Consider the following 140,178-nt stretch of genomic DNA (forward strand, 5'->3'; position numbering starts at 1 on the left):
ACATTTATTTTAGGAAATTGTAATCTTTATTACTAGTAATAAAGTGTATTGTAATGTAATAACTAAACTTATTCATTAGTTTGGTTGTGAATTATAACATTAGAATGAAACTTAACATTTATTTTAGGAAATATCTTACTCATACAATTATATCTCCTTAAAAATTGTTATTTTTAAATTTAAGAGAGATATGTTTTATTTTTTATGATTTTTTATTTTTATAATTGTTAGATGTTTATGGAAAGTTTGTTTATTTAGAAATATATTAAGTTTTGAAATTATTGCACTTACTAAGGAATAGCTAATACAACCTTTTAAAGAGGAATAGTTATTCCTCATTTTGAAGAATAGCTATTCATAAGGAATGACTATTCCTTGTAATAAAAACATAACCAAACTAAAGAATAACTAAACCATAGGAATAACTATTACATTACAGTGACTATTACAGTCTACCAAACATGTCCCTAGTTTTTTTTTTTTTTTTTTTTGAAAATAAGAAATTGAACCTAGTAATTAATAACTCTACCCAAAAAAAAATTTACAAAAAATTTTGGCACGTCGGTTTAAATGAAAGAGGACCACATTTGCTATGAGACACATGGACCATGCAGAAATTAAAATTTTATGATATGCTAAAAGCAAAGATAAATTATTTTAATAGGACATAAATGAGCTATATGTATAAGTATGGGGTTTCCAAGAGCAGAGGAAATAGCAAATATTACAACTTTACAGAGTATCACAGTCACAGAGAAGCATCAAGATTGAAGAGAGTGAGAGAGTTGGGAGAAGAAGAAGTGCCAAATGGGAAGAAGCCCTTGTTGTGCTAAGGAGGGGTTGAACAGAGGTGCTTGGACAGCTCAAGAAGATAAAATTCTCACAGAATACATTAGAATCCATGGTGAAGGCAAATGGAGGAACCTTCCAAAAAGAGCAGGTAAGATATATCTATATATTAATATTCTAAGACTTAAAAAGAGTGAATGACTAGTTCCTTTATTTTCTTTTAGTATTTATAAGAAAGCCAAATAAAGACATGCATGCATGTGACTTCTTTTGGGATTTCTTTGTTTTTCTATATATGAAGCTCACATAAAAATGAAATGGTTAATTTTGTGCAGGTTTGAAAAGATGTGGGAAGAGCTGCAGGCTTCGCTGGTTGAATTATCTTAGACCAGACATTAAGAGAGGTAACATATCACCGGATGAAGATGAACTCATCATTAGGCTTCACAAGCTCTTGGGAAACAGGTTTAGATCTCTCTCTCTCTCTCTCTCTCTCTCTCTCTTTCTCCAAAGAAAAAGTATATATATTATATGGTTAATAACATAAACAATCATATAACAATATTGTAATTTTTTTTTTATTACATATATAAGTGCGATAGAATTTTATAAAATTGAAATAAACTGTTATACACTGTTTAGTTAATCATGTAACATAACAATATAGTAAATTAAGTTAATTATGAGGCAGCTAATATATATATTTTTCTTTAATTAGATGGTCTCTAATAGCTGGGAGGCTTCCAGGGCGAACAGACAATGAAATAAAGAACTATTGGAACACCAATTTAGGAAAAAGAGTTGGTGACCCTCAATGCCCTGCTCTAACTCCTAAGCATTCTTATGAAAATAAATTGAAGCAAGCATCAAAGCAGAGCAATTTATCCACGCAAGCGATCCGGACCAAAGCAATTAGATGTTCTAAGGTATTTCTCACACCACAGCCGCCAAGCCAATATGAACATTATTTTAACTCCATGGAGTTGGAGACAGTTGGGACAGGACACCAAATATTGGATATTGGTCAACTTTCCACAAATAATAAGCTTGTGGAATCCGATACATATGAAGATAATAATCATCTCAATTCGTTGGATTTCATGATGAATTTCAACATGGAGGAAGTTTGCTTGACGGATCTTCTCAGCTCAGACTTTCCAGATATGTGTGACATAACCAATTATTCCGATAACGATGCTAGAAGAAATGATTTATCATCTACTTCAGAACAACCTCTAATTCTCTCTCAACAATTGCCGCAAGATTGGACTACTAGCGATTGTGTTCAACTTCTACCCAATGTAGCTACCAATCTTCAGTCTTTGGCTTCACTTCTCGATTCCGGAGAGGAATGGCTAGCACAATAATTGAGTCAAAACTATAGGTACATGTTAATATTTTCAACTACAAGATTGTATATCTTATTTTTTTTTTCAAACTTGTGCTGGTGTGGTCGCATTATCAATATAGTTATCCTTTCATTTCCCACTTTAGTTGTACGTGTGGACTAATCCAAACGAATGTTAAGATAGATTTCAAAGAGAATACGCAGTACTCCTGGCGTAATGAGCGCGTCCTATTGTGGGATGAGAACCTTCTGTTTGGATTGTGTGGAGACTAGCTAGGTTCAGTGCATCAGAACTGTACCAAGTCTATCATGGAGCTTGGACTAAATAAAAATGTTTGCAATGTCATATGTCATAGGGCCAATGCTCCATACATGACAGTTGTATTGAATTGATAGATTTTTATTGGCTTTCATCTAATCACTTAATCACTTTTTTATCTACCATTTATTTTGGGAAATTTAGACCCCGGTTGATAGAATTAACAAGTCTTAAAACTAATTTGTTAATTAGATCTATTATGAATAATCATTGGTTAAACAATCAAACATCAATATTATGCATAGTAGAATAGTAAATAATACAAGGTATGATATCTCAGGAAAACCAATGAAACAAACTAATTTCACATTAAAAAACTTAGGGGGGGAAACCTTCCCAAAAAACAATTCACTATAGTAAAGAAAAGTTTAAGATCTAGTACAAAACCTTTGTCTCTAAATTCTACAATTCAGTAGATGAACTTACAGCAAAATCTTTCTACCGCTTCAGAATCTTTAAACTCTCCAATAAATGAACACTCCATCCACAATCACAATTGGAACCTCCAATTGACTTCAAGAACCTTCTGAAGGTTTTTTTCATAGCAACAAGTTTGTGGTGGCTATAGCGGCTTCAACTTCTTCAACAATAGATCTTCAGATTTTCTTTGAAACCCTTACGCATGGTGAAATAGATAAAACTTGGTTACAAAAATCCTAGCTGCATAAACGGAGTGTTTCTCTCTATAAAAAGCCTTCTAATAGATAGCTTATAATGTTCTTTAAATACAGTTCAAACGGATCTCAATTCGAATTTCAAACCAACAAGTTATGGGTTTTTTCATGTTGCTGATTTTTACTAATCTACGAAACTCGATAGATTGAGGAGGTATCAAGAAGGCAAAAGGTTTCTTGATAAATCAAGAGGTGTCGAGGAGGTATCAAGATAGCTATCAAGAGGTATCGAGCCAGCAATTGAGGTACATGCTGAAAATGCATTTTTCTTGAGTTTTTCTTAAGCAAAATTTGCATTTTCAACTTGATCTTCAATTACAACTTTAAGACGTATTAAAACTCAATAAAAACCTCAAGTACAAAAGTAAGTCCAATACATTAATAACTCGATTACAAAGAATAAACCCATATTCAAACAAACTAGCCTATTTAAAAACAACCAATCTCAAGAAATCATAACATAAACTAAGATTAACTGTTTTGATTGGCTCCAAACCTATTTTTCCTAAAAGCACTTAACAAACATGTTATACGCATCATATGGAAAACAATGACAGATAATAAACAAGTAAGGTTCAAGAATATGTATAACAATAAAAAATGGGCACAAAACCCCAAAGTACATAATGCTTTCCCCCTAAGTAAATAAAACACATCTCTCCTTTACAAAAACATATATTACTCCCCCTAACATGTAAAATCTCCAAAAACCACATTTTTCCGCCTTTTTTTCATGAATGACAGATGGCACAAAAAGCTATAAAGTTCCACTAGGGAAACATAAAGATGATCAAAAGGGCACAAAGAATCCATATACAACATACAAGCATGAATGTAATTAAACAAGATGCTATAGATACCAAGGGCACAACATATGCAAAATATGAATGACACACATGGAATGAAAAAAAAAAAAAAAAAATCCCCTTATAAAGAGCAATAATTGTAAAAACAACTTTCTTCCATTTAAAAAAAAAAAAAAAAAAAAACTTTTGGAGATAAAACATTTTAAGGAGATAAAAAAAATGAGATTGCACGTAGAATTCCAATATTCTATCTTTCATTTTATGCAAAACTTGACACTATGTGACGCATCTACAGATACATGTAAACACTTCCAAGCATAATCGCTTAAGACTATACAATATAAATATAAATAAATAAATATACAAGGAAAAAAAAAAGAGAATATTTTTGTTTGATTTACAAGAAGATAAAATAACGGAAAGAAATATAAATATAAATAATTTTTTTTTTTTATTTATTTATCATGCTTTGATGATGTAAAGAGAGTGATGAAAGTTCAGAGACAAAAACGAAGGTACGTATGTGCTTTTTTTAGGAACGTATGTATGTTTTTTTTTATTTGTCTGTTTTGACTTTTGAATCAATGGTTGAGTAACGTTTGGGTACAACTGTCCATGAAATCACATATGGCTCCTTCCTATTAAAAGGTTTAAAACGACAATTTTGGGTCCCACTCCCACTCCCATCCCAATCAAAACTACACGGTTCTCAATTCCGTGCAGAGCAGACCAGGTGTCTTCATTCCATGGTAGCTTCCTAGTCCTACCAATATTATTTGGCAACCCCACAAACCCCATGTGGATGTGGTAGCTCAAATTTCTGGTCCAAGCTCCAAGCTAAGGACCTCGCACCAGCCTCCCTGCACTGCACTAGCCGCCATGCACACCTCAAATATCTCCTCTTTTTATGAAGAAAAACTTCATAGATACGCTCGAATTCAAATCATGCTTTAACAAAAGTTCGGGAGTGTTTGGTAGATTTGGAGTTTTTTGAAATACGTATTGGTGAAAAAGTGTGTGAAAAAGTGTGTAATGTTATTTAAAATGTGAAAATGTGAGTTTGAACTCACTCATATGCCTAAATTCACTTTTCAACAAATACCCTATCTTTTTTTTTTTTTTTTTTTTTTTGCTGAATACAAATACCCTATCAATAGTCCCATGCATAAGTGCTACTATGAATTTTATTTTACTAAATTAACACTTAATTATTTTTTCAAATTTATTATAAATTTAGGTAGAATTGATTTATTAACGTACTAAGAGCAAGACCACTTATGCCACAACTGTCTAAGTGATAAACTGTGAATGATGAAGAAAAAATGGTAGGTTCATGTAAAAGTGACAGACAGCCAATCACTAAACTAAATTAAATGCAGTGAAAAATTAGTTTGACATGGAGATTTGATCATGATGGGAAAAACCCTCACAAGCAAAACCTTATCGAGTGAATTTTAGGTCATCACTCTCGAAGAATCCACTAATTAAGAATCAATTGGTTACAAGTCTAAGGAATCTTACCACAACCGAACCAGGGACGGACCCAAGATTTCAAGCTGGGGGGGGCCGGACATAAGCGAAAAAAAAAATTTCAAATACGCACCCATATAGTATTAATAAACTATCAACCAAGACAAATACCCAAAAATCATTGTTTCTTAATATATTAAAATACATCATTTACCAACAAAAACAAAAGACACGAAATACTATTGTTTCTTAATACAATCATCTATGAAAAGGGAACTTGACGCTCTTTCAAATCTTCAAAATCATCTATGATTGAATCCAAACTAAATGTCGAAACTATATCCTTTTCAATGTATAACATCAAAGAGTCCGTCGAAAAATCATTTTCCATTTTGTTTTGAAGGTTAGTTTTGACAACTTTCATAGTTGAAAATTTATTTCTCACTTCTTTTCAATTTATAAATTTATCTAATTTAGCATTATGAGTTAACAATAGGTGCAAGTGAATCACTGTTATATTCTTAAATTTGTGTGACAATTTTCTATATTATATGATTTGCTTTTTTGTCTTTTGTATTTCGTCTTTGCCTTTATTTATCTCTGTCTTTGTCTTGTCTCCATATTTCTAACACTCACCCAATCCCATTGCCGACACTATGAATTTTTTCTGCTTTCTGCACTAGCAACAAAAAAACTTTTCCTAACTTTATCATTTTTTTTTCTGTCACTTGTCCCTATTATTGCCCAACTACCAGTCAACAAAGGACAACCAGTAAAACACTTTAAACACTACACTAATTTATATTCTCTAATCTCTACAAGCTCTACTCTCTCTCTCTCTCTCTCTCTCTCTCTCTCTCTCTCTCTCTCTCTCTCTCTCTCTCTCTCTCTCTCTCTATATAATATAAAAGAGAAAGTCACAAACACAGAGTGACAGAGAGTCACAAAGCCACAAAAAAAAAAAAAAAAAAAAAAAAACACCACAGGCATAGATTCAATTCACAATCACCAATTCAGTTCATCACTCATCAATAAAAACACAAACACCACAAGTCCACAAGCACAGATTATTAGATTCTGAGATTCACAAATATTATATTAGGTTTTGAAGGAAAGAATAGATTAAATACTTGTGAACTGTGAAGGCTAGAGCAATGAAGTTGGGCTGGGCAGATCGAGCAACTGGCGGCAAGATAGGTCTCGCGTGGGCTGTGGCGGCGTTGGTGTCGCCGTTTCCCGTTTGGGTATGCGACGCTCACAGTTGATAGGGACGAGTCTGTGACTCTGCGAGATGGGTGGCGATGTGGGCAACGAGATGGGTCTCTCTCGCATGGTGGTGGCGTGAGCGGCGGCGTGAGTACTCTCTAAGTCTCGCCTTTCACTGTCTCTGTCTCGCCTCTCTCTTTTCTTTCTTTTTTTCCTTTGTTTTTCCTTTTTCGCTTGTTCAGTTGTTCTGTTTGGTTTTGGACGCTGGGTTTTTTTCTTCTTCTTCTTTTTTTTTTTTTTTTCTTTTTTACATTTTTTTTTTCAAAGATTTATATGGGCTCTTGACTGGGCTTAGTGGGCTGGCCGGCTAGGATAGGATGGGTCATGAAAATAAGGGGGGGCCCAAGTCCTTTTTTTTTTTCTTCTTTTTGGGAAAATTTTACCTACTAAAATTTTTTTTTTGGGCCAGGGGGGGCCCAGGCCCCCTTAGGCCTCTTCCTGGGTCCGTCCTTGAACCGAAGTATCCCAAAATACCAATTGACAGTTGAACCTATTGGCCTATACTAGCATCAGCTCCAATACCCAATTGGACTTATTCTTGTAGAGATTTCTCCTTTGCACAGATCTTAATACGTGACTAACAGCACATCAATAGTTGATTGTTATTGTTTAGCAAAGTTCTTCAATCCACGCCTGTAGATTTGGAAGCAGCTTGATACAAAACCCTATGGCATACAAAAAGTCCCTGAAACACCTGTTAAGTGTGTATCTCTGTACGTCTCTCTGTGTGTATGATGACTGCTGTAAAATATAACTTTTATATGCTCTGAAACCCTAGGGCACAAAACCCTAGAAAAACATTGGCATCATGGGCCGATGACAAATCTTGGAATTCTAATTTCCCATGTCTCGATAGATCGAGAGGTGTCGAGTTAGGTAACGAGATTCATTAAATCTCGATAGATCGACAGGTGTCGAGCAGGTGTCGAGATCTGCAGTTCCAACTTTTCTTATATTGTTTCTCAATTATTTTTATGTCTTTAATAATACAATTTGTTGGACACTAAATGATCTTCTTAAACACATTAAAACCTAAGACTCAAATAGTAAAGTGCGTTTTGTTCTTGAATATGCCAATATATAAAATATGACCCTTACACTAACTTGTTGGAGAGTAACAATTTTTAGATGACAATTCAATAAGGATCTCTAACTTTTTCTTCTAAACAAAAGGATCTCTAACTTTTAACTATAAAATCCATTACTGTCATTTCTTTTAAAAATAAAAATAATAAAAGTATAATGTACATATTTGTATTCTCCAAATGCAAAATTTATTTTTAAAAAATAATAATAAAGGGATTTTTTTATGGAAAACAAAAGAGGCTTCAATTAAAGAGATTTTTTATTTTTATTTTTAAGAACAATTAAAGATATTTTTAAGAGAATATACTTTAAATACATTTTTATTTAATGAGTTAATTATATGTTTTTATACAAAAAATCTATATATTGGTAGTGGAGGAGGATTTGGTAGGGGTCATGGTTCCCCTGCCCTTGTGCATAGCTCAATAAATAATAAATACTCAATTATAAGCTGTAATTCATACTTTTCAAAAGAAAAAAAAATACATTTGTTAATAATTTATTAGTTTGTATGCACAAATTAATTGTTATTGCACGTAATTTTCTTGATATTTATAGACAATTTGACTTTTTAAACAATACATATATAAAAACTTCATTTAATAATTTACATAGTTTCTCAACAACAAAAAATTTACATTAATTTGCATCCTTAAGGAACTTGTTATCAAAAGCTTGGATTTAAAATTTTAATATATTTAAATTTTTAGTCATAAAAATCAAGAATAATATTTGAAAACATTGTTTAGAAATATTTAGTAAAAAAATCGATAAAAAAATTGAAATATTAGTTTAAAATAGATTATTGTATAAATATATTTGCAAAATAATTTTTTTAAAACCTAAAATATATGAATCAAAATCTCACTTTCATCATAAAAATCTCAAAAAAATTGAAAAGTATTGAATTAATAAAGTTTATGAAAATATAGGTTATAAAAAAGAGCTCTTGATCAAGACTCTGTTCGTAAATTTATTCTTTACTTTGAAGACTTTGCTCGTAAATTGTTAATATTTATGTTTTTAAAAAAATTCAATATATTAATAATTAACTCAATCCAATTGATCCTTGAAATCGTCACTATATGAATTACATAAAAGAAATTTATTTAAAATATTAGCGATAATGCAAGATACTTAGACTAAAATATCCATGATAATATTATCTTTTAAGTTTTGTAATCTTTGGGAAATAGCTAATGTAGGGATGTTAGGCCCAATAGAATATATTGGACACCTAATAGTCCGAGGACGGGTAAATGTGTTATAGAGGTCAGTACTAATAAAGGAAGGGATCTAGGCATGATGTTCCAGGGAGGTGATCCGAGGAGGAATGCTTCCTCGGCTAAGCAAAGCCGAGGTCAGGAGGTGCTGTGTGACATCAAGAGCAACGTTCCGGACAATTCCACTGATTAGGAAAAGTATCAAGAAGGAACAGGACAGAAGGAGACTATGAAATATCTAAGAGAAAGTTGCTACCACCGCATTAAATGCTCTGTAGCTAACTCTCTGACCGCATTAATGAGGAAGTGATACCTGAATAGCAATTTTCAGCCTTACAGCTACTCCTAAAGATTTCAGGAAGGTGTTGATGGGACAAGGATCAACACCAGCAATCTAATCTACACGTGGAGGGTGGAAATGAAAGGAGGAAGATAGTATAAAAGAAAAAGGAAACCCTGAGAAAAAGGGATTGGAGAATTAAGAGAGAAATATTGTAGCTATAAAAACTGTACTTGTAATCAACTTCAAGAATTATATACAAGAACTGATCTCCTCGGACCGTGCCGAGGACAATTTTCATTAGATACAACCAATCCAGTTTTACTTTATTGTCATTTGGATCCACTATAATAGTTACCCAAATCATTAGAGTCTTGTTTTCCAACCCACTCTCTACAAATTCATTGTATTGGGCTCTTTGGACCTAGATCCTTTTAACTTTTGGGTTTAGGATTCAAACTATGTCCTTCCAACTAATAATAGTTAAGTTTCTGATTTTTGTCAAGACTCTTATAGTTCAACTAATTGATATTTCTTGGTCTTTTCAACGAAAACATCCAAGCTTCAAATTCTCAATCCTCACTCTCCCAACCATCTAATTATCAAGAAGGAAAAAAAAAATTGTGATTATTCACCAGGACACATTTTCCCCCAACTGCTTGCAATAAGTTGAGTTCAATTGGAAGTCTACAACGTCCTCATTCCACAGCGTACCATTAGATTTGTTTTGTGTAAGGGAGTTTCACTTAACTTATCATGAGCAAAGGCCTATAACCTTGGTGTTTCAATGGCCCATAAATTTAAATTGCAAGCCCGTTCTGTGCACATCTATTGAACTCGGTTCTGCTTATTAGCTGGTGTTGTGTGGACTGTGGAGTGAGAGTCACCGACCCAAAATCTCCAGAAAACTTGACCACTAAATCCACCTTCCTTGACGTGAGAGGAAAAATGAAAAGATGGCTCAAGAATTTCCTTTATATATATATATATATATATTTCTTTTTTGGCACAAGAATTTCAAACTCTTGAAAAATGTGATCAGTCATTGCTCAACAACTATGAGAAACCTAAAAACAAAACAAACAAAATTGATTATAAATATAAAAAATAAAAATAAAAAGATTTAGCTGAAGCCCAATGCTTCAATTCACTCAACTTGTTAAGATAGTGACACGTGACTAAAAGTGGACACGTATCACCATCGTTATACACTAAAACATTAAACCCAAAATTCGCCAAAAATTAAAAAAATAAAGGTGTGTCAACTGTATTCCATGTTGTAAGGACACAAATCGTAACGAACCGTAACGGTGTTAGGTTCGCACGTAAAAAAGCCCAAACAATATCATTTGTAGAGCGTGGGTTTGAAAGGCTAGGCCTTGGTCGCCAAACGGTGGGTTTTACGTGATATCCATATGTAAGGACACGAATCGTAACGAACCGTAACGGTGTTGGGTTCGCACGTAAAAAGACCCAAACAACATCATTTGTAGAGCGTGGGTTTGAAAGGCTAGGCCTTAGTCGCCAAACGGTGGGTTTTAGGTGATATCCATACATGGTTAAGTCGTCATCGCCCTAGGAGTCTTTCTCCTGGAGGCGGGCTGGGAAGCTCTGGATTCTGGCCATTTTTCCCAGCCTCCTCCTTGGCTTGCTTTCTTTCTCTTTTATATTAGCCTATCTCTCTTATCCAGCGTCCACGTGTGGGTTCTACTTTCCAGGACTGATACTTGTCCCATCAGCCCCTACCCAGAGTGGTTGGGAGTGACTGTAAAAGCTGAGGCGTATGGTCCTGCCAAGTGCAGAGTGTTGAATGGCAGTAATGGCAGCTTTTCTTTTGACCTTAGCCGTTATTCTATCCAGAGTCTTCCTCTTTATTGACCTAGATATTTTAGATTCTTTTTCCAAACTGTTCCTGTACTGTTTTTGCCCTTTCTTTTAGTGAGACCTTGGACATGCCGAGGACTGAATCGTCCTCGGCTGTATCTCAAGACCATTTTGTACTTGTATTACCGAGCCTGGGCTATAACCTTCCTCGGCTCGGGCCTTGGACCCCAACGAATAAAATGGGCCAGGGCCTCAAATCATTGGGCCCCACACATGTTATACATCAAATGGTTTATTTATTTGTCTATGAAGAAATAATTTATTTATCTTTAGATTGTTTGACATTTGACATTTGTATTTTTTTTTTCTTTTGATAGGTACATTTGTATGATGTTTGACAGATAAGAAGTACCTATCTTTCTAATTTTTTTTAAGTATCATTGATCCGTATAAATTAAAATCATGAACGTGCTCATCACTCTTAAAGAGCACATGTCCACCATTGAGGCCACTTATTAAATGAGTAATATTAAAAACACAAATTTTTTCACAAGTCAGCCTAAATAAGGTCTATCAATGTGTAATTAGAAAATATCACCTTAACATGTGTCCACAATTAAGATCACTTTTATAATGCACTAATAAGAGCATATAATAAAGACACTTTTAATTATTTTACATTCATTATCTTCATCACAAAAGGCGATTATTCCCCTGTCATGAAGAAAGAAGAAAGAAGAAAAAAAAAACAAGAAATTAATTATAAAATTATTGCAAGTAGGAGGTACTTTTTTTTTTTTTTTTAAATGCAATCCGTATAGAGAATATTATATTAAAAAAAAAACATAAATATTACCCAACCCACTATTGTCATCATAGACAAAATATGAACATATAAAGAGAAAACTACACTTTATCACCATAAATTATACCTCTATTTACACTTACCAGCCTAAATTTTTAGAATGCACAATTACTGCATTAAACTATAACTCATGTTTCACTTTACACACTACAATCAATTAGGTTGTAAATTTGGACTAAAAAGCATGTCAAGTGTGACTAACATGACCTCTACATATGTAGCACCACATGAAAATATTAAATTGCCTCTCTTCAATCCCTTAAAACAAAATCATTTAACAAAAACCCTTGTGGTGTCACACAACCTTTCATTTAACTATAGCCTTGCTCCTCACGCAAGCAACACAATTTTATCAGCCAACCATGCATAGTTCCTTTATCTAAAAATATCTAGAAGATCAGTGTCAGAAGATAAAATGCTTATGTACCACACCACTAAACTATTTCTCTCGTACTCCAATGTACCTTCTTCTCCAAGATAAATAAGTCAAAAGTTTTATGAAACAAACCAGTATTATAAAGCGAATTCTTTGACAAGCATTATAAAGTCCTCTACAAGATAAGAATTTGACTGAAAAATTGAAAGTAAACAATACAATACAAAGAATGAAATGGAGTTTAGCTATATATATATTGCAGAAATTTGAGTTCAGAACCATGAATAATTCCATAACATCTCAAATTCGCTTTTAGGAAGAACAAAAACATGTTAACTAGTATGAATGACTGTGTGTTATATTCTCTAGCTTTCTCTTTATTGTTTCTACTCCTCTATGGTGTTCTGAAAGTTTCCTACACGATTTGGTGGAAACCCAAGTTGCTAGAGAAGCGCATGAAACGCCAAGGAATTAGAGGCACTCCTTACAAGCTGATGATTGGGGACATGAAAGAGTTTGTGAGGGCCATAACTGAAGCATGGTCCAAACCCATTAATCTGACGCACCAGATTGTTCCACGTGTCGATCCATTTACCCTAAATATGGTGCAGAAATATGGTACGTATTTGTAAGTGTATAACTAAAGAGTTACAGAGAAAGTCATTAATATACATGAAGAAATGTTCTCATGTAGGTGGGAACAATTTCAAGTTTGTTTCTAAATTGGTTACATATTTCAACTTTTTTCTAACAGGGAAGATATCAATGTGTTGGACTGGGACAAGACCAAGGCTTATTATAATGGACCCAGAGATGATGAAAGATATTCTGTATAACAAGCTAGGTCACTTCCAAAAGCCACCACTAAACCTTCTTATTCTCATTCTAACAAGGGGACTAACAACTCTAGAGGGTGAGCAATGGGCCAAACGCAGAAGGATCGTCAATCCTGCTTTCCACCTAGAGAGACTGGAGGTTCCATTTTTACACTGCATCATTTCCTACTCATGCTATAACCATATGCAAGGCTCAACCATAAAAGGAGTTGTTCTTTATGATCTTATAAAATCCCATTCGACAATTCTCCTTATTAATCTTTTTTTTTTTTTTTTTTTTTTTTGAAGGGGATGATACCAGTATTCACAACCAGCTGTCGCAGAATGATCAAACAATGGCAGAAGATGGTTAGCCCTCAACAAAGTTATGAAGCTGATATTTGGCCTGAACTTCAAAAACTTACTGCAGATGTTATATCTCGAGCAGCATTTGGAAGCAACTATGAAGAAGGGAAACTCATCTTTGAACTTCAAAAGGAGCTGATCCTACTAGTTCTTGAAGCCATGCAAACCTTGTATATTCCTGGGTTTAGGTAACTTAACAGTATCAAGTTAATACATTCCGTTTCTTCATCATTGAAACAACTACAACAGTTGTTACTCCGACCTTTGTGTTTACTACAAAGAAGATTTCATATGTAGTATATATAGGTATGCCTCTTTGTAGTGAGTATATAACATCTACATATCACTGTTTAAATAGCTTACTATCTATATATCATTTAATCATTGTTTTGTAGATTTATACCTACTCCGAAGAATCGGAGGAGAAGGGAACTGGATAAAGAGATCAAATCAATGCTAAGGAACATAATCCAAAAGAGAGTGAATTCCACAAGAATTGGAGAATCCACGGCTGATGACTTGCTAGGCCTGCTCTTGCAATCTAGTAACCAGAACAATTTACCAGAAAATGCAAGTGTCATAAACGATAATGAATTGTCAATTGAAGAGGTGATAGAGGAAATCAAGCAGTTCTATCTTGCAGGCCAAGAAACAACTTCAAGCTGGTTGACATGGACCATGATAGTCTTAGCTATGCACCCAGACTGGCAAGAAAAGGCAAGGGAGGAAGTCTTACAAGTCTGTGGAAAGAAGGAACCCAATTTTGAAGCTACAACCCACTTCAGGATTGTGAGTAGTCCTCCCAACCACCTTCTACACAAGTTGATTAAGGCCTTCCAAACAATCATATAAGAATATTGATGTGAGATAAAGTTTAAACATAATTTAAGTAATTCTTCGGTTGGCATTTCTCAAGTACTTTTCTTGCTTTGCAAAGCCAGGATCAACACGATCTTTTCTTTCAGAGACAAGAAAAGTACTATCAAAATGCCTTCTAAATGATACCTTGACTGCTGGATGCCAATAGTACACCATTCAATCAGTAGGTAATTGCACCGCTACCAGCGCAATGTTGCCGACATCGAAAAATAAATACCAGTTCCTGGCTGGTAATTAAAGTTGGGGTAACTTCACTTATGTTAGCCCATAGAATATAGGTGTCCATGCTGCTATTCTAAGCTGGTAATTGTAGTTACCCTAAGCTCAAATACACAATTCCGAAGTCCTCTTTTGTGAAGATGCATCTATCATTACTCTAGAAAGTGTCTCCTAGTTTTCTCCAAAATCCTAAAAGCCACAAATATGTAGTTTATTCATTGAATACTTATTGTGTAAAGTTCTACTGCAGGTAACCATGATTCTTTATGAAGTACTAAGGTTATATCCACCAGTGATTGCTCAATGTCAACATGCTCGCATGGAAACCAAGATAGGAGATATCTCCCTTCCGGCTGGAGTTGATGTCGTCATACCTACATTACTCATCCATCATGATCCCGAACTTTGGGGAGATGATGCAGAAGAATTCAAACCAGAGAGATTCTCTGAAGGAGTTTCAAAGGCATCAAAGGATCAGTTGGCATTCTTTCCTTTTGGGTGGGGCCCAAGGACCTGTATTGGCCAAACTTTTGCCATTATAGAAGCTAAGATTGCTTTGGCCATGATTCTACAACATTTCTCATTTGAGCTCTCACCCTCCTACACTCATGCACCTTATACTGTTATGACTCTGCAACCACAACATGGAGCTCAAATCACATTACATCAAATTTAGTTGTAAGCTGGTCAGCACATAACAGAATCGTAAGTTAAAAATAATGTGATTCTGAATCACAAATGTAAACTTGGTTGTCTGTTATTTTAGCGTCAATTTTTCACAAATAAAGGTTTGGGCTAACTATTTTCTCATACTCAGAACCTTTCTTCGGTCAAAATTTAATAGTCATATCATTCCATCAAAATAAATTTTTCTTTCAGTATTACAAATTAATTGGATTCATGTTATAATCACTGAGATAAAAGTTCTGTTTAGTTTTTCCCGAATGGATTTAAGCTATGCTTCTAAAAGGAGAACCGCCACCTGAGTATTTTATCCCATCAGGCAGATCCACCTATTCAGATCACCTTAGTTTCACTGTTGTAATTAAAATGCTAAACTTTCCTGCTCTGAATGCTACAATATGATCGGTTTAATGAAATAGATAAGTCTTGACTGTCATGTATCACAAACCTCATGCACCATTTGGTGTGTTAAAGAGGAGAATAATCAAGATGTCTGTCACACTGTTTGTTTACAGTGTAGAATTAATAAAGTAATTAGGAACTAAAACAAATGTGAAAGCAAGCATGATGAACTATTTACTCGATAATTTAACCCAAAAAATGCCAAAGGAAATCAGGAATCAAAGAGAAATATGAGGAGCTTCCCATAGATGAACATACAGCTTGGTTTTTGAACATCAATAATGTCATCACAAGGCACATAATGGCAATGAAATCTGATACATATCCAATCTTCTGCTGAATAACTTGAATTTAAAATCTCACCATCATTTAAGTAAGACAATGAAGTTTCCAAAATTGTAATAGTTGCAATGAGTTCATTTAAAATGACAATTAAACTATTATATTTTACGTAATGTAACCACAGCTGTATTTGAAAAGATTCTGATATTATCTGTAAATAATCATGCTAGAATCACAAGCAAAAGGATATTCAACTAGTTTCCTATATTTTTCTTCCAAAGAGTAATCTGTAGCTTTCTTTAGCAACTTGCCATCTTATCCTTTGACATTTTGTGATGGAACAAAAAAATGGTTAAATGTAAACTAAAACAAAATTTTATCAGTGCGTTTTTGGACTGATGGTTTCAGAATTGAAGTATAAAAACCAAAGTATATTTTTCCCACGGGCAAGAACTATCATAAATCAGCCTGAGCCATACTATTCACAACAGAGTCCACATCAGGGGTTATAGAGGCACGCTTATTGAGCTCCCCAACTACGCAACAATGCTTCTCTGCAGTATTGATCGCTACAACATCCTGAACAAACACACAATCTAGACCCGGAGAAACCTGCATCCATTTCAGAAAAGAAAAAACTCAGATGTATGGTGAGAAACCACTATTCCTTTTATTTTGTATTGTATTCATTCAGATAATTTAAAAGAATAGGAACTTAATAAAGAATATAATCGATTAATTTTGTGTAATTAGGTAACTCAATAGTTGATCTAAGATATTGACCAAGTTTTGCAATGTAATTGACAAGTTTTTTTTTTTTTTTTTTATATATATATATATCATATGACAAAGGTTTCCAAAATGTTTTGACTTTTTTGATCAGTAACAAAGGTCTCCAAAATGTTTGACTTTGTATATGATATACCAATGTAGGCTATTAAATGTCTTATGTAGTTGTCTTTGGGAAGAACGGAATTCCAGAAGTTTTGAGGGATGTGAACGGAATATCCTTGAAATTAAAGCCTTCTTCCTTCGTACTTTGTTGGATTAGAGTGCTGCTTTTCTTTCTCCACCTTGTTTTTCTCTTTTAAATTTGTTTGATCATTGTCCTTTGACTTGATTGTACTTCTCTCTTAATACACCGCCAGTGTTTTAGGGTTATTTTCTTTCAAATACAATTTTTCGTTACTTATCAAAAAAAAAAAAAAATGTTTTTTGTAGTTGAAGCGTGAAGAGTGACAAAATGACTTCCAATTCTGCTTCTTAGTTTTATTACAAAGACTACTTACATCATAAAGGCTTTCACCAAGCTTCAGCTTAATAGCACCACTCCTGTATACTAGCATTTTACCCATGAAGCCTGCTGGTAACTCATCCCAAGCACAGGTCTTCTTGACAGTACGTGCACCCCCAGGACGCCTCACACTGTCAGTTACCCCCCGGTCATCTGAAGTTGCTGACCGCTTTATCATAGGCATAGTTGGTGGTAATTGAAGAAAGAACATGCTTGCTTCCTGATTCTCCTCCTGCAAACCAACCCTTAAATGTATAACAAAGGAATTAAGAATGAAACACTAATTGATCAGGTTACAAACCATTAGACCAAGCTCTACTGCTGGATTTGCTGAATTTTCATCATAAGCTACGGTTTCTGAATCCCGCACAAATTCCTCCTCATTAAGAATTTCTACAAGCAATACACTTAAGTTAAATGTAATCTTATAGTGCAGCAACAGAAACCAAGTTTAATCATGACAATGAATGAATCCTCAATACTAGAAAAGGAAACAGAAAGAATCAAATCAAGCCAAACCGCCTATAAGATGGCAACCTTTTTCTTCTAGTAAGTGAATAAGAGGGATTTTTTAGAAAATAACAACAAAACCCAAACAATATCATTAGTTAGGAAACGTTTTAAACTATTTTGGTTTCTAGCAATTCGAGTTAAGGAGGGTCGATTTCTGGGTTTTTAGCTGAGATTGGCGGAGTGGCCACATAGGCAGAAATCGAGTTTAACTCTGTCGGTTTCTAAGCCTGAAAAACAAGTTTAATGAACTCGGTTTCCAGGCTTGGAAATCGACAGCATTGAACTCGATTTCCATGCTTGAAAACCGAGTTCAATGAACTTGTTTTTCAGGCTTAGAAACCGACTCCTTTGAACTCGGTTTCTTTGTCTGCAGAACCACTCGTTCCTGACTGAAGAATCAGAAGGTGCAGGGAAAAATTGACAAAACCAGTCGTTCCAACACTCAATAAGAACAAGAAAAAATGAATTGCAATCAGAAGACTCAAGAACAAGAAAAAATGAAATCAGAAGGTGCAGGGAAGAAAAAATGAAATCAGAAGGTTCAGTACTGCAGTAGCCTAACCGAGTCCAATGGACTCGGTTTCTATGACGGCGACGGCGACGGCGACGGAGAGTGAGAGACCGGAGCTGAGACTCTGAGACGGAGCGAGATGGAGGGCCGACGGCGACGGAGAAGGACGGAGCTGAAGAGAGGGAATGAGTGCGACGGAACGGCGACGGAGCTGAGACCGAGAAGGAATGGACGCACTGTGAGTGTGGGAGGGAATGAGGGAGTTTTTTTGAGTTCTTCTACGTGTGGCAAAAGAAAATAGAAACCAAGTCCAGGACTTGATTTCTGTGTAGAAAAACCGAGTCTATCAGACTCGGTTTTTGTACATATAAAACCGAGTCTAATAGACTCGTTTTTTATACACAGAAATCGAGTCCAACGGACTCGATTTCTATGTGTAAAAACCGAGTGTATTGGACTCGGTTTGTATGCATAGAAATCAAGTTTATTTAACTCGATTTCTGTGCGCCGTTTCCCCACGTCATCTGCTGCAAAAAAGGAAAATCGAGTATACTAAACTCGATTTTACAACCCACAAATCGACTCCACCAAACTCGAATTGTTATAAACCAAAATAGTTTGAAATGTTTGCTAACTAATGATATTGTTTAGATTTTATAGTTATTTTCTAAAAAAATCCTGAATAAGATGACACCCGTTTAGGTAAATAACAAAGCCAGTAACATTCTATGGTCGGTATAACTCATGGTGTTACTCTGGTAAGTAGCTCTTATTTTAAGTTTTATTTATTTTAAGATGTGCCTCCAAACATACCTGGATTTCCTGAATATGGCCTCCTCACAGGAAGAGTTACAGGATAATAACTGTAGTAGTCCTGCAGCAGCATCCAACAAAAGCAATAAATAACCACACACACAGCTACAAGAAAAAGAGATGGTAACAGGAACCAGTAACCAAGCATAGTCATTTGGGCCCATAAACTTGACATTTTTACCTACCCATGGTTCTTGATATTCTTTCTCTCTCAGGCCTGAAGCAAATGCACTACCTGCATACACGTTACATGTGTAATGCACTGGAAACATCTTGTTAGCAGCTAATTAGAAAAAGAGTGCCTCAAAGGGAACATACTCTTTGAGGCTGATCCTTGATTGCTATCGTTAATATTCCCGGCCCTAGGAACACCATACCTTAGAGAAGGAGATGCGCCTCCAACACCGAATGCAACTTGTACCGGTGCCTCTGCAAAAAAAAATTTTTTTTTTAAAAGAAGGATTTGGAATCAACATGTGTATATTAAAATAGGAAAAAAATTTATAATTTACAACATATATATGATGGATCTAAAATACCATAATCACCAATGTGGTACTGTAATCCACAATAGAGAAACATTATTGCCAAGAATTATCCTAACATTGGTAATAGCTTTAAGTAGAAATAGAAACTAAGTGAAGATCCACGACCTAGAAGTCAGAAATATACAAGTCCTCCAACCTCAAACTAAGCACAGTAATCTAGTTTCATGAATTCTTTGGTTCTTTTTATAGATATATTACAATTCAAGAACTTGTACAGGACTGGACACATGAATGCCCATTGTTTACGGGGAAAGCAGAAGTTATTTTTGCTCCAACAACCATCAGTTCTCATGAACCCATTACCAAGAAAAACAAGATTTGTTAACTAACTCCAGCTATAAGACGACGCAAAGAAAAATAACAAAACTTGTATACTCAAAAAGGATAAGTGAACTAACAAAAGTTCAAATCTGAATACAAGAGAGACAAACCAGCATAACTAACAAGAACTTACCTTTCTTTTCAATCTTAGGTTTTGCCCTTATGGAACCATCCTATATAAGAGAAAAGGTCAAATATAAGAAACTGGCAGCTCAGGAAAATTGAACCTGGATATAATGTACATCCATAATGATGAATAGAAACATTTTGATAAGAACAATTACATTGAAACGTCGTAGTAACTCCCTAGCCTGGTTAGCATCCACATCCTCCACCACTTCACTGGACACTATTACTGGTTAGCGTCGTAGAAAATAATTGGGCACTATTTCATTAATTTGTGGTTTGGCAAAAAAAAAATAATAATTAAGAGTAAACTAAGTATTTGGTCTCTATCCTTTACATCATATTTTAATTTAGTCCATAACCTTTCAATTGTGTCAATTTGGTTCCTAAATTTTCAATGTCGTGTCAAGTTATTCCCTGTTGTTATCTTTAGCTGCAGAGTTAGAGGCTAGGGACAGAGATTATAGTACTAGAAAAAGTGAGAGAGAGGGATTTTAATTCTTTTTCCTTAACCCAATCTCTGTGAAAACTACAATATATTTATTTATTTTTAAATATTTTAATACGATGTAGGAGTACATGTGTCCGTTGATGTGATAATAAATTAATTTTTATTTAAACCGTTTAACATGTTAGACTATTCCATCTATGAGATAACGGCAGAGATTAAGTTGACACTACATTGAAAGATTAGATACCAAATTAACACAATTAAAATATAATATAAAAAATAAGAACCATTTATGTAATTTACCTGAAAATTAATTAGAAATGGTGGGACGTTTAAGTTTTATATATTGTTACGGGGAATATCTTCAATCAAGGCCATGCTAGCCACGTCATGATATATGTGACATCATCACCTGATATTTTTGGAAGATCATACTTATAAAACTAAAACAAAACTGGTTGATCTAATGCAATAATATAGGATAACTTGACAAATTACTAGTCATAAACTTAGGAACAGTAAGCTAGGTCTAAGCACATAAGTCATACCACCACACACCCTTAATGTAATGGTCACTCCACAAGTATAAGTATTTGTAGGGTGTAGAGAGGAAGGGTCAAGGTTCAAGTCTCTGGGAGAGAGTTTTACACACATATATATTTAGATTATATTGGAGTAAAAATTCTATTTTTCATGCACAACTAAACACGCGGCGAGGTGTAAAATCATTTCCTGAAATAGTTTTACACCAAAACAAATGCAGCCTTAATAACATTTAATTCTTTTGAAGCTAAAAAAACATGATATGCTAATTATTAAAAAAAAAAATACTAAAATTATCTATCAAAAAAATAATAAAATTGAATTTTTTTTCTTTATATTTAAAAATCTTAATCAAACTCAAGACAATTATTTTGTACCTTTATAGGCAAAGATTCCTGAAAATTAATAAAATCCAAAACAAATTAATTCGCCGACAGGTGCAAGGAAAGCACCACACGTTCAGGCAAATGAATCAATCATTTGGTGCCACATATAAAAACCAAAAGATAAAAAATAAAAATAGAAAGACTTGGACTACGTTTGGATAGGGCGTTTGCGTCTGCGTTTTTCCCTTTTTTTTTTTTTCACGCGTTTTTGAGTTTTTTGAGTGCTGCGGTTACTGTTTATGTACTGTTCAATGAACAGTACCCGCAAATTTTGACTTTTCCAATTTGTTTCAGCCAATCATAGCACATCCTGTACTATTTATGGATCCACAAATTTCACTTTTCAGTAACTTTTTCTTAAAAATAGGTCTCACGATACTATTCACACATTTAAAAATTATTTTACTACAGAATTTTTCAGTTTTTAGTTTCAGTTTTCAGTTTTCAGCCGTATCCAAAAGGACCCTTGGACGTTTTGCTACTATTTGTGTGTGCTTCATTAGATGCTTTCCCCTTCCAGCTACCAGGAGGCCCAGGACCTGTGACTGTGACTGTGACTGTGACTGTGAGCGACGTCCTCCACTATATCAGACGTGACATCTTTGGTGCATGAAAGACGGGGTTAGCTAAGCTGCGCAGCCTTAGGCAAGGCGTTCATATTAAGACTTAAAGTCAATTTTTATAAATGTCTACTAACAAAGGATTACCGGTAGCTAAACTCAAACCTAAGTGACTTAGGTAAAGTGTTCAAGTTTTACTAACTGAACTATCTTTCATTGGCTATCAGACGTGACATCGTCATCTTAATTCTGAGTTCTTGAAACTATTGCTCCAACTTAACATATAAACATTCATCAAAACATAACATATAAACATACATGGTTGTTATTTTTATCATGTAAATGTCTTTCAAAATTTTATTTTAAAACGGTGAAGCTACTACTTTTTGGCTCCACAAGTACTAAGTTCTCATGGAGTGGGAGAAAAAGGTTAAGAATTTAATTTTTCAGAAGAGAACTTCACACACATATACATTTAAATTATATTAAAATAAATTTTCTATTTTGTATTAAAGAAAATGCTCGATTATAAATATAAAATAAATCTAGTGTTACAACAAAATTTCACAGCTATCAAGTGGCAAATTATGACTTGTATATATATAATAAAGTGATGTCTGTGATAAGTTTGGATGAAAATCAATAAAAAATTGTCAACTTTATTATTATTATTATTTGGAAGGAAAAAACTTGTCAACTTAACTGTTGTATCTGTAGCTTCATAAATATTTCATTAATTTGTGGTTTGGCAAAAAAAAGTAATAATAATAATTAAGAGTAAACTAAGTATTTGGTCTCTATCCTTTACACCATATTTTAATTTAGTCCATAACCTTTCAATTGTGTCAATTTGGTTCCTAAATTTTCAGTGTCGTGTCAAGCTAATCCCTATTGTTATCTTTAGCTGAAGAGTTAGGAGCTAGGGACAGAGATTAGCGTACTAGAAAAAGTGAGAGAGAGGGATTTTAATTCTTTTTCCTTAACCCAATCTCTGTGAAAACAACAATTTATTTATTTTTTTAAAATATTTTAATACGATGTAGGAGTACATGTGTCCGTTGATGTGACAATAAATTAATTTTTTATTTAGGCTGTTTAACACGTTAGACTATTCCATTTATGAGATAACAGCAGAAATTAAGTTGACACTACATTAAAAAATTAGGTACCAAATTAACACAATTAAAATATAATATAAAAAATAAGGACTATTTATGTAGTTTACCTAAAAATTAATTAAAAGTTGTGGGAGGTTTAAGTTGTATATATTGTTACGGGGCATATCTTCAATCAAGGCCATGCTAGCCACGTCATGATATATGTGACATCATCACCCGATATTTTTGGAAGATCATACTTATAAAACTAAAACAAAACTGGAAACAAAACTGGTTGATCCAATGCAATAATATAGGATAACTTGACAAATTACCAGTCAAAAACTTACGGACAGTAAGCTAGGTCTAAGCACATAAGTCATACCACCGCACACCTTTAATGTAATAGTCACTCTACAAGTATAAGTATTTGTGGGATGTAGAGAGTAAGAGCCAAGGTTTAAGTCTCTAAGAAAGAACTTCACACACATATATATTTAGATTATGTTAGAGTAGAAATTCTATTTTGTATCAAAAAGATAAAACACTAAAGTCAGGGATGTTCAATCATCAATGATGATCTTTTATTTATTTATTTATTAGAGACATAAAATAAAAGGGAAATGCTAACAGCTGCTCTTAAAACATTGGTTAACAATCTATTTAAAAAAGAAATTTATGGAAAAAAAATTATTGTTTTGACAATTTTTTTTATTTTTCATAAAAATTATGTCAAAATTTTTCTAAAATTGATTATTAACTATTATCTTAAAGGCATTCATTAGCATGAAATTTTTTTTTTTTTCTAAAGTATTCATTAGCATGAACCAAAATAAAAAGTGCAAAATGTCTATGACCAAGACATGGACGGTTCAAATTGAGGTTGGCCCATAGATGTTGATAGACATTTTTGTCAGAGACTTTACTTTCAGAAAAATGTTGGGTGCCACAACCAACTTTCAAGAACGTGTGATGAGAAGGTTAGTTTGAGAGGAGATGAATGCAATAATTAAATGTAGTCGATTCGATTGGTGAGTGTTGAGACTTAATTTTGTAGGCTTCTGCTATGCAGGAAACCTACCTATATTATAAGTACAACCTGCCACTAGTAAACTGAGACCACCACTTCACAGTTCACACTCCTGTACATATTGTATATGCTTATGAATTAAATGAATTGGCAATGTATTAATGTAAATTTGACTGTTCTCATGCTCCCTTGTTTTCTTAGGCATAATTAAAATAAAACCTAACTCAAGATATTAGTTGCCATCAAACGCTGTTCAGCCAATGTTTTTGTTTTTTTTTTTTTTTTTGCTAGTAATTTATGGTAAGGAAAAGTTTTGTCCCACTATGATAATCTCTTGCATACTAATCTAAAGAATAAAAAGCTTTTGTCCCAATTCTTAGTATGCATTCACTTTCAAGTTTCTACCCACTAATATCTCAAAAAAAAAAAAAAAATGTGTCCACCCACTACAACATGTTATGGGTATGATTTTAGTTTTTTTCCCCCTCCATTTTCAAACTCTGATTAATTTATAAGAAGAAAAAAAATGTATGTATAGACAAAATGGAACTTGACAAAAATGCAATTAGTAGAATATAAAATGAAACATTTAAAATATGACACAATATAATTGCTTACACTCTTTTAAAATTTGCTCATAATGCAAATACTATGTCAACGTGGAAGGAATTTTTTTTTTTTTTTTAGGAGAATGCTTCTGTAGGGGGCGGTTTTGGAGCTCTGGCCCAACAGGCGGGTGGCTCTAGCCCAAAAGTCCCTTCAACAATGAATTTGTAGAGAGTAGGTTAAAGAACTAGGTCTTTGACAGAGGAAACGTAGTTATGATCAAGCCATGCAACCAGTTGGACGTAAGGATATTCCTCCAGGCTTTTGGAATAACAGTCCCTAGGGCTGTATCTTCTGCTTCTTGTCTCTAGCTCCTTTCTCTTTTTCTATCTTTTTCTTCTTTCTGCTTGCGATCCCCTTTCCATGGGGATTTCCTTCTCTTATATAGCATCCTTCCTAAGATCATGACCCTACACTTGTCAACCATCTCACCCTCTACTTGAGTGCCTGTCCCATAGGTCATCCTTCCTCTTTTCTGTGAGTTGCACTGGCCAAGATAATTATGCGTTCCTGTCCTTTCCACATTAATGCGGCTGGAAAAGTAGTTTCTTGGCATTTAATGCGGCAGTTGTGGTTGCCCCCCTTCCTGAACGTCACGCACTATTCCTTCATATTGGGTGACTTTTCGCCATGTATGGAGTGTGAATCGGACACCCACTTGGCGAGTCCGAGGAGGTACTCCTCCTCGGACGCCCCTAAGCAGGCCCGGCCCAACATGGTTGGGATGGAATATCCTACGCCCATGCCTTTTCTTCTTGTCGTGATTGGGCTTGGTACATGTACTATGGCCCAACATCGGCGGACGGATTTTACCCCCACAGCTTCATATTAGGATCTAACAATGTATAAAACACCATGCCATTTAAAATTTTAAATTCAAAAATATTAAGTCCCTACATTTTGGTAACAATTAATTTGGTTTATATTATTTTCAACTTATAGTCAATTTGGTCTTTACTGTCAACTCACTAACGAAAATACTTATAAGCAATCTGTATAGTTGGCACACTTAAAGCTCATATGGCGAATAAAATAATATAAATTTTTTTAATTGGTACTTTAAAAAATCCACATCATTAAATTTTTTTAAAAAAAAATTAGAACAATTTCCTTAAATGTAAAAAATAACAAGAAACAAAAATTTTAAAATGGGGTTTCGGGGTGTTGTGTTTCCTCTTTGGTTTTGGAATATGGGTATGGGTTTAGTTGTGATTAGGGTTTGAAAAATGGGGTTTTGGGGTTGATTGTAGATTTGGGGGTTGATGTTTTGATTTGAATTTTTGGGATTTCAAGGGTTTTGTGTAAAAGAGACTTAGAAGTCACCCTCATAATTTGGGTTTTATGTAAAAAAATTTGGTTGCATTTGTCCTCATCAAACCCACTAGATTTGACCCATCACTAAGGCTGTGTTTGGTTCCCGTAAAATATTTTCCGAAAATGCTAGTTTCAGGAAAGGAAAATATTTTCAAGTGTTTGGTTGCATTATGAAAATTGTTGTAGAAAATATTTTCATGTGTTTGGTTCTATTCTGAAAATGCTATTTTCCTACAAATTTTTCACATTTTCTCAACTATTTTCTCAACATCCAAACAAATTTTATTACAAAAAATTTCAAAATCACAGCCAAATCCCAATTCATAGAACAAATCACAACCAAATCCCAACACCACACACCACCGAAACTCCAATTCAACCCACGGCAGCAAACTCCGGCAATCAAAAGCCACAACCACCAAAACACCACTACCACACCACCACAACAACAACAAAAATCAAAATCACACAAAAATCAAAATCACACAGAGAGAGAGATTGGTGGGTTAAAGATCAGTGGGTCGAAGGCGAGATCGCATGGAGGCGAGATCGAAGGTGAGATCAATCGACGCGGTGCTGCGGTCGACGAGACCGGTGTGATCTAGTGCGTGCAATCGTCGGACTGGAGCTTGGGGTTCGCCGGTGACGTCGAAGGCGTGATCTGGGCTCCCTCTTCTTCCTCTTGCTCTCTCTCTCTCTCTCTCTCCGGAAACCATTTGAAGTGAAAATAGGAACGGAAATAAATTTTAGTGGTCAAAGCTTCTTTTTTATGGTCAAATGAAAATGATTTCCGGAAAATTCTATTTTCAAAACCAACCAAACAGCCTATTTTACGGAAAATGATTTCCTAAAAGCGTTTACCACCAAAACAAACGCACCCTAAGACACCGATTCGAGATGAGAACCCTCTCCATTTGGGTTTGTTCTCTCTTATTTGTCTGTATGGATATCGAGAAAGTTGTTGCTTGTTAGGCAAAATTTGCTAGATTTTTTTTTTTTTTTCTTCAAAATTTTCAAAGAAAAAAAAAAAAAAATTAACCCAAAACAAGTTCGCACGAAACAAGTGGTCCCCAATGCACATGTAACAAAAGGAAATTGTCTTTAGATCCACCAGAGAATATTATTTGTTTTGATGCAGATCCACCAAAGAAATTGAATCTAGTAATTAATAACTCTACCCAAAAAAACAAAAAAACCTTACAAAAAATTTTGGCACGTTGGTTTAAATGAAAGAGGGCCACATTTGCTATGAGACACATGGACCATGCAGAAATTAAAATTTTATGATATGCTAAAAACAACGATAAATTATTTTAATAGGACATAAATGAGCTATATGTATAAGTATGGGGTTTCCTAGAGTAGAGGAAATAGCAAATATTACAACTTTACAGAGTATCACAGTCACAGAGAAACATCAAGATTGAAGAGAGTGAGAGAGTTGGAAGAAGAAGTGCCAAATGGGAAGAAGCCCTTGTTGTGCTAAGGAGGGGTTGAATAGAGGTGCTTGGACAGCTCAAGAAGATAAAATTCTCAAAGAATACATTAGAATCCATGGTGAAGGCAAATGGAGGAACCTTCCGAAAAGAGCAGGCAAGATATATCTATATATTAATATTCTAAGCTTAGAATATTAATATTCATAAGAAAGCCAAAAAAAGACATGCATGCATGTGACTTCTTTTGGGATTTCTTTATTTTTATATGAAGCTCACATAAAAATGAAATGGTTAATTTTGTGCAGGTTTGAAAAGATGTGGGAAGAGCTGCAGGCTTCGCTGGTTGAATTATCTTAGACCAGACATTAAGAGAGGTAACATATCACCGGATGAAGAAGAACTCATCATTAGGCTTCACAAGCTCTTGGGAAACAGGTTTAGATCTCTCTCTCTCTCTGTCTCTCTCCATCCAAAGAAAAAGTATATATATTATATGGTTAATAACATAAACAATCATATAATAATATTGTAATTTTTTATTATTATATATATAAGTGCGATAGAATTTTATAAAACTGAAATAAACTATAATAAATTGTTTAGTTAATCATGTAACATAACAATATAGTAAATTAAGTTAATTATGAGGCAGCTAATATATGTATATATATATTTTTTTTTAATTAGATGGTCTCTAATAGCTGGGAGGCTTCCAGGGCGAACAGACAATGAAATAAAGAACTATTGGAACACCAATTTAGGAAAAAGAGTTGGTGACCCTCAATGCCCTGCTCTAACTCCTAAGCATTCTTATGAAAATAAATCGAAGCAAACATCAAAGCAGAGCAATTTATCCACGCATGTGATCCGGACCAAAGCAATTAGATGTTCTAAGGTATTTCTCACACCACAGCCGCCAAGCCAATATGAACATTATTTTAGCTCCATGGAGTTGGAGACAGTTGGGACAGGACACCAAATATTGGATATTGGTCAACTTTCCACAAATAATAAGCTTGTGGAATCCGATACATATGAAGATAATAATCATCTCAATTCATTGGATTTCATGATGAATTTCAACATGGAGGAAGTTTGCTTGACGGGTCTTCTCAGCTCAGACTTTCCAGATATGTGGGACATAACCAATTATTCCGATAACGATGCTAGAAGAAATGATTTATCATCTACTTCAGAACAACCTCTAATTCTCTCTCAACAATTGCCGCAAGATTGGACTACTAGCGATTGTGTTCAACTTCTACCCAATGTAGCTACCAATCTTCAGTCTTTGGCTTCACTTCTCGATCCCGGAGAGGAATGGCTGGCACAATAATTGAGTCAAAACTATATGTACATGTTAATATTTTCAACTACAAGATTGTATATCTTATTTTTGTTTTTCAAACTTGTGCTGGTGTGGTCGCATTATCAATATAGTTATCCTTTCATTTTCCACTTTAGTTGTACGTGTGGACTAATCCAAACGAATGTTAAGATAGATTTCAAAGAGAATATGCAGTACTCCTGGCGTAATGAGCGCGTCCTATTGTGGGACGAGAACTGTTTGGATTGTGTGGAGACTAGCTAGGTTCAGTGCATCAGGACTGTACCAAGTCTATTATGGAGCTTGGACTAAATAAAAATGTTTGCAATGTCATATGTCATAGGGCCAATGCTCCATACATGACAGTTGAATTGAATTGATAGATTTTTATTGGATTTCATCTAATCACTTATATCACTTTTTTATCTACCATTTATTTTGGAAAATTTAGACCCCAGTTGATAGAATTAACAAGTCTTAAAACTAATTTGTTAATTAGATCTATTATGAATAGTCATTGGTTAAACAATCAAACATCAATATTATGCATAGCAGAATAGTAAATAATACAAGATATGATATCTCAAGAAAACCAATGAAACAAACTAATTTCACAGTAAAAAACTTAAGGGGGAAACCTTTCCAAAAAGCAATTCACTATAGTAAAGAAAAGTTTAAAATCTAATACAAAACATTTGTCCCTAATTCTACAATTCAGTAGATGAACTTACAATAGAATCTTTCTACCGCTTCAGAATCTTTAAACTCTCCAATAAATGAACACTCCATCCACAATCACAATTGAAACCTCCAATTGACTTCAAGAACCTTCTGAAGGTTTTTTTCATAACAACAAGTTTGTGGTGGTTATAGCGGCTTCAAATTCTTCAACAATAGATCTTCAAATTTTCTTTGAAACCTTTACGTATGGTGAAATAGAGAAAACTTGGTTACCAAAACTCTAGCCGCATAAATGGAGTGTTTCTCTCTATAAAAAGCCTTCTAATAAATACAATTCAAATAGATCTCAATTCGAATTTCAAACGAACAAGTTATAGGTTTTTTCGCGTTGCTGATTTTTACTAATCTACGAAACTCGATAGATTGAGGAGGTATCGAGAAGGCAAAAGGTTTCTCGATAGATCAAGAGGTATTAAGGAGGTATCAAGATGGCTATCAAGAGATATCAAGCCAGCAGTCAAGGTACATGTTGAAAATGCACTTTTCTTGAGTTTTTCTTAAGTAAACTTTGCGTTTTCAACTTGATCTTCAATTACAACTTTAAGAGGTATTAAAACTCAATAAAAACCTCAAGTACAAAAGTAAGTCCAATACATTAATAACTCAATTACAAAAAATAAACCCATATTCAAACAAACTAGCCTATTTAAAAACAACCAATCTTGAGAAATCATAACATGAACTAGGATTAACTGTTTTGATTGGCTCCAAACCTACTTTTCCTAAAAGCACTTAACAAACATGTTATATGCATCATATGGAAAACAATGACATATATAATAAACAAGCGAGGCTCAAGAATATGTATAACAATAAAAAAAAAAAAAAATGGGCACAAAACCCTGAAGTACATAATGCTTTCCCCCTAAGTAAATAAAACACATCTCTCATTTACAAAAACATGTATTGCTCCCCCTAACATGTAGAATCTCCAAAAACCACATTTTCTCCACCTTTTTTTCATGAATGACAAACGGCATAAAAAATTATAAAGTTTCACTAGAGAAACATAAAGATGATCAAAAGGGCACAAAGAATCCATATACAAGGATGAATGTAATTAAACAAGATGCTATAGATACTAAGGAGATAACATATGCAAAATATGAATGACACACACATGGAAAGAAAAAAAAATCCAGCAATAATTGTAAAAACAACTTTTGGAGAAAAAACATTTTGAGGAGATAAAAAAAAATGAGATTGCATATAGAATTCCAATATTCTATCTTTCATTTTATGCAAAGCTGGACACTATGTGACTCATCTATAGATACATGTAAACACTTCCAAGCATGATCACTTAAGACTATGCAATATAAATATAAATAAATAAATATACAAGAAAAAAAAAAAAAAAAAAAAAAAGAGAATATTTTTGTTTGATTTATAAGAAGAAAAAATAACGGAAAGAAATATAAATATAAATAAATATTTTATCATGGTTTACTTGGATATTCAAAGAACACTCAGCAACCCAGGCACTTCTATTTTCTAACTCTGTTGTAGCATGCAAATATACCCTCTTGTAATCGTCAAAAAATGATGAAACCAAGTGGGGATCAATTATTTTCACTGGCCCAGTTATAGATACAGACACCTCATCCCATATGCCAGTGTTCCTATCCCTTATAGGAGCCATCCAATCCCAACCCTGAACATATTGTGTGGCAACATCTTTTCCAATCTCATGGTCACCACCTTGCCCTCCCTTAGGGGGAATTCTCCCAGGATGATCTGGTGGATGAACAAGAACAGCAAGCAAGTTTTGACCATCAGGATGCAAAATATCAGTGACATCGAGAGAATGCCTTCGAAACATCCCCTTTGGCATGACCTTTTTGTGCCCATTTAAATATACTTCTGCAGAATAATTGATTCCACGAAAATTCAGATCCAGGTGCTGATTTCCTGACAGCTTACTCTGAAAAGTTGTAAAAAACCAGAATGTGTAATACTCTCTCCCAGAATCAGCAATATCTATAATTGTCTCATTTTGCAGCCCATAGAAAGGATCAGGAACGACTTTGTTCTCCACCAAAGTTGCCAAAACAGTTCCGGGAACGACGGCGTTTAACCAAGGGGAGGTGGGGCCGGAGGGAGGGTGAGTCGTGGTGAGCTGGGTTCCACTCAGACTAACCTCCGTGGACCTCGCCGCGAGCCATCCCGAGTCGAGCCGAGTCTTCCCTATACTCGCCATTGCGTTCCGTACCGAGTCTTGACTCGCTCAGAAATGTGAGAGAGAGAGAAAGAGTTCTCTATTTTATCATGGTTTGATGATGTAAAAGAGTGATGAAAGTTTAGGTAGGAACGTACGTATGTGTTTTTTTATTTGTCTGTTTTGACTTTTGAATCAATGGTCGAGTAACGTTTGGGTACAACTGTCCATGAAATCACATATGGCTCCTTCCTATTAACAGTTAAAACGACAATTTTGGGTCCCACCCCCACTCTTATCCCAATCAAAACTTCACGGTTCCCATTAACAAAGATTAGACCAGGTGTCTTCATTCCGCGGTAGCTTCCTAGTCCTACCAATATTATTTGGCAACCCCACAAACCCCATGTGGATGTGGTAGCTCACATTTCTGGTCCAAGCTCCAAGCTAAGGACCTCACACCAGCCTCCGTGCACTGCACCAGCCGCCGTGCACTGCACCTCAAATATCTCCTCTTTTTATGAAGAAAAACTTCATAGATACGCTCAAATTTAAAACACGCTTTAAGAAAGTTCGGTAGTGTTTGGTAAATTAGTTTGGGAATTGTTGTTTAGAGTTTTCTAAAATACGTGTGGATGAAAAAATGTGTAAAAAAGTGTGTAATGTTATTTAAAATGTGAAAATGTGAGTTTGAACTCACTCATATGCCTAAATTCACTTTTCAACAAATACCCTATCTTTTTTTCTTTCTTTTTTTTTTTTTTGCTGAATAAAAATACCCTATCAATAGTTCCATGCATAAGTGCTACTATGAATTTTATTTTACTAAATTAACACTTAAATATTTTTTTCAAATTTATTATAAATTTAGGTAGAATTGATTTATTAACGTACTAAGAGCAAGACCACTTATGCCACAACTGTCTAAGTGATAAACTGTGAATGATGGAGAAAAAGTGGTAGGTCCATGTAAAAGTGACAGACAGCCAATCACTAAACTAAATTAAATGCAGTGAAAATTAGTTTGACATGTAAAAGTGACAGACACGAAATACTATTGTTTCTTAATACAATCATCTATGAAAAGGGAACTTAACGCTCTTTCAAATCTTCAAAATCATCTATGATTGAATCCAAACTAAATGTCGAAACTATATCATTTTCAATGTATAACATCAAAGAGTTCGTCAAAAAATCATTTTCTATTTTGTTTTGAAGGTTAGTTTTGACAACTTTCATAGTTGAAAATTTATTTCTCACTTCTTTTCAATTTACAAATTTATCTAATTTAGCATTATGAGTTAACAATAGGTGCAAGTGAATCACTATTATATTCTTAAATTTGTGTGACAATTTTTTATATTATATGATTTGCTTTTTTGTCTTTTGTATTTCGTCTTTGCCTTTATTTATCTCTATCTTTGTCTTGTCTCCATATTTCTAACACTCACCCAATCTCACTACCGACCCTGAATTTTTTCTACTTTCTGCACTAGCAACAAAAAAACTTTTCCTAACTTTATCATTTTTTTTTTCTGTCACTTGTCCCTATTATTGCCCATCTACCAGTCAACAAAGGACAACCAGTAAAACACTTTAAACACTACACTAATTTATATTCTCTAATCTCTACAAACTCTTCTCTCTCTCTCTCTCTCTCTCTCTCTCTCTCTCTCTCTCTCTCTCATATAAAAGAGAAAGTCACAAACACAAAGTGAAAGAGAGTCACAAAGCCACCAAAAAAAAAAAAAAACACCACAAGCATAGATTCAATTCACAATCACCAATTCAGTTCATCACTCATCAATAAAAACACAAACACCACAAGTCCACAAGCACAGATTATTAGATTCTGAGATTCACAAATATTATATTAGGTTTTGAAAGAAAGAATAGATTAAATACTTGTGAATTGTGAAGGTTGGAGCCATGAAGTTGGGTTGGGCAGATCGAGCAACCGACGACAAGATAGGTCTCGCGTGGGCCATGGCGGCGTTGGTGTCGCCGTTTCCCGTTTGGGTATGCGATGCCCACAGTTGACAGGGATGGGTCTGTGACTCTGCAAGATGGGTGGCGATGTGGGCAACAAGATGGGTCTCTCTAGCGTGAGTACTCTCTAAGTCTCGCCTTTTACTGTCTCTGTCTTGCCTCTCTCTTTTCTTTCTTTTTTTCCTTCATTTTTCCTTTTTTGCTTGTTCAGTTGTTCTGTTTGGTTTTGGACGCTAGGTCTTTTTCTTCTTCTTTTTTTTTTTTTTTCAAAGATTTATATGGGCTCTTGACTAGGCTTAGTGGGCTAGCCAGCTAGGATAGGATGGGTCATGAAAATAAAGGGGGGGGGGGGGGCCAAGTCTTTTTTTGGGAAAATTTTACCTACTAAAAATTTTTGTTTTTGGGCCAGGGGGCGCCCGGGCCCCCTTAGGCCTCTACCTAGGTCTGTCCCTAAACCGAACTATCCCAAAATACCAACTAACAATTGAACCTATTGGCCTATACTAGCATCAGCTCCAATACTCAATTGGACTTATTCTTGTAGAGATTTCTCCTTTGCACAGATCTTAGTACGTGACTAACAGCACATCAATAGTTGATTGTTATTGTTTAGCAAAGTTCTTCAATCCACGCCTGTAGATTTGGAAGCAGCTTGATACAAAACCCTATGGCATACAAAAAGTCCCAGAAACACCTGTTAAGTGTGTATCTCTGTACGTCTCTCTGTGTGTATGATGACTGCTATAAAATATAACTTTTATATGCTCTGAAACCCTAGGGCACAAAACCCTAGAAAAACATTGGCATCATGGGCCGATGACAAATCTTGGAATTCTAATTTCCCATGTCTCAATAGATCGAGAGGTGTTGAGCAGGTGTCGAGATCTGCAGTTCCAACTTTTCTTATATTGTTTCTCGATTATTTTTATGTCTTTAATAATACAATTTGTTGGACACTAAATGATCTTCTTAAACACATTAAAACCTAAGACTCAAATAGTAAAGTGCGTTTTGTTCTCGAATATGCCAATTGTAAGGACTCAATTTGTCACAACCCCAAATTGGTATTGGGTTCGAACGTTAAAAGCCCAAACAATAAATTTATAGAGCGTGGATGTCAAAGAATTAGGTTAACTCCAAAAGAAAAACGATTAAACAACACGTTTATAGATGGATTAGCACTAATATAACGATCAATTTCTCCTTGAAACAAGTTCAGTTCTTTATTTCATAAGGTTTACTTCTAAGTCCTATTTGTTTAGAAGTTCCGATCCTTTATCTTAATGCATTCTTCCATGTTATATACTGCCTTCTTGGTGTCATCTTCACCACACACGTGTAAGTTGGGTTCGGGGGATCCCTTTCTGTCTCATCCAACACTTCTGGAACCTCCAACTAGCAGCTGTAAGGCTGCCTCATCACTGTTTAGGCATCACCTCCACATTAATGTGGCCAGAGAGTTGGTTGAGAGGCAATTAATGAGAAGGCAACTGTTGTTAAAGATATTTGTTTACCTTTTCTTTCTTACCCTTGGTCCCAAGTTCCACCTTTAGTGGTAACGTAGCTCTGAAGTGCGTTTGTAACAACATAGAGTTCAGATCGTCCTCGGACTCATATTGCCGAGAAGGATTTTGTCCTCGGACGAATACTGAACTCACTTCACGTGATATCTACTCTTCCTTTCGTTTGGTTATCCTTATAACCTGATATGGGCCTCTTCAGACAGTTTTACATCCTTGGATGGGCCACAGGCCCAATTAACACGATTTTAATAATTTATTGATTAATCGGCCCCCACACCAATATATAAAATATGACCCTTACACTAACTTGTTGGAGAGTAACAATTTTTAGATGACAATTCAATAAGGATCTCTAACTTTTTCTTCTAAACAAAAGGATCTCTAACTTTTAACTATAAAATCCATTACTGTCATTTCTTTTAAAAATAAAAATAATAAAAATATAATATACATATTTCTATTCTCCAAATGCAAAATTTAATTTTAAAAAATAATAATAAAGGGATTTTTTACGGAAAACAAAAGAGGCTTCAATTAAAGAGATTTTTTTTTATAAGAACAATTAAAGATATTTTTAAGAGAATATACTTTAAATACATTTTTATTTAATGAGTTAATTATATGTTTTTATACAAAAAATCTATATATTGGTAGTGGAGGAGGATTTGGTAAGGGTCATGGTTCCCCTGCCCTTGTGCATAGGTCAATAAATAATAAATACTCAATTATAAGCTGTAATTCATACTTTTCAAAAGAAAAAAAAAATACATTTGTTAATAATTTATTAGTTTTTATGCACAAATTAATTGTTATTGCACATAATTTTCTTGGTATTTATAGACAATTTGACTTTTTAAACAATACATATTTAAAAACTTCATTTAATAATTTACAAAGTTTCTCAACAACAAAAAATTTACATTAATTTGCATCCTTAAGGAACTTGTTATCAAAAGCTTGGATTTAAAATTTTAATATATTTAAATTTTTAGTCATAAAAATCAAGAATAATATTTGAAAACATTGTTTAGAAATCTTTAGTAAAAAAATCGATAAAAAAATTGAAATATTAGTTTAGAATAGATTATTGTATAAATATATTTGCAAAATAATTTTTTTAAAACCTAAAATATATGAATCAAAATCTCACTTTCATCATAAAAATCTCAAAAAAATTGAAAAGTATTGAATTAATAAAGTTTATGAAAATATAGGTTATAAAAAAAGCTCTTGATCAAGACTCTGCTCGTAAATTTATTCTTTGCTTTGAAGACTTTGCTCGTAAATTGTTAATATTTATGTTTTTTAAAAAATTCAATATATTAATAATTAACTCAATCCAATTGATCCTTGAAATCGTCACTATATGAATTACATAAGAGAAATTTATTTAAAATATTAGCGATGATGCTAGATACTTAGACTAAAATATCCATGATAATATTATCTTTTAAGTTTTGTAATCTTTTGGGAAATAGCTAATCTAAGGATGTTAGGCCCAACAGAATATATTGGACCCCTAATAGTCCGAGGACGGGTAAATGTGTTATAGAGGTCAGCACTAATAAATAAAGGAAGGAATCTAGGCATGATGTTCCAGGGAGGTGATCCGAGGAGGAATGCTTCCTCTGCTAAGCAAAGCCGAGGTCAGGAGGTGCTGTGTGACATCAAGAGCAACGTTCCGGACAATTCCACTAATTAGGAAAAGTATCAAGAAGGAACAGGACAAAGGGAGGTTAGTAATATCTAAGAGAAAGCTGATACCTAAACTGCAATTTTCAGCCTTATAGCTACTCCTAAAGACTTCAGGAATGTGTTAATGGGACAAGGATCAACAACAGCTGTTAGAAATACTGAATGCAATAGTATTGTATTTCTCAAATCAAAAAATATACATCAGTGCCTTTATATAGGAGGCATATGTGTGCAGTACAAGTAGAGTGTAGTACAAGTACAAGTACAAGTGTGCTATACAAGTAACCTAGTTGGGCCTAAAGCCCATAACATAATACACGTTAACAGCCCCCCTCAAACTCAATGTGGATGTGAGACCAACTTGAGGTTGTCAACTAAATCACGAGTACGTCCCTTAGGAAGTGACTTGGTGAAGATATCTGCAAGTTGATCTTTGGAGGAGACAGAGAAAAGCTAGAGAGCACCATGGACAAGATGATAACGGATAAAATGACAATCAATCTCAATGTGTTTAGTCCGTTCATGGAAGACATCATTGTGAGCAATATGAATGGCACTCTGGTTGTCACAATAAAGGGGAGTAGCAGAGGATGTGGATACACCTAAATCCTTAAGAAGCCATCGTAGCCAAAGGAGCTCAGATGTGGTATCAGCAAGGGCACGATATTCTGCTTCAGTACTGGAGCGGGCCACAAAAATTTGTTTCTTACTTCGCCAAGAAATCAAAGAAGAACCAAGGAGAAAGCAATAACCTGTAGTGGACTTGCAATCAGTGGGATCTCCTGCCCAATCAGCATTAGAGAATGCACGGAGTACAAGAGGAGATTGAGCTGAGTAGAAAAGGCCATGGAAGTGGGTGCCCTTCAGGTACCAAAGAATGCACAGAACAGCAGCATAGTGAGTTGATCGTGGAGCAGACAGATACTGGCTCACCTGATGAACAGTATAGGAGATGTCTGGACGAGTAACTGTGAGATAAAATAAACTGACAACCAATCGTCTATAAAGAGAGGGATTAGACAATGGTTTCCCCCCTGAGGGAGTCAGATGCGCATTAAGCTCAACTGGAGTGTCAACAGTCTTGCTATCAGTGAGTCCAGCTCGAGACAAGAGTTCAGAAGCATACTTGGCTTGAGTAATATAAAGTCCATCTGTAGAATGAGTGATTTCAAGACCCAAGAAGTAGCTGAGATGTCCAAGATCTTTCATCTTAAATTGTTGACTGAGAAAATCCTTGAGTTCTTGAATGCCACTGAGGTCATCACCAGTTATGATTATATCATCCACGTACAGGAGAAATAAAATAGTGCCTTTGTCAGTGCGACGAAGAAATAAGGCAGAATCATAATGACTGGCCATGTAACCCAAGCGAGAGATGGTAGAGCTGAATTTGGCGAACCAAGCCCGTGGAGCTTGTTTAAGGCCATAAAGTGCACGGCGAAGGTAACAAACCTTATTTGAGTCAACAGAGAGACCAGGAGGAGGTTGCATATAAACTTCTTCACTTAAATCTCCATTAAGGAATGCATTTTTGACATCCATCTGAAAAAGATCCCATTTACTGGCAGCAGCAACAGCTAAGAGGGCACGGACAGATGAGATACGAGCAACCGGAGCAAAGGTCTCTTCATAATCAATCCCATACTCCTGTGTAAAACCTTTTGCAACAAGACGAGCTTTGTAGCGCTCAATGGACCCATCAAAGCGAGTCTTAATCTTGTAGATCCACTTACAACCAACCACAGATTTCCCGGGGGGGAGTGTCACCAAGTCCCAAGTATGGTTTTTAGATAATGCATCAAGTTCCTCTTTCATTGCAATTTGCCATAAAGGGTCAGTGGAAGCCTCACGATAGGTGTGAGGCTCGTGTAGTGTAGCAAAAGCAGTGTAACAATGATAGTCAAGTAAATGTGCAGGAATATATCTTACCCGAGTTGAGTGACGAGGTGGAATGTCTTGTGCAAGATCTTCAGGCGGAGCAGGAGCAGGGGACCCAAGCTCAGGGTTGGGGTTGGGTAGCTCGTCTTCAACCTGTTCATCTTCCACCTGTTCATTAAAGGGTGAACTAGGAAAGGGATCAGTGATATTTGGTGGTTGGACAGAGAAGTCTACAAGAGAATCAAGAGCAACCACAGGAGGATCAGGAGCAGCTATAGAAGGAACATGTGCCTCATCTGGAAAAAGATCTAAAACAGAGGAGGAAGATAGGGAGGCACGGAAGTGAGAGAGCTCGACAAAGAGGCGATGTTCCCAAAAGACAACATTACAGGAAATACGAAGACGATGAGAGACAGGATCATAACACCGATACCCCTTTTGAGTTTCGCCATAGCCAAGAAAACAACAAAACCTTGACCGAGACTCAAGTTTGTTATGCTCATGTGGTTGAAGAAGAACGAAACAAGTAGAACCGAAGGAGCGAAGGTGGTGATAGTCTGGAGGTGACCCAAAAAGGCGCTCATATGGAGTTTGATTTTGGATAACAGGACTTGGAATGCGATTAATAGTATGAACAGCATGAAGAGCAGCTTCACCCCAAAAAGGAGCAGGAACTTTGGCAGAGAGAAAGAGAGCACGAACAGTGTCAAGAATATGACGAAGTTTTCGTTCGGCTCTACCATTTTGCTGAGAGGTACCTGGACAAGTTAGTTGATGAACAGTGCCATAGGAATGCAAAACAGTTTGGAAAGCATATTGAGTGTACTCAAGAGCATTATCAGATCGAAAAATTTTAATGCGTTTGGAAAACTGAGTTTCAACCATTTTTGCAAAATTAGAATATACTTGCAATAATTCAGAACGATGTTTCATATTAAAAATCCAGCTATAGCGAGAGTAATCATCAACAAAGACAACAAAATATCGAGACCCACCAATACTAGAGACAGAGGAAGGCCCCCAAACATCAGAATGAATAAGGTTAAATATATCAGTTGATATTGATTCACTAGTATTGAAAGGCAAAGCTGGTTGTTTTCCTAACTGACATGAGACACAATCAAAATTTTCGGTAGACACTGAACCTAACAAACCTCTAGAAGCCAATTGTTGTACCCGAGAGGAAGATGCGTGACCAAGTTGAGCATGCCAAAGTGCAAGGGAAGGAACAGAAGAAACTACAGTAGTTGTAACAACAGAAACAGGAGCAACAAGTGGAAGACGAAGATTGTCCACGGGAAACATACATCCAACTCTGGGACCGGCCCCAAGCTCCTGTCTTGTCCTTGGATCCTGCACAATACACCCAGAATAATCAAAGATAATGCGATAACCCAACTCAGCTAATTGTCCCACAGAAAATAAATTGTAAGAAAGGTCAGGAATACTAAAGACTCCAGGAACCGAGAGGTTAGAGGTCGAAACAGAGCCTATATTATGACCAGACATTGTGGAACCATTTGCTGTGCGAATATTAAGAGGGTGTGGTGCAGATTTAAGTTCAGAAAATAAAGACGAATGAGGTGTCATGTGATTGCAACAAGCAGAATCTATAAGCCAAGAGGTAGGAGACATACCAGATAAAGCTGAGAGAGAAGAGGAATAAGATGCATTACCAACCATACGAATGACATTAGCGATGATGTTTATAAGGTCATCTCTGGAAACGGTGAAAGTGGATCCAGAAGACTGAGACTGTGCAAAGACGAGAGCCATTGGTTGGTCACTCTCAGTGTTAGCAACAGTAGCAGCAGAAATTGAAACAGTTGATTTGTTGCGATGATAGCAAGTCTCAATACTGTGGCCAAATCGTTTACATAAATTGCAAAAACGATTACTGGATTGTCGACGACGATTGTTGCAAAAGGAAGAAGACTTGTCCTTATTCTTCATTTAGAAGAAAAATATGCAAAAATGGACTGCAAAAATGAAATTTATACGAAAAACTGAGTAAGGAGCACCTGAACTGCAAAAGTCAACTCTGGCAAAAAAAGTCAACCCTCAGTCAAAGTCAACGGACAGTCAACGAAAAGTCAACGCTGACATGGTGGGTGTCGTCAGCAGATGTGGACGATGATGTCAGCAGGTGACATGGCAGTGATGACGTCACCTAGGGCTGACGTCAGTAGGTGCAGATCTGGCGCGTGTAGGCGCGTGAAGAATGATGTCGGCGAGTGGCGGCACGTGGCGGTGCGTGCTAAAGGCTATCGGCGCGTGGAGGCGCGTGGACGCATGAGCTTTGGCGTAGAATCTTTAGGTAGCGCGTGATGGCGCATGTGAGCTCTGATGGTGGTCAGGTTCCACGAGGTAGTAGATCGGCAAAGGACGATCTTAGTGGTACCTGCAAAAACACAATCGGGGCAAGGATCACGGCGGTGACGGTATGGCAGTGGTCTCGAGACTCTGAACGACGGCAGCTGCAGGTCCGGAACTAGAGACGATGACTGAAATGCGTCAGAGGTTTAACAGCGAATGGCTACAACAGCAGTTGTAACAGCGGAAGCAATTGTGAGTCTAGAATAACACCAATGAGAGACAAGACTGCAAAGAAAAAAGTCAGAACGATGGCTCTGATACCATGTTAGAAATACTGAATGCAATAGTATTGTATTTCTCAAATCAAAGAATATACATCAGTGCCTTTATATAGGAGGCATATGTGTGCGGTACAAGTAAAGTGTAGTACAAGTACAAGTGTGCTATACAAGTAACCTAGTTGGGCCTAAAGCCCATAACATAATATACGTTAATACCAGCAATCTAATCTACATGTGGAGGGTGGAAATGAAATGAGGAAGATAGTATAAAGGAGAAAGGAAACCCTGAGAAAAAGGGATCGAAGAATTAAGAGAGAAATATCGTAGCTATAAAAACTGTACTTGTAATCAACTTCAAGAATTATATACAAGAACTGATCTCCTCAGACTGTGCCAAGGACAATTTTTATTAGATACAACCAATCTGGTTTTACTTTATTGTCATTTGGATCCACTATAATAGTTACCCAACTCATTAAAGTCTTGTTTTCCAACCCACTCTCTACAAATTCATTGTATTAGGCTTTTTGAACCTAGATCCTTTTAACTTTTGGGTTTAGGATTCAAACTATGTCCTTACAGCTAATAATAGTTAAGTTTCTGATTTTTGTCAAGAATCTTATAGTTCAACTAATTGATATTTCTTGGTCTTTTCAATGAAAACATCCAAGCTTCAAATTCTCAATCCTCCCTCTCCCAACCATCTAATTATCAAGAAGGAAAAAAAAAATTGTGATTTTTCACCAGGACACATTTGCCCCCAACTGCTTGCAATAAGTTGAGTTCAGTTGGAAGTCGACAATGTCCTCATTCCACAGCGTACCATTAGATTTGTTTTGTGTAAGGGAGTTTCACTTAACTTATCATGAGCAAAGGCCTATAACCTTGGTGTTTCAATGGCCCATAAATTTAAATTGCAAGCCCGTTCTGTGCACATCTATTGAACTCGGTTCTGCTTATTAGCTGGTGTTGTGTGGACTGTGGAGTGAGAGTCACCGACCCAAAATCTCCAGAAAACTTGACCACTAAATCCACCTTCCTTGACGTGAGAGGAAAAATGAAAAGATGGCTCAAGAATTTCCTTTATCTTTATATATATATATATATATATATATATATATATATATATATTTCTTTTTTGGCACAAGAATTTCAAACTCTTGAAAAATGTGATCAGTCATTGCTCAACGACCAAGAGAAACCTAAAAACAAAACAAACAAAATTGATTATAAATAAAAAAAATAAAAAATAAAAAGATTTAGCTCAAGCCCAATGCTTCAATTCACTCAACTTGTTAAGATAGTGACACGTGACTGAAAGTGGACACGTATCATCATCGTTATACACTAAAACATTAAACCCAAAATTCGCCAAAAATTAAAAAAATAAAGGCATGAACTGTATTCCATGTTGTACATCAAATGGTTTATTTATTTGTCTATGAAGAAATAATTTATTTATCTTTAGATTGTTTGACATTTGACATTTGTATTTTTTTTTTTTTTTTTGATAGGTACATTTGTATGATGTTTGACAGATAAGAAGTACCTATCTTTCTAATTTTTTTTTAAGTGTCACTGATCCGTATAAATTAAAATCATGAGCGTGCTCATCACTCTTAAAGAGCACATCTCCACCATTGAGGCCACTTATTAAATGAGTAATATTAAAAACACAAATTTTTTCACAAGTCAGCCTAAATGAGGTCTATCAATGTGTAATTAGAAAATATCACCTTAACATGTGTCCACAATTAAGATCACTTTTATAATGCACTGATAAGAGCATATAATAAAGACACTTTGAATTATTTTACATTCATTATCTTCATCACAAAGGGCGATTATTCCCCTGTCATAAAGAAAGAAGAAAGAAGAAAAAAAAACAAGAAATTATAAAATTATTGCAAGTAGGAGGAACATTTTTTTTTTTAATGCAATCCGTATAGAGAATATTATATTAAAAAAACGTAAATATTACCCAATCCACTATTGTCATCACAGAAAAAATATGAACATATAAAGAGAAAACTACACTTTATCACCATAAATTATACCTCTATTTACACTTACCAGTCTAAATTTTTAGTATGCACAATTACTGCATTAAACTATAACTCATGTTTCACTTTACACACTATAATCAATTAGGTTGTAAATTTGGACTAAAAAGCATGTCAAGTGCGATTAACATGACCTCTACATATGTAGCACGACATGAAAATATTAAATTGCCTCTCTTCAATCCCTTAAAACAAAATCATTTAACAAAAACCCTTGTGGTGTCACACAACCTTTCATTTAACTATAGCCTTGCTCCTCACGCAAGCAACAAAATTGTATCATAGTTCCTTTATCTAAAAATATCTAGAAGATCGGTGTGAGAAGATAAAATGCTAATGTACCACACCACTAAACTATTTCTCTCGTACTCCAATGTACCTTCTTCTCCAAGATAAATAAGTCAAAAGTTTTATGAAACAAACCAGTATTATAAAGCGAATTCTTTGACAAGCATTATAAAGTCCTCTACAAGATAAGAATTTGACTGAAAAATTGAAAGTAAACATTACAATACAAAGAATGAAATGGAGTTTAGCTATATATATATTGCAGAAATTTGAGTTCACAACCATGAATAATTCCATAACATCTCAAATTCGCTTTTAGGAAGAACAAAAACATGTTAACTAGTATGAATGACTATGTGTTGTATTCTCTAGCTTTCTCTTTATTGTTTCTACTCCTCTATGGTGTACTGAAAGTTTCCTACACGATTTGGTGGAAACCCAAGTTGCTAGAGAAGCGCATGAAACGCCAAGGAATTAGAGGCACTCCTTACAAGCTGATGATTGGGGACATGAAAGAGTTTGTGAGGGCCATAACTGAAGCATGGTCCAAACCCATTAATCTGACGCACCAGATTGTTCCACGTGTCGATCCATTTACCCTAAATATGGTGCAGAAATATGGTACGTATTTGTAAGTGTATAACTAAAGAGTTACAGACAAAGTCATTAATATACATGAAGAAATGTTCTCATGTAGGTGGGAACAATTTCAAGTTTGTTTCTAAATTGGTTACATATTTCAACTTTTTTCTAACAGGGAAGATATCAATGTGTTGGACTGGGACAAGACCAAGGCTTATTATAATGGACCCAGAGATGATGAAAGATATTCTGTATAACAAGCTAGGTCACTACCAAAAGCCGCCACTAAACCCTCTTATTCTCATTCTAACAAGGGGACTAACAACTCTAGAGGGTGAGCAATGGGCCAAACGCAGAAGGATCGTCAATCCTGCTTTTCACCTAGAGAGACTGAAGGTTCCATTTTTACACTGCATCATTTCCTACTCATGCTATAACCATATGCAAGGCTCAACCATAAAAGGAGTTGTTCTTTATGATCTTATAAAATCCCATTTGACAATTCTCCTTATTAATCTTTTTTTTTTTTTGAAGGGGATGATACCAGTATTCACAACCAGCTGTCGCAGAATGATCAAACAATGGCAGAAGATGGTTAGCCCTCAACAAAGTTATGAAGCTGATATTTGGCCTGAACTTCAAAAACTTACTGCAGATGTTATATCTCGAGCAGCATTTGGAAGCAACTATGAAGAAGGGAAACTCATCTTTGAACTTCAAAAGGAGCTGATCCTACTAGTTCTTGAAGCCATGCAAACCTTGTATATTCCTGGGTTTAGGTAACTTAACAGTATCAACTTAATACATTCTGTTTCTTCATCATTGAAAAAACTACGTAGATTTCATATGTAGTATCAAGTTTATACAACAGTTGTTACTCCGACCTTTGTGTTCACTACAAAGAAGATTTCATATGTAGTATATATAGGTATGCCTCTTTGTAGTGAGTATATAACATCCATATATCACTGTTTAAATAGCTTACTATCTATATATCATTGTTTTGTAGATTTATACCTACTCCGAAGAATCGGAGGAGAAGGAAACTGGATAAAGAGATCAAATCAATGCTAAGGAACATAATCCAAAAGAGAGTGAATTCCACAAGAATTGGAGAATCCACGGCTGATGACTTGCTAGGCCTGCTCTTGCAATCTAGTAACCAGAACAATTTACCAGAAAATGCAAGTGTCACAAACGATAATGGGTTGTCAATTGAAGAGGTGATAGAGGAAAGCAAGCAGTTCTATCTTGCAGGCCAAGAAACAACTTCAAGCTGGTTGACATGGACCATTATAGTCTTAGCTATGCACCCAGACTGGCAAGAAAAGGCAAGGGAGGAAGTCTTACAACTCTGTGGAAAGAAGGAACCCAATTTTGAAGCTACAGCCCACTTCAGAATTGTGAGTAGTCCTCCCAACCACTTTCTACACAAGTTGATTAAGGCCTTCCAAACAATCATATAAGAATATTGATGGGAGATAAAGTTTAAACATAATTTAAGTAATTCTTTGGTTGGCATTTCTCAAGTACTTTTCTTGCTTTGAAGAGCCAGGATCAACACGATCTTTTCTTTCAAAGATAAGAAAGGTACTATCAAAATGCCTTCTAATTGATACCTTGACTGCTGGATGCCAATAGTGCACCATGCAATCAGTAGGTAACTCCACCACTACCAGCGCAATGTTGCCAACATCGAAAAATAAATACCAGTTCCTGGCTGGTAATTAAAGTTGGGGTAACTTCACTTATGTTAGCCCATAGAATATAGGTGTCCACGCTGCTATTCTAAGCTGGTAATTGAAGTTACCCTAAGCTCAAATACACAATCCAGAGTCCTCTTTTGTGAAGATGCATCTATCATTACTCTAGAAAGCGTCTCCTAGTTTTCTCCAAAATCCTAAAAGCCACAAATATGTAGTTTATTCATTGAATACTTAGTGTGTAAAGTTCTACTGCAGGTAACCATGATTCTTTATGAAGTACTAAGATTATATCCACCAGTGATTGCTCAATATCAACATGCTCGCATGGAAACCAAGATAGGAGATATCTCCCTTCCGGCTGGAGTTGATGTTGTACTACCTACATTACTCATCCATCATGATCCCGAACTTTGGGGAGATGATGCAGAAGAATTCAAACCAGAGAGATTCTCTGAAGGAGTTTCAAAGGCATCAAAGGATCAGTTGGCATTCTTTCCTTTTGGGTGGGGCCCAAGGACCTGTATTGGCCAAACTTTTGCCATTATAGAAGCTAAGATTGCTTTGGCCATGATTCTACAACATTTCTCATTTGAGCTCTCACCCTCCTACACTCATGCACCTTATACTGTTATGACTCTGCAACCACAACATGGAGCTCAAATCACATTACATCAAATTTAGTTGTAAGCTGGTCAGCACATAACAGAAATGTAAGTTAAAAATAATGTGATTCCGAATCACAAATGTAAACTTGGTTGTCTGTTATTTTAGCATCAATTTTTCACAAATAAAGGTTTGGGCTAACTATTTTCTCATACTCAGAACCTTTCTTCTGTCAAAATTTAATAGTCATATCATTCCATCAAAATAAATTTTTCTTTCAGTATTACAAATTAATTGGATTCATGTTATAATCACTGAGATAAAAGTTCTGTTTAGTTTTTCCCGAATGGATTTAAGCTATGCTTCTAAAAGGAGAACAGCCACCTGAGTATTTTATCCCATCAGGCAGATCCACCTCTTCAGATCACCTTAGTTTCACTGTTGTAATTAAAATGCTAAATTTTCCTGCTCTGAATGCTACAATATGATCGGTTTAATGAAATAGATAAGTCTTGACTGTCATGTCTCACAAACCTCATGCACCATTTGGTGTTAAAGAGGAGAATATTCAAGATGTCTGTCACACTGTTTGTTTACAGTGTAGAATTAATAAAGCAATTAGGAACTAAAAACAAATGTGAAAGCAAGCATGAAGAACTATTTACTCGATAATTTAACCCAAAAAATACCAAAGGAAATCAGGAATCAAAGAGAAATATGAGGAGCTTCCCATAGATGAACATACAGCTTGGTTTTTGAACATCAATAATGTCATCACAAGGCACATAATGGCAATGAAATCTGATAAATATCCAATCTTCTGCCGAATAACTTGAATTTAAAATCTCACCATCATTTAAGAAAGATAATGAAGTTTCCAAAATTGTAATAGTTGCAATGAGTTCATTTAAAATGACAATAAAACTATTATAATTTACGTAATGTAACGACAGCTGTATTTGAAAAGATTCTGATATTATCTGTAAATAATCATGCTAGAATCACAAGCAAAAGGATATTCAACTAGTTTCCTATATTTTTCCTCCAAAGAGTAATCCGTAGTTTTCTTTAGCAACTTGCCATCTTATCCTTTGACATTTTGTGATGGAACAAAAAAATGGTTAAATGTGAACTAAAACAAAATTTTATCAGTGCGTTTTTGGACTGATGGTTTCAGAATTGAAGTATAAAAACCAAAATATATTTTGCCCACGGGCAAGAACTATCATAAATCAGCCTGAGCCATACTATTCACAACAGAGTCCACATCAGGGGTTATAGAGGCACGCTTATTGAGCTCCCCAACTACGCAACAATGCTTCTCTGCAGTATTGATTGCTACAACATCCTGAGCAAACACACAATCTAGACCCGGAGAAACCTGCATCCATTTCAGAAAAGAAAAAACTTAGATGTTTGGTGAGAAACCACTATTCCTTTTATTTTGTATTGTATTAACTCGGATAATTTAAAAGAATAGGAACTTAATAAAGAATATAATCGATTAATTTTGTGTAATTAGCTAACTCAATAGTTGATCTAAGATATTGAACAAGTTTTGCAATGTAATTGACAAGTTTTTCCATTTTTTATATCATATGACAAAGGTTTCCAAAATGTTTTGACTTTTTGATCGGCAACAAAGGTTCCAAAATGTTTGACTTTGTATATGATATACCAATGTAGGCTATTAAATGTCTTATGTAGTTGTCTTTGGAAAGAACGGAATTCCAGAAGTTTTGAGGGATGAGAACGGAATATCCTTGAAATTAAAGCCTTCTTCTTTCGTACTTTGTTGGATTAGAGTGCTGCTTTTCTTTCTCCACCTTGTTTTTCTCTTTTAAATTTGTTTGATCATTGTCCTTTGACTCACTTGTACTTCTCTCTTAATACACCGCCAGTGTTTTAGGGTTATTTTCTTTCTAATACAATTTTTCATTACTTATCAACAAAAGAAATGTTTTATGTAGTTGAAGCGTGAAGAGTGATAAAATGACTTTCAATTCTGCTTCTTAGTTTTATTACAAAGACTACTTACATCATAAAGGCTTTCACCAAGCTTCAGCTTAATAGCACCACTCCTGTATACTAGCATTTTACCCATGAAGCCTGCTGGTAACTCATCCCAAGCACAGGTCTTCTTGACAGTATGTGCACCCCCAGGACGCCTCACGCTGTCAGTTACCCCCCGGTCATCTGAAGTCACTGACCGCTTTATCATAGGCATAGTTGGTGGTAATTGAAGAAAGAACATGCTTGCTTCCTGATTCTCCTCCTGCAAACCAACCCTTAAATGTATAACAAAGGAATTAAGAATGAAACACTAATTGATCAGGTTACAAACCATTAGACCAAGCTCTACTGCTGGATTTGCTGAATTTTCATCATAAGCTACGGTTTCTGAATCCCGCACAAATTCCTCCTCATTAAGAATTTCTACAAGCAATACACTTAAATGTAATCTTATAGTGCAGCAACAGAAACCAAGTTTAATCATGGCAATGAATGAATCCTCAATACTAGAAAAGGAAACAGAAAGAATCAAATCAAGCCAAACCGCCTATAAGATGGCAACCTTTTTCTTCTAGTAAGTGAATAAGATGACACCCGTTTAGATAAATAACAAAGCCAGTAACATTCTATGGTCGTTATAACTCATGGTGTTACTCTGGTAAGTAGCTCTTATTCTAAGTTTTATTTATTTTAAGATGTGCCTCCAAACATACCTGGATTTCCCGAATATGGCCTCCTCACAGGAAGAGTTACAGGATAATAACTGTAGTAGTCCTGCAGCAGCATCCAACAAAAGCAATAAATAACCACACACACAGCTACAAGAAAAAGAGATGGTAACAGGAACCAGTAACCAAGCATAGTCATTTGGGCCCATAAACTTGACATTTTTACCTACCCATGGTTCTTGATATTCTTTCTCTCTCAGGCCTGAAGCAAATGCACTACCTGCATACACGTTACATGTGTAATGCACTGGAAACATCTTGTTAGCAGCTAATTAGAAAAAGAGTGCCTCAAAGGGAACATACTCTTTGAGGCTGATCCTTGATTGCTGTCGTTAACATTCCCGGCCCTAGGAACACCATACCTTAGAGAAGGAGATGCGCCTCCAACACCGAATGCAACTTGTACCGGTGCCTCTGCAAAAAAAAAAAAAAAAAATTAAAAAAGAAGGATTTGGAATCAACATGTGTATATTAAAATAGGAAAAAAATTTATAATTTACAGCATATATATGATGGATCTAAAATACCATAATCACCAATGTGGTACTGTAATCCACAATAGAGAAACATTATTGCCAAGAATTATCCTAACATTGGTAATAGCTTTAAGTAGAACTAGAAACTAAGTGAAGATCCACGACCTAGAAGTCAGAAATATACAAGTCCTCCAACCTCAAACTAAGCACAGTAATCTAGTTTCATGAATTCTTTGGTTCTTTTTATAGATATATTACAATTCAAGAACTTGTACAGGACTGGACACGTGAATGCCCATTGTTTACGGGGAAAGCAGAAGTTATTTTTGCTCCAACAACCATCAGTTCTCATGAATCCATTACCAAGAAAAACAAGATTTGTTAACTAACTCCAGCTATAAGACGACAGAAAAAGAACTGCTCATATAGCTTTTAATATACACTTACTTAGAAGTTGCTAATTTGAAACAGAAGCAGCAAAGAAAAATAACAAAACTTGTATACACAAATAGGATAAGTGAACTAACAAAAGTTCAAATCTGAATACAAGAGAGACAAAGCAGCATAACTAACAAGAACTTACCTTTCTTTTCAATCTTAGGTTTTGCCCTTATGGAACCATCCTATATAAGAGAAAAAGTCAAATATAAGAAACTGGCAGCTCAGGAAAATTGAACCTGGATATAATGTACATCCATAATGATGAATAGAAACATTTTGATAAGAACAATTACATTGAAACGTCGTAGTAACTCCCTAGCCTGGTTAGCATCCACATCCTCCACCACTTCACTGCAAACAACAAAAAAGAATGACACAAACTAAAAGGAAGCAAGCCAAGAATTGGCAAATGCATTCATTCTATTTAACAAAATTATACTACGTTTTGACTTCAGGCTTTGGCACTCGACGAGGGGGTGCTTTTGGTGCAAATCTCATCTGCAGAAGCTCCAAGCAATTCATCAGAAAACACAGGTAGAATAACCATAAAGCCATAAGTTAAAAAATCAAAAATATTAATGATAAAAAAAGTTTCCAAACAAACCTTCCTGGGGGCAGCATTAGTGTCCTTGGAAGGTCCAGATGCCATTGGAATTGAATGGTGGTCTTTGTAAGAAAAAGAACATAACTTAATGACTAGTTAACTCGATACTCAATTAAAAATAAAAGAGCAGTGTTAAAATGGAACCACAAATACCAATATGCTGCACATTGTAGATGGGGAAGCCCAAAGTTCAGCCAAGTGGGTGAGCCATGGCTGTTGTTCAGGCTTCTTTTATTCATTACACATATTACAAAGTTTAATGTGCACACACAAAACATATCCCACCAATTTTCATGGTCTCAGAGAAAATCTAAGTTATTGTAAGAGTGCAAATAATCCTAAAATCAAACCAACTTTTCATTGCCAGTTAACGTTTGATCCATATAATCTAGAGGAACGGACCGCCTGCTGGAAGGAACGACAATTTGTAAAACACACGTGCTGATTAAATGGACTCAACCACTAACCAGTTGCTTAGATAGAAATATCACAAAAGAATGGGAAACAAACAACATTCCAAAATACTAATATATAAACAACTATCGGATTACAATTAATAGAAGGGAGACTCATCAAAAGCAAGGGGCGCCGCACCTATAAGGCCCAAATCAATCAATATTCCATTTGGGTCTATACTCTGCACCCCATTGCATTAACCACATCAGTTTGCAAAATCACAATGTCAATAACCATTTGTAAAATACACAAACACAGAAGCACATAACCAAAAAATGACCTTTTTTTTTTGTTCTTCTAGACACAAGTATATTCTATGAAAAGTTTGAGCTCAATATAGCTAATGATGATGCCCAACAATTTGGTATTGGGTGCAAATGTATATTATTAAATCAAATATGGTTACAGAAGGAATTAAGAATATAAGTGAGTTCGATTAATAAAGTCTGTCATCGTCGAATAAAGTCTTGATATCAAATCTCACCTAAACTAAATAGAAATCATTGCTGTATTGGTACGATGATAAAAAGGAATCCATAGAGCGAAAGTCATAGGTTCAAATCCTATCGTATCTGATTCTACAGAAACATAATAAAACCACGTGGGGTGTGTTCAACTTCGATGTACAATATATCTTTCAGAAAGTCAAAAAACTAAACTAAAACGAACAGAGAAACAAAGAAGAAGAAGAAGAAGAAGAATGTGATTAAAGAGAGACTAGGAAGGTGGCGAAGGCTTTACCTGTTACCCTTAGATTGTCTTGTGTGATCAGAAGCAGAGCAACCAATAGTAGAGATAGAGAAAGAGGAGAGTAAGCGGCCAAAATTTTGTGTCTCTATCAAACCGTGCTATTTATAGGGGCCGGCTCCCCTCCCGTTCTCTCCAATTTTTTAAATGGATGAAAGACACGTGTTAAGTGAAAGATCTAAGGGCAGAAAACGAAGCCACCTAAAAACCCAATTTATCTCTGTCAACCAAACCTCTCAAGCAACCCATCTCCCTTAGTAAGCCCATCAGACCACCGGCAACTTCCCATGCCAGACCCACTGCCGCCTATACACCAACACTGCAAACAGATTCCAAATGTTTTCCTTTAAAAGTTTGGAAATCTATAATTTTGGAACTGACAAACCCTTCAGAGACACCAAATTTACAAACCCATGATTCGTGTTTCTTTCTTCATTCATTTCGTCTTCTTTTGCTTTAAAATTTTTCGAACATTAGGTTTTTTCTTTTTGTCCACTTTCTATGACTTTCATAATTGCCATTCAACCTTTCATCCTATTGTACTGTTTATTGTTTCTTTGTATTAATTTAGTACAAACCCACAAAAAAAGCAATTGAAGCTAAAGAGAATGTGAGTTACAAAAACAAACCAAGCGAACCCAACAAACAATTTTAAAGCCAAAGGAAAGAAATTGAGAAATGGGAAAAGAAGAGAAGGAAATTACGTGGAGGGAGGAAACAAATCCTGAAGAAATTTTGGTACTGGGTAACTGGGGATTGTCCTTGAAAGCGGTGAAGCAATCTGAGAGAAATTTGTTGAGGTCTAACCTGGTGCCTTCCTTCAAAGTGATGAAACAGTCTTGGCAGTGGACAGCAACGGCATTGGTGCATGGGCGACAGTGGGTCGGCCATGGGAAGTTGCCGGTGGTGCGATAGGCTTACCAAGGGAGATGGTTGCTTAAAAGGTTTGGTTGAGAGAGAGAGAAATTGGGTTTTGAGGTGGCTTTGGTTTCTGCCCTTAGATCTTTCACTTAACACGTGTCTTTCATTCGTTTTAAAAATGGAGAGAACGGGAGGTTTTGTAACGGGAGGGGAGCCGGCCCCAAAGAAGAGCTGAGGTCCCCGCGTGTATTATAATTTGTTTGGGCGTACGAGGTGTGTGAGGGGCATGGAGGCGGCATGCCGTGCATCATATACAATATTTCTTTCTCTCACATGGAGGTAGACTCCACGTGTGTCGGGTCTATCTCCATGTGAGAGGGAGGTGTGGGGTCTACCTCTATGTGAAAGAAAGAAAATATACATCTGATATGTGATGTATATGATGTATTTTCTAGAGAGCATGAGATGAGCGAGAGCGTTTGACAAATAACAATTACCCTCCTCAAATTCTTCAATTCCTTACTCTAAAGGTTTTTACTTTCTACTCTAAATTACCTCCTATTCCCTCCCCTCCCAACAAATAAATGAAAATAATTGGGCCTATTACAGCTCTCCTTCCTTTTATATTTATGATGAATTCTACCATGAATATAATCAGTGAGATCAATCATGATTCAGTAAAAGGAGGAAGTGTCACATCACCATACTCCAAGAGCACAAATTTTTTTTTATTTTTTTATTTTAAGAGTAATGATAGTCACACATTCTTTATTACGTACTCACTTACTACCACATAGACTAAAAAACACATTTTCAAAAGGGAGTGTATGCCTATGTGCAATAATATTTTTTGTAATTTTAATGTAGGTTGATTTATTAAAAAAAAATTAACTTCATAATTAAATTGGTTTTTATATATATCATAATTTAGTTTATCTAGACTTAAGTTCATACCAGTTTTATGAAAGAATATATTCATGAAAATACTGAATTTAAAGTTCTTCTTTTGTTTTGTTTTTAAAAAAAATATGGATGTGAAAATACAAAAATTTAAAACTCATTTTAGGGAATGTACATTTGAAGTAATAAAATTAGTATTTTTATGAGAATACATCTTATCTCATTTTAAATTAATTTCTAAATAAATAAATAAATAAAAGAAAAAGAAAAAAAGAAGAAGGTATATACTACTAACATACCCTAAAGTTTGGACGAATACCAAACAACTCCAAAACAATTCAAAATTGACCAATTTGGTCCCTAAAGACCACTTGGTCCCTAAACATCGTCACCCTCTATTAGTTTCTTTCTCTTCTCTCTGTGATTCTCTCATCTTCGTCCCTCTCTATTACTTTTCTCTCTTCACTCATCCTTCTCTCTCTAATCTCGGTTCTAGCATGACCCTTGGAGTAGTCCTATTTCTTTGAAAGAGTTATATCCGAAATTGTTTGCCTGTGCAGTGGTTCAAGAAGCTCTAATTTCTTATAAGATTTTATATGCACTGGATGAGGGAGGTAGGAGTTGGAACTTAAATTTCCCTCATGAATTTAATGGTTGGGATATGGAGAAATTTTACTCTTTCTTTGAACATGTTTTTGCCAAAATTCCAAGGGGGGAGGGTGATGGTCTAATTGGCAGTTGAATCATAGTGGTATTTTTTATATGCGTTCCTTTTATAATTCTTTATTGAAAGCCCCTTCTGTTTCCTTCTCTTGGCAGAGTATTTGGTGTGTTAAGGTACCTAAAAATGTGTATTTCTTTTTATGAACTGCTACTAGGAGTGGTATTCTTACAATAGATAACCTTATTAAGAAGAACTTGCCTGTTGTTAATTAATGTTGCCTATATTGGTATGATGAGAAAACTGTTGATCATCTTTTACTCTGCTCTAAGAACTTGCATATTTTGGTTGGATTTAGACAAATTTTTGCTGAAATGTTAAATTGGTGAGACTAATGTGAATGCTCTAAGCTAGCCAAACACACAAGCATCTATAATTTGCTCTACTTGATGCCTGATGTCTTTTGCTTCTCTATTCTAGCTTGCATCTCAAAGCTCCAAAAGTCTATATTTTTTTCTCCCAAATTAGAGAGAAAACCCCACTTTTTCATTTTGCCTATCTATTTTTTTTAAATACATTTTCTAATAGACACTATCATTGCCTTTATTTTATTAAATAATTGTTTTCTATTTTATTAAAAAAAATAATAGTGTTCAGTCTATTTTAATGATTTTTTTAATTGGTGTGAGAAAGAGATGACTGAATATTTTAATCCTAAAAAAGAGTTTACTTTAAGTTAAAATGATCTCCACACCAGGAAAGTCACTGTAACTCATCCAAAAAGATTTCCTAAGATAGACTATTGGAGCTTAATTTTTGGGGTTCACAATCTAAAATGAAGAGGATTCTGGGTTTGCCTAGTCTATTGGGGATACTCTTCCAATGTCTGTCCCAGTTCATTGTTTGTGGCAACATTGCTTTCCTCAAAGCATTTGCACAGCTAAATCATTCATTCGAATGACAAAATGAAAAGTGTAGATTCACAAATATCTGGTAAATGATTGTACCCACTAAGGCCAAGCCAAGATGTTGCTATTAGGTAATCAAGGTGGGAGAGCTTGTGTACTTAACAACTTCCATCTAAACCAACTGCAATCTTGTAGTAATTCTAGTATGTTCCATACCCAATCTCTATTCTCTTGCACCTCTTCAAATGAGATAAATAGAGCAATAAGCACTAGAATAATTTGATCTATGCCAAATGCTAATATAACACAAAAACTTATTTTTGCTACTTTAATATAGCATTTAACAATACACCCTCCATCAAATAATTTTAACATTACAGGTTTACAAAACCTTAAAATGATATAAACGACCTATAAAAAATCATTTAATTTCTCTAAACCCAAAACTTCTCTCTCTTCTCTCTCGTATTGAAAAAAGAATATTTTTTTTTACAACATTCTACAGTACCCTTCTACTAAACCCAAAACTTCTCTCTCCTCTCTCATATTGAAAAAAGAATAATTTTTTTTACAACATTCTACAGTACCCTTCCACTAGTAGAAGGATACTGTAGCGTGTAAGAAAATTGGGATTTGACACATCTCATAAAGTATGGTTTTGGTACTTGGTGTGCTAAATGCTAAAAAATTTAGCATTTGGCACAATTGCTCTACTCTTATTAGTTTAAAAGCAAGCAATAATCAAGCAAAGCATCAATTAAAGCCTTAATCTTTGATTTTCTTTCACTTAAACAGCAAAAAGGAAGCAGTCATACATGTAGCATACATGAACAAATCTTTTATCATTTCCTAATTTCTCACTGACTGTACTGCTTGCACTGTTGCAATTAGTTGTGCCATGACAATAGCATACTGAACAGCTGTGTGTTGGGAAGTATAGTGGTCTGCGAGGCCATATTCTGCAAAATTTGGTTCTATATGCATAAATTGTCCTGGTAATGATCTCTTTGATACAGCTTCTTGCCATATCTCAAGAAACTCTCCCATGATTTGCCTGGCTTTCTCCATAGAAGAAATGGGAAGATACTCAACCTGCATGGAACAAATGAGTTCCATCAAAACAGATTATTGTTCATAAAACACCAAACAAGCAAGAGTCACTAAATTTTCAAATTGCATGACATTCATCAGTGGATACTTTTCCTTGGGGCAATAAGTAATACTTCAAATCTTTCTAGAGGCAGGGAGTCTGAAAATGGATTTATTTCAGTGAAATCCATCTGAAAGTTTCAAAAACTAACCATTCAGCAGATACGAGTAACCCAACATAGCGCACACTTCGTACAGTCACCAAGATGTCAATCCTACATATTAACCACCGCTTAGGACTGGTGGTATATGCTCATATTCAACTTCACCTTGCATTACTATCTCTATGTCATAATCAGATCGAGGTTACCCAAAAAGCCCCATTTTTTTATATTAGTTACTTACACATGCAGCCAATGGGGCTTTGAACGTATAACTTCAACCTCCATCCATTATTGTAAAAGAAGGAAGTGTGATTTGCCGATTAAGCCAGAGCTCATTAGTAAGGTTACCGAAACAACCTTAGCAACACATTACACTGCCTATTTCCATAAGCGCCTGTTGTGAAAAGACTTGAAATGCCATATCTATATCATGTCCTAACCTAAACCTCACTTTGCACAACCATTCAAAACCAAAATAAAACATTTAAATAATAGAATTTTCCTCCAAACCAGTTTAGAGGAAAATTCATCCAACCTACTACATGGTAACCCAAATGGGCATCCACATGTACAGTTTCTCACATGACCTATTTAAAACTCATGTGACTTGTTTAAATGATTTAATGCCATATGATTAAAATGCACATGGATGGTCTTATGAACAATTATGAGGAAAACCTTGTCCAAATCAAAATGCACTCTCCACAGTAACAAACTCTATACATTTCCATTCATCACTTAAAAAGCAATAATGCATCTTATATATGGCACATCATGTCCATGAGATACCCCGAAAACCCAAGGTCCAATGCTGTGGTGAATGGAACTTGAGACCTCCGAAATTATGCCACATCCTTCAAGTCCATTGACCACCGGATGTTCCCAAAGGGACAAATCAAACAATGTTAAATATGAAAGATAGACACCAAATTTACCTCCATAACTATCCCTCTCAAATTTTCAGAATGAGTAGGAGATACTTTTCCCACTCGCAATTGAAAGTCACCAAGTTGATACTGAAAGCCCTACACACATATCCATTTTGGTTATAAAAGGGAAAAAAAAAATGTATCACCAAAAAATTTAAAGCAAAAAACAAAATTTGAAATCTGCATTAAATTAATTATGGAAAAAAGAAGGGGGGGGGGGGGGGGTACAAACATCAAAATTAAGGGCAATGCGAGTTTTGTATGACTGAAGCTTCTCCATAATAGTCTGAATAGAGGAATCAGCTTCAAGAACAATTCGTTGGCCACGGATTATGAAGTAGTACTTGTTTGGCTGCTCTGGCACTGATACCCCTAGAAAATCTCGTGGGAACTCGGCCGCCAGTGATGGCTCTGGTAGTGGTGGAGGAGTGGAGTAATTATGTAATTTCACAATTAAAAACAAAAATAAAATGGAATGAAAAAGAGGTATATACCTCGGGTATGGGGTTTGTACAAGGTGAGAGTGGCTTTCCACCTGCCTTGTTTGAGGCCATTGATGCTCTCCACACACTGCGACACTTCGCTCAGTATTTGGCTATTCACCGTGCTTCCCGCATTTGGCTGCCAATGCAATACCCTACAATACAAATTACAGTGCCCAAGTTAACAACAACTAACTATTTATTTTCCACAACAACAAAAAACACACATACAGACAGATTTTCATTATTATTTTTACCATTTGAGTGGCATGGCATCTGTGTGGTCTGGAGCCTGGCAGGCAAAGACAGGACGAGAATGAGGTTCTGTCAAGGAAGTAGTCGTTGTCAGGAACGGGATTCTGCAGGATAGATGAGAGGGTTCCGTGGATTGGATCATTAAATCGGATTGAGGATCATAAGAATTAAGATGCTACTTTCTGTTTATGTATGTGTGTATGTGCGTGAAAAAAGAAATAACAATAATCATAATTCATAATATATGTTAAAGAATCATTTTCACAAAAAAATAAATTTGGACACACATTACTTATAAAGGCAATAATGCCAAATTACAAATACATGAACATATAACAAAGTTCAAAATTAAAATTAAACCATAAATATACATAATGTACCAAATAAACAACATATACCAAATAACAATGTTTCCAACCATTTTCCATAATAATAAGCTTCTTGTTCAAATCCCATTTTAGTTTCTCTTACCAGCAACCAAACCCAACTAACTAGACATACATATCTAAACTAAATACTTAATTTAAAGCAAAAAAAAAATCTGTTTTGCTGCCGAAAAAGCTGAAGGAAATGAAAAAATGACCAAGCATTTTTATTCAAAACCTTGGTTTAGTTTCTTTTTCTCATCAACCAAACACATACATCACCAATATATAGCATATTCTCAGCAACAAAAATGACAGCTATTTCTCAGAGGAACATTGACAAACATGTAGTGCGCACAAGATCTTTAACAAAAACCCAGTATATAACTGAGAAGAGAGAAGTCAGAATCAAACCCCCCAAGTCCAAAATCAAAATCAAGCAAAACCCAGATGAAACCAATAAGAAAAAACGACAAAAAATGACCTCAAAATTTACCATTCGGTTGGCTGGGTTATAACTTATAACAAAGGCCATAGGTTATGTTGTTTTAGTAATGATACAAGTGTGTGTAATGAAGAAAGATCTAGAGTGAGACAGAGAGACACACCGAGAGAGTGAGATAGAGAGATGATTCGGCAGAAATCAAAGGGGTTGCGTTGCTTGTTCCTGTCTACTCCTATTGAATGAGAATCGAAGATGGGCCAAAATTTAAGCACACAATAATATTCACTTCATGCCATACCAAATAAAATTGAAAAGACCTTTTAGACTTTTTCCTTCTTTCTCAACCCTCAAAATTTACATTATTCTACGTTTCTAATTTTTTAAACATTATTCCACGTTTCTAATTTTTTTTTTTAAATTAAATATAAATAAATAAAATCTAACATCCACACAACTACCTTACCTCTTTTTTTTTTTTTTTTTTTTTTTTTTTTGGAAAAACACACAATTATTTTTTAAAAGATTACTTCTTCTATTTGAATCTCAATGCCTCCACGTGAGAGTTGTAAAAAACTAATTAAAAAAAAACACAGCCGATAATTTACCCCCAAAAAAATTAAGAATTTCTCGTCGTTATCATCTAGCCATTTCAAATTTTCAATGTTATCCCAAAAATAAAACATCTCGTCTCACCATCTTTATTGTCCCAAAATATTATCCTGTTTTTAAAAATAAAAATCATTAATTTATTAATGTTCCTATTATACCCCTATTAATTTATTAATTCAATTTTTTGATAAATTTTTTTAAGGGTAGTTTTGAAAACATATACATTTTTAAAAGGTAGACAAGACAATAAATGATGTTTTCTTAAAAAAATTGACTTTTCAAACAGGACAAAAAAAAAAAGGTACGGAGGGAGTAATTAATGTTAGGGTACTTTTTTTTACACCTAATTTTATTTGTGTACCACCTATTTATTTTCAAAACACCACTAATAAGTTATTGGGTTTTCCCAAATATTTTTTACTCTATTATTATGTTAATCACAAATGTTTCATATCTCATTATCTAAATTGGGTTATGATATAAACTATCACAAAAAGCCCCAAAACTCATATTTTATCCAATTTTATTAGCATATTATATTTAAAACCCAAGAATACTTATACTTGGCAATATTTGAGAAGCCCATGATTCAAGTCCATGGCAAAACAATTTTATCAATGGAATTCAAATCCGTGATCAAAACCCATGATTTAAACTCATAGCAATTTATTTATCCAAAACCCAATTCTCATTGGTAACATCAAAGCCTAATTTTCATTGGCAACATCAAAACTCAATTCTCATTGGCAATATCAAAGCTCAATTTTAATTGGCAACATCAAAACCCAATTCTCATTGGCAATATCAAAGCCCAACTTACGTTGGCACTATTTAAAGTCCAATTTTCGTTGGCAACATCAAAACCCAATTCTCATTGGCAACATCAAAACCCAATTCTCATTGGCAACATCAAAAACCCAACTTACGTTGGCACTATTTAAAACCCAATTCTCATTGGTAATATCAAAACCCAACTTGCGTTGGCACTATTAAAAGTCCAAGCTAATTACTTGGCACTATTCTACTAAAAGCCCAAAGTTATTAAATACTCGGTAAAATACTATATCATAATTATTTCACTTAAAAGTCCGATAATAAACAATACTTTAAATTCTTAAACATATTATTACAATATTACAAGCTCATGGAATTTATGAATTATCTATTCACCCATGGCAATCGTCTTGTAAAAGCCCATGGAAAGTTATGATTGTTAGACCCATGACATATATTTATTGTTATAAACCCATGAAATACATGGACATCATTTGCATCGCAACATCCATAATATACGCCTTCGACACTCATGGTAAACATTCAAACCCACAAGCTCATCATTTAAGTTATGATGCGATTATTAGAAACCATGAACATTATTGTAACATGGAATTCATCAAAGTAAATAGTATTTACAAAAGTATTTTGAAACTTGTCCTATGGTTTCAAACATTACAACTAATTGCTCAAAGGTCCATTGTAAGTATTTATGAAAAACCCAAAAATATTTACTAATAAAATCAATAAGGAATGCAAGTCCATGGCAACATGTGCACACAACCCAACCCATGTGAGCAAGCCCAAGCAAAAAACACAAGCAACTAACCAAAAGGCAACTAGAGACTCATACAAGGGAACCAAGCCTTTGAGAATGGACTAAGGGCTATCCCATCAATTTTCTGCCACCATCTGCCTGACGTGAATAATGCCCAAGGGTTGTCATATTAGATGAAGTCAAAAGGATGAAGAGACTCCATGATCTTCCTTAAAACTGCACCTCCAGCGGAAAGGGAGCTGAAACCAAATTATCCAAACTTCAACAAATTGATGCTATAAATGTTAAAAACGATCAAGACCTGATTCATGTACCAAGCCCATGAATACTAAAAGGGAAAATTTGGGAACATGTGGTTTGGAGGGCATAAAGGGATCTCTAGCGGAACCCCCTAAAGTAGACTAGAACTTGACACCTGGCTTGGGGTGTTGAAATCTTACTTCTTGGGGGACCAAATCTCAGTTTGCAGTATTAGGATTCATTCTTGATACACAATAATTAAAGCTCAGCCCCGAAAATCTTAGCACTTAATACAAAAAGCTCTAAAATCTCATCATTACCCAAAGAAGCAAAACAATCCCTCAAAGTGGATTTTCCTACTTTTGATCAAAAATCTCAGGAAAGTTAAACCTTGATTTCGTCATCCTTGATGAGTCATGCATTTTTGGATTCTTGTCAATCAATGTTTCTCTAAAACTCCATTATAAAAACATACACACCTTAGCCCACTGGAGGAGGAGGAAGCCTCTTTAAGAACTTCTGTCATTGACTACATTTTGAAGAAATTCAACCCCTATTAAGCTTTCTTTAAGCTCCCCAAGCTCTCTTGAGCTCACTCACAACCTTTCTCAGCCTATAGTCACCATAACACCAACATTCACCACCTTGCTTACACCTTCCTACTCCATAAACGTCCCATAACTGACCAGGACAGCCACTCCCTTTGAAACCCTTGGTTTATTTACTACTTTGCTCGTGGTTTAGCTTTCCTTAAGCTCACCACTCATCATCTTCAGCCTACACTCATCTAATCCCAGATATTCTTCCCACCCCTCTACACAATCACAACTCAAAAATGTCCTCCAACTAGACACAAACAGCCCATTACTCACAAAAGCTTCAATCTCAGTGTTAATCCCATCTCACTCACTCAAAATAGCCCACATTCACCTCATTCATGCCTTATAATTATACAATTATCATTGTTTGTTATTATTATTATTATGAAGGATATAATGCATTTGTAACAATTGAAATTTTCCCTCACATTGATGTAATGATGGTTGAAAGTACTATAAATTCCCTTGACCAAGACACACAAGGACCCCTAGGAGTGAACACTTTCCTAAATTTATTTAATCATTGACTGCTGGACTCTAAGTATAATTTCACCCCAACTGCTGGAGATAATACTGTACCGCTAGAGGACTGATTTGAACTATGATGCCGTAACAAGACTAATAATATAACAAACTAACAATACTAACGTGTTTATTGGGCTTTATTGTTGTCTTCTTGTTAGGGTGTAGCCTCTATCTCTTGCTTGGCCGGACTTATACCACACCGATAGCCTTTGGGCTTTATTTCAAAGGCCCATCATTGAGTTTCGGCTTGGCTGCCCCATATTCTATTTGGGAACATCAAAAATTTCCCTCTCAACAATTAATTTTTACTTATTTTGTAACGAATCAATAATTGCTTTGACTTGGATTAGATTTAATAAATGCAATTTGACCATAAATCCTACTCTTAGATAATAGGATCATGACACACCACCTAATTTAAATTGGACTAAAAATAGGCCAATCAGAGTTAAGAGATTATATTTACCTATAGTCGAATTTGATTTATGCAAGTGCACCTTATTGCTAAAACTTTTTTTTTTTTTTTAATATCTTCTGCTTTGGTGGTCTGATTAATGCTAATAAACTGTCGTTTTGATTGTTATGACCTCAAGATTAGTTTTATGAATAGTAAATGGCCAAAATTACAATCTTACCTTAGAGACATGCGAAAATTATGAGTTAAAGAGTAGACACAACTGAGTTTTGGAATCAAACATAAAGTTAAGAGATATTTGAATTATAGTAGCGATAGAGATATGCATTATGGGTTATGAGTTTATGAGTTTTGAATTATGGGTTGTGAGCAATCCAAACAGGCTCTAAATCTCCCTACTTGCATTTAAAAAAAAAAAAGTAATATTATATACACAAAACAAATTTCAGAATATTTTTTATAATAATTGAGTTAGTAAGTTTTTATTATTTCTTATTTAAACTTGTTAGTTACCACTGTAACATCACTTTTTTACCAATCTACTGTTTATCACATGATTCTTATTTTTATTTATATTTATTTATTTATTTATTTTTGCTGTTCCGGTAAACCAAGATATAATATTAACTAAGAAACAAGTCTATTACAAAACAAGTTAGCATTATCAAAAGCTAACAAACTTTCCACCACAGGCGGTGGGTTACAAAAAACTACAAAATTTGAGCCGGTTTGTGCTCCAAGCTTTGCCAAAGCATCCGCACATTGGTTTGCTTCACGGTAGACATGAAGCACACGCTTGTTTGGGATTTGCTTCAAGAGGCTCCTGCAATCAGAGAGTAAAGGTTCCATCATGATATTTTCAGCTTCATTGTTCATAAGTAAAACAATGCTCAACACGTCTAACTCAATGATAAGGTTGTTCACACCCATCTCCCTAGCTATATTCATATTTTTGCTGTTATTGTGTATATATGTGGCTATCTATAAAAAAAGAAAAAAAAAATCGTAGCCAAAAAAGAAAATAAAAAGCCTTAAATACCCCCGTCCCTGCGACGAACTGTAAAATAATTTGAGTGCCTAGGCTAGGCTAACATTAAACAGTTGTTTCTTCTTTCTTCCTTCCTTCCTTCCTTTTGTTTTACTGAAAAACCTGTGTTTAGAATTAGATACAGATACGGAAGTCACACACGGAGAGAGGGAGACCGAGAAAAGGAGTAGTAGTAGTAGTAGTAGTAGGAAGCGAGCGAGAAAGAATAAATCAATCATATGATATGGCGTGCGTGTACATACCGGTGCAGAACTCGGAGGAGGAGGTGAGGGTGGCTCTGGACCAGCTTCCCCGAGACGCCGCCGATATCCTCGACATTCTCAAGGCCGAGCAAGCCCCTCTCGATCTCTGGCTTATCATCGCTGTCAGTTCCCTTACTCAATTTTTATTTTAATTTCCCCCAAATTCACTCAATTTTTTCACTAGTACTAGTACTAGTTGTAACTTTCTTTATTTATTTTTGTTAATGATGATGCATTGCAGAGGGAGTACTTCAAACAAGGAAAAGTTGAACAATTCCGTCAAATTTTGGAGGAAGGTTCAGGCCCTGGTAATTTTGTCTCCGACTCCACGATGCTTGTTAGGTTATTTTTTATAGTGTTATTTGATCTGGTCATATAATTGAAATTGTTTTTGTGCAGAAATTGATGAGTATTATTCGGATGTTAGATATGAGAGGATTGCCATCTTAAATGCTTTAGGGGCTTACTATAGCTACCTTGGAAAGATTGAGACGAAACAAAGAGAAAAGGAGGAACATTTCATTTTGGCTACTCAATACTATAACAAAGCATCTAGGATCGACATGCATGAGCCTTCTACTTGGGTTGGCAAAGGTCAAGTCTTTGATATATACATACATACATACATACTTGTTGTTGATGTTGAACTCTTCAACTAAACAAATACTACTTACTTACTATATGGATGGTCCTATTTTCCTTTGATGCATCGGTCTTGTTTAACGTCCCCACAACAATGATTGACTCTTTGTCACTATTTATTTATAAGATTTTTTATCACCACCTGTGAGATGTAAACAATTCTTTTCATCCTAAAATGTGTTTCTTTGTTAAGCTCTCTGGAAGATGCTGGTTTTCAGTATATGCAAGTTACACTTGTACTGTTATTCTTCTTGAACGAGTGTCTCTTAAATTCTCAAAACTAGGTGCTCTGTTGCTTTTCACTGAAAGAGTGAGCCATGTTTTAGATTAGAGGTCACTGCATGAATACTTTTTAAAAAATTTATGCTGCTGCTGCTGCTGCTTACAGGTCAGCTTTTACTGGCTAAGGGTGATGTAGAACAGGCATTTGCTGCTTTTAAGATTGTATTAGATGGAGATCGTGATAATGTTCCAGCTCTTCTGGGCCAGGTATGTTTAATTTTGCTATTCCTTTCTTGTTTGAGGATCACCTTGCTCTGCCCTTAATTGTAAATTTTGTAACATTATTGTCCTTTAGTGAACCATAGTTGGTCAAATTGAAAGTTTTTGTTTCCATGCATTGAAAATTTTTTCTCTCACGAAAATCTCCATCTATTTTCCTAACCTGGTATGTTAGACATTCTAGATGATAATGTGATGCTGACTTTGCCCAAAAAAGCCTTTTCTTTATTACTTGTGGTTGGCAATGCAAAACTCTTTTAACTATTTTAGTCTGTCTAGGAGTTTATTGTCTTTTGAATAATTCTTTAAATATTTGTCAATTATAGGCGTGACTTTTAGCTAACCCTTAGTTGAGCTTGAGGCTGACTTGAATTGATGATAGGTGTAATGTATACCATATGTCCTCTCCACATCTTGCGTACTTGAGGGGTTCATGTGCCATGTGCATGGGACTCTCACTAGCAAAAAGTGTGATGTAGAAATGGAAGTTGAGAACATTGGGGTTGGGGTGTAGGGGTGACCTTAATGGTAAATAACACCATTAGAGCTAAATTTCACTTAAGGACTAGGAGCTTCTTCAACTATTTTTGAAGAAAAACCGGGTCAGCCTGGAGAGGCCATATTGGGGCATGATTTGATATGTTTGGTGCACACATGCTTCCTCTGTTGTAAATAACTTGCTTTGGATATTTGCCATTTTGCAGGCATGTGTTGAGTTCAATCGTGGACGCTACAGTGAGTCTTTGGAGCTGTACAAGGTTTGTTATTTTCATGTTATATTGCCAATGGAAAGCAATGTGCACCTTAATAGTCTCTGATTTTATGTGCATGCATACATACATACTGATGTTGGACAAAATGGGGAATTTGTTTACTTGCACTTGTGGCGGGATAAGATTTAGGAGGATTTGTCTCTGATTTACAGTTGAAGAAAGGGTTAGGGCTCTCTCTCTCTCTCTATATATATATATATATGTATGTATGTATAGAAAATAAAGAAATTGGTAGTGTTCAGGGCTGTATGAACAGTACCTGTGAACTACTCAAGAAAGAGAAGAAGAAGTAAAAAAAGAAGAGAAAGGGGGAAAAATAATAATAACTCAATAAGACTAACATGGCTCCGTACTAAAAACACTCAATATATATATATATATATATATATTTTTAATGTTCTCCATCTATTATTTGAGTACGTTGAGCACAAATATATGTAAGGAATATTTCTTGTACTAACATACATATATACAGGGACTCTTTCTTGTACTAGTAGTATTAAGAATCCTAGTATGACTTGTAAACTAAAAACCTAAGAAGGTAATAAATAATAACTACTAAAAGAATTACTTAGACCCAAAGAAAATAAAACCGAAGGTACTTTGGATCTCTTAGGAAAAATAATTTTTTTAAAAACACTAATAATGCTTTATTGAAAATAAAAAGGAATTGAAAAAAGAAGCCCAAGTGCACAGGCAATGTACCGAGGATATAACAAAGAGTCAAATCTCTTAGAAAATCTAGACTCAACTAAATTACCAAAATACTCTTAATTCATAGAGATTACAGTTTTGTGCTTGAATACAAAATTGACCATAACTTGTTAAATAAAAACCCAAATTAAAAACTGTAACCCTAGAACACATAGGACTAGACTTTTAAAACCACAAGATTTTCACTTCAATTGCACTTCACACACGGGCCTCAAAAAATAGATCTTGTATTAATGAATCTGCGTGGTAACAAATAAATCTTCCATGGCTGCATCACATGCAAACATACATACATACATAACACCGCACACAAGTAGATATACATAAATACAACAAAGATGCATGCAATAAATTGGTAGGGATCATCACTAGCCCTCTGCATAACATTATATTGATGTATTTGTACTTTAGAGATATGTTCTCAGCAATGTACATGAGTTTGATGTTGCTCTTGACCTGTAATATTGGAACTCTTGTAAGAGGGCATTGATAGTGCATCCCAGATGTCCTGCGGCTGTAAGACTTGGCATAGGTCTCTGTCGCTACAAACTAGGTCAATTTGATAAAGCTCGGCAGGCATTTGCGAGGGTTTTGCAGGCATGTATCATCTTTTATATACAAATTGATTTTAATAAAATCTACAGCACATGCTGCAAGTTTTCGCTAATTCTGTTGTCTACATTTGTTTCATGATTATATGTGCAGTTGGATCCAGAAAATGCTGAGGCTCTTGTTGCACTTGCAATTACGGATCTACATACAAATGAAGGTAAAGCTATGTCAAAAAATATTTATTTTCCTTATGTCAAGTCTTATACGATCTTCTCATTATCTGTGCATGTTAATTTCTCATTTTGTGTAGACTAATTCTGCTGCTCTATAACATCTTCACAGCTGCTGGAATTAGGAAAGGAATGGAAAAAATGCAGAGAGCTTTTGAAATATATCCTTACTGTGCAATGGCGCTTAATTATCTAGCAAATCACTTCTTCTTTACTGGTCAACATTTTTTAGTTGAGCAACTGACTGAAACTGCTCTTGCTGTTACCAATCATGGACCAACAAAGGCACATTCTTACTACAATTTAGCACGATCTTACCATAGCAAGGTTGGAAACAATACCCTTTTCCTTAATACCATTTTAATGAGGTGTGCAAAGTTTTTACTTGCTAAAAAAAGGTGGAAGGAGGGGGAAATAAGACTGTTTTGCCTGTTCAAGTGAATCTTTGTCTCCTTTTTGTATTCAACCACCCTTATCCATCATGTATTATGATAAGTGACTTACTTTGACGACCAAAAGCACCTCTCTCTCTTCCCTTGACTTTCATTCTTTCCCCTCTTTCCCTTTGTTAGGCATACATCTGAAGTTAACTCTTTTGTTTAAAAGCTTGTTTTGCAGTCTATGGTCTTTCTGTCTACTAATAATATTAATGTTCTGCATCTTAACTTTAGGGGGACTATGAAAAAGCTGGGCTGTACTACATGGCATCTGTCAAGGAAATCAATAAGCCCTATGAATTTATATTTCCTTATTATGGTCAGTAACCACGTGCCATTGTCATATCATTATGGTTTTAATCTGTTTATAGGCATTTTTGATATGTTGGCATAATATTATTATGCTTTAATTTTTAATCATTCATCTTTACCACAATCATGATTGTTTTATTTGGGGGCTATAATGCATTGTATTAACTTTTGCTGTAGTCATCAATTGGATTTGCATTGGAGGTGTGAAAAGGGTTAATAGGACACCAAAAATTATCATAATTTTTTGATTTTTTTTACTTATATGGACTTGGGGAACAATATGATCATATAATATTTTACTTATATGGCTTGGATATGGTAGATTGGCAAAGAAGGATACCCCAGGCCCCAGCCAACTCCAATTAGTAGGAATTAAGGCTTAATTGAGTTGAGTTGACTTGATTATTGCTATTTTATGTAACAGATAAATGCCTGATGTATTTGTAACTTGAAGCATGCTTAATTGTGTTCATAAAATCATATGGGATTCATATTTAATAGTTCAAATGGATTTGGGTTTTATTACCACTTTTCATATTGTTCAACACTGTATCCAAGTGGATGCACTTTTTGCAGTATTGTTATAATTGGTCTTCATATTTATTTTCTTTTGACCTATCGCTTCTTGTTCATATGCTGGAAAATTGATGACAGGTTTGGGACAAGTACAGTTGAAGTTGGGGGATTTGAGAAGTGCACAGTCAAACTTCGATAAGGTTTTGGAGATTTACCCTGATAATTGTGAGACATTGAAAGTGAGTTAGTCAATTGAAAGTGTTATTTCATGATTTTTAGGCTTGATTGTTTTGTGAATGTAACTTGAGTGAAAATAATTTCCACATCTTCTATGTTCTTGCAATTGCTCTTGCTGGCAACCTTGCCAACACCAGCTGCCGGTGCCACTACCTCATCTTACTAGAATATATTAGTTTTTTCATTTTATTTTTCTTCAGGCAAGAAAATTGCAAGAAAACAAATCATTTTTACTGCAAATGTCTTTAAAGATCATTTGACATGCAATGTCCAAACCAATCAGAAATCTGTTTTTAGCCCTCCAACTTTATCCTTATGGTTCATGTTGAATTGATGTTTCTCTCATGCTATAGGCTCTTGGGCACATATACGTTCAGCTTGGCCAGACTGAGAAGGCCCAGGAATTTATGAGGAAGGCTACCAAAATTGACCCACGTGATTCTCAGGTAGTTGATCCTTTTTATGTTATCTATTGTTTCTTGATGTTTTATTGAACAAGTCTCCCTACCAAGGACTGGTTTGTTGCAACACTATCACCTGTGTCTTGCATTTGTTTGGACGTGTATGGAGGAGTCCAGTTTTATTTGCTGAAAATAATTTAATAAGGTATAGTGATATTTGTGTTTTTGTCTAGTTTCATCATTTTGAAAAGGTGAAACAGGCAAATCCTTCTTTTCGTATGATAATGTAGGAATGTAGGATGTTTTCTGTATCTTTTTTTGGTTTTAACATGCAAACTACCATGTCCTCTGAGTTGCATGCTTTCAACTTTTCAAGTAAATAACCAAAGCTAATTCAGTTTGCTACATTCTTCATTTAGCTTCTAGTTTCACATCTTAAGATTCTTCTAACTATGATATAGGCATTTTTTGAGCTGGGGGAATTGTTAATTTCATCTGACACAGGAGCAGCTCTGGATGCCTTCAAAACTGTAAGGGCTTCCTATCCATTACTCTTTTGGAGATAGCAAGTGTTAATTCCTCATCCAGTTCTGCAATTTTTCTTGGATAATTGAGACTTCAAATAATGTTACAGGCTCGCAGTCTTTTGAAAAAGGGAGGTCAAGAAGTACCAATTGAATTGCTTAACAATATTGGAGTTCTTCATTTTGAAAGGGGAGAGTTTGAGGTTTGTGCCACTCTCAAAGGATTAGATAAGAAGTTACAATTAGTATTCTTTTCCATTGTTCTTGAGTGGGTTTACACTCATTTTTTTTCCTTGGAAAGCAAATTTATTGGTGCAACCAGCAATAATAACCTTGATGTCTTCTTATTTGATAGCTTGCTGAACAATCTTTCAAGGAGGCTCTAGGTGATGGAGTTTGGCTTCCTTTCATTGAGGGTAGTGAGAAGTTCCAAGAGATTGATGCTAGTGCATCTGTTCTTCAATACAAGGACAGGCAATTATTTCATCGACTTGAAGATAGTGGTCGCCATGTGGAACTACCTTGGAATAAAGTCACACCGCTATTTAATCTTGCCAGATTACAAGAGCAGTTACACAATGCTGAAACTGCAAGCATTTTGTACCGACTAATCTTATATAAGGTATGTGGTGTATTTCTGTATATGTGCACATACACATGAATCTCGATTAGGTTCTTTTTTATACATAAATATCACTAAGGGGATTGGAATGGCATTAATTAGGATTCTTTGTTAATAGAAACTCTTGTTTAACATTTAGTAGAAATACTTGAGAGATAGTTGGATCAGCCACATGTATCTTGTTCTCCATTTAGCTTTTCCTAGGACGTATCTTTTCCTTCATACCCTCAACTCATAGTTTTCTTGGCCATTTGCATTGTGTGTATGTGCTCTTTAACTTGAACTGAGCCATCTCCTTTTAAATGGTGCTGTTATTAGCTATGTTGTTTCTTTTCAACCATACCCATGTGACCCCAACTGGTTGGAAGGGGCTTACTTTTGACAGTAAATTTGTTGTTGTATGCATGTATACCGAAAGAGTTGCTTAACTGCAGAATGTTTCTGCATGTTATCAACTTGTTTTATTTATTTTCATCTATGTTTAATTGTTTATAGATTTCTCAACTAGTTTCTGTAATAATTGTCTGATGTTTCATGACCTTGTCCATATATTATTTCATTTGGTAGGTTTTGCTTAATTCCTTTGTTCGTTCTTTGCAGTATCCAGACTATGTTGATGCTTATCTGAGACTTGCTGCCATTGCAAAAGCACGAAACAATGTTCAATTAAGCATCGAACTGGTTGTTAACTTGTTATTAACCATATAACTTTACTGCTTCTAGGTCATTTATTATTATAATATATATAGTGTATATTTTTATGTTTTCATGTAATGGTTCCTTTTTCATAGGTTCATGATGCTCTGAAGGTGAACGACAAGTGCCCTAATGCATTATCTATGCTTGGTGAGTTGGAGTTAAAAAATGATGATTGGGTTAAAGCAAAAGAAACCTTCCGGGCTGCTAGTGATGCAACTGATGGAAAGGATTCCTATGCCACACTCTCTCTGGTACATATGTTGTTCACTTTGTGTGCTTTTATTGCTGTCAAATTTTGTGGTATTACTTCATAAAGTCTTCTCTTAAAATCCTGCAAACCTTGACAGAAGTTCATTTCCAAAGAATTCTTTTTACCAGTATAATCATCTTGTAATTTTAATGAGAATTCATGTTAGTATTCTGATTGTTTTTTCTGCTTTTGTCGCTAGATTGTCATTTTCATCATTATCGTTAGTACAACATTTTCATCATTATCGTTAGTACAACATTTTCATCTCATTTGATTGTTTGACATTGGAAAGGGAAACTGGAACTACTTTGCTGCAATACGCAACGAGAAAAGAAATCCCAAGTTGGAAGCTACCCATTTGGAAAAAGCCAAGGAACTCTATACAAGAGTATGATTTTCTGGTTATTCTATTTCCTTTTGATTGCTGTGCTTTGCAATATTTCTTGATCACTTCCTTATTTCCTTCTGTTTGAATGGTACTTTTTGCACTTTTTTTTTTCCTCCCAATTATACAAGTGCTTTTGCTCAACAGCTTTTCTATGTGGGTGTATGTTGCAGTTATGAAAATTCCATTAATATTTTGCATTTGATCAAAAGTAGTTCTATAGGGATTTTGTTAGTTTGTATAACTAAATTGATGGTAGTGCTTAATTGTTGGCTGGCGTCATAAAAAAACTTGGAGGTTAGTTATGTTCAATTGAAAAGAGAGAAAACTATAGCCAATGAGCTCTAGCTCAAATTGCATTTCCTCCTGTAAGATTTGGGTGAAGGGAGTGGTTGTGGTTTCAAAACCCATTGGATGCATATGCAACTTACTAATAGAAAAAAGAGAACAAGAAAATAATATTATATATAAAAGCATAGAAGAAACTTTAGAGAGTATGAAAGATTACAGAATGGTAAATATATGAGCTAAGCTATTTATCAATATATATATATATATATATATATATATGAGCTAAGCTATGAGTGTTCCCACCCTGCCCCCTCCACCTCGCCCCCTCCCTCCACCACAAACTTTGTCTGTTGCTCCTATACAATTCCCACCACCGCCATTCTTTTCCTCTTTCCCACAACACCTTCCACTACCGCCTTATCCTAATGCACAAGCTCTCCCACCTTTCGCTACCCCAAATCTTCTCCCCACCCCACATTATTTCTTCCCTACACATCCTATCCCTATCCAACAATCTTGCTACTGGCCAAGTCAGTTTGGTCAGTACATACCCCAATATACGCCAGCTCAATCCTCCCTACCCCTAAAAAATCTGGACCCTAAATCTACGCTGCAACCTTCACCTAAACTCAATTCCCATATTTCACAAGCTAAGCCTCCTCCTTTACCAGGGGGGACTGGGGAATTCTGCTTCTTTTCGTATCAACACAAAGGCTTTCTTCTTGGCTTTCGATGGGGGTCCTATGTATTCTTACTCCATCACTGAAAAACAGGGCAAGAATCATGGTTCTATTTGGGTTGTTAGATCGGGTTTGGATTGAATCATTGCATGCTCGGTAGAGTTATGCCGTTGGGATTTTAGCAAGCAACATTTTTTCAAATGGTTTCATGAGAATTATAAAATCTTGGAGTGTTCTAGTAAGTCAAATAAGGGTTGTATTTTTGTGGAAATATTAACAATGGGGCAAGACGTGGTTGTATGCGTGTCCTAGAAGGAAAGTTTTCATAAGGGTGGCTGGGCTTTTCTTGAAGGGAAGTTGTGTGATTTTTTCTTGGGAAAATCAGCTCCTAGGCTGGGGAAAGAGGTGGCTGCCGGTGGTGGTCCGTTTGAAAAATCCATCGGTAATCCAAGGAATCATGTTTGGAAAGAATTTAATGGGCACGTTAAATCAGGAAGTGATTTATTTTTGGAGAAGCGGTTTCCAAAACTGTCTGGCAATTAAATATCAGAAGGAGAGATTTGGGTGATTTTATTTTATTCAAAATCAAATATTCCAACTCACCTCATATCTAGCCGGTCCATGCGAGTATCTTCTTTTAAGTGGACTCAGGCCCATTTTTATTTAAAAATCTTTGTTGATTTAGAAGGTGATGGCCAACGTTTGGTGAAGTGGGCCCATTTCGTTCAACCCAACGGCATTAAGGCTGTCCAAGCTATACAACCTAATGGGCTCGGGCCTATTAAGCAAGCCTAACATGCCCAACTGGCCAAAACCCATCAGGTTCAACCCGGCGCCTTTAATCACTTGGAAAAACAAGGCCTTTCACGATCATGGGAGATGGGTGAAGGATTGGGTTCCCACGTCTCAGTCGAGAAGTCGCTGCTAGTGCCTCCTAGTACCGATGAGGTGGGCGGGGATCTCTTAAGGTCCGTTGTGGCTGGGGCTGCTAGTAACCTTTTGGTGGGCTCTCTAAGTAGCGGTGCCAAGAAGGGGCGGGGAATTCCTGCTGCTTCATGTGTCTAGCCATGGGCTGTCTGATCAGTGGGATTGAGGAGGGTTTGGTGTTTCAAACTCCGATGGGCAATCCAGCTTCACAGAACTTATTGATTCTTCAACTGTGGGTTCTTCGACGACGCAATCGATGTCCTCTGATATGCTTCGCCATCAACTATTGTTGGAACAAATTGATTATCTCCTCTTTCTCAGCTGGCATCTGATTCTTTCGAAGACGAGACTCTATTGTTGAACTGGGTCAATCCCACAGGATCCAATAAGGTTGAGGATGATCGGAATTTGTACCTCTGGCTCAATTGGATCCTAATGGGGGTCTGGATTTAATGACAGAGGAGGGTGACCCAGATGACATTTCTATGGGGGATGACTTGGAACCTTCAGTTTGGGTAAGTAAGATGATTAAGGGCTTTGTTAAGTTTGTGGGTTTTACAATTGATTCTTGTGAGAGGCAGTGTGTTGATTTCTTTCAACAACTTGAGAAAGTGTGGGAGAAACAAGCTGCTGTAGGTAGTCTTTGCCGCACTATTGCTTCATCTAAAGAAGGTATGAGGGAATTATGGAATTTAGTTTCTACTATTAATTATGATGGGCAATCTGGTAGATGAACCAGAGGGATTGTGAATTTCAGTGGGTTGGGCTTTGTTGGTTGTCCATGAATTTGAAACTTTTATTTTGAAATGTGAGAGGATTTAACAATCCTCATAAGAGAGATACTGTGAAAAATCTACTTAAGGAATGGAAGTGTGATGTAGTGTGTTTTCAAGAAACCAAATTAGACTGTACCAATTCTTCTGTTGTGAAAAGTTTTTGGGGCATGCCTTTCGTAGATTGGGTAGCTTTGGATGCCGTTCACACAACAAGGGGAGTTCTGGTGACCTGGGACATAAGGGTGTATGAGAAAATTGATTGTGTGGTTGGTAACTTTTCTGTTTCTGTCTTGTTGAAGGGTGTGGTAGATGGGTTTGTTTGGATATGTACGGGGGTGTATGGTTGGTCCGACTGATGCCGGTCTTAGGTTGTGTGAGAGTGAGGTGGAATTTGGCTTGGTGTGTCTTTGGTGATTTCAACATTATCAGATATCTGGCAGAGCGACTTGGTTGTAATTCGTTTAGTCCAGCCATGTTCAAATTCTTGGACTTTATTGAGAGGAATTTTTTGGTTGATCTACCTTTGATGGGGGTGAGTATATGTGGTTTCGAGACTCTGTGAATCCTTCTATGTCACAAATAGATAGAGTTTTGGTTTCAATTGACTGGGAAGACCACCTCTTGGACGTGATCCAATGGCTTCTCTCTCATGTGGTTTCAGATCATTGTCCTCTTATTGTGGAAGTAGGTGGCATGGCAAGGGGGAAGAGTTCTTTTAAATTTGAGAATATGTGACTTAAAGCGGAGGGTTTTGTGGATCGAGTTCGATGCTGGTAGAATGGATATCAAAGGCTTTTTTCTTAAAAGAGGGGGACAATAACACTGGGTTTTTTCATAGGCTTGCCAATTCACATAGACAAGCTAATACAATGAGGGGTGTGGAGGTTGAGGGAATTATGTATGAGGTTGAGTCAAATATTTATGATCAAGTGGTGGGTTCTTATAAGAGTTTATATCAGGAATCTGAATCTTGGAGGCCCACCAATGAAGTTTTTAAATATCCGCTTGTTGCTTGGGATAAAGTTGTTTGGCCGGTGGAGGCAGGTGGTTTGGGGATTCGGAGGAGTGGGCTTTTTAATGAAGCTCTGCTTAGGAAGTGGCTATGGTGCTTTGGGAAGGAAGTTACCCATTTATGGTGTCAGGTTATAGCCACCAAATATGGGGAGGTCAGTGGTGGTTGGTGCACTAGAGTTGTTAGAGGGACACATGGCTGTGGTTTGTGGAAGAACATTAGAAAAGGTGCAGAAAGTTTCTTTGTTCAAGTGGTGATGACCCTTGGAGTGGTCCTATTTCTTTGAAAGAGTTATATCCAGAATTGTTTGCCTATGTTGTGGCTCCAAAAGCTCTAATTTTTTATTTGGTTTTATATGCACCAGATGGGGGAGGTAGGAGTTGGAACTTACTCTTCTGTCGCGACTTTAATGATTGGGAATTGGGGAGATTTTACTCTTTCTTTGAACGTGTTTCCACCAGGATACCAAGGGGGGAGGGTGATGATACCCCGATTTGGTAGTTGACTCATAGTGGTGTTTTTGATGTGTGCTCCTTTAATTATTCTTTATTGAAAGCCCCTTCTGTTTCTCTCCCTTGGCAGAGCATTTGGTGTGTTAAGGTACCTAAAAGCATGTCTTTCTTTTTATAGACAGCTACTAGGGGTGGGATTCTTATAATAGATAACCTTGTTAAGAATTTGCCTCTTGTTAATTGGTGTTGTCTATGTCGGTGTGATAATGAAATTGTGGATCACCTTTTGCTCTATTGTAAGTTTGCTCATGCTTTGTGGAGTGAAGTCTTTCTTATGTTTGTTCAGTGGGTGATGCTGAATACAATTGTCTCCCTTCTTTTCGCTTGGAGGAATTGGTTGGGGACTTATTCTTCAATTGTTTGGAATATGGTACTGGTGTGTCTTATGTGGTTAGTATGGAAGTAACGCAATTCCTGAACTTTTGAGAACATTGAGAGACTTATAGATCTATTGAAGACTTTGCTAGCTAGGACTTTGTTTTTATGGTCTTGTATTTGGGGTTTCACGCATTGTATTTCCATTTTTGATTTCCTTATTTCTGTTAGATTTTCCATTTGATTTGATTGTATTTGTTTCAAGTGCAGTGTGTTTATGATCGTAAACACATTGTACTTTTCCTATCAATAAAACTCTTATTATCTAAAAAAAAAAAGTTAAATACACAGAAATCAGAAGACTCCATGAAATATTTATATATATCTCAATCTCACAAACAAGATGTAGCACATAATTTTCTTCTTTCATGAAGAGAGGGAGATAAAGAAAATTATAGCAAGCACAGGGAAAAAAGAAAAGAAAAGAAAGAAGAAAATTAAAAAGGGTACTGAAAAATTGTGATGTTCTCTATTATGAACCATCTAAACAGCGTATTTGATTGACTTGTACACATTAGTCTGGATTTTAATAACCTCTTATTTCAATGTAATACTATGGCATGATGTTTTTAGAGTTCATCCTTTGATTCATTGTGCTTACAGCTCATTTAATTTCAGTTTCTTCCCTTTAATGCTTAATTTATTGTCTTAATGCTTTGCTGTCATTAATCATGAATCTGTTCTGTGGCATGTACTTTTCTATACCAACACTTGTAGGTTCTGCTTCAGCATCCTGCTAATCTGTATGCTGCCGATGGTGCGGGAGTGGTTTTGGCAGAGAAAGGCCACTTTGATGTTTCTAAAGATATATTCACTCAGGTATGCCAAATAGGTATTCCCCATTTTTGGGACATGTATAAACTTGCTAGAGTTTTCACTGAGGAATTATTATAGGTTCAAGAAGCTGCTAGTGGAAACATTTTTGTCCAGATGCCAGATGTTTGGATAAATTTGGCCCATGTTTATTTTGCACAAGGAAATTTTTCATTGGCTGTAAAAATGGTAATTGATCTGATTTTGTTGTATACTTCTTTCTTTCAACTTTATATTCCTTTTCATTACTGCATGCATGTGTTCATGAACCTTGTTGTCTTGCAGTATCAAAATTGCTTGCGGAAGTTTTACTATAACACAGACTCTCAGATTCTCCTCTATTTAGCTCGTACTTATTATGAAGCTGAACAGTGGCAAGACTGCAAAAAAACTTTACTGAGAGCCATCCACTTGGCACCTTCAAATTACACACTTAGGTTTGATGCAGGAGTTACCCTGCAGAAGTTTTCAGCATCAACACTACAAAAGACTAAGAAGACTGCTGATGAGGTTGTACAAACTTTACTGAGAGTTGCATTTGTTTAAGTTAAATTGTTAATGGGTCTCTGTTTGTCATTTAATGTAGCTAATGTGTGAAGTTCTGTTTTGCTACAACTTGTTCTTCACTGAGACATTTTTGAATTATACCTGCCTATGCTATTGGCATGGATGTAATTTACATTCATAATTTTTGTTTAAATTGAACTACGTTTAAGCTGGAAGTGGCATTGACTATATTGAGTTTTTTGGAAAGCTTTTATTATGCTGGATATAATATAGTCTCTCTCTCTCTCTTGCTCTCACATTGCTGTTGCATTGGAATTCAAGTAGGTGCGGTCAACAATTGCAGAGCTAGAAAATGCTGTTCGGCTGTTTAGTCAGTTGTCTGCTGCTTCCAACCTTCACTTTCATGGGTTTGATGAGAAGAAAATTGACACCCATATTGACTATTGCAAGAATGTACTTGCCGCAGCCATACCTCACCTTGATGCAGCTATTCGTGAAGAGCAGCAGATCCGGCAGAGACAAGAAGTTGCTCGACAGGTTGCGTTGGCTGAGGAAGCGAGTCGTAAGGCTGAAGAACAAAGGAAATTTCAGGTCGGCTTGCTTTATACCCTGAACATCTATGGTTGTCGTGCAAGAACACATTCTTTGAGCCCTATATGCAGTAAATTCACTGATACTTTGTGTGAAAACAGCTGGAGAGGAGAAAGCAAGAGGACGAGCTAAAGCGGGTGAGGCAACAGGAGGAACATTTTCAGCGTATAAAGGTAAGGTTACCAACTATGTATTTTTAATTAAAGGGTCATGTTAATGGGTACCTTTCGGGCAATTGTTAATAAATCATATTAGGAAAGTTTTAACACCACTTTCATGGGAAATATAAAAAGTTGTCAGAAAAATTAATTGCTTTATCATTTTCCCATAAAATGTTTCTAAAAATTGTTTTTAAACCAATGCCCTCAGGGTATCCGTTAACATTTCCCTTAATTAAAATATCTTGGCTTATTGATAGCCATTGCATTAGAGGTATGCAATGTTTTTTAAGCACACATGATTAAGAATGTATGTCTCAGATTTATACTCTTGCTAAAGTCAGCTACAAAATATGTTGTAATAAAGTAAAGAAAGGAGCTATTCGGCAATCTACAGCAATTTTATTGAAACATTTTATCTTTGATTCAAATTGTATGGTATAGTATTTTGCCCCATAAGTAGGGATAGGCTTTATTTACTGCTATTTTGGGTCACAGTTCATTCTAATTTCAGTTACTTTATGTATTTGCTCTTGCATGCCCATACAAGACCAATATAAAATGTAAGGATATATACAGATCACAAAAATTTATAAATTATAAATGAAATGCTGCAATTAATGCTTGCGTATTGAATATGCACATCCATTTAGAGTGTGTTTGGTTGGTTCATTTAGAGTGTGTTTGGTTAGGGTGAAAATGGAGGAGAGAAAAGTGAGGAGAAAATGGTATGAGAGGGTGTTTAGTTGAGGGTGGGAAATGGGAGAGATTCTGGTGGGGCCCAAGAGTTTTCTCCATAGGCCCACCATTTGGGGTGATTTTGGAGTCTCCCCAATTTCGGGAGAAAAAGTAGGGGAAAGAGGGGGCTTGATGGGAAATTACCCATCTACCCCCATCTCGTCCCACTTGTGTTGTGTGTGGTTGGTTGTGCTTTATTTATTTATTATTTTTAATTATATTTTTTTAAACTAACAGCATTTTTTTTTAAATTTTTTTTATGTAATAGGGTCATGGAAGTAAATCTATTCAAACTACATTTTCTATCTTCTCATTTTTTTTCTTAACCAAACAAAAAAGTTTTCTATTTCTCTACTTTTCTATCCTTCAAACTAAACACACACGAGGAAAAACTAAATATTTTTTATCCTCCCAACCAAATAAATCCTTGGTCAAACTTTTTTCCAAACTTTTGAGAGGTTTGGGGCCCTTAGTTTTGCGTTCTAGATTCAGAGTGCACCACAAATAGGTTTGTGCATTACAAATGGCTTGGTCATGTTTGTCACCGAACTCCTAATTCATGTAGTTTGTCTGTGATATGGGGCAGGTCAGGATGGACTTGATTTATTAAGTATTGCATGGGGAGCAACTTGATGCTTATAGATTTTTACTGTTTAGGTTCCATTGGTCTTCTATGAGTTTAATACAACTAGCTAGTCAGTTATGACAATAAAATATCCTCTCAAAATCTAGATTTTCTTATTTGAACATGTTTCTTGCATCCATAGGAGCAATGGAAGAGCAGCACACCTGGTTCTAAGCGGAGAGAAAGGTCAGAGATTGATGATGAGGAAGGTGGGAATAGCGAGAAGAAGAAGAGAAAAGGTGGAAAGAGGAGAAAGAAGGACAAGGGCTCAAAGTCGCGATATGAGACAGAGGAACCAGAAGCTGACATGATGGATGATCAGGAAGATCTGGAAGATGAAGATGCTAACTTAAATTATAGGGAGCCTACAGGTCAGAATGATCAGGATGATGCAGAAGAGAATGCTCATGATCCTCTTGCAGCTGCTGGGCTTGAAGATTCTGATGCTGAAGATGATACGGTAATTTAATTTACTTTTATTTTTTGGATGAAGTAGTTCTGACTTCAAGAAACAACTGGTATCTGCTTAGATTCCTGCTGAAAAGTTTCAAAATCAATCTATGTTGCAACATGAGATTGTGGCTGGAAACTTTGATATGGGATGTGTGGCAGTCTTAAATGCATTTTGTGAAATACTTGGGCAAGATTTAATTTTTTTCGTTACCATGATCTCAGAACTATATAGATAACGATGTCTTTCCTTCTAGATACTGGAATGGTTTATTTAGTAGTGGTATGCTATATGCTACCTTGGGCAACAGGTCAATGGAGAATCGTATCATTATTATCATGATTGCATGTTTCTGCAAACTGTTAATTCTTTTTAGTTTTACCCTTTTCCCTTGGTGCCCAGCATGCCCTGGAAGAGAGAGATGGGAGGGAAGGGGTGGGCAGGTGGGGGGAATTAAATTTTCCTTGCAACATTTTGTTAACCTCTCTGCTAACTGATGTATTTTCAATTTTTCTGTAAACTTTGTTGAAGGCTGCGCCTTCATCAACCACAGGTCGACGGAGGCAGGCGTGGTCAGAATCTGATGATGATGAACCGTTGGAGAGGCAGCCATTGTCCAGAGAGAATTCTCCAGAGCTGCGGGATAGTGATGAAGAAGTCAAAGACGAAGTTCATAGGCCAAATGGACTTGATGCTGCTGAGGATGAGGATTGAGATTGAACTTCTTCGACTCTGGAGGGTACGTAACAAGCTAATATTTAAATTGACATGGACAATCTGTCCTTTCAGTCAATGTGAAAGCCTTTTACTTGGGGATCACTACTTTGTATATTTATGTGTTGTTTGTGCTCCCCAGAGTTCTGACATATGGTTAAAACTTTTTGTTCTTTCAAAACTTACGTTAATATAAAGCAGCTTTCATATCTTCAAATGGCATCCTATGCTAGGTTCCTTGCAGCTGCATCTCTCCCCTTGATGATTTTGAAATTATAGAGTGGTCATACTTACATCCCTGTTGCTGAATTGTTCATACTTTATCTAAAATCGTTGGATATTCTATTTGGTAATTTATACTGATCGTAGTTGGAATGCTGAAATATTCGTCTGGGAAAGTTGGAGGTTAATTTAAATTAGTGACTGTAAAGGTTGTTAGGATTTGGGTCGCATTATTAAGGGGTCTGCATGAGTTTGTGGGAGCTAGATGTATGGATGTTAATTGGACTATATGTTGCTGCTTTAATCTTTCTGGGTCTTCAATAAGAACTATACCGTGGACTTAACCCATCACTTCTGAAATAACATGCTTCCACCAATTATCCCCTTCTAGATCGTGCAAAAATGAGAGTTTCATAACCTTTTAAAACTTTCTATAGTTTGGAAGTACTTAACTCGGTGCTTTTTAAGATTCTACTAAGGATCCTAGTTCTTCATACTGATCAACCCCACGTTTACCAATGACCTGTTTGGATAAGGGGGAGGGAAGGGGAGTAGAATAGAGTTGGGTTGGCTAGAAATTAGATTTTTTTTTGGCTAACTCTACTCTACTCCTCTCTCCCCTTAATCCCAAACGAGTCGTTAAAGGGCCTAATTTTGATGTCATCGCCTCATCTTCTTAGGCCATCAATGACACTTATTTCTCTTAGTTTTAGTCCCCTTTATTTTACAGGGGACCCAATTTGTTGGTACAAATGGGCAAAATGATCATCTCAGGCCGGTGCAACAATCCACTCAAACTGTCCAACCTACTCCATCCCACCCCGCAAGGATATGATGTTGATAGGGGTGTCAATGTTCGACTCAACCCGCAAACACGACACGAACCCAACACAAGTTTTTTTGGGTTAGGGTTGGACTTTAATGGGTTTGGGTTATAAACGGGTCGACCTAAAAGCGACACGATAAGAAACATGTCATAAGCGGGTCAACCCATGTAATCCGCAATAGACACGTTTGACATGCCAATTTATTTGTGTCAACCCGAAATGACCCACTTAACACAACCCGTTTAACTTGTATAAAAAATAAATATTTATTTTATTTTAGATTTTTCAAATACCTTTTATATCCAACATATATTTTAAATTTAAAAATAAAAGTGAGTAATTACAAAAATTTATAAGGGATATAATTGGAAATTGAAACTTTACAAACCCTAGAACTATTGATACTTTTTTTTTTTTTTGGGGCATAGAACTTGCACAAATGAAATTAGATGAGCTTGTGGAAGATGTTATAAATTTGGACATCAGCAAAGAATCTATGGATGATAATCGTGGTCATAGTCAGGATTAGTTTACTCTTTACTCAAATTCTTTCAATATTGATACTTAGCATTTGGTAAGTTCTAAGGATATTATATTTTTGTTGAACTATGTTATTTTATTTTTGTTAAACTTTGTTATTTTGAATTTGGGTTGAAGTGTATGCACTTCTTTTGGAGTGTAAAGAACCTATTTTCTAGATGAATGTTATATTTTTGTTGAACTATATTATTTTGAATGTGGGTTGAAGACTTGAAGTGTATGCATTGCTTTTTGGAATGTAAAAAAAATTATTTCTAGATGGATGTTATATTTAATATTATATAGGTTGAAATAGGTTGTGTTACATTCATGTCAACCCAACACGACTCATTTATTAAGCGTGTCAAATAGGTTGGGTCAAGTCAACCAGCCTTATTAACAGGTTGGGTTAGGGTTAAAGGATCAAGACACGATTATTAAATGGGTCGGGTTAGGGTTGAGTCATTTAGTCGAATACCCCTACCTCGATACGACACGAACCCGACACGTTAACCCGAATTGAGACCCTTAGATGTTGATTTCAAAGTGGGTTTAACTATTAAACCGAGGAAAAAAAAAAAAAAAAAAAACTATCAAGACAAGAGCCAACCCATTTATATATACATACAAACACACCCATTTCTTTTTAATTTTTATCTCATATGAAATTTAACTATTTTTTTAAACTCTGTGATTTACATATGTTAATATAGAAAATAGGGTGAGGTTTGAGTCTAGTGTTCAGTTGCACTGAACTCGTTAAGATTATAACATGTGTTCACTTTTGAACACGTCATCATCTTAACGGGTCTAGTGCACTACATGCACTGGACCTAAGCTTCATCCTAAAAAATATATGATACTTTTCCAACATATTTATAAGCATACATAGTGACATGAATATTGTACTCATAGCTTGCTTCTTTTTATTTTTTCTTTTTTGAAAAAGTAAGAAAGTACTCGTAGTTTAAGACGCGAGTACTTGATCTATAGGCAAGTGAGTTGCTTCCTATAATTTTCTTTAATGGTTTATGAGATTTGGAGGGAGTATAATTTAAATTTATTTGTAAATAGTAAAATAAATTTTAAAGCTTAGTATAAAACACATAGCTAAAACTAATCTGCTAAATCCGTTGAGTAAAAATTTTCAATCAACCTACCATTTTTGGAGGCTTGTGGGCTAGTGACAATTTGGAATTTTTTTAACCTACCAAATGGCAGATCGATTGTAAATTTTCCCCTCAACCCGCCCAATCATACCTATGCACTATGCACAGTCCTAGCATAGGACAAGAACTCTCCATAAGCTTAAGAGGGCAACATATAAGATAAGTTTTTCTTTATTTTCATCAAAATTGGTTTTTGGTTGGTTCCTAGCTAATAGAGAGCCAAATGGTCTCAATGTGGAGGATAAAAAGTGTAGGTTTAGTTCTATCCATACTGTTTAGTCCCTTTTATTTTTTTATTTTTTTTTAGTGTTATTTTTTATTTATTTTTAGATAGAATTCTACTCTAACATAATATAAGTGTATGTGTGTAAAGCTCCCTCCAGAAGACATGAACTCTGGCCCTTACCCTCTACACCTCACAAACACTTATATTTGTGAAGTGACCATTTATACTCTTTTTGGACTAAAGTAACAAAATGCCCTCTCACATCATCTGATTCTAGAACAATTCAAACTAGTGCTCTTTTTGCCAAAGTTTTAGTCAAATACTTAAAGTCTCTCTCTCTCACACACACACAGATACACAAAAACCCCAATCCTAATTTTTCACCCAAATTACAATGTCCTTTCTCAAACTTTAAAATTATATAATTACCCCTAATTTGAGGTTAACTTTGACGGAAAAGTCATGCACTTGCATTACACTTGACTTGTGGCCCAATTTAACCAGAGAGAGCCCACCAGAAAAGAGCTAAAGGACTAAATTGCCCCTCCCCAATGGTTATGTAATCTCTTTCTCTTTCCCAAATTAAAACCTCTCTATCTCTCTCATTGTTTTTGGTGGTCGAGAAATCATATAAAAGAAAAGAAAGGAAATCAAACAGCTTAAATCCCAATCTGAGCTTTTCTTCAATAGAGATTCTAGAAAAATTACAACCCCACTCACTCGCTCACCTACCAAAACCCTATCATTGAATCCCAATTTCTCAAAATTACAACCCACTCACTCACTCAACCACCAAAACCCTATCATTGAATCCCAATTTCTCAAAACTCAGCCTCACCACCAAACCGTTAGCCACCACCACACCTCCACCTTCCAAAAATAACCAGTCCCTCCACTTAGGGAATTAAAACCCATCACCTAGATTAATCCCAAATCACCACTAAAATTCCATGCCACAAGCTTTTGTTGCCATCGATTGCTACCCAACCCAATGTTGGGAGTAATGTTTTGAAATCCAATTAATTGTATGAGATTATCTTTTAAATGAAAGTGTTATATTTTTTTTAGACTATATATGAACATTGGAAATTATGTATTCATTTGATAGATAGTCTTTAAGGTGCATTATATGTGATTTAGGTATGCTAATGAGATTAGCATACGAAAGATCTAAATTACAATTCATTGTGACTTATAAACTTTAGTTCATAGTTGGTGATGAAATTATTGTGAACTTCATCTAATAAGACTATAACATATTGATCATGATGATTTATCTTGAGCATGGAAGTAAAGACTTTTGATTGATATGTTGGTATATTTGGAATACATTGAACTAGAACGCTACGAGCCTTGCTCTACTAAGTACTGTCACTTGAACAAATGATCTTGTGACTGATAATGCAACAATTCTCAATCCTAACTCATGATGAACTCAAATGTGAATTGCTTGTTACGATGTACGCTAGAGTGAGATCTTGTATGGTCAATATGATGTACATTGATTAATTGCATGTAACATTATGGTAACACTATTACTTAAAGTAGAATTTATAATCTCGATAAGAGACAAGGAACCTCTTATTGAGATTGATTTAATAGAAATTTGATTATTCAATGCGTTGGGCTTGGCCATTTTGGCAAGTAGTTTCTAAAGTTTATATTCTATAGAATATGATTCTAAGATTACAAAAATAATCAAGAGATTAAATTAGGAACTCAAGGACGATGTAGTGTTAATAAAGTGACAATATCATTATGATCATGATTTTATTTCACTATGGATAATTTTTTGGAGGTTCAATGCAAATTTATGTAATTGAGGGATATAATGTTTAATTAAATAAAACTTAGAGTACAATTATATTTTTATAGTGAAATAAAATAATTAATGGTAATTTTAGGCTAGTTATGAGATAAAAAAGGTTTAAGGCCATTGAAGTTAGAATTTTATTTTTTCCTTTGGTCCCACTTCAAGATATATATTTGAAAAGCCCTAATTAAGGGGGCTGCCATACTAGAGCTAGACTTTCTAAGTTACATGCATGAGTGTTATTTTTTTAAGTAGAGAAACTCAAAGTAGCGGCTAGGAAAAGAGTGAGATGAAAATCTAGTGCATACACGGCTCAAGGGGTTTTCAACAAAGGAAAAGTTCACACTTTTGGCCAATCATAATAGATATTGTGGTGAAGATCAAAGTGGTTCAAGAGTGGATCAAGTGCATTTGTTGAGATTTTAATTTAGTTTTAAAGTTTGAAGCATCAAGGTATGTGTTTTCCTACTATAATTTTTGGATTCATTGTAACATGAGTTTTATGCAAAAAATGAAGTAGTTCCTATTTTTATTCAGTTGCATTATATATATATATATATATATATATATATATATATATATGATGATGCATGTAATTTTCCAACACCCAAAACCAACAATATTGTTGGTACACACAACGACCCAAAACCAAAGTCATAAACCCAAAAATTTGACAGTTAACCTATCAGACATGATTGAAATTCCCCAAAGTCTCAACCCATTAGTCAACCCCTCAAACACCAACAATCCGACAATCCCAACCAATTCCACACATTGTTCGTCCACATGGGGGCCCTTTTTTAGGACAGTTCTCCCTACCCAAATCCAATATGAAGTCCTGGATCACTGAAGAGAGGACTTGAAGTAGATATTAGTGTTGAATGGATGAACTGGGCTCAGCTCACCGTGACCTATTTGGACCGTTATACAAACCGATCTGTGTGCAAGTCAAAAGAACTCCACAACAAGCAAAGATATGGGCTAAATATAACATGTACACAATATATGGATAAGAAAGCAAAATAAATAGTAATGTAGATAAGTGCAAAAATACTTCAAAGAGATTTATTTAACTAAGTCAAGTATTGTAATACATTTAGTCCCTGCAAGGATACTCCATAAAGACCAATAAGCCTCAAATGTGACATGGTTAATCCCTTTTTGGGTTCACAAGACTTGTGAAATTTGAGCCTTTGGGTCCAAGTGGCTCCTTAAAAATTGCTGAAGGACCTTTTACAATGCTTTTCTTCGCTTAGTGAACTCAACTTAAATCCTAAAACTCCCTTTTGAATATTCTGAGGTTTTATTGTGTGTACACTCTTTTTTTTCTTTTGTGCTTCTTAACTTGTCCATTTCGTTGGTAGTGGAGTTGGTTTCTTTTGTCAGAAGCCTTGATGGCTGCTCCTTTCCTCATTCTCTCTTCAACCTCTTGGGAACTCATGTCTGAAAGTGTCATGGTTGGCTTTCCATTAATAGAAGGCATCTCTTTGGGCAAGTTAGATCCTCCTCTAGGGTCAACAAGGCAAAACCCTCTCTCGAGGCTCTAAAAGGGACATTTTGAAGGTTTTGTGGTCTTGATAATGACTCTTTCTTACTAGTCCATTTCCTGATAATATCATAGACTCCTCTTCGTGATGGATGAACTCGGAAAGTTTCTGAAGACCTTCCTCTTATTTGCATGCTTTTTCTTTGATCGAGGTCCCTTTAGCTCTCCATGTTGAATTCTGGATTTCAAAACATCATTTGTCCCTTTCACCTTTTCCTCCATCCGAGAAACCCGAGTTTTGATAGGCCTTCTTGCATTTTTTTTTCTCCTATTTTTTACGGGCTTCCTTGAGGACCTACTCTAAGGCTATTCTTAGGTCATCTGCAGCCTTTCTAGGATTTCTCTATTATTTTACGGGCTTCCCTAAGGACCCGCTCTAACGCTATTCTTGGGTCATCTGCACCCTTTCTTGGATTTCTTTGTTTTCTTGCTCCTTTTAACATTGGGCTCTTCTTTCCATCTTATTTCTCCTTGAATTCCCTTCTTCTCCTTGTCTTGTAAGGCCTTTTGCTAAACCGTGGGCCTTTTGGCTCTTCCAAGGCCCACGTTTTTCAACTTTGTGGACTGGGTTTCCCTTATTGCACATTTTGGACCTCAACAATCCACAAATCAATAACTAAGACCACACCTCCGTGAAATACCAACAATTTGACCTTCAAGGGTTCCAATCGGTGTTGTTGCCTCATTAATGGTTATGAGACGTTAAAATGAGAGACGGAGATTCGGTGAGGAAGAACAGAGGGGTTGACCAATGATGATAACAAAAGAGGTTCAGAGGTTTAGATGTTAGCAATTTCTATGAGCTAATGATAGGAGATTGAGATTTGGTGGTTCATTTGAGTTGTGATGGTGATTTTTTCTTTCTAGGTATACTGGTTATTGTCCCATGCTTCGCACAATTTTTTTTCTTCAATTTATTAATGTATAAATATTTTAAGTAGACATGTTATAAAAAAAAGTATTCTTCATTTAAAAGAAAAGTTATTATTATTATTATAAGAAGATTTTTTGTTATTATTTTATGTTGGCCTCTTTTAATTTGTGACCAAAAAATTTGATTAGTTTTTTTTCCCTTGAAAGCATAAATTGTAAATGTTAGATGGGAAAACCAATTAAGCAATTTTCAATAAATCACTTATATAATTTAAAATATAAAAATATATATATATATATACACACATACACACATATCAATAGTTAATAACATAACAGCAGCAGCATCAGATTTGCTATTTAACAAAATGAAAACAAAAGAAAGAAGAAAAAAGAGAGAGAAGGAACAAAAAAAAAAAAAAAAAAAAAACAAAAAAACAAAAGCAAAAGGAAGCTTATCTATTGAGAACAACAACAGTTGAACTCCATCAGAATCAAAAGAAAAATATGTATACATACTGATAGTTAATAACAGCAGTAGCATCAGATTAGCTGTTTAACAAAAAGAAAGGAAAAAAGAAAGAAAATGAACCAAAAAAAAAAAAAAAAATCAAAACAAAAGCAATTGAAAGCTTATCTATTGAGAACAACAACAATAGAACTCCATCAGCTGAAGAGAAGTGAAACCCTATAGTTTCCATGTTTTTCCTACCTAGATTCAAGATTTGCTTAATTCCTCGGTGACTTTCCATTTATGGAGAACATCACCAACAACAACATTAACTTCTTCTTTTTTGGTCAAATAATATAGAAAAACAACTTTAGAAAGGAAAAGAAGATTGATAGAATACGGAGAAAAGATTGACAAACTAGGAAAAGTTGACAAACATATAAGCTACCATACCTTTATGAGAATACTTTTGTTGCAAGGGAAATTTATAGTGTAGTTTGTTATATATAGTGCAATTATCATTTATTAATGAAATTATTGTTATTTTATATTGAAGATGAGTAGTGTGGGCTACTTTTTTGTTGTCTCAGGGAAACTGTTTGCGTACTCTCTGGGATACTTTTGCAGTCCCACATCGAAGACAACTCCCCCCATTTGCTGCCTTATAAGCTGTGAAGCTGAAGGAATAGTGTACCATCAGTTAATTGGGACAACAAAAAAGTAGCCCACAATAAAAGGAGCTATGAAGTTGAAGGAGTAGTGTACCATCAGTTAGTTGTCTTTGATATAATAACCCAATACTTTTTTGATTGTATGTAACTACTCATTAACTATACATACCAGAGGGGAGATTAAGCTATATTTTTTGGGGGGCTAAATCCGATAAACATATTTGATAGTCCCAAACTCCTATTAAAACCTAGATTAAGGACTTCTGGACTAACAAATGCGTTTATGGGGTAATCATACATTAGTATCAAAATCAACACAAAATTAAATAGTTTAAATTTTCAAACTCTCGTTACAATGTTTTTAGAGGATTGCAGCATAAAGCAACATATATAGAATAAATCGTTTTTAAACTAAAACTTCTATACTTACTACCTAGATGGACTTTCTTTGGAAACCACACCCGAATTAGTTCAATTGGCAAAAAGAATTCATAACAATATTTGATGATCACAAGAAATTAGTAGGCTGAATGCTCCGGGCGTCAATGATCTAGCAATCACTTGAAAAGGCCTGAAAAGAAAACACACGATCAAAGGTGATTGGTCTAGACCGGTCAAGAATCCTCCGATGCTTAAGTTAGTTTTTCTCTCAAATTCTGGAGTTCCAACTTCTTGGGAAATGTTTCACACTTACCTTTTCTTGTCGCAAATGAGTGTTTATATAGTCCGCTCTTGGAGCGGTTATTTGATATGTAACTTCCCCTGCATTTGAGGAGGTCAGGGGATTCTTGGATAACTTCCACAACCGCTATGAGAGTTATCGTATATTCATCTTCTATAACCGTTAATGGCAGTTTAAGTATTCACAAAGAGAGATGAAGCGGAGTCTTATTTATGTCTTTTGAATAATAACACGTGGCCCAATATACTAATTTGTGTAGATAAAACTTCTGTTGGAGTTTGTGTTGGGGATCATTTTGGTACAATCCTCATAGACGACCATAGGCCCATGGACGACCCACCAGCTTATGGACGACTTTTTCGTTTGGCATGGCCACTCTTGGTCTGGACGGCTCTCATGGACGAGATTGGAGTTCAACTTTTTAATCAACTTTTAGTTCACCATCAATATTAATATTGAGAGTGCTATAATCAGGCAGCTCTCCTTCAGAACCGTACCTAAAAGTGAATTGCATATATATTATATTATTCTAGCTGCTTCACTTATAAGCATTCCTAGCTCTGATAGTTTGATCTTGCTTGCGATATATGCTGCATATATGAAGTCACTACCATATGTATTAATAACTAAGACTGGGAAGAAAAAAAAAAGTATACATACTTTATGATCATCATGCATGATTAAGTTCAAAATGTAATTTTTCAGAGTAATGGTTAATGAATATGTTGAAGGGGTCATTTCATCTGCCAATGAAAGATGGAATAATTAATGAGAGAAACGGTGAATGAAAACCCAGTTGTGCATGAAAGTAAGAGAGTGGTATAACCTCTTAAAGGGTAGCCTGGTGAAGAAACAGTGCTTGAAATGATTACATTTATTCTAAAAGACTTTGTGTCTTCTCTAAAGCTTTAGATGTTGTAATGGTCAGGTTTTTTTTTTTTTTTTTTTTTTTTTTTTTGTCCTTCCTCTTTTTCTATACTATTATTTAAGGAGCTTCCCCTATTTGGATTCCTCATTTTTAAGTTTAAAAATACCCCTACACCCCTTTATTTAAGTAGAGACCAAACTAAAGGATAATCTGGTAAAAATGCAACTCTAATTTCCATTAAAACATTACCTAAAAAATAGGACTACTTTCTTGTTAATTTTCAAATTACTTTATCTACTTATAAAATTTAAAATTTTAAAAATAATTTTACAATCTAAATTATAACCACCCAATAATATCGTGAGAGTAGTGGTGGAATGCTGATAGGGTTATTTAATATTTTGCACGTATCTCTCACTCATTAGATTTTTTTATAACCAACAGCTATTTTTTTTTTTTTTTGGGATAAGAACTGCTATTTATTTTATACAAATATTTTTTCCCCTCAAAACAATCGTACTTTTGCTCAACTTGATCGAGTTCACAGAAATTTGCAATGTCAGAGTCCTTTGCTGTTCCTAAGATCTCTGAGAAGCGTGACTGTCAAAATGGTTTGTATCTACTGCAATTATATGTTCTATTTGTGTTTGTTGGGCATGCAGCGGTTATTTCTTCTTCTTCTCAAAAGCTATATTTTTCATCATGAATTATGGTGATCGTTTAACATGTTTTACCTAACAAAAAGTTTTGCCATTTTGAAACAGATGAATTGATGGTTTGTATCTACCGCAATTATATGTTCTATTCGTGTTTGTTGGGCATGCAGCGGTTATTTCTTCTTCTCAAAAGCTATATTTTTCATCATGAATTATGGTGATCGTTTAACATATTTTACCTAACAAAAAGTTTTGCCATTTTGAAACAAATGAATTGATGGAAATCCTTAAAAAGGAGCCTGTGGAGAAGATGACTCCAAATTGGTTTTGCATTTATGTGTGTAGGTATTGGATAAGATTCAATTTGAGAGCCTCATAGACAAAATCAACAAGACTCTTTCTATTTATGCGTGCAAGTACTTATATATTATTCTTCTCTATTTTGTTCCACGAACTTAATATTTAATGTGATTTTAGATTGCTAACACTTTTTTTGGTTTTTGGGTTATAGATTTGGTGAACAATTTGGGTACAATTGCAAGGTCTGGGATGAAGGAATTTATGGAGGCATTGTAGGCTGGAGCGAATGTGAGCATGATTGGTCAATTTGGTGTTGGGTTTCAAGGGAATTAAGTTGCTTGAAGTGGTAATTTACGCTACTTTTTTTTAACATAAAAATTTGTTCTAAAAAAATTTCTTTTGTAACATAAATTATATTTATCATTTGTGATTGGAAAATGTAGTAATCCTAAATTATAATAAATGCTCTAAATTAATTCTTACCAAAAAAATAGAAGAGCCTCTGAGCATGAGTGTGAGCGCGTGCTCAGAGGCTAGTATGAGTTACAAATTTGACTGCCAAAGTAAATCAGTAGTCTATAGACTCTGCACATTATAATGTTAATTACTATGGGGACCGGCCCAGAATAACAAGTTGGCTGGGCCTTGGGCCCGTTCGAGGACTATTCTGTCCGAGGAGACGTCGCGGCCCAGAATCCCTGCCCAAGCCAACTGGGGCGAAGAAAGCACGTCCGAGGAGTAATTCCTCCTCGGACATTCCAAAGTCCAAGTCAATGATGCATCCCAGTTACTGTAGCCCTCACTCCAAACACGTAAAAAGAAAGGAGACTCAAAATATCCCAGCAAAGGCTGTCACCACCACATTAAATGCACCACAACTACTCTCCTGGCCACATTAATGAAGAGAAGACCCCTGAACAGTATTACCTTGGTCACTGCAACTCACAAAGAACTGGTAAGGGCGTCTGATGGGACAGATGCTCAAGTGGGTGTTTGGATGATCAACAAGTGTAAGGCCCAGATGATAAAAGAGGGCCTATATAATATGTAAGAGTCCCTTAACAAAGGGGGACGGAAAAAGAGAGAAGAGAGAGGAGGAGAGCAAGGATTCACTGTATGAATGCATAGCCATGAATAAAATTTCCACTTTCACATCCATTTTCTTCATTCACGTCTCTACATCCACTAAGGACATGCAACGAACCGTTTAAACCAACTGGAACCAAGTTCTTCAGCCCATACTCTACAAGATTCATTGTGTGGGACTTTTTGGGCCAGGGCCTGACCGTCCAGGACCGGGTTAACTAAAATCGTGTCCCTACAATTACTATCAGTTTTTATTCTTTTTTATTTATTATTATGTGGAATACCAAAAGTCAAAAACATTAATCCAAAATGGCCATAAATAAAATTTAACAAAATGCTATTCGAAAACTTTGAACAATCATATTTCAAGTTTAATTTTCTTCGGCTCAGTTTCTTTCACCTTAAACGTATGCCAGTTATTTTTTTATTTTTATTTTTAAATTTAATTTAATAATTATGAGATATTTTCACATTTGTCATTGTAATAGGCTTTGATAGAGGGACATGCATTACCATTTTATGCATTCACCAATTTTAGGGGTTCAACTTTTATAATATACTAGGGTTTTTTTTTTTTTTTTTTTTTTTTTAGAATCAACACCGAAAGCTTTATTAACTATGGCTGTAAAAATCAGCCTGAAGTACATCTACAATCTTTGGTGGTACATCTTTCATCCAGACTTGTAAAGAAGAAAAGGAAATTGCTCGTCTCGCAAGCGAGTGAGCTATAGTATTACAATGCCTCTGCACATGAGAATATGATATAATGGAGAAATGAGAGGCTAAATACCGTATATCTTTTACAATATGGCCAAATTGTGAGAGACTGAGAGTTTGTGGTTAGAGCATTTATAAGAATCTGTGAGTCACCCTCTAAAACACCCTTATTGAGACCTGTTTCGAGTGCCAACTCCATTACACGTCTTGCTGCTAAAGCCTCCACTTCTATGGCTATAGTGGGTATAGGGATTCGCTGCGACAGAGACACCATAACTTGCCCCTCATTGTTGCGGATTATCACTCCAATCCTCACATAATTCTCTGCCTTGAAGAGTGCCCTATCGAAATTAATTTTGTATTGCAGGTGCTTTGTTGGCTGCCACTGAGTTGGAGGTCTCCCCACAGGTAATACCATGGAGGTATTATGCAGTGAAAAGTCTCGCAATCTACTGCGAGCTCGTTGCATGAGTTGTGTGAGTGTCAACTCTTACCAGGGCCGGCTCAATGGTATAAGCCATTGATGCGGCCGCCTAAGGCCCCATGTGAAAAAAAGGCCCCTAAATTTTAACCATAGTATTAATTAAACCAAAATATTAACCAATAAATAAAATAATATTTTCTTATCAAATAAAAAACAAATAAAAAGGATAAAGAAATGCTATGTCCATAACATTTTTCACAATATTTTTACAAAAATTTTTAATAGCATATTGTTAAAGGTTGTTATTGACAACAAAAAAATAATTTTAGTGGTAGGTTCAACTAGAAAACAAGAAGCAACTTAACACCTAAGATTTGTCATGAAAAATATTACGAATGTAACACTTCTAAAAGAAAAAAGAAAAGAAAGAAAGCAATTCACAAAAAAATTCACAACATTTTTCACAATAGTCAAGTTAGCAAACTTTTACTAGTTTTCAACTAGATTCACCACTAACATCACTCTTTTACTCACTACTATTAATCTGCCACGTCAACAAATGTAAAAAGTTTTGTCTATTTTTTTTGGGTTTATAAACTTTTTTTTTTTTAAAAAAAATTCTACGTGATTCACGTTGATTAATAGTAATTTTATATATGAAACAAGATAACCAATTTTCGCCTTAGGCCCCCAAATGAGTCAAGCCGCCCTTGGCTCTTACCCAACCTTAACTCATTTCTTCTCTTCCACAGAGCTTACACCACCATAGCAAACAGCTCTGGGTCCCTGTTCTCCACCAAAATACATCCTATGAGATCAACAAAATTCGTCATTTGTCGTAGGCTGTACTAATTCCATGTTGGTACTGCGAGCCACAATTCCTCCAATTTTGGACAGAGATAGAGAGCATGGAGAACATCTTTATGCTGCGATTGGCACTGATCATAGTAATTGGTAATGATAATTTTTCGTCTCAATAAGTTTTGCTTTGTGGGAAGGGAGTTTTTTGCAGCTCGCCATATCAGATTTTTCACTTTGCTTGGTACCTTAAGATTCCATATACCTTGCCACAGTGGTTTGAGCAAATGAGTGTCGGATTGCCTAGGTTGCTGATTTTGGTTCTCCATCTACAAAAAGCGGGTATCCAGTCTTGACAGTATATGCACCCGTGGCACTGTGAGGCCAGATTAGCTCATCTGGCTGTTTTGTATGGCAGAGAGGCATATTCTTCACCACCATTGCCTCGAAACTTAGTAGTGTTTCATCTATCAATGTTGCCTTCCAACACCTGCGTTCTTCATCAATGAAATTGTGAACCTTGGCTTCCACCAGACCTCCCACTCTTGGAGATAAGATTATTGGTGAGTGCTTTAGAGGCAGCCACCTATCTCCCCAAATGTTAACAAACTTCCCATCACCAATTCTCCATATTGCTCCATGCCTAATAACATCCCTCCCTTTAAAGATGCTCTTCCATGCATAGGATGCTAAACTTGGGCATGTGGCTTCCATGATCGAACATTGTGAAAAAAATTTCAATTTAAAAATCTGGTAAAACAATGTAGATTTATCATGTAGGAGGCACCAAGTTTGTTTGGCGAGCAATGCATCATTGAACCATGATAGGTCCTTAAGTCCCATGCCGCCATGCGCCTTTGGTTTACATAACTCTTCCCACCTAACCCAATGCACCTTTCAACTATCTCCCCGCAACCCCTAAAAAAAATCTTCGAATAAGAGCTTCAATATCATGGCAAAGACCAACCGGTAGTTTGAAGCATGACATCGTGTATGTAGGGAGTGCTTGAGCCACTGCTTTAATCAAAATTTCTCTTCCGGCTTGTGATAGGAGTTTGCCTTCCCATCTTTGAAGCTTCTTCCACACTCTTTGCTTGATGTTGTCAAAGCTTTCCTTGTTTTTGCGGCCTATGAAACTTGGTAATCCCAATTACTTTTCATATTGTTTGACCACGGGTACACCAAGAGCCTTTTGTATTGAAGTTTGCATTTGTTAGGAGGTAGATTTGCTGAAAAATAGAGTTGTTTTATCTCTATTTATTTGTTGTCCAGATGCTCGTTCATAAGTGGCTAGAATCTCCAAGAGCTTTTCACACTCGTTTATTTTTGTCTTGCAAAAAATAAGGTTGTCATCTCTAAAAAGAAGACGTGTTAGTTTTGTTGCACTTCGACAAATAGAGACACCCCTTATATCTCCATTCTCCTCTGCCTTTCTTAATAATCCATGGAACCCCTCTGTGCATAGCAAGAATAAGTATGGAAATAGTGGATCCCCTTAGCGCAGCCCCCTAGTGGATTTGATGTTACCATGTCGCTCCCCATTGATCAATATCGATTAAGTTGCTTTGGAGATACATTGCATCATCAGATTTATCCATGTGTCACCAAAACCCATTTTCTTCATCAGTTTCTCCATATATTGCCACTCCACCTTATCATACGCCTTGCTCATGTCTAGTTTAAGTGCCATATACCCCGTCTCACCCGAACTGTGATTTCTCATGTAGTGGAGGGTTTCAAAGGCCACCATAATATTATCAGGGATCAACTTATCTTTCACAAAAGCACTTTGTTGTTCCGAAACTAAATGGGGTAGAAATTTTTTTTTTTCAATCTGTTAGCCAACACTTTTGAAAAAATTCTATACAAAACATTGCTGAGACTAATAGGGCGATATTGTGAAATATACTCTGGATTTTTAATTTTAGGGATCAAAGTTATAAATGAATGACACAATGATTGAGAGAGGTTACTAGAATTTAAAAATAATAAAATTGCATCAACAACATCACTACCTACCAACGACCAGTAGTGTTGATAAAAAATAGGCGGCACACCATCCGATCCGGATGATTTTAGGGGAGCCATCTACTTCAGAGTTGTTTGTACTTCTTCGGCCTTAAAATTAGCAATCAAATCATGGTTCATCTCCTCTGTTACAACCTGAGGGACTTGTGCCAAAATATCATTAAAGCTGTCCAGATTTTGGAAGGTGAAGAGAGCTTGATAAAATTCCAAAACAGTGTCCACCACATAGCTTGGGTTTGTGCACCGCTACCCATTGTTGTTATGCAGCCCCTTTATATAATTTTTTCTTCTTCTTTGTGAAGCTTTGCTATGAAAGAACTTCGTATTCCTATCCCCATCTTTCAACCATTGAACCTTCGCCCATTGCCCCCACATCTGTGCCTCTCGGTCAAGGAGTTTATTGATCTATTTTTCCAATTTTTTCAGCAAATACACCGACCCCCTATTGTGTGCTAGTCTCTCGACCTCGGCAAGCTTCTTTTTTTTTTTTTTTTTTTTTTCAATTCCCTCTTAACATTTTGGAAACAAGTCTTGTTCCATTTGGTCAATTTTTTCCCACAAGTATCAATCTTTTTTATCACTTTATCTCTCACTGGGTCTGTACAAGACTTCTGCCAAATAGCTTCAATTGTTTCCCCACATCCCAATTCGCTCATCCACATCTGCTCAAACTGAAATGGCCTTTGTTGCTTGCATTCCATCCCATCCAAAGTAATCAAAAGTGGTTTATGATCCGAGCTAGTAACATCTAAATGGTGAACTTGTGTATCCGAAAACAAAGAGAACCACTCATTGGTTGCCACCACCCTATCCAACCTTTCCCATATTGTGAAATTGTCAAAGTGCTTATGCCAAGTAAACTTTGATCCCACAAAACCAAGATCCATAAATCCGCATTCATCCAAGATGTCTCTAAAAGCTTGCATCTGTACATGAGGTCGAACTCTTCCACTCAATTTTTTCGATTGCTTTGTGACTTCATTAAAATCACCCACACATAACCATGGCGCTTGACTTCGAGTTTTCAAATTTCTTAACCGTGCCCAATCTTCATGTCTGAGTTGGGTGTCTGGTTCTCCATAGAAGCCTATGAATCTCCACTTGCCTTCCTTGTTTTTACAAATTGTGGCATTGATATGGTTTTTTGAAAAGGTCTCAATTGTTAAGTCGAACTCTTCCTTCCAATACATCACCAAACCCCCTGACTTATTTCTCCTAGGTGCCACAAACCTGTGTTTAAACTTCAAACGGTCTTGAATTAAAATTATCCTAGCTTCATCTATCCATGTGTCTGCTAAAAACACATTGGAGGGATCTTTTTCCCACACTAACTCTACAAGCTGATTTTATGTACGTTGGTTCCCAAGCCCTTGACAGTTCCAACATAAAAGACTCATTGGTTCTGGCAGCGACTGGGAACCAGCCTCTACCAATATCAAATTGTTACCTTTGCCATCCTGAGAAACAGTTTTCTTTTTCTTCTGTAACTCGGATTGACCCCCAATATGTCGAGCACTCCTTTTTGACCCCACTGCCTTTGCCATAATAACATCTATTCCTGGGATGGACCTACCCACATGTTTCCAAGTACTTGAATTTCCTGTGTTGATGTTTGTATTTTCGGATATAGTAGAGAGTGGTACACAAGATTGACATGATGGTGTTGCACGTGATTGAGTGGACTTCAAAAAAATTTCATTAATAGTCACCGACTCCAAATTGTTTTCCTTACTCGCAGAGGAGTTTGGTTCTGAGTGTAATTTTGTGACAGCATCAAATCTTAGTTAATCTCCTCAATTGTCTCTTCAAACAGGCCAGCTGATAGACTCCCCAAATTTTGGGCTGGATTTTTAGTCTTGACTTCACAAAAAATATCGTGATCCTGATTTGGTATCACACTTTCCTTATCTGGTCTAATAATCTCCGACGTCGGTCCCCTCTTCGAATCACCACTGGTGGCTTTTCAGGCAGTTTTGTGGTTGAAGTTGTCTTCCGACCAACATGTTTTGTTTTATAGAAGCCCGGAACAGAGACTAAGTTTCTTCTTGATTGCACAAAGGGTGGTGCTTTAATCCATGCACCGTATTGTTGAGCCTCGGTTGGCAGTGTACCTTTGCTCTCTATCAATAACTCGTAATCCCTATCATCGTGTGTAAGGTTGCCACACCAGTAGCATAGGGTTGACAGTCGTTCATATTTGGAAGATACCCATAACTCCTTGCTGTTTTCTAAAGAGATCACTCTGCCTCTACACAAAGGCTGGGAAACATCAACCTTAACCCGCACCCAAATAAAACCATCTCCCAATGTTTCTCCTTCATCCGTGTTTTTGTCCACCAGACCTATTGCACCACAGATTTTTTCAGCAACTATCCTTGTTCGGAAATGGACTGGTATATCGTGTACCTAAACCCAGAAAGTAACAATGTTAAATTCTATATCGAGTACATCAACCTCCTTATTAAGCCAATGTAAAAGCATAAGATGCTTGTCAAAGCTCCATGGTTCGGTATTAAGGACCACATGATCACTCTCCTTCGTCACCATTTTTCATTCTCCATAAGGATGTGAACGTTTTTGCAATGGCCTCAATATTCAAAGCTCGTTTGGTGAGAAACTTTGTAGTAAGAACAAAATCAGCCACTGCATCCTCCTCTGTAATGCTAAGGTGTGAACCTTCAACATCCGAGAGGGTAAGGCAGCTCCAAGATTTTGCCAACTCCTCCATCAAACTAGAAACCAAAAAAAAAAAAAAAAAGAAACCTATAAGGAACTAGAAAGTGTTTCCCCTACCCCGAAAGAAAAGGAAAGCCGCAAAACCTTGAAGGTAAACTTGTTACCTCAAAGTACAAAATCACCTTTGAAGAAGGGCCGGCTATTCTGCAACCTAGGAGAAGATGGAGAGGAGCCACATTTCGCTAGCGAAGAGAAACCCATTTACTTATTGTAAGTCATTAATATACTAGTTATTGGTTTGTGCTTCACACAATTTTTTCTTTAATTTATTAATTTATAAATTTTATAAGTAGACACATTATAAGAAAAATTATTCTTCATTTAAAAATAAGTATTATATTATATTATTATTATTATTATTATTATTATTATTTGATACAAGATAGAAATTTTACTATAGCCTAATTTAAGTGTATATGTGTGAAGTTTCCTAACTCCAGCCCTTACCCCCAACACCTCATAAGCATTTATACTTGTGGAGTGACCATCGCACCAAGAGTGCGCGATGATATTATTTTATTATATAAACGTTTATTACGTTGTCCTCTTTTAATTTGTGACTAAATTTGATTACTTTATTCCCCCCCCCCCCCCCCCCCCCCCCGAAAGTATAAATTGTAAATAATGGAATGAGAAAACCAATTGAGCAATTTTCAATTAACTACTTAGAAAAAGGTGTACATACGGATAGTTAATAACATCAATGACATCAAATTTGCTATTTAAAAAATAAAAAGTACTGGAAAGCTTATCTATTAAGAACATCAATAAACAATAGAACTTCATCAACATTAGAGAAGTAGAATCCCACAGTTTCCATATCTCTCTTTATTACCTGACTTCAGAGTTTGTTTAATTTCTCGGTAGCTTTCTATATATGAAGAACAATATCAACAAAAACATTAAGATTAACTACTTTCTATTTATATTCTTCGTCCAATAAAATAGAAAAATAACTTAAAAATGAAAAGAAGATTGATCGAATATAGAGAAAGATTTAATAAATTGAAAAAAAAACAGAGGAAAAGTTGACAAAAGATATAAATTGACGTCGTACCTTTGTGAGAATGCTTTTGTTACAATTGGAATTCATAATATAGATTGTTACATATAGTGCAATTATCAAGATGAGTAGCTATGAGTTACACAAATGTAAGAAATTGAAGAGTTATGAGTTACAAATGATGATATAATAACCCACATATTTTTGTTGTTGCATGTAACTATCCATTAACTATACCTCTGGGTTATACAAACCATTAAATTGACATGGTTATATATCCATTCTTAATTCTGATTGGAATTGCCTCATTCTTTTGCTCAAATTGAAGCCCTAGATGTCTAGTTTTTATCAAAATTAACCTCACTCACAAATTCAAAATATTCTAAGAGATATTAACGAAATGGCGAGCATAGGACATTTGTTGGAAAATATTTTTAGCATAAATAACATTAATAGACCCCAATTACTTTCATTTTAGAATTAATCAATCCTAAATTTACCCTAATTAAAAAGATAATTACACAAATTACTCATTGAATAATTAATCAAGTGTATTTCAAAAAAAATAAAAATAATTAATTAATCAAGTGTGCGCAACCTTACTATAAGCCGTAGTTTAAGCCAATCAAATTATGACACATCATTAATTTCAAATTGATTATAATTATAAATAATTGGAATTAATTGTTTATAATATCACATATAGTCGGCCTTAATTTGTGATAATGCATTCATCAAAACTTGCTTTGATAACTTTTAATCTAATGGTTTGATTTAGGCTTATGACCAATCAATTTGGTTGTTACAATATCAAGATCATTTTGATAAAACAAAATTAAGGATCTAATGGCCGCAATTAAGATGCTTATCTTCAATGTGAAATTTCTATTTTACCCTCCATGTGAGGTTAAATGTGGGTTGCAAAATGGGGTGTCAACAATTTAAAATTTAAAAAAAAAAAAATGATGCTTCTTTTCTTTCATTTTTTGGTGTGTAAGAGCATTAGCATTGGAGAATGCTAATGCCATATCTAAGGGAAATTTGGCATTTGTAGCCTTAAAATCATCTGCATCAGAGAATTGTAAAGGCAAGTATTGCAAATTTTTTGCAATACTTGCTACAGTGCAATTCTAAAGATAGAATTGCACTGTAGCAGTATTGTAAAAAAAAAAAAAAAAAAAAAAATTATCTTTGATTCTCTCTCCTTTGTCTCTCATCTCTCTCATTTTTTCTGTTCTCTTCTCTCTCTTCCTTCTCTGCTCTCCATCTGCTCTCTTGTCTCTGCTCTCCATTTGCTCTCTCATCTCTCTCATTTTTTTGAATGGGTTTGCTCCGGTGATGATTTTTTTTGAATGGGTTTGCTCCGGTGATGATTTTTTTGAATGGGTTTGCTCTGGTGATGATTTTTTTTTATTGGGTTTGCTTCGGTGGCTCCGGTGATGATGTTTTTTGAATGGGTTTGCTCCGGTGATGATTTTTTTTGAATGGGTTTGCTCCAGTGATGATTTTTTTTTAATGGGTTTGAATGGGCTTGCTCCGGTGATGATTTTTTTGATTGATGACCTGGGTTTCAAATCGGCGGCGTGGGTTTCAATGGGTTTGCTCCGGTGATGATTTTTTTTTGAATGGGCTTGCTCCGGTGATGATTTTTTTGATCGATGGCCTGGGTTTCAAATCGGCGGCGTGGGTTTCAGATCGGTGGCTTGGGTTTGCTGATCGGTGGCTTGGGTGGTGGGTGTGGTGGCCGTTGTTGGCTCCAACTGGTTTGATGATTTGTGTGTGTGTGGCTCTGTTGATGGTTTGTGTTTGTGTGTGTGGCTTTGTTGCTGGCTTGATGTTTGTGTTTGTGTTTGTGTGTGTGGGTGTGGTGATGGGTTTGGATAGGTTGATTGGTGTATCATGGGTGTGTGTTGTGTGTTGAACCAGTGCTAGAGGTTGAGAGAGAGAGGAATAAAAATGGCTGTTGGAAAGTCTAGGAAAATGAGACTGAAAAACGGTTGGAAAGAAATAATAAAGAAAGGTTAAAAAATAATATTTTAATAAAAATAGAGTTTTTGGATGCTGGAGGTATTGTAAAATGGTATGGTATAATGATAAAGTGGTGTTTTAGAATGGTAAAATAGAGTAGCATTGGAATTTTCCAATGCTAATGCTCTAATCATGTGTGGGTGATCTGTCGGTGATCAGCAAACCTGAGGGTGATATAAGTATATAACATGTATGTGTTTGGATATGACTGAAACCTGCGTTTACGTTTTCATTTCACGTTTCCTTCCTTTTTTTTTTTTTTTTTTTAGCGCATGAACAGTAAATTTACTGTGCAGAGACAAAAATCACTATTCATACACTGTTCATGTACTGTAGCAGCACTGTTCACGTATTTAAAAATATTAAAAATGGGTCCCACGGTACTTTTCACACATTTAAAAATTATTTTGTTACAGTGTTTTCAGTTTTCAGTTTTCAATTTTAGCAATAATAAGTTCAATCTAAACGGACCTCATATATAACGCAAAGATTGACGTGGAAGTGTTTTCTGCTTTTTTTTGGCACCCCCACCCCCCTCTTTAGTGGAAATCTCATTAAAAACACATCTTCCAAAGCAGCCATTGCAACACAACAGTAGCCTAAGTTAACGAGGCTTAAAGATCAAAAAAGTGGAAATAGGGACTCTCAAGGACAGCATAAGTATTAATAAGAATTGAGCTAATTTATGCCTTTGTATTCAATTTTTCATGCTTCTGAAGAATATCAATTTGTTTAAGCAATATCATAGAAGGGTAGATTGAGCTGAGCTAAAAAAAAAAAAAAAAAAAAGGAGTAGAAGGATAGATTGTCAATAAATCAAATAATCATGCAGATACTCCAAACAAGTAGGGTGAGAGAGAACTTCCGTTGATTGTCTTGTTCCATTATAAAGGATGTAAATAATATTGAGTAGTCAATAAATTTGCCTTTGTTTGATGAGTACTGTGGTTGAGACTGTCTATACCAATTAATTTGGATGAACTCAGAAGTGACAAAGTAGAAAATCTTGGTGCCATTGGGTCCCTCCATCATAATTTTTTTTTTGGATGTCCCCTCTATCATAATTGCAGCAAACAAACAGAGAACATTGAATAAAACCCAGAAGATACAAATCAAAATTTAAGCTTAGTAATAAGACACAGATTTGGCTGAGTCATTCAAACTATTTATGAAGTGAAGTGGAAAGGAACAGAACTAAAAAGGCAAAAGACATAGGATCCTACAATTAAAACACAGATAACCAAGCCCAACCACATTCCCTGAAAAAAAGAAAGAAAAAAAAGAGAGAGAAAAGACCAGCAGTTCTTAGACCTCACACAAAACCATGTCCCCCCACCACATAAGTACATTTTTGGCTTTTGATTCAGAAACTCATCAGTACTGAAAGCTCAACCATCTGCAAAACAAACAAAGTGGAGTTATATTATATTAGAATAGGTTTGAAACAACTGGGTTATGAACAAATTCGTATTAATAAAAGAATAGTTGTTTATTGAAATTCAATTACCATTATGGGTTCTGGAACTGAAGATGGGGAAATCATGATGAGAGGAGTTAGGAATGGAAATGGATAGGCGGGTTGTTGAAACTGATGAGCTATTTGATGATTTATCATCCAACTGATCAACCCATGAATCTCTCTCTTTAGGGGGCCATTCATCAAAGAAATGGTGAATGGTCTTCTGGGGTTGGGGTTGTTCTTTCTCCATTAATTTGATATCACTACCCAGAACAAAGAAATGCTGGTCTTCTTCTGATTGTTTTGTGGTGGAATCACTGAGGCTTTGAAGCTGCAAGTAAGAAGAGTAGTCACTCTGGTTTTGTAAACCAGAGCAGCTCCTTTGTTTTGAAGAAGATGTGCTCATTGTCAGTGGTGTGAGTTGCCATGGGTCATCCATGGATAATGGACCGGATAAGCTTCTCATAGTCCCAGATGGCTCTGAGAAGAAAGCATGCTCATCCACCTCCTCTTTCAGCCCATAAATATACCTGTTTCTTCTTCCCAAAGAACAAGAAAATCATAAATAAAGGTACTAATAAATAAGTACCATATATAAATATGTTTTTGAAAGTCGTATTAATTCAAGACAAGTACTTTTTCTCAAAACAGTAACACACACACACCTGAAATCTGTGTTCGTCTGGGAGTAAGGGCTAGACTCCAAAAGCAATGGGGTGGTATTGTTGTCATGAGGTGACAAGCCAATACCTGGAGTCCTTGAAGAAGATGTGGGATTATGATAAAGGAAGTGATGGTGAGGAGGGTTACTGTTAGTGTAGTAAGAATGGTGAAGGTGGCTGTGATGGGTATCTGAGGATGACATTGAAGAGAGTGAAGAAAAAGGATTAGGATAATGAGAGGTTGGGGTTAGTGCAGCGGAGTGGTTCTTGGTGATTGATGAGATTGTTGAAGTTGATGGGTTTGTTGTTGTTGATGATGGTGATGTTGTTGTTGTTGTTTTCAAAACTTCCACAGGCTTTCTTGAACGGTTTTTCCCTCTGTGCATGTGTCTCTCACAGTACTTTGAATCCGGAAATGCCTCTTTTGAGCACCTCCATTTTTTACCATCTGTTCTTCTGCATCTGCCTGGCTCTGGGTCTATCTTCCTCCCCAAACCCATCTGCAAACAATTCCATCCAAGTCCAACTGCACTCAAAACCCCACCTTAATTAATTTGTCACCATTACCACAAAATGCCATTCAACAACTCAAAAAACTGAAAGAAAATAAAAATATATCCAAGAATATATAGTGTAGTTTTTTTTTTTTTTTTTTTTTTTTTGAGAAACATATATGGTTTAGTTGGTTTACCATGTTGATGAGGTTGGTGAGGGAAGAACTTTGAAGAGAGAGAAGAATCAAGGCAGCTTCTTTTGATAGTATAGAGGAGATCAGGTGGGATAGGGATGCCTGAAGCCATGTACTTGAAGATTAGAGCTTGGTGTTCAAGCTCTTGCCATTGAGATGCAGAGAAGGGAAACCTGTTTCTTCCACTCATCTCTTGTTGAAGAAGAAGAAAAAAAAAGAAAAAGAAAGGAACTTTCAAAGAGGAAAAAGAAAAGAACCACTTCCCTTGTCTTCAGAGTTCACAGGTGCAGTAAAAAAATTAAAAAAAAGGACCAGGTTCAGGAACAGAGAGAAAAATAGGAGAAGCATCAGAGATGTGTTTGGACTGAGGGGGTTATTACTTATTACATGACTAGTAGCAGTAGTAGAGGACCTTGGAATAGAGTAGGTATATTTATTTCAGGGACCATTGGGCTGCAGAATCTTCTGTACATAGATAAAACTAATGGTTCTGATTACAGTGTTGCATGCCATGCTGATGCCACACCTGTTTCTCTCTCTCTCTCTCTGCCTGCTCCTATTATGACTGCACCTCTCTGTTGCTTCTGCTTCTGCACCTAAGCTGCCTGTGTGGCAGCTCCTGTCTCTGACATCTCTACGGAAATCCATAAACAAAAGTAACATTACAAAGATTATTTAATAAAAAAAACAAAAGAGAAAATAATTAATATTGGCATTATTATTATTATATGTAAGACTGTAAGAGTTAGTGTCTGAAACCAATGCCTGTCTGTCTGAGACAAGGTTGTACGGTTTTAGCTTTTACTGCTACAAACTCTTTTACTTTGTAGTTTTTTTCTGTTCCTTTACCTCACTCCTCCACTTACTATTTGACCTTTTTTTTGGCTTCTGATATCATAAAAGAAAAACACTTCTTTTCTTTTTCACATCTGTTTATGTTTTCTTAATTCTTAAAACCTGTTAACAATAACATGATCCATTGATCTCCTCTCTCCTCCTCCACGACACTGCATCATCCATCGATCAAGGAGTAGTTTTGAGCCATATATATATGATGATTTGAGATTTGACTGTGTCTGTGTCGATCTACTAGTACTGGTACAACAATCGCTGATCTGCCCATGCTAGGATTAATATTAGGAATGAGAATTGAGGAAATGGAGAGAGAGAGAGAGAGAGAGGAAAACAGAGAAAAATTATTATTATTGTTGGGAGTTTATAAAATTTTCATATCACGTTATGCCCACCAACAGTTGTAAAACAATGTATAAATTTTTTTTTTTAATAACTTAAATTTATTGTAATTTTACCCACAAAATAATAATAATAATAATAATAATTAATTACACCATAATTCCTGGTCCAGGAAAGAAAGAACGGTAATTAAAGATCAGAATGTCATCCATATATATACTAATTTGTTTTGTTAAAGAAAGTTGATTTTTCTGTACATGTGGCCTACATAATCTACACATTCAACCTACGTACCTAACTTTTTTTTCCCTTTACTGTCTCTTCTTTAATGGGATCTTCATGATCTATGAGACTATGACACAACAATACATTGCATAGAAATTAATTAAGTGGCATTATTGATTTTTTAGTAGAAGTACACACCAGAAAGTCCGCCTCTCTAGATCTGATTAATCAACGTTGATCAATTTAGTGAAACTAAAGAGACAAAAGTAGACGAACTTGTAATTAAAATGGTCCAAATTTGGAACTTGTGGATTTGTCAACCAAAAAAAAAAAAAATTGGTGGAACGATTTGCTCTCAAGTACACGGTAATTAAATTCTGATCATTTATGCATGTTCAGTATGTAAATGCAGGATTGAACCAAGATTAACGCTATCCCAGCAATCATATACATCCATAAAACCAAGAAATTGTAATTTTCTTGGTTTTATGGTTGTTTATGATTGCTGGGAAAGCATTAAAATGAGAACTTTGTCAGTGTTTCTACTTAGTATCATATATTTTAGTTCACTCTTAAGTCCAGGAAAATGTGGATGGTTGTGATAAGTTCATGGCCAACGTATCACTCTATTAGGAATATTAAATATCACTCTATTAGAGAACCCACAGTAGATGTGGGATATTTGCCAAATGCTAAATATTTGGCACATATCCCCCAAACCAAAAAAACAGCACCCCATCAAATATGGTAAACGTGGTAAAATTATACCACTTATGTCCGTACCGTTGCAAATTTGCAACGGTACGGACAAATGTTGTAAACCAGAAATTAATATTTTATTCGACTTTTCTCTCTCCTCTCTTTTTTTTATTTGATTTTCTCTCTTCCTTCTTAGAATCTGTCTCTCTCTCTCTCCCAAGTTCCCAAGAATCCCAACCCGTTCTTCCTCTTCTCACAATCGGACGCGAGCAAGAAGAAGGCGACGCAGAAGAAGGCGGCGGCGGCGGCCAAGAGAGGAAGAAAGGCAGCCGCGACTTCGTCAAAATCGGCAGCGGTGGCGGCGGCGGCGTCGGATTCGCAGAACGGAGCGGATTTGATTTTTGATTTCTGATCTCTCTCTTTAGCTTGATTTGTTGGGTTGTGGGTTCACAGTTGTATGATGATGGTGACTAATTAGCTTGATTTGTTGGGTTTGCCATGGTGGTGAACGGCTAAGATTGTGGTGGTGCCGTGGTGGCAGTTGGTGAGCTTGTGGTGGCTGTTGAAATCAGAAGCGTGAAGGCTAATTAGCTTGATTTCTGATCTCACTCTTTCTTATTGTGTTTGGTTATTGGTTGATTTGGGTTTCGGTTTGTCCGATGGGTGGGTTTCGGTTTGTGTCGTTTGTGGTGGCTTGGGTTTCGGTTTATGCATTAGGTGCGTTTCGGTTTGTGCCGTGTGTGGTGGCTTGCGTTTCAGTTTGTGTGGCTTTTGTGGGTTTCAATTTGTGTTGTGTGTGGGTTTTGGTTTGTGTAGTGGGTGGGCTTCAGTTTTTCTAGGATGTGCAGTGGGTGGTGGCTCTAGCTAATTTGGTGGAGCTGTGGCCGTGGCTAGTTCGGTGAGGCTGTGACTGGGTTGGATAGGTGGTTGTGCCGTCGCTGATGATGATGATAATGGGGGATAATATATTATTTTAATGGGTAATAAATATTATTTTAATGTATAGAATTGGATTATAAAACATCTGATAAATGGGATGTTGTAAAATGATGTGGTAAAATAATAAAATAGGTGTTTAATGTGGTAAAATAGTATTTTTTTTTTTTTGCCACATCTGCTGTGGATGCTCTTAGGAATATTAAAATGAGAAGTCTTGGAGTGAAAAAAAAAAGTTCTAAATGATGTGGATCTAAATGTTAACTCTTACATCTCCCTCTTCACCTAAAAAATTTACAATTTTTCTTTTTTGGTTGTTAGGTGAAGATCCTCGTTGTTAGTTGAAGTTACTGGGATTGATATCTCAGACATTACAACTCTAGCTAGTAGTTTAATTTGGGGTTTCTTTGTATGGTGTACGGTCAAAGACACTAGGAGCTGGAGCTGGAGCTGGAGCTAGAGCTTGAGCTTGAAACTGAAAAGTTTCTGACAAGAGTGCCGTAAATAAAACTAAAAGTTAGTTGAAATAGTATCGTAAGATCTATAAATAATACCAAAAAGTGCAATAAGACTTATAAATAGTTACAAAAAAAAAAAAAAAACATTTTTTAGGCAACAACAACTGCAACCTAAATCTCAAACTATTCTTGGAGAGTTACTTTGTCATAGAGTTGTACTAAGAGTGAGAGTAGTCAGTAGTGCACTCTTCCACACTGTTTCTTTTCCCTCTCCCGGCAAGCTCAAACAAATGCAAACCATTTTTTTTAATTAATAATTTACGTCCACAATTTACTGCATTTTCTTGTATTAATTTAAATTTCTTACATTTTTTAGGCAACAACAACTGCAACCTAAATCTCAAACTATTCTTGGAGAGTTACTTTGTCATAGAGTTGTACTAAGAGTGAGAGTAGTCAGTAGTGCACTCTTCCACACTGTTTCTTTTCCCTCTCCCGGCAAGCTCAAACAAATGCAAACCATTTTTTTTAATTAATAATTTACGTCCACAATTTACTGCATTTTCTTGTATTCATTTAAATTTCTTACTCTTTCAAATTCACTTTTTGGCAGCCATTAAATTATTTCACTTTCTTTCACTTTCTGATTAAAAGGGGGGGGGGGGATAATTATGGTTGAAATAGCAAAACATTATGAAAAATAATAGAATAATGCTAAAGATACTAACTATTTTACAAAAAAATTTACAAACTACTGATGTGGTGAGTGATTATTGGTAAATGAAAAAATGATATTAATGGTGGACCTAGATGAAAACTAATAAAAAATTTGTCATATCAACAGTTTGTAAAAATATTGTAAAATCATTTGTGGCTGTAGCATTACTTAAAATAATATTTCCCTTAAGATTTGTATAAATGCCACTGTGGGGACCGGCCCAAAATAACAAGCTGGGCCCTAGGCCCGTCCGAGGACGCAGCCCATCTGAGGAGCCAGCTCGACTCAAGCAATCCTTATTCAGACCCACTAGGGCAAAGAAAACATGTCCGAGGAGTAATTTCTCCTCGGATACTGAAAATCCGGAGTAAAGGTACATCCAAGCCACTACAACCCGTCTTCTAAATACATAAAAGGAAGGAAACCCGAAATATCTCAGTAAAGGCTGCCACCACCACATTAAATGCATTACAACTACTCTCCTGGCCGCATTAATGTGGAGAAGACCCCTGAACAGTGCTACTTTGGCTACCGCAACTCACAAAGAACTGAGAGAGGTGTCTGATGGGACAGGTGCTCAAGTAAGGGTTTAGATGATCAACAAGTGTAAGGCCCAGATGACAAGAAAGGGCCTATATAATGTGTATAAGTCCTCGTAAAAAGGGGCAGGGGAAGGAAAGGGGAGAGAAAAAAAAAAAAAAAAAAAAAAAAAAAAAGAGAGAGAAAAGACTATTGCATGAAAAGAGGTCCTGCTACATCACTTTGTATCCGGAAATTAGTTTTTATCCTGATCCTTCTGGGAGATTTTGAAACGTAATGACTTTGTTTTTTGTTCATACATTCTCTCAGCCCATGCACAATCCGTTTAACTTACTTAAACCTAGTTCTTAAACTCATACTCTACAAGAATTCATTGTGTTGGACTTTTTGGACCAAGACTTGAACGACAAGGACTGGGCCACCGAATTGTTCCCCTACAATTGGCGCTGTCTATGGGAAGAACTTGAGTGTTAGTAAATATGACGGTTAAGCATGGCAGAATTAGGTCCACACCAGGAGAATCCCCACCAAGCTGACCCTCAACTGACGGAACCTATTGGGTCTCAACGGCAAAATAATCCTCCCAACCCGGGAACAAATCCAGGCAATGGAAAGAATCATGAGGGAAGCGTACATACTACCCAGACCAGTCAAAGCCATATCCAAATAGGTAGTCGTGTATCCCAAAGGCGAAACAATCATCAGGCCATGCAACGAGAGATAGAAGACCTGAAAAGAAAGCTGCGCCGTGCATGGCAAAAGCGATCTCCCTCCAGCTTAGAGGCATCCTCTAATGAGGAGGAGGACGTCAATTATAGACGGAGGTCGAGAACTCTCCCGAGTGAAACTTTTTCTTATGAGAAAGAGTTGCGCCCTGCACGGAGGTATGAGAGCCCATCTAGCAATGGATTGGGTAATGATGCCATGAACAAGGCATTGGATCAGACCTCCAAATCTCCCTTCGCGCACAGGATTGAAGGGGCTAAATTACCCCAACGTTTCAATCAACCAACATTTGCCATCTACAATGGCCGAGCAGACCCGGTGGGGCACGTGAGCCAGTTTAACCAAAGAATGGCCATCTACTCCCAAAATGAGGCCCTGATGTGCAAAGTTTTCCCGTCCATCTTGGGGCCAATGGCGATGAGATGGTTCAACAGCCTGAAAACAAATTCCATAGGCTCCTATAAGCAGCTCACTCAGGCTTTTTGTTCTCGCTTTATTACAAATAGCAGAGTCCCTCGACTCCTAAGTTCGTTATTGTCCCTGTCCATGCGCGAGGGAGAGACCCTAAAGGTGTATTCGGATAGGTATTGGGAGATGTATAACGAGTAGGATGAGAACCACGATGATGTCACCATCAGCACATTCAAAAGCGGTCTCCCCACCGAGCATGGCTTAAGGAAATCTCTCACTGGTAAACCCGTTGCCAACGTTCATCAGTTGATGGATATGATTGACAAGTACAAAAGGGTGGAAGAAGACCAGCTACAAGGAAAATGAAAGGAGAAGATCATTCCCCCCAAAGGGAATGATTTCAGGTTGGAGCGATATAACCATAACCAGCCGAGGAGAGATTTTTCGAGACAGGCTGGACAAAGCAACATGCAAACGGTTAATGTCGTGTTCAGAGAGCCAGTACAACAAATTCTGGAGAAAGTCAAGAACGAACCCTTCTTCAGATGGCCAAGAAAAATGGCTGGGGACCCTTCGAAACGCAATCAAAACCTGTATTGTCACTATCATCAAGACCATGGGCATACCACTGAGGATTGCAGAAATCTATGGAATCACCTAGATCAACTGGTCCGAGAAGGAAAGTTATGTCACCTTTTACACCCCTCAAGCGGTCATCTAGGCCAGGTAATGCAAGAGCCTCGAAAAGATGTATCATTAAGACCTCCCGCGGGGACGATACACGTTATCCTCGCCGCTCCAGGAAAAACCAACTCATTTCCTTCCAGGGTGCTGTCCGTGGCTCGGCTCTCCGCCGAGGACAGGGAAAGAGAATTTAAAAGGTCTAAAAAGGGAACTTCTTTAATGTTAGGATTCTCAGACAAAGATAAGAGGGGAACTATCCAACCTCTCGACGATGCTTTAGTGGTTACGCTGAGAATCGGAGGTTTCGATGTGAGAAGGGTACTGTTAGACCCGGGCAGCGCAGTAGAGGTAATGTACCCTGATCTATACAGGGGCTGAACTTAAGGCCAGAGGATTTGACGACTTATGACTCTCCCCTTATCAGCTTCGAAGGGAAGACTGTTGTACCAAAAGGGCAGATCAGATTACCCATACAGGCCGGATCAGAGGTGGTGGAGGTGGACTTTATCGTGGTCAATGCCTACTCGCCCTACACAGCGATAGTAGCCAGGCCATGGATCCATGCCCTAGAAGCCGTATCTTCCACACTTTACCAAAAGGTAAAATACCCGTCTGGAGGCCAAGTGGAGGAGATTCGTGGAAATCAGACCATGGCTAGGCAATGTATGGTGGCCGCCATCTCACGTCAGTCCAATGCCGAGTCCTCGGCTTCAGAAAACTTATAGCAATCGACCACCTCGGCAGGGCAAGTCAATGAGCTAGCCGAGGAGGTAAGGTGTGAAAGTTTGGAAAAATTTACCGTTGACAATGACCCAGAGAGATTTTTCCAGGTCGGCTCGGAGTTACCTCCCCAAGAAAAAGAGGAACTGGTCGGGTTTCTGAGGAAAAATGTTGATGTATTTGCATGGGACGCTTACGATGCCCCGGGGGTCGACCTAGTCTCATTTGTTACTACTTAAATGTTAACCCATCTTCTATTCTAAAGAAACAGCCACCCCGACACCCCTCGAAAGAACATGCTAGTGCCGTTAGAGACGAAGTAACAAAGCTGAAAAGGGCAGGGGCTATCAAAGAAGTCTTTTACCCCGAATGGCTGGCAAATACGGTGGTGGTAAGAAAAAAAACGGGGAAGTGGCGAGTCTGCGTGGACTTCATAGACTTGAACAAGGCATGCCCGAAAGACTCGTTCTCGTTACCTCGAATAGACCGACTGGTAGATGCAACTGTAGGCCACCCTCGAATGAGCTTCTTGGATGCCTTCTAGGGCTATCATCAGATAACACTGGCATTAAAGGATCAAGAGAAAACGGCGTTCATGACACCCGTCGGAAACTACCACTATAAGGTGATGCCTTTCGGGCTAAAGAACGCAGGGTCAACCTAACAAAGGATGATGACCAGAATGTTCGAACCGCAGCTAGGCAAGGTTATTGAAGTCTACATAGACGATATGGTGGTAAAAAGCAAGGTGGTGTCCGAGCACATGAAAGACCTGGAGATCATCTTTGGCGTCTTAAGGGAGCATAAGTTGCGGCTCAATGCTTCCAAGTGTTCATTTGGGGTCAAGTCTGGAAAATTCCTAGGCTATATGGTAACTCATAGAGGAATAAAGGTAAGCCCAGATCAAATCAAAGCGGTTAACAGCCTACAGGCTCCTCGGAATCCGAAAGAAGTGCAGAAACTCACTGGCATGATCGCAGCGTTGAACCGATTCATATCACGATCTGTAGACCGATGCCGACCTTTCTACCTCTTAATAAATAAGTGGAAAGGGTTTGAGTGATCAAAGAATTGTGTCCTGGCCTTCCAGCAACTTAAAGAATACTTGTCGTGATCACCCATCATGTCTAGCCCTGAGGCGGACGAAGTACTGTTTGTATACATAGCAGTAGCCCCTCATGCTGTAAGCCTGGTACTGATATGGGATGATAATGAAATACAGCGACCAGTGTATTACGTAAGTAAATCATTGCATAAGGCTGAAGTGCGCTACTTACCATTGGAGAAAGCAATTCTGGTAGTAGTGCATGCCACGCGAAAACTCCCCCATTACTTTCAAGCACACATGGTCATTGTTCTAACCCAGCTTCCCCTTCGATCGGTGTTCCGAAGCGCCAATTACACGGGAAGAATCGCCATGTGGAGCGTGCTCTTGGGGGCTTTTGACATTAAATACATGCCTAGGTCTTCTGTAAAGGGTCAAGTCCTCATGCATCTAGTCGCAGAATTCGCTGAGCCTTCTGTGGAAACAGTAACACAAAGGGAAAACATGGATGGAAAATCGGTTGGCATAATCTCAGCTCGAGAAACCTCGCGTTGGAAGGTCTATGTGGACGGCACAGCCAACCAAAAAGGATCTGGGATCGGGCTAGTTCTGATATCGCCCGAAAGTATTACCATTGAAAAATCGATAAGACTCGGGTTCTCAGCTACGAACAACGAAGCCGAGTACGCGGCCTTGATTCAAGGAATGATGATGGTTCAAAAATTGGGCGGAAAGGCAATGGAAGCGTTCTCGGACTCCAAATTGGTCGTTGGCCAAGTGATGGGTGAGTTAGAAGCTAGAGATGCTAGAATGCAAGAGTATCTCGGTCAAGTCAAACGCCTGTAGTCAGACTTTGAATCCTTTAACCTGACGCATGTTTCTAGAAGTGGGAACACACATGCAGATTCGCTGACCACTCTTGCCACGTCCTCTACGCATGATTTGCCACGAATGATCCTTGTTGAGGATTTATGCCAGACAAGTTCAATCGGAAGAGACACAGCTTGGATCCATCAGATTCAAAGGAATCCCAGCTAGATGGATCCTATAATGAACTTCCTCAAAGACGATACATTACCAGAAGGAAAACTGGAGGCCGAGAAGATACGGAGGAATGCTCCTCGGTTCTGGTTGTCAGAGGACCACAAGCTATACCAGCATTCCTATTCTGGACCGTACCTATTATGTGTACACCCAGAGGAATCCGAGTCCTTACTCGAAGAACTACATGAGGGGATTTATGGAAGTCACATAGGAGGAAGATCACTGGCGCACAGGGCACTCACCCAAGGGTACTGGTGGCCGAACATGCAGAGAGGCCTAAGAATATGCAAAGAAGTGTGATCAATGCCAGAGATTCACCCCAAATATCCACCAACCGGGGGGAGTCCTTAACCCCCTCTCCAGCCCTTGGCCGTTTGCTCAGTGGGGCCTTGATATTGTCGGCCCTTTCCCAAAAGCAGTAGGGAATAAGCAGTACATAATAGTCGGCACCGATTATTTCACCAAATGGGTAGAGGCTGAACCTTTGGCCAACATCAGGGACGTGGATGCCAAGAAATTCATTTGGAAAAACATCATTACGCGCTTCGGAACCCCTCACACCCTCATCTCGGACAACGGTCTTCAATTTGATAGTAAAAACTTCAGGGACTACTGTCGCGACTTTGGGATCACAAACCGATATTCCACTCCTGCCTACCCCCAAGGAAACGGGCAAGCCGAGGTCGTGAACAAAGTTATAGTGAGCGGACTGAAAAAGAGGTTGGATGATGCAAAGGGGAGATAGGTGGAAGAGCTGCCACACGTTTTATGGACCTATCGAACGACACCGCAACGGTCAATGGGAGAAACCCCTTTTTTAATGGCTTATGGTGCCGAAGCCGTACTCCCACTCGAGGACAGCTTCCGCACATTGAAATCTAGCACTTTTACCCCAAAAAACAATGACGAGTTACTGGGGAGAAGTCTAGACTTAGTTAAGGAAAGAAGGGAAAAAACGATGATCCATATGGCCTATTATCACCAGAAGCTAAAGCAGGGGTATGATATTAATGTAAAGCTGTGACCTTTGAGTCCAGACGACCTCATGATGAGAAAGATTCTTGGCAGCGCTAAAAACTCTTCTTGGGCCAAGCTGGGACCCAACTGGGAATGACCGTATCGCATCACATCTGTGGCCGGAATAGGTGCTTATTACCTAGAAGACTTAGATGAAAAAATTGTACCTCGCCCGTGGAATGTAAATAATCTAAGAAGATATTATTATTAATGAAAACAGTTCTGCCTACGTTTGTTCTGTGATCATCGCATATCCATTGATCCACTTCCCTCTATCCAAGTTTTAAACAAAACCTAAGTCCTGCATGACTCCTCGGACCACAGACTTAGGGAAAATTAACAACTTATGGCATCTATCTAAGTTTTAAACAGAACCTAAGTCCTGCATGGCTCCTCGGACCATAGACTTAGGGGAAATTAACAACTTCAGGCATCTATCCAAGTTTTAAACAGAACCTAAGTCCTGCATGACTCCTCGGACCACAGACTTAGGGGAAATTAACAACTTGTGGCATCTATCCAAGTTTTAAACAGAACCTAAGTCCTGCATGGCTCCTCAGACCACAGACTTAGGGGAAATTAACAATTTCAGGTATCTATCCAAATTTTAAACAGAACCTAAGTCCTGCATGGCTCCTCGGACCACAGACTTAGGGGAAATTAACAACTTATGGCATCTATCCAAGTTTTAAACAGAACCTAAGTCCTGCATGGCTCCTCGAACCATAGACTTAGAGGAAATTAACAACTTCAGGCATCTATCCAAGTTTTAAATAGAACCTAAGTCCCGCATGGCTCCTCGGACCACAGACTTAGGGGAAATTAACAACTTCAGGCATCTATCCAAGTTTTAAACAGAACTTAAATCCTGCATGGCTCCTCGGACTACAAACTTAGGGGAAATTAACAACTTCAGGCATCTATCCAAGTTTTAAACAGAACTTAAGTCCTGCATGGCTCCTCGAACCACAGACTTAGGGGAAATTAACAACTCAGGATTCCTGTGCAATTTTAAAGTACGTTCGTAGTCTCGTATAATAGCATCTATTGTTCTAAGTTCACCGTATGGCACTGCCCCTTCTCATTTGTTTATATTGATAGAATCTTAAGGACTGTTGCAAACATCAACTAGAGGAACAGTAATATTAACTTTGAACAAAGTAACGAAGTTATATCAACATCAGTTATAAATACAAAGGAGAAATGGGAGAAAGAACATTCTATATTAATAGGCCAAGAGTAATACAAAGGGAAGTCTTTACAAAAGAACAAAAAGTAAGACAACTCCCGTTTAAAAAAAAAATACAGTAAGAAAAGCCTAGGAGCTAAGCCTCGGCAGGAGGATTCTCTTTTTGCTCTGGCTGAGAAGGGGGAACGTCCTTAACTTGGGAATCTGCCCCAAGATCCTCGATGAATGACTCCTTAGCAGGATCCTTGGCCTTCGAGGAGGTATTTTTGCCCTTGCTCTGGTCCTTTTTCTTCTCTATTACCGCGTCCTCGACCTGGATGGCTACTTGACCAGATCCCCCAGTAGTATCGACTAAGGGGATGGCATCAGGAACAACCGTAGCTGGCTCAGTTGCTTCATCAGGGACCTCTCGGATCTCAGGAGGAAAAAAGACCTTCTCAGGCAACCTCAAGGCCGAGTCTGCAGGGACCCCTGCAGCATTGAGAGCATGAGCCCACGAAATGCTGCAGTAATCCATGCATACCTCTAGCAACTCCTCGAAAAGCCTGGCCTCGGTCTCCTCCGCCCCTAACTGATAAGAAGCCTTCTTCTCAGCCTCAGCTGCTTCCCTGACTAACTGAGCCTCTTCCTTGGCCAGTCGGGCCTCCTCCTTGGCTTTCTGTAATGCGGCCTTAAGATCCAACATGTTTTGCTTTTCAGTGGCAAGGTTGGTCTCAGTCACGAACAGTTTTTGGCGCTGGTCCTCGGCTTGACTCTCAGCATTCTTCAAGCCAGCCTCGGCGCTCCGGCGATTTTTCTCAGCTTCTTTGAGCTTCTCAGACAACTCGAATTGCTCCTACTTCAGAGACCCCAAAGACTTCTCCACCTCGGCATGAGAGAGAGCCTCAGCTTCAGCCAACTTGCGGTTGTTGCGGCAATACTCCTCGGCCACGAACACTTGCTGAGTAATCTGCCCACAAAACAACAAAACGATATGTTAGAATGAGACGGGGTCTAATGATTTTATCAAAGGTAAGACGAATCACTTTACCATTGCAAGGTCCCTCTTGAGAGATAGGAAGAGCTCAGGCTGCGAGAATCACCTATAAGCCTCCATGTCCTTGGGAAGGAGCACGAGCTGCTCTAGGGCCTCAGCAATATATCCAGCTCGGTCCCTATTGTACTCTCGGACCGAGGCGGTATATGGAATGGCGACCTCGTCTACCTTGAGTTTCAAGCTCCAAGTGCGCGGATTAACACGCACTTCAGCCCGGTCCCCATCTTCCCGACTCTCTACAAATGGAGCCCTTTTATCCTTCTGCTCCCGGGTTGTTTTTGGCTGTTTACTTGGGCGGGGGTCCACCTCGCCTTCCTCAAGGGTTTCAACCGGCCTCTTCTTCTTCAGGTCCGGATTAACTTTTAGGCCAAGATCGGAAGGGGGTTGAGGGGCAACGGGAGGAAGAATAAGGTCTGGGACTTGGAGGGCACCTTGGATGATTGACCTTTGCCTCAGGAGGCCATCAACTCTCATAGGCTTTTTCCTTTGCTGGAAGCCATATTATCTACTTCCTCGTCTGAGGAGTCGTCCAAGCAAGCTATAACAATTGGCATGCCGACCACTGAATTTCGAGCCTGCTCTCCCTCGGGATCTGAAAGCTCAATCAGAGGAGCTTTGGGGATATCTTCTTCGAAGTAGAACTCGTCTATCTCCTCCTCTAGAGAAAGACGAGATGATTCAGCTTCTTCTTTAGCTTGTGCGGCAACTTCGAGATTATCTGGTGGAGGCAACTGCGCAACTAGTGGAGGATTTTGAATGCGGGGCAAAATGACTGGCCTGAGATCGTTTCGGGCTAAAAACTTAGGCTTGGACACATCGATCCTAGCTAACCTCGGACTACCAGCTCTTATGGCTTAGCCAATGTCTTGGAAGGCGCAGGATAGGGGTTGGTAGCCCAAAACCAGATGAGCCGCGCATAGTTGCCCGTCTTCGTTAACGTAGATTTCTAACCTCAAAAGATAGTTCAAGGCCGGAACATTTACGTGGCTCAGCTGAGGAGCAACGTGAGCTCTATCTGCAAAATAGCCGAGGAGGATATTGTGGTTAAGTTATAAAATTTTTTGATTCTTAAGCAAAAAAAGAAGGAATGAATCTAAAGAGCTAAACCCCCTCCCTAAAGGATTGGCCCTAGAGGCACCGTACCTGAAATTCCTGCCCGAGTTGGACAATGAAAACCATCGCTCCATTCTCCTGAGGCAATGAGGAAATCATCCTCCATAGCCTTATTGGATATGGGGAGGCAGGAGATTAGCCTAATGACCTCAGACCGAGATTTAAGATAATACCCTCCCTTCTCGAGGTAGTGACACTCGTACAGATGAACTACATTGTGCCAGGTAAGGCCTAGACCCATCCACTCGTTCAGGACATCTATGCTGCCTAAGATCCTGAACATGTTTGGAGTGCACTGATGCGGTGTCAACCTATGGTTGAACAAGTAGTCCCGGGTAATCCTACGCATAGGAAGTGTTATTCCTCCTTTTATAAAAGCAATCATAGGAATGACGACTTGACCCACGTCTCTATCTGTTAATACTCCTTCTGGGGGACAGTACTGCAGAACCACCCCCTGTGGGATATGATATTTTGCCCTAAAAGCCTCCATGGTAACCGGAGTATCTACCAGATCCTTGAATCTACCCATCTAAGTTAAACCGGAGGGACGGGAAAGAAAACCGAAGTGAAAATTGAAAGCCGATGAGAAATTTGAAGCAACGAAGCGAGTAGAACTTACGGATGTCCTCACAACAATCACTGAAATGCTTGGAAATCTCTTCAAGGAAGGATGCTTCATGGAGGTAGCAATAGGAATTTGAAGGTCGGAAGTGTTCATAAATCTCTGAACGCTGGAGTTCTTTGGAGTTCTTTGAACTTCTTATATGCTGGTGAACGAAAAGAAAAACAAGTCTCTTTAAGGCTTTATATAGCAAGGGGGAAAAAGGGAATCGCTCCCGCTCAAGAACTCTGGGAAGAATGTCAGCCGTTAGATCTGCGCCTCGCCGTTAGATAGGGGAGACATAAAGCCGCCTGGAGTAAATAGCCACACCTCGTAAATTGTAGCACGTCAAAAGTAACTGCCTCCACATGTGTGAACCAAGAACTAATTAATTTCATCTTTTGTAATGTCAAAACCCCGCTTTTCTTCTCGGAAGGAGATCAAAAACCAGAGTTTTGAGGGGCTATTGTGGGGACCGGCCCAAAATAACAGGCTGGGCCCTAGGCCTGTCCGAGGACGTAGCCCATCCGAGGAGCCAGCTCGACTCAAGCAATCCTTATTCAGACCCACTGGGGCAAAGAAAACATGTCCGAGGAGTAATTTCTCCTCGGATACTGAAAATTCGGAGCAAAGGTACATCCAAGTCACTACAACCCGTCTTCTAAATACATAAAAATGAAGGAAACCCGAAATATATCAGCAAAGGCTGCCACCACCACATTAAATGCATTACAACTACTCTCCTGGCCGCATTAATGTGGAGAAGACCCCTGAACAGTGTTACTTTAGCTACCGCAACTCACAAAGAATTGAGAGAGGTGTCTGATAGGACAGGTGCTCAAGTAAGGGTTTAGATGATCGACAAGTGTAAGGCCCAGATGACAAGAAAGGGTCTATATAATGTGTATAAGTCCCCGTAAAAAGGGGCAGGGGAAGGAAAAAAAAAAAAAAAAAAAAAAGGAGAGAGAGAGAAAAGACTATTGCATGAAAAGAGGTCCTGCTGCATCACTTTGTATCCAGAAATTAGTTTTTATCCTGATCCTTCTGGGAGATTTTGAAACGTAATGACTTTGTTTTTTGTTCATACATTCTCTCAGCCCATGCAGTAATCCGTTTAACTTACTTAAACCTAGTTCTTAAACCCATACTCTACAAGAATTTATTGTGTTGGACTTTTTGGACCAAGACTTGAACGACAAGGACTGGGCCACCGAATTGTTCCCTTACAGCCACATATTTATTTACCCATGCCCTCTCACACTATGATTTTCATAACATAATATTCCATTTATAAAAAATATTTTTATTGAATTAAAAGAGGAAATGACACTCTTCTAAAGTAGTTTGTGAATAAATGATGATTGACACAAAATATGTTTTTAGCTAAAAATATTTTTCTTTTTAGTGTTTGGTTATGTTTAGAAGATATTTTGATCATTTTGTAAGTTTTAAAGGTATTTTGGAGGTTTAGGTAGTGTTTTAGTCATTTTAAGAGTTTTTAGTGTTATTTGGTCCTTTTATAGATTCTAGTGAACTTGGTAATTTTGGGATTTTATGGGTATTTTGGTCATTCTAGGGGTTATAATGTGTAATTTGGTCATTTTGGAGGTTTCAGGTTTATTTTGGTTATTTTTGGGGTTATTGTGGTCATTTTGAAGGGTATTTTGATCACTTTTAGGATTTTGGAGTCTTAAGTAGTACCATGGTTATATCAATATTCCATACCTAATTTGACAATTTTAGAGGGGTTGGTGTGGACACAGTGAGGGGGCTGAATGTAGAATGCATTTGACTTTAAAATAATGATAATAATAATTGCATTTTCTTGGTCAATTGATTTTTTTTTTTTTTCAATTTGACTAGGAATTTAGCAAATACATGAAAATATTAAAAATGTTTTTTTTTTTGGTCGAAACAAACACAGCTTAAAAATAAAATATTATCTCCATGGAATTACCATGGGCTTACATGTCCACTATAATTAGGATTAAAAACAAAAATAGGATTTAATATTTCTATTAAAATTTATTTAATCCTTTTAGGGACCAATTAAAATTAACCTATGATAATCTCATGCATGCATGTCTATGATACGGTCAATTAATGATCAACCAATCAAATTTAAGTATTAACAAAACAATGACTTGGGCACTATTTTGAACACAAAAGGAGGTCAACTTTCTTGAAATTATAATACGACCACTTGAGAATTGAGAAGTAAAATTTAGGGCTGAGTTCACTTTTAAAATACTGAAAAATGCAGAGTTATTGTTTTACCCTTAATTCTTAAAAAGTGAAAGATAATAAATAAGTTGCAGAATGTGGTATCTACAATAGGATGTCTAGATTTCATAATGCATAATGATCGGTGGATAAATTATCAATTTTGATAAAACTGGTGCTTTGAGGTACGTGGCAAATGAACTACGTGCTGTGATATAATGTGGATCAATTGTGTATGTTAAATTTGTGTATCAAGTTTTTTCATTAATTTGTATTGATTCAGATGTTTCTCAAAAAAAAGTTTTTTCATTAATTCTTGTTCTTACTTTCTATTTTCTTATAACGTAATTGGCAGTCTAATAGGAGTATAAGATTTTGTTATTGGTTCATCAGATACTTGTCAACTTATGAGTAAATAATTTTTGTCATTTTTATCATTTAAAATTGTTGTTTTATTAGCATCATTTTTAATTGTAATTATTTAGCATTTACTTTTATTAGACTTAGCCTTAAAATGAATCGTTAACACAGAAATGTCAAAACATTTTTAAAAAATGAAATATTGCACTTTAAAGTAGAATTTGTTATATAATATTGTGCTAAGCAAGTTAATATCAGACAAAATAATGAATTATTAATAATCTTTGAGGCACTTGCTAGCTAGGCCTATATTATATTGGATATTTATCACTTGAATTTTTCGCCTATCATTTCCAAATTAAAATATTGTTGGTTTATGAAAACAGAGAGAAGCCACAATTATTGACGAGACCACTTTATATCGTATAAGATCATGTTAGAATGTTACTCCTTTAACCTATGATTAAGCAACATTTGCCAAATTTAATCCGTTTCATAACGCAAAGTGAATTTATTTCTTCCAATTTCTAGCATTGTAGCTATAGCGAGGTTGATGCCAAAATCTACACTCTTAAAACCTTATTTTCCACACTATTATTATATTAACTTTTATGCACTTGATTTAACACTATCAAAGTAGTATTTTTGATTGATCATGTAACCTCCATACTCCATAAAAAGGCAGCTGTCATTAAGGATCTGCATTGGCCAACCATGCCAACAGTGTAAGCTAGCAAAATCATGAGAAACCAAATTTGACAAGTGAAATCTGGAGAAATAATCTGATATTTGGAATGATAAACATAATTTTAGCCTAGAATTTCGATAATTTAAGTGCGGCTTAGGTATGGAAAGAGCAAGCGAAATGAATTGCAATATATATATCAAATACAATATTGGTATTCACAAGTTAGATGGCATGCAGGATTTCTATCTTTATCTACCTATACTTTCTAAATTTTGTCTGCCTATGCTGAGCTAATATTACATCTTAATCCAAAAGCAGGGCTTTATTTAATTATACATTAAAGGTGGGATGGCCGTGGATGAGCTTTGAAGAACAAGAAAATATAGCAGCATTTCACGCCAGGAAAATTTTAACTCATAATATAATTGAAAAATTACACATTACTGAACTTGCGTTCACGTTACACAGAAAGGTACACAAAATCCAAGCCAACCTTGCATGGTAGAGCACTATTCCTTCTGGATGAAAGAAAGAACAAGATCTGTATGTACAGAAAAGAGTTGTGTGTCCACAAAAAGCTGTTTGCCGTGATAGAGAGAAGGAAAAAAAATTAGTACGATTTTTAATACTCTCCATAATAAAGATCATTAGGAGTAAGAATTAAAACAAGGTTCAAAAGGTTAAAATCAAATGGTGACTGTCTGCAGTTTATTCTAAACAAGTAATTTAACGAAACCATGATGTGTGCCTTCAAATTAACATCATAAACTCACATGAACATGAATAAGGTTTGGAAAAGATGCCATCAAATATGTCTTTTTAAGATGCAGTCAGATTTTTTTTTTTTTTAATAAATTGGTAAGTGTCATTGACCTAATGGTCGTTTGCTCCTTTTAAGATGTTAGCCTCTTTCTTTGACGAATTCTTGCCCAGGAAAATAAAAATAAAAACTATCTCAAATGGAGAGAAGGGGGGGGGGGGACCCTAGCCCAACCTGTTTGCAAGATAACTTCTCAAATAATCTCAATAAGAAATAGAAATGGGTTACACAAACTAGTGTGTAAATCATGTTGGAAACAAAACACACCTTCATAAATGGTCGATCACGACTGGGGAATGAGTCAATGAAACTCTCCTTCAAAAGCAATGATACCTATAAAGTAGAAGGAATTTAGTGTCAGATCTGTTTCAACATATTTTGTAGTTTGCTAAAGTGAATCATGAAGAGATTGTTTGCTATTCAAAATTTTTTGATAATTGAGGGGAGGGGGGATTTGAAACCTAGACATCTCCGTTGGAAACACTAGGAGTTGCCAATTGAGCTACAAGGCTCTTTGACGTTTGTTATTCAACATTACAAGTCAAATAATCATGCAATTTCTGCATCTATTTTTGCAAGCTTGCTGCATATGGAAGTCCTTGTGCACCTTCACTTTCATGCTAAACAAAATGGACTTCAGGTGGTACTCTAATCCCTTGCTAATTTCTAAATCTCACTTCTGCAAAAAATTCTAATCCCTATCCTACTATCTTAGTGCTATCTCTGCCACCACTTAAATATCTGATCTAGATTAGGAAGATATTGTGAAAGTTTTTCTTGACAAGTAATGATTGCATATATTGCATTGAGTAAAGCCAGTTCTTCCAAAAACGTAGTTACTATGACAGAAATAAAAGAATAATCGATGTTTAAAGATGCCACCAACTAATAGAAAGCAGTCAAATAAAAATTTCCTAACATTCCAATCAGGGAAAAAATACAAACCTTATCATCATTGGATTGAACATTTGTAATTGTGTGGGAACGAAGGTTAGAGCAAAGAGAATCCAAGTAAGACCTTAGCACTGCTAGGAAACCCTTTGCTGCTTCGACCTACATATCACAAACATAGATACAAAAACAACAGTGAGCAGACCATCAAATACCGTTTTTATAATTTAATAGTTACAATGAGGGAGGTGATTTGAACCCTAGATGTCTCCGTTGGAAACATCAGGAGGTGTCAACTAGTTATGTTACAATGGAGAACAAACCATCAAATACCATTGTCACGTCATTCAAGGTAAGAATCTCATCTCAAGTATAAAGAACATGGCGAATTGGTCGTCATTGATATTTGATATAAGAAATAAAATATATTGCTTTGTGTCAATCATGTCACCAACCAAACTAATATGGTTCAATCAAGATAAGAAGTTAATTTTAAAAAGAAGGCAGTTAACCAAAACCTACATTCTCAAAAAATAGAAATTTTTCCAAAAAAATAATTGATTAAGATAATATGGGAATATATACATATTACAACAGGCACAGCAAAAGGCATAGGACAATGGCAATCTTATGGACAAAGTAGTAACAACACAGACCATTGGGAGGCATTCTGTGAGGCTTGTGACAGGAAAAGATCTTCACTTTGCGCAAGGATGTAAGAGGTCAAATCAGTAAAAGGGTGGAAACCCACAGACAAAGGGTAATAGTGAGTTTGGAAATATAATTGTACATAGAAAAGGTGGGACTTTAAAAAGCTGCACATAAGCAAATAAGCTAAAAAGCTAAAAGAAGAAGCTGTTGGCAAATGCACACATCTATCTTGTACATTTGTAATCGCCATGTGGCCAGTACCAAAAATACCATCAAGAAAACTCATGAATCTCATGTAGCATTAATGGGAAATGCATAAAGCCATTGTTGGAACCATAATGAACTCGTGGCAATGAGAAACTACAGAATCAGCTATACCAAATGCAACATTGGCAGTCAACTAGACTCCAGGTGCCTACAGTTCTCATATCACCAAAAAAAAAAAAAAAAAAAAAAAAAAAAAAAAAAAAAAAAAAGTTGCTACTGATACGATCTTTCTAAAGAAATTTACTATGACAACCAAGGGCTTCCTGCTAGCCCAGATATATGTCAATAACACTAAAAGCATGCAAGAATGGAGAACAAGTAGATTTGGCCAGGGGAAGGAGGGTGCAAAGGAACAGTGAGGACCAAACATATCAGGCAAAAAAGCACACCTGCACTTCTGTGCATTCATACACTGGCCGTTTCTTCCCCAAATAACTTTCTCCAACAAGCTTTGCATGATAAGGACTCAACAAGGAAAATAACTCCCTCTGTTGTGGCAGTTGAGGTATCGACGGTGACTTCACCTAATGCATCAGAGGAATAATTATAAATAAGATAACTTGGTCACAAAGTCTAAGCTAAACAATAGGTCCAAATATATATTACTTACATTATGGAATTAAACAATGCAAAGTGACATAAAAGAGTGGCAGCAAACAAACATCACTAAAGGTGATATACAAATTTCATGATGCAAAAGAAAAGCATGCACTTAAATTGACTTTAACCTTTAAATTTGCTGACCAATATTACAGTGCCTTTTTCATTGCATCAGGTTCCATGAGTACTCATTGATCAAACCATTTCAGATTATTTTTAAACTGAAAACTAGAATAAAGTCTCTCCATGCCCATAAATACTAAAGAAGAACATACTCCAGGATCCAAGGGCCTCAAACCTCAAAGCCCAAGGAAAGGATGCTATCCAAATCTTGTCCAACGCATATCATAAGCAGGTTGTTATCTTATGATAAAACCATCCAAGGAGAAATTATCTTTTTTTTGATAGGTGATTTGTCACCATCCAACCTTGAAGTTGCTTGTCAAGCAACTTCAAGGTTCAGATAATTTCTTCTTCTCTTCACCTCCTCCAAGGAGGAATTATCTGAACCTTGAAGTTGCTTGACAAGCAACAAATGCTACCATTTAAAAGAAACAAAAGACAACAATGAACAGAAAAATATTTATAATCTTCTATAAATCATCTGCCTTGTTCAACCACAATATTCTTTGGAAAAAATAAAACAGAAAAGAAAGACAAGAAACTTGAAAAGCATCAATCTAACCAAATCAAATTTCTGAAAAAGAAAAAAAATTACACACCTGATTCTTGTTGACATCAAGTAGAATGACATTTGTCAACTTTGACTGAACTTCATTGGTTTTGTTCTTTACACCAACCTGTAGATGAAAATTACTTATAGGAATCAATCAGATGTCAGCAGTAGTACTAACTAAAAAATTATGTCTAATATAATGGCTGGAAGACACATTTAGATTTATCTCCATCATAAGGACCCTGAAATTTCCCAACAATATAGATGCAGGAGCATCTAAGCCCAAAACAAAGAAGGCCCAATAGTTTATTTTGTCTAGCCCATAGTTATTATAAGACTAGTCTTTTATCACTCTGTTATGTTTTATTTATTATTATGTCTTTACCAATTTTTTTTTTTTTTTTTTTGAAAGTAATAAAAAGTTTTATTAGGAAAAAAACAACAGACATCAGGTATACAGGAATTATACTAGATGAACATCTCAGCTAAGCTAGATGATAAAGAATAAAAAGTTTTAAAAGGTCATGCAACTAGCATGGGACTTTTAATAAAGTTGGATGGTTAGGATTTAATTGTTATATGTAAGATAGAGGCGTAGGATTCTAGGGTTACTAAAGGCTATTATAAATAGCCCCTTTTGTGTCATTGTAGGCAGCTTCTTCTTATCTAATTCACAAAAATTACAGATTTATGTTTTTCTTGAGCTCTTTGAGACTAGCAATAGATATTTGATTGTTCCAACTTCAATCCTATTATCTATTTCTTTGCCTTAATCTTGTTTGTAGTTGGAATTTCCTCTTAAACCCTTCTCCTACACTAGATCTAAGTTCTCCTCACCATATCAAGTATGCAGCATGCACTTGTACAAAGGAAACGCTGAATAAAAACAACCAAACTTGCACATTTATAGTCTAAAAAACCCATTCCTAATATTATTCTAAGAAGTTAAGTATAATAAGACACATTACAGTGTAACTAATGAACACTTACAATGTAAGGGACAGGTGCATCCAAAAAGTCCAGCATGTCATTTGGTAAAACCTGGATTTTGATGCACACGATTAAGACACAAAGAATAGTTTAATAGAAAAAAAAGTGTTAAAATAATCCTAAAAATTACAGTTCACTTTAAAATGTTCAAAGGTCACAAGAAACCTATACCGGCATTAGCAGGCTTTGCCACTGGTAGGGGCGGATTAGAGGGATAATGGACAAAACTGAAGCAGATAAGATTCCCTGTACATCAAAGAATTTCAAAAATCCAATATAATCACCAAAGGTTCTGCTGCATTTTTGAAAACTAATAAAAAACAAATGAAAATCTAAATGATTCAAATATAACCTCAAAGGGTTTTGCAATGAAATACATTAAAGATGACATGTCAAACAAAACATCACAAATGCAACATTTTAAACCTGTATATTCTGAAAACTGCCCAAGCCCAACCGTTATAGGATAATCATCATGAATAAATATGCAGCCCATAACCATCCTAAATTTTTTGAAAGTGGGACTAAACTAACAATATTGCATTTCTCAGCAAACAAAATAATGTGGTGTAGACTATACATCTTCATGAGATCATTATAAACATGACATGAGGCAAATTACATACCAGATTGGAACAAACAACCACAATCTGCTTTTCCAGCAGAGCTGCTGCAAACAATGTTAAGACCTGCACAGTGCAAGGAAAATCAATACCTATGCTTCAGCCATCATGTATACATTCTAATTACTGTTGATTCAATTTGAGATACTGGAAGAAACCACCATTTTACACTGATCCTTACAAATCAATATTAAAGATACAGGATATTAGCCACATTGAGAAAACATTGTAACAGAGACTAGAATTGTATACAGGAGACTTCAATGTTCAACGATTCATATTAACATTACACCTTTTTCTTTATGACATGGAACCTCACCAAGGGAAGGCCCCTTGGACCCACCCCTAGGGACTAAACCACAGATACAAAAATCCACCTGCTAGAACCACGCATCAAGTAATCTAGGGGAACTCCTAGTAGGGATCGACCACAGGATATCTGGGTCTACAACTCTTCTCAAGCCTCCAACCACTAGATTGCACCCTGACGGGTAACATTGCACCTATTATCCATATATATATAGAACAGTGATAAACAATTCCAGATATAAGTTTAAAAGATGAGCAGGACACAACTAAGCTATGAACAACACTAAAAACTATCATCCAGCAAAATTTCAAATATATTAGTTCAAAAACACCAATAAAAATCAACAGCAATCAGTAGCAGGGAGCACTAATAATAAAATACAAAGCTGGGTATCAACTTACATTCTCAAGTCGTAAGGAGCCACATATGCATGCAATAGCCCATACTGATAATGCAGACGCTTCCTCCTCCACTAAGAGTGCACCGTGTGCCTGATAAGAATAGACAACAATAAGATTCATATGACCTATCATGCCTACAATAACACGTAATATTTAACACCCCCCCCCCCCCGGGGCCCTCATTTTTCCCTGGGCTGGTGGAAAGAAAGTTTACAAAAATATTGCTATAGAAAAAAGTTTAGCTAAAAATCACCACACCAGAAAAAGGTTGGGTTAATTCAACTGATCCTACAAAGTTATATATATAATTGAAATAATTTTATTTCAAAAGGGGAAATAGATCAAACACACAAAGTTTTCATCAGAATCTACCTCAGCAAACTCTAGACTTGTACTGCATGATCTCAAATTAATAGTTGAGCCAGCAATATGTAAAACTGTTTCATCTGGTCTATTATATTCCAAAGGATGCAGGTGCTCCAAAGGATGAAACCTAAGTGTTGAACCCCTGGCAGGGCAATGTAACCGGTAATACTCACATATGATCTGTAATGGCCCATGGTTATTTGCCTGGAAAACCAGGGAAAATTCGTAAATTGTTGAGGAGATCCAGCTACAAGATTAAGAAGCAGACAGCTTATAAATATTTAAATGGATCTATTTAAAAAAGATGACTTGTTTGAACCTTAGCCCATTCAAGAATATCAATAAGGTCACTGGGATATTCCTGGCCAGAGAAAGACGCCTCTTCTGTCTCAGTATCGTCAGCATCACTTCTAAAATTTCTATCTTCACTAGGAGAACCCTGAAAACTGCATAAAACAATATTTATATATACATCTATGGCATATATAAGCAGCTCACAATCATATGACTGCTTTTTTATTATTAAGGCATACACATGGCATACAATCATGTAACATCAATTCAAAATTTGTATTCACTATCATTAAAATGATTTACACACATATAACAGCATTTTTACTACCTACATTTGTCATGAAATAGGCAAGCAACTCTATAAAACAAGGCATTTACATGTCCTCCATTCACCTTAACATCAGATAATTTTTTTCACGTTACTTGTAAATCTACCAGTACCCTTCAGCCAATTTATAAAAATAATTTAAAAAAAAATAAAAAAATAAATCAAAGGATTATGGAGGGAAGGTAAAGATATTAAAAGAAAAAAAAAAAAAGCATAGCTTCCTGCAGGTTGTAGTCCCCCTTAAAGGAACAAAGCACATACCCTGAATATGATATCATTCCTATAACAGAATATACCGAATGATAGAGATATACCTAGAGGAAGATTCAGAGCTTTCATACTGATAATACCGCAGGAGTGGCAGGACAGCATTTGGCAAACGCCTTTCTACCACTTGCTTGTTTGATGAGCAATCATCCACATAGATATCACAATCTTCAGGGTTTGCAGTGCTAGATTCTCTTTTCGCTGATACCATCTCAGAATCTAGATCTATAGGAACAACATTATCATTGAGACCTTTCTTCAACAAGCAAAAGTCTCCCTCAAGCATTTCATGCTCTTCATGATTTGCATCATCTGTAACTCTTTCAAGTTTAGACTCTCTTAAACTTAATTCAGAAATTTCGGCTGTTCCGTGCAGCATGTCCTCCACTCTGTGATTCTGTATTACATCATCTGAATTTTCTTCTAAATTTTCTTCCTCCCTACAATCCTCAAGGGACTCTGGATTTAGAAGACCAATATCTTTTGTTAGCCGTTCCAACCTTTCTTCTGTGAAGATGCTACAGGAAAATAGCAAGAAATGTCAAGATGAGCAATGTTCACATGAAAAAAAAAAAGAGTATATTGTTGGCATTGATTAGTAAAGTGGAAGTAATAAATCAAGTAAAATCTACTCCATCAAAGCATGAATATTAACCAAATTTCTCCTTTCCCCATTTCATAGTGATAAGATGGAGGAGCATATAATGCTCTTTGGTTTCTTCTGGGTTATTTACAGTTGGCATCTTGGAAGCCTTCTTGTTTAATATAGAATAAAATTATCAAAGAGGAATAGGAGGGCTTTCAAAGCCAACAGTCTAGGGTAAGATGTAAAAAGGATTCCACGTAGCCTTGTTCTCAGTTTCAATTTATCCTCTTAGAATAGCCTTAGGTATAATCTAGGATAGATGCTTCAGAATATAAATTGTATTCTTTCCTTATCCTTTTTCCTTTCTCTTAAGAGTGGTCTCTGTTGGTATGCTTCATGTGTACTTGGGTTATGCCCTATTCTTGGAAGCTCCTGATAAAGTTTTGTTGCTTATGACAGTCTCTCAAAATTGCAAGGGCCACTAGGAGGGGGGGGGGGGGGGGGGGGGGGGGGGGGGGGGGGAACTGTTTAATATTCTCCTCACAAAGAGGTCAAACCATATCATTTCACCTGCAAAACTATATCTCAGTTTCAGGAAACATGTACTGTTTAAAGCCTCCTGATGCAGCAATGGAAGATTGAATTGTTATTACTTTGCAAATTTGCCTATTTAATAATTATTTTATGGGGTCCACATGTGAAGTCCAATTGAAGTAAAAATCATGTATTTTTAACAGTTTATGTATGAGTCTTTTAGAGATTTTAAAAAAAAATTATTTGAGTTTTTCTTTTATTAGTTATGGTCTACTATTCCCACGAATTAAGGGTATTTTGATAGTTTAGAATCAAGAATTTTCTAAGAGATTTTAAGTATCTTAAATTTTATTTTCTTTGAGCCCAATTTTGTCTTTTGTTAGGTTTTTTGTTTATTAGTGAAACTAGGACCACTAGTACAAGAAAAGGTCCTTATATATATATTTGTGCTCAAAGGAGAAGTTAAATATAAAATTATTGATTGTTTTGAGCACAGAGGCATGTTAGACTTTGTGTGTCCTTTTCTCCCCTTTTTGTTCTCTCTTGTCCTCTTCTTCTTCTCTTGTGGTACTGTATTTTTTTTTTTTTGATAGGTAAAGAGTAGAGATAACTGTTCATAGGTACAGTTCATACAACCTCTGAACACCATAAAAAAGCCTCTCTTTTCTTCTTCCTTTCAACCCCAAATCAAACCCTTCTTTTACCTATCAAAACCCTAAACCCTACATACTTTCTTCAACCAAATAGCCATCAATTAACTCATCAGCTCACATTTTAATTCCTAACACAACCCCATAACCCTTTCTTCAACAACTCTAAATCCTATTTCCTGGATTCCTCCTAAACTTTAACCCACCACAACCACAAGTGGACAAATTCCCCATTTTGTTCTACGTTGCCTCATATCAATATCACATGTGGTTCCACCTTACAATCAGCAACATGTGCTAATCCAGCTTTTTCTTTTTTCAAATCCATTCACTAAACTTCCTTAGGTACATAGCATATTGGATATATGTTTTATATTTATTACTGCAATTTTTAAACCAAAAGTAAGTTGATCAAATAGGTATATAAACACACCTATTCAGTACACCAAAATGCAATTCGAAGAAGGGAAGCCTCGAGAGAATGCAATAACATCTCTTTGTGGTTAATATATGACGACTTAAAGGTGGGCAAGAAGGTTGTTTATCTGAAATCATGGAAAGCAATCCAAAGGGCTTTTGTACAAGTTCTTCAACTAACACACAGCATCCATACATTGTTGAATCATCAGCAACCTATTAAAAAAATGCACAGGTATGCGTTAGTTAGAAAACAAAAAAGAAACGGATCACATAATTAAACTGGAAGGAAAATAGAAAAACATGTCATGCAAATTATCTAAATCTATTAAAGTAAAACAGAGATTATAGCTCAAATAGGCCACATAAGCAGCAAATACAGCAAGTATTTAAGTGCATACCCCTACCAGAGGTAATAAAAACTAAAAATTAATAGTACATAATTGTCTCAGTTCTTGCTTGTCTTCAAGGAATTCTTCCTCCTTGGGCATAAAACACAACTCCAAACAATCTTTAAATGACATAACTCAATATACCAATTCATTACAAAATGAGAAACTTCAAACATACTTAGTAAATTAATAGTTATTTCCCAAAATATCAGCCAACACTTGAATTCTGTGTCTCTGACTCTAGCATCAAATATGGAATTTCTTGGGGAGGCTGGTGTTCAGATACTGTTGGGGGTCCTTATAGAATGCGCCCAAGAAAAAATCAGAAACAGATAGGCCAGATTTGCTAGATTTGTTTGGTTTGAGGTACGAGATAGAACTGGAACTCGTTTTCGGTATTATCTTTGGTGTGGTGATACAACATTTAAGGATAGGTATCCGGAGTTATTCATAATTGCTAGGAATAGAGATGCAATGGTGACAGATTACATGGAAGTCATACAACTGTATTTATTGGAACCCATTATTTCTTAGAGTGGTACAAGCCTGGGAATAAAAATCTATGGCTCAATTCTTGGATGATGTATAAGCTATTAGAGTTTTTCAAGAGGGAGACAACAAGGTGGTTTTGTCCCTTTCGAAAGCCATGATTTTCTAGTCAAAAGTTGGTACAAGGCCTAGGGGGTGGGGGGTGATAGCCCATTTTCATGTAGAAGAATATGGAAAGTCAGAGCTCTACCAAGAGTGTTTTTCTTAATTAATTGGACCAGTGTTATGGGTATTCATAACGACTGATAATTTAAGAAAGCAGGGCAAAATTATTACTGATTGGTGTTGCATGTGTAAGTCAAATGGAGGAGTCTGTCAATCATATGTTTCTAAATTGTAATGTTGCTTGGGAATTGTAGACTCTTGTTCTCTGCAAGTTTAGGGTGAGTGGACTACGCAAAGCTCAATGATTGAAATATGGTATGTTGGAAAGGGCATTCCAGCAATTCCTTTATGTTCAAAGTGGAGCATTTGGGGAGAAAGGAATGCATGCACTTCTGAAGGAAATTAGATATCAGTAGTTTTTGGAGGTGGGGTATGATTGGGAGTCAGCTGCTAGCTCATCTTCTTCTACAAATTTTTTAGAGCTCCAAGATAGATCGATTTTAGGTATTAATTTTTTTGTTTTCCCATGTTCAGCTCTTCCTTTGTATACAACCCATGTAGTAGGATTACATGCACGTTTTTAATGAAATTTATTTACTTATAAATAACATTTGGTGAATCTAGCAGGTTGTTACACCTAGAAATTCTGGGGCAGAATCTCAAAACCTGTGGGGATTGCAACCTGGTCCACTCAATTGGAGCACACATGATCTTGGCATAAAAGATTAATGAGAACTCAAATATTCTCTTCTGAATTGATGGCTCCTCAGATGATACCACCCTTTTCTCCAAATTGGGCTACAGCTCCTTTGGAACCTTCAGAGGGGTTTCAGAACTCATCTACATTCAATACTCATATTAGATTTTTTTTTTTTTTTTTTAGAAATAATTACAACATGCTACTAACTCCGCAGTTCGAACCCTTTCCCCTCTAGACCCCCAAGTACTTTGTACATGGAGAGGTGCCAATTCAGTTACAAGGCCTTTGGCAATACTCATTAGATTGATCAATTCTTAAAAACATACTCATTAATTGGGTAATTCTTTGAGAAATTACAGACAATACTGGCCAAAGTTTTTGGTTGATTGTAAACAACTAACAAAGTGTGATGCATGTCAAAACAAACAGATTTTGAAGTTTTAGCACTAAGATAGAGTATGTATGGGTATGTGACAAAGGGACGGGGTTCAGCACTCAATTGGGGTTCACCATCAATGCAGTAATTGAAGATGGACAAAACTGCTATTGTTTGAATTATCAACTAACATGCTCATAATTGTATAAGCTATGCTAAAAAGTAACTTAAAGAGCAATCAAGTTTAATAATCATCAAAGAACCACACTTGATGACTGCACAATGGGAAAATATATATATATATTCTACAACTACAGAAAAATATAGCTATCCAGGCAGAATTCTAAACCATAGAATTAAAACGCCCTATACATCAAGATCAGTATCGTTATTTGAAGTAGCTAGAAACCTGTCTCATCCCAAGAACAAGCAGAAATTTACAGGTCAAACAACAGGTTTCATAAGGTAACGGAGTAATAGAATTCTTGTTATGGAAAGGCAAACAATACATATACAAGAAGATGAAAACAAAGTGGCATAATATCTTACCTGTAACCGGAATACAAAGGAGAGGTCGCTTTGTTTAAAGTGCTCCTGTAGTATAAGCAATGAAATAGAGGATCAAACTTCTCCTCAGTTATAATGGAAGCTATTAAGACTACAAAATTGTAAGGAAAAAACATTAAACTTGGTAAACATAAATTATTAAAAGGAACAAGAAAATAACTTGAACTAGCTGAAGATTAAGGAATTCTCATGATGGTAAGCTGTCACATCATATAGTAAAGTACCTGCCCAAGAAGAATTTCATTCAACTCACTCATGGAAGGAGTTCTATCAATAGCATGAACCTGAAATCACATATCTCCAAGTTTTAGAAACACCATGTAAAAGCTCACACTACTCTATGAACAAACAAAAAGAAAATATACTTTGAGTACTAAAATACACGAACAAAGAAACAAAATCAGTGACTAAACCCTCAAACATCAAACCAGTTAAGTACATAGACATATAGATATTTAACTTCTTAAAAACATCAAGAAACATGCTCACATGAAGTTTCAGTTGTACCAAAATTCTACTCTTTACATAAACTGCGTGAGTGTACTAGTCACCACATTTGAAGACAATATTTTCTTGTTGACAATGATACACAACCCCATTTTCATTTTCAGGTTTTATATCAAAGAGAAAAAATAGGCTAGAACCCCCCCCAAGCCCATCACTCCCATGGCTGGAACTAGACCAAGAACTGCTCCTTAGTAAAGGGTGGAGGTAACACTTGCCTACGAGGGTCAGTAAGATGGCAACTGAATGGACTCACAACTCACAAGAGGATTTTTGTTGTGTCAGTAAGATGGCAACTAAATAAACTTCACCCATAGCTACATTTTATGAATCCTTAACAGCTAAATAACTAGAAGTCATGAGCAAATAAAAAACATAGTTCCTAACTTTCAAACACACAAACTGATCATTCAATAAATAGACCCATCAAGCATACACCCAACCTCCAGGCCTCCAGGGAAGCAAAATGAAAGAAGATCTTTGTATTTAAGAGGCAGCTGCTTTTCTGGAGGGTAAACAAATAAGACCTGAAAACAGAAAAAAAAAAAAAATGTATATATCATATCAAATTCTTAAACAAAGATCCAAATGTAAATGAATTCAATATTTCTCAAGAATAATGCCCAACCTGGGGTTCAACGTTTGGTTCTACACGTGATTGATTCTGAGAACTTAGAGCGCTTCGCAATCTTCCAGAACCTTCAGACTTTCTGGCAATGTATTGCCTATGAAGTGCTTGAATATCACAGTTAGGATGAAGCCCGACAACTACCATGCTCTCAAAAAGCCTTGTTGGCTCCTTTAAAGACCTATGATCCTGCACACTTGAATAGGAGAGATGTTACAGAAACACTGCAGACAGTTTTTCATTTTTAATAGTAAATGTCTGATGATTAAAGGATACAAAGCACATAAAGCAAACACCAACAATGGCCTTTATCAGTCATCATACTGCTATAATTAAATAACAAGCAGGATGGAATAACTATATAAACTCAAACTTGGAAAACATTTCAGTGACAGCCTGTTGAACTTCCTCCATGGAGAATTTGGAGGAGTCCACTGAAACAAAATAGCATACCAAGTATTGTAGCTGACAGCTTGCCCATTGCCGCTTCTGGCTAGTCAGAACTTCCGGATTGTAATTTGCACTTTTCACTGCAGGAGGCTGTGAGAATCCTTTTAGCACTCTTGAGAATTGACGCTGCAGTTTTTCAATTGGGCTACCCCCAGTATCATCTTTTGATGAAAACACCACAGATGGCCGAGGCGAACGAGAAGCAGTGGCAGCAGCAGCTGCCGCAGCAACAGCTCTTGCAACATCATCCCTTGTCTGCATGAAGAATGAAGCACCCCAACCCGGACTACCTGTCTCTTCACTATTAGTCATCCTAAATATTTCTCTCCACCTACAAACACAATAATCCAAGTCTGAGACACACAAAATCACTAGCTAGATTACTTATCAAAAAAAAAAAAAAAATCACTAGCTAAATAAAAAAGTAAATATTTGCAAAAATACAAAGCTTGCCTTGATATTCAAGATATTAATCTGACCCCCAGAACTAGAAGCCACTAACCAAATAGTTTGCCTAGCAACAAACAACAGTGGTAACAACTCTGAGAAGAGATTTCCGCATGACTGAAATTCTCAAGCAACTATTAAATTGACCCTTTATTTCAAGACAACATAGAGCATAGAAATGAAAGGTAATTCCTGATTTTACTCATGAAGACACTTTTGAACTGCTAAAGAAACACTTTCTTGTTTTTTTTTTTTTTTTTTTTTAAACCTTCCCAGAAATTCCCAATACAGGTTTAGATTGTGATTTCATTGGCAAATGGAAAAAAATACTTGTTTCTTGCAGGTTTAGATTGTGTAACCGGTAGGGACGGAGGTCTGGGATCCAAACACAGTAGGTGCATGTGTAAGTCACCAATAAAATCTGTAGCCAGTGCACAAAGCTCTCACTTTTGTGGAGTTCAATATAGGTGATTGGTAATGGTAGGCAACCTTAACTGGAGAGAATGATTCCGGGATGTGAAAGTGTCACTCACCAATAAATTTTTTTCCTGCTCCCAAAGTTTTTGGACAAAGTATATGTTGTTGTATAAGTGAAATTGTCCGTAAAAAAACTAACCGTGTACACAATTCCTTCTAGTTCAACTCCATAAGTGAGTGTTTGTGTGAGTATATATACATAGATACAGACACATGCGTAATTAGTAAGAGTTTCCTCAAAAGTTTCTGATGAAGCTATTAATAAAGATGCAAGCTTGTAGACCAATTCAACAGCTTTTTGAAAAAAAGAAGAAGATTAAACTAAGGTTATTTTTCGATCAGTTAATTTCCTTTCATCCAACTCTGACAGTTACACCAAGCTAAGAAAAATCAAAAGGGCAAACCCCCCCCAAAAAAAAAAACCTACAAATTTCACCACCTATCAGACATGAATTTCATAACCAAATCAATTCAACAACTTTTAACCACAGAATCAATCTAACCCACAAGCATTAATTATCATTTCAAACACAGCACAGCACAGCACCAAAGAAAAAGGAGGTTGAACATCACAAAATTGAATGAAAAACATAAAAAAAATAAATAAATAAAAAGAGCCATCAGTAAAGAAAAGACAGAAATGAAACCAAACTCACCTTTCAAATAACCGATAATCACACACACACAGAGAAAAGAAGAAGAAGGAAGTTTAGGCGGCCATAGCAGAGCTCTGTTTCTGTAAAAGGTCCTCAAAGAGAGAGAAGAAGGATTTGTGATAAAAATAAATTAATTAGCTTAATTAATAATGGAAGTTTTTCCAAAGAAGAAATAATAATGTATTTAATTTAATATGTTCGAGAAAATGTGTGTGAGAGAGAGAGGACCCCTCTAGTCTCTCGTATGCGTCGAAACTGCAAAATTATAAGAAAGGAAAGTGAGAGAGGAGAGGCCGGCCAGTTTCTTCTTTGTTGTGTTGTGTTTTGTCCGTGTTTTTATCTTCACATAACTACATTTTCCTACATAAGCATCCAATGACTTCCTTTCTTTCTTTTTTTTCCTTATTTGGACAAAGTGTTTTTTTTTTTTTAAGGCTAAATTGCAAAATTGTTCTTCTAACTTTCTTCAAATTTCATTTCAATTCTCTAACTTTGAGTCTTTTAAATTTCAGATTTATTCAATTAAGACTTTTCCGTTAACTTTTGTTAAAAATTTTTGAAAAATAAAATAAAATAATTTTCAATCATTAATTGAATTTTTTTAATTTAAAAATTTTGAAGAAAAAATTATAAAATTGAAAAATTAACCACAATATGTAACAAAATTTGATGGAAAAGCCTTAATTGAATAAACTTGAAAGTTAGAGAACTGCAATGAATAAAAGCAAAGTTAAATAACTGAAATGAAATCTGAAGAAATTTAGAGGGTCAGATTTGTATTTTACTATTTTTTTAATGTCTTATCTAACTATTTGAAAATTATTTTCTTTGTGGATTTTATTTGATAAATAAATAATTTATCTTTTAAATAAGTCATATAACTAAAGTACATATAATGATATATCTTATTTGTTTTGTTTATTTGAAAATTTGAATTATGTAGTTTCTAATCCATGTAATGTGCTGAAATTTTAATTAAAATTTTTTATATAGATTATATATTTAATAAATAAAATAAAACTTTGACTAATTGTATATGTTATTTCTTTTTTTTTTTTTGAAAATAACTTAATCATGTTACAGATTTTCTAAAACTTCCCAGGGCATATTTTAATATAATATCAAAAATAAAATTTACACCTACAAATTTGGTCGAAAATAATTTTGGTCCTTTAAGTTT

The 140,178-nt window shown here is 36.2% G+C and overlaps 10 protein-coding genes across 34 annotated transcripts; 4 read left to right on the forward strand and 6 right to left on the reverse strand.

The window, feature by feature from the left end:
* The first annotated feature begins 696 nt into the window (after positions 1-696).
* LOC126706413 (transcription factor MYB1-like) lies at positions 697-28,988 on the forward strand. 4 transcript variants are annotated; one of them, XM_050405853.1, is made up of 4 exons: positions 710-850; positions 27,590-27,679; positions 27,831-27,960; positions 28,213-28,988. In XM_050405853.1, exons 1-4 carry the CDS (start codon positions 808-810, stop codon positions 28,859-28,861), a joined length of 912 nt encoding a protein of 303 aa, XP_050261810.1. In that variant the 5' UTR covers positions 710-807; the 3' UTR covers positions 28,862-28,988. The 4 variants fall into 4 exon arrangements, with proteins under 4 accessions (XP_050261809.1, XP_050261811.1, XP_050261810.1 ...); XM_050405852.1 differs by lacking the exons at positions 27,590-27,679; positions 27,831-27,960; positions 28,213-28,988 and adding exons at positions 1,125-1,254; positions 1,508-2,282 and having other exon boundaries at positions 697-940; XM_050405854.1 differs by lacking the exon at positions 27,590-27,679 and having other exon boundaries at positions 709-940.
* Positions 12,359-15,464, forward strand: LOC126706410 (cytochrome P450 72A397-like). Its single transcript, XM_050405830.1, has 5 exons — positions 12,359-12,944; positions 13,081-13,301; positions 13,451-13,695; positions 13,903-14,296; positions 14,856-15,464. The coding sequence occupies exons 1-5, from the start codon at positions 12,656-12,658 to the stop codon at positions 15,279-15,281; spliced, it is 1,575 nt and encodes a 524-aa protein (XP_050261787.1). The 5' UTR covers positions 12,359-12,655; the 3' UTR covers positions 15,282-15,464.
* On the reverse strand, positions 15,090-53,233 carry LOC126706411 (uncharacterized). 18 transcript variants are annotated; one of them, XM_050405846.1, is made up of 13 exons: positions 52,845-53,010; positions 52,135-52,459; positions 51,878-51,971; positions 50,938-50,999; positions 50,773-50,831; positions 50,627-50,684; positions 50,476-50,515; positions 49,720-49,830; positions 49,587-49,636; positions 49,402-49,462; positions 49,020-49,111; positions 48,714-48,950; positions 47,634-48,056 (listed from the first exon to the last, which is right to left on the reverse strand). In XM_050405846.1, the coding sequence occupies exons 4-13, from the start codon at positions 50,980-50,982 to the stop codon at positions 47,901-47,903; spliced, it is 909 nt and encodes a 302-aa protein (XP_050261803.1). In that variant the 5' UTR covers positions 50,983-50,999; positions 51,878-51,971; positions 52,135-52,459; positions 52,845-53,010; the 3' UTR covers positions 47,634-47,900. The 18 variants fall into 18 exon arrangements, with proteins under 18 accessions (XP_050261801.1, XP_050261807.1, XP_050261804.1 ...); XM_050405844.1 differs by lacking the exons at positions 47,634-48,056; positions 48,714-48,950; positions 51,878-51,971; positions 52,135-52,459 and adding exons at positions 15,090-15,236; positions 16,453-16,585; positions 17,263-17,499 and having other exon boundaries at positions 52,845-53,220; XM_050405850.1 differs by lacking the exons at positions 47,634-48,056; positions 48,714-48,950; positions 49,020-49,111; ... (4 more) ...; positions 50,627-50,684; positions 51,878-51,971 and adding exons at positions 16,161-16,585; positions 17,263-17,499; positions 17,569-17,660; ... (3 more) ...; positions 20,107-20,146; positions 20,258-20,315 and having other exon boundaries at positions 50,776-50,831.
* On the forward strand, positions 44,056-46,896 carry LOC126706409 (cytochrome P450 72A397-like). Its single transcript, XM_050405829.1, has 5 exons — positions 44,056-44,405; positions 44,542-44,762; positions 44,901-45,145; positions 45,376-45,769; positions 46,328-46,896. Exons 1-5 carry the CDS (start codon positions 44,117-44,119, stop codon positions 46,751-46,753), a joined length of 1,575 nt encoding a protein of 524 aa, XP_050261786.1. The 5' UTR covers positions 44,056-44,116; the 3' UTR covers positions 46,754-46,896.
* A 2,990-nt stretch (positions 53,234-56,223) lies between the features above and the next one.
* Positions 56,224-59,539, reverse strand: LOC126706292 (mediator of RNA polymerase II transcription subunit 20a-like). 2 transcript variants are annotated; one of them, XM_050405694.1, is made up of 6 exons: positions 59,363-59,539; positions 58,392-58,493; positions 58,147-58,289; positions 57,885-58,063; positions 57,659-57,748; positions 56,224-56,562 (listed from the first exon to the last, which is right to left on the reverse strand). In XM_050405694.1, exons 2-6 carry the CDS (start codon positions 58,403-58,405, stop codon positions 56,320-56,322), a joined length of 669 nt encoding a protein of 222 aa, XP_050261651.1. In that variant the 5' UTR covers positions 58,406-58,493; positions 59,363-59,539; the 3' UTR covers positions 56,224-56,319. The 2 variants fall into 2 exon arrangements, with proteins under 2 accessions (XP_050261651.1, XP_050261652.1); XM_050405695.1 differs by lacking the exon at positions 57,885-58,063 and having other exon boundaries at positions 59,363-59,527.
* A 4,661-nt stretch (positions 59,540-64,200) lies between these two features.
* Positions 64,201-81,611, forward strand: LOC126707418 (protein CTR9 homolog). Its single transcript, XM_050407042.1, has 24 exons — positions 64,201-64,551; positions 64,671-64,737; positions 64,829-65,023; positions 65,460-65,560; positions 66,277-66,330; positions 67,540-67,656; positions 67,765-67,828; positions 67,954-68,168; positions 68,513-68,597; positions 69,245-69,345; positions 69,697-69,789; positions 70,206-70,274; positions 70,379-70,471; positions 70,624-70,890; positions 71,491-71,571; positions 71,682-71,840; positions 72,132-72,227; positions 77,515-77,616; positions 77,692-77,799; positions 77,896-78,120; positions 78,442-78,708; positions 78,810-78,881; positions 80,372-80,689; positions 81,212-81,611. Exons 1-24 carry the CDS (start codon positions 64,411-64,413, stop codon positions 81,392-81,394), a joined length of 3,273 nt encoding a protein of 1,090 aa, XP_050262999.1. The 5' UTR covers positions 64,201-64,410; the 3' UTR covers positions 81,395-81,611.
* Positions 81,612-96,797: 15,186 nt separating this feature from the next.
* On the reverse strand, positions 96,798-98,814 carry LOC126706993 (uncharacterized). The gene is made up of 3 exons (XM_050406581.1): positions 98,718-98,814; positions 97,864-98,561; positions 96,798-97,076 (listed from the first exon to the last, which is right to left on the reverse strand). The coding sequence occupies exons 1-3, from the start codon at positions 98,812-98,814 to the stop codon at positions 96,798-96,800; spliced, it is 1,074 nt and encodes a 357-aa protein (XP_050262538.1).
* Positions 98,815-104,026: 5,212 nt separating this feature from the next.
* Positions 104,027-106,304, reverse strand: LOC126706745 (growth-regulating factor 1-like). 3 transcript variants are annotated; one of them, XM_050406282.1, is made up of 4 exons: positions 105,850-106,304; positions 105,162-105,684; positions 104,545-105,026; positions 104,027-104,433 (listed from the first exon to the last, which is right to left on the reverse strand). In XM_050406282.1, exons 1-4 carry the CDS (start codon positions 106,034-106,036, stop codon positions 104,426-104,428), a joined length of 1,200 nt encoding a protein of 399 aa, XP_050262239.1. In that variant the 5' UTR covers positions 106,037-106,304; the 3' UTR covers positions 104,027-104,425. The 3 variants fall into 3 exon arrangements, with proteins under 3 accessions (XP_050262239.1, XP_050262236.1, XP_050262237.1); XM_050406279.1 differs by having other exon boundaries at positions 104,545-105,035; positions 105,850-106,303; XM_050406280.1 differs by having other exon boundaries at positions 104,545-105,032; positions 105,850-106,291.
* An 11,284-nt stretch (positions 106,305-117,588) lies between these two features.
* LOC126706994 (uncharacterized) lies at positions 117,589-118,962 on the reverse strand. Its single transcript, XM_050406582.1, has 3 exons — positions 118,567-118,962; positions 118,336-118,401; positions 117,589-118,287 (listed from the first exon to the last, which is right to left on the reverse strand). Exons 1-3 carry the CDS (start codon positions 118,960-118,962, stop codon positions 117,589-117,591), a joined length of 1,161 nt encoding a protein of 386 aa, XP_050262539.1.
* A 4,674-nt stretch (positions 118,963-123,636) lies between these two features.
* LOC126707642 (uncharacterized) lies at positions 123,637-139,319 on the reverse strand. 2 transcript variants are annotated; one of them, XM_050407396.1, is made up of 20 exons: positions 138,999-139,319; positions 137,872-137,932; positions 137,422-137,749; positions 136,969-137,157; positions 136,784-136,867; positions 136,061-136,120; positions 135,819-135,863; positions 133,164-133,363; positions 131,008-131,478; positions 130,391-130,517; positions 130,078-130,275; positions 129,706-129,795; positions 128,998-129,060; positions 128,543-128,617; positions 128,372-128,422; positions 127,428-127,505; positions 126,495-126,629; positions 125,242-125,349; positions 124,564-124,629; positions 123,637-124,054 (listed from the first exon to the last, which is right to left on the reverse strand). In XM_050407396.1, exons 3-20 carry the CDS (start codon positions 137,728-137,730, stop codon positions 123,986-123,988), a joined length of 2,418 nt encoding a protein of 805 aa, XP_050263353.1. In that variant the 5' UTR covers positions 137,731-137,749; positions 137,872-137,932; positions 138,999-139,319; the 3' UTR covers positions 123,637-123,985. The 2 variants fall into 2 exon arrangements, with proteins under 2 accessions (XP_050263353.1, XP_050263354.1); XM_050407397.1 differs by lacking the exon at positions 137,872-137,932.
* Between the last annotated feature and the right edge of the window lie 859 nt (positions 139,320-140,178).

This window comes from Quercus robur, chromosome 11 (genome assembly GCF_932294415.1).
Source record: "Quercus robur chromosome 11, dhQueRobu3.1, whole genome shotgun sequence".
Classification (NCBI taxonomy): Eukaryota; Viridiplantae; Streptophyta; class Magnoliopsida; order Fagales; family Fagaceae; genus Quercus; species Quercus robur.

Bases quoted from the DNA above. Each gene is read 5' to 3' on its own strand.
- LOC126706413 (XM_050405852.1), top strand. From the start codon at position 808: ATGGGAAGAAGCCCTTGTTGTGCTAAGGAGGGGTTGAACAGAGGTGCT. The intron at 941-1,124 runs GTAAGATATATC...AATTTTGTGCAG, and splicing joins GAACCTTCCAAAAAGAGCAG to GTTTGAAAAGATGTGGGAAG. The intron at 1,255-1,507 runs GTTTAGATCTCT...TTCTTTAATTAG, and splicing joins CACAAGCTCTTGGGAAACAG to ATGGTCTCTAATAGCTGGGA.
- LOC126706292 (XM_050405694.1), bottom strand. The intron at 58,064-58,146 runs GTATATACCTCT...CACCACTACCAG, and splicing joins GTACAAACCCCATACCCGAG to AGCCATCACTGGCGGCCGAG. The intron at 57,749-57,884 runs GTTTGTACCCCC...ATATGTGTGTAG, and splicing joins GCATTGCCCTTAATTTTGAT to GGCTTTCAGTATCAACTTGG.
- LOC126706993 (XM_050406581.1), bottom strand. From the start codon at position 98,814: ATGGCAAAGGCAGTGGGGTCAAAAAGGAGTGCTCGACATATTGGGGGT. The intron at 98,562-98,717 runs GTAACAATTTGA...TGTTTTTAGCAG, and splicing joins TGTTTCTCAGGATGGCAAAG to ACACATGGATAGATGAAGCT. The intron at 97,077-97,863 runs GTGAGAGATAAA...GTTGGCTAACAG, and splicing joins AGAAGTCTTGTACAGACCCA to ATTGAAAAAAAAAAATTTCT.
- LOC126707642 (XM_050407397.1), bottom strand. From the start codon at position 137,730: ATGACTAATAGTGAAGAGACAGGTAGTCCGGGTTGGGGTGCTTCATTC. The intron at 133,364-135,818 runs GTAAGATATTAT...TTTTTTTAATAG, and splicing joins CCTTTGTATTCCGGTTACAG to GTTGCTGATGATTCAACAAT. The intron at 126,630-127,427 runs GTGTGTAATTTT...CTGATGCATTAG, and splicing joins TTGATGTCAACAAGAATCAG to GTGAAGTCACCGTCGATACC.
- LOC126706410 (XM_050405830.1), top strand. From the start codon at position 12,656: ATGTTAACTAGTATGAATGACTGTGTGTTATATTCTCTAGCTTTCTCT. The intron at 13,696-13,902 runs GTAACTTAACAG...ATTGTTTTGTAG, and splicing joins TTGTATATTCCTGGGTTTAG to ATTTATACCTACTCCGAAGA. The intron at 14,297-14,855 runs GTGAGTAGTCCT...GTTCTACTGCAG, and splicing joins CTACAACCCACTTCAGGATT to GTAACCATGATTCTTTATGA.
- LOC126706994 (XM_050406582.1), bottom strand. From the start codon at position 118,962: ATGAGAGTTGATGGCCTCCTGAGGCAAAGGTCAATCATCCAAGGTGCC. The intron at 118,402-118,566 runs GTGCTCCTTCCC...TTTTGTGGGCAG, and splicing joins CTGAGGCCCTAGAGCAGCTC to ATTACTCAGCAAGTGTTCGT. The intron at 118,288-118,335 runs GCTCTCTCTCAT...TCTCTGAAGTAG, and splicing joins GCAAGTTGGCTGAAGCTGAG to GAGCAATTCGAGTTGTCTGA.
- LOC126706745 (XM_050406279.1), bottom strand. From the start codon at position 106,036: ATGAGTGGAAGAAACAGGTTTCCCTTCTCTGCATCTCAATGGCAAGAG. The intron at 105,685-105,849 runs GTAAACCAACTA...TTTTGAGTGCAG, and splicing joins TCACCAACCTCATCAACATG to TTGGACTTGGATGGAATTGT. The intron at 105,036-105,161 runs GTGTGTGTGTGT...TTCTTTGGGAAG, and splicing joins CAGACGAACACAGATTTCAG to AAGAAACAGGTATATTTATG.
- LOC126706411 (XM_050405838.1), bottom strand. From the start codon at position 53,031: ATGGCCGACCCACTGTCGCCCATGCACCAATGCCGTTGCTGTCCACTG. The intron at 50,685-50,772 runs GTATAATTTTGT...TGTTGTTTGCAG, and splicing joins AAGCCTGAAGTCAAAACGTA to TGAAGTGGTGGAGGATGTGG. The intron at 19,166-19,289 runs GTAGGTAAAAAT...ATGCTGCTGCAG, and splicing joins AAGAATATCAAGAACCATGG to GACTACTACAGTTATTATCC.
- LOC126706409 (XM_050405829.1), top strand. From the start codon at position 44,117: ATGTTAACTAGTATGAATGACTATGTGTTGTATTCTCTAGCTTTCTCT. The intron at 44,406-44,541 runs GTACGTATTTGT...TTTTTCTAACAG, and splicing joins AAATATGGTGCAGAAATATG to GGAAGATATCAATGTGTTGG. The intron at 44,763-44,900 runs GTTCCATTTTTA...TTTTTTTTGAAG, and splicing joins TTCACCTAGAGAGACTGAAG to GGGATGATACCAGTATTCAC.
- LOC126707418 (XM_050407042.1), top strand. From the start codon at position 64,411: ATGGCGTGCGTGTACATACCGGTGCAGAACTCGGAGGAGGAGGTGAGG. The intron at 64,738-64,828 runs GTAATTTTGTCT...GTTTTTGTGCAG, and splicing joins GGAGGAAGGTTCAGGCCCTG to AAATTGATGAGTATTATTCG. The intron at 78,882-80,371 runs GTAAGGTTACCA...TTGCATCCATAG, and splicing joins AACATTTTCAGCGTATAAAG to GAGCAATGGAAGAGCAGCAC.